This window comes from Ursus arctos, unplaced genomic scaffold, assembly GCF_023065955.2.
Source record: "Ursus arctos isolate Adak ecotype North America unplaced genomic scaffold, UrsArc2.0 scaffold_22, whole genome shotgun sequence".
Classification (NCBI taxonomy): Eukaryota; Metazoa; Chordata; class Mammalia; order Carnivora; family Ursidae; genus Ursus; species Ursus arctos.
Genome location: NW_026622897.1, coordinates 43,144,948 through 43,264,624, shown reverse-complemented (window position 1 = coordinate 43,264,624; position 119,677 = coordinate 43,144,948). Strand labels below are relative to the sequence as shown.

General features: G+C 37.0%; 2 protein-coding genes across 7 annotated transcripts; both read left to right on the top strand.

The window, feature by feature from the left end:
* The first annotated feature begins 4,904 nt into the window (after positions 1 to 4,904).
* On the top strand, positions 4,905 to 34,807 carry EED (embryonic ectoderm development). 5 transcript variants are annotated; one of them, XM_026518271.4, is made up of 13 exons: positions 5,103 to 5,716; positions 10,538 to 10,690; positions 12,883 to 12,975; positions 16,025 to 16,090; positions 17,156 to 17,281; positions 18,009 to 18,090; positions 20,267 to 20,358; positions 22,345 to 22,478; positions 24,330 to 24,435; positions 25,554 to 25,628; positions 32,751 to 32,909; positions 33,635 to 33,708; positions 34,472 to 34,807. In XM_026518271.4, the coding sequence occupies exons 1-13, from the start codon at positions 5,603 to 5,605 to the stop codon at positions 34,596 to 34,598; spliced, it is 1,401 nt and encodes a 466-aa protein (XP_026374056.1). In that variant the 5' UTR covers positions 5,103 to 5,602; the 3' UTR covers positions 34,599 to 34,807. The 5 variants fall into 5 exon arrangements, with proteins under 5 accessions (XP_026374057.1, XP_026374056.1, XP_026374054.1 ...); XM_026518272.4 differs by lacking the exon at positions 25,554 to 25,628 and having other exon boundaries at positions 4,905 to 5,716; XM_026518269.4 differs by lacking the exon at positions 10,538 to 10,690 and having other exon boundaries at positions 5,123 to 5,716.
* A 14,124-nt stretch (positions 34,808 to 48,931) lies between these two features.
* HIKESHI (heat shock protein nuclear import factor hikeshi) lies at positions 48,932 to 95,518 on the top strand. Of its 2 annotated transcripts, none has more exons than XR_007189613.2 (5): positions 48,932 to 49,168; positions 52,653 to 52,890; positions 84,326 to 84,477; positions 86,203 to 86,356; positions 86,479 to 86,926. XR_007189613.2 is itself a non-coding variant. In XM_026518273.4 (5 exons), exons 1-5 carry the CDS (start codon positions 49,139 to 49,141, stop codon positions 92,608 to 92,610), a joined length of 594 nt encoding a protein of 197 aa, XP_026374058.1. In that variant the 5' UTR covers positions 48,932 to 49,138; the 3' UTR covers positions 92,611 to 95,518. The 2 variants fall into 2 exon arrangements, 1 of the variants encoding a protein (XP_026374058.1); XM_026518273.4 differs by lacking the exons at positions 86,203 to 86,356; positions 86,479 to 86,926 and adding exons at positions 91,503 to 91,621; positions 92,556 to 95,518.
* The last annotated feature ends 24,159 nt before the right edge of the window (positions 95,519 to 119,677 follow it).

The following is a 119,677-nucleotide window of genomic DNA, read 5'->3' as shown; positions in this document are numbered from 1 at the left end:
CTAAGGCAGTTCATTCATTTCACAGGCCTCTGGAGATGTCACAGAGATTGAAAGATGGCCACCTCTCCACTTGGGTTGTTATTCAGAAGTGGAAAACTCTGACCTCTGTCTACGTCAGAGGTCAGCAGACTTTTTCAGTGAAAGGCCAGGTATCAAATATTTCAGGCTTTGAGGACCATATAGCTTCTGTCAGTTCTGCTGTTGTGGCACAAAAGAAGCCATAAATAATATGTAACAGGCATGGCTGTGTTCCATTAAAATTTTATTTACAAAAACAGGTGGCCATCAAACATTTGACCCATAAGCAGGGTTAGACTGCTGAAGGCCAAGGCCAGCAAAGAGAAAGGAGAGGGAGGGAAGGATCCCCCCAAAGGGCCAGAGGGGAAATCCCTCACCCTTTCAGGCAAGGGCAGTCCAGCTGGTTCCCCCTGGGGCTTCAGATCCTCTCTGAGGTGTAACCTCAGCCAGAGGTTGTCAATTCCCCAAGGAGTACTAGAATTGGTTCACAAAGGGAAAGTCCTGAGAAATTTCTGGAGAATCCAGGGAGCGCAGTGGCCAGCAAAGGCTCCCCACGAAATGCAGGGTCCACCAAATGGGTAGTGACCCCGCCAGGTGGAGGCCAGCGGCTCAGGTGGTGAAAGAATTCACCTGAACAAAGGTGATAGAAGTTTACTGAATACACTGCAAGGGGACAGTGGGCAGGACAGGAAAGGGGAGACTGTCTGCCAGGTGGTGGGGGGCTGTAGTGAAGGGGGAAAGGTGAAGAGGTATGGGAACCTATGGAATTTTCCTTTTTGGTATCTGTGCCCAGGTGTAAGTAACCCATTGGTCAGCTAGGGCTTATGGTTATTTTGAGGTGGGTTGCCCAGTGGGCCTATTTGTATTCAGCCTGGTGGTCACTGTGGGCCCTTTTACCTTACTCAGGTTTCCATTGCTCAAGTTGGTTGCCTAAAAGCAGCCTCTACAAGCTGTAAATTGTCAACCTCTGCTTTTATGGTTTAAGTCTTCCCTAAAAACACCAAGATTTGGATATTGGGTAGATTACAACTTACACGCAAATCACATAAATTTTAGAGTGTAAGTTTATTTCTGAGGGGTTGACCTGTTTTTCTTTAGTCGTGTAGGAACACAATCTTTCAACTATTAATCTAAAATCTTGGAGAAGTGCAGGGAAATCAGAGAATGTTTTGCCTTATATTGTTGTTGGTCAGTATTACTAACAGATGAAAGGGGAAATATTTTACAGATCCATAGCAACCAGAAAAGAGGATGAATCAGGCTGAGGGAAAGAAAACATTAGGAAAATCAAAAAAAGAGTGTGAGGAAGAAAAAATGATATTAATATAACTAGGCAGCTCCATTTGGCCTCACTTAACCAACTGAGGCAATGGGCAGCTTATCCAAACCAGAAAACGAGGGGACTCAACAGCTCTTATTCATAATAATAGGGCATCTCCTTTCAGAGGCTTTAATTGAGGCAAAGATATTAAGCTCACATACATTTGGGACATTTGGAGGGAAGAATGCCAGGTAAGCTATTGATGAGAAGCTTAATTGCAGTCTAGGAATATCTCACACCTGGGGACATGCTCCACACTCCTCACTCCATCTTCCTGACTTCCTTCATTCACCTGCAAAGCTGGGATGAGGTAGCAAAACCCCATCTACCTCCTGGATCTAGAAAGAGAGCCCTGCCGTGTGCTATTGGGCATGGGTATGCTGAGGCTGCTAACACACCCAAAAGAGAAGAGGGGTCCCCTCCTTCCGCTGGAGAGCTTTAGAAGAGGCGTGCTGGGTACAAGATTACAGAGTCACCCAAGGTCCCGAGGATTAGAATGGCAGGGCTAAGTGTTACCAAAAAAAAAAAAAAAAAATGGCAGGGCTGACAATAATCCATGACTCTGATGGCTATACTCCAGCACCAGCACCCTCTTGGGAAGAGCTAGTCTGAAAATGCAGGCAGAAAGTCTGTATGAGACATTTTTTAATGCTGGAAGAATATCAGGCTTTTTGAAGGCAGGGACTGTGTCTTATTTTTCCCTTTTTAATCCCCACCCCCCCACACAATTACCATAATGCTTTGCACATAAATGACATTCAGTAAATTCCTCCTGATTGATTTTAAAGTGTTCAAAGAAGCCATATGATGTTCTGTTCATAGAAAACTGGATCTGCAAGCATGATTACACAGTGCCTGAGTGATGATGAACAGCTGCTATTTATGAAGCAGAAGAGACAAAAAAATGTTGAATGAATGAGAAATAGACTTCAACTGAAAATGGGAAGGATTTAATTTAGCTTTTGAAACTCATTTCCTGATTTGAAGCTTACATGATACTAGAAGACGATACGAAGGAAGGCTGTAAAGTTTCTTTTCTTTATAAATAAATGATCTTTGAAAATAAATCAACCCTTTATTTGAAGGCTAAGGGGTATTTCTGACTAGTGTTTTCCATAGTCTAATGAGACAGATTTTTTTTAATAGGATTTTTGAAAAAAGAGAGAGGGAAGCAAACCATAAGAGATTCTTAATGATAGAGAACAAACTGAGGGGTTGATGGTGGGAGTTGGGTGGGTGATGAGGTAATCAGGTGATGGGCGTTAAGGAGGGCACTTGTGATGAGCACTGGGTGTTATTTGTTAAGTAATGAATCACTAAATTCTGCTCCTGAAACCAGTATTACACTATATGTTAACTAATTAGAATTTAAATAAAAATTTGGAAGAAAAAAAGGATTTTTGGCATGTGGGGCATAACTTTACAGAAAAGTTGCACAGATAGCTTGTTGGCGCGCTGTTTTAATCTGATTAACCCTCCGTGCGCTTGTTATCCAATCAGGTTTTTCTCATCTATCTATCCAATGGGAAAGGGTGGAAGGCTCCTTCCACACAGGGGAGAGTAAACGATTGTTTTGAAAGATGAATGGGCCCTACAATAGATGGGAGATACGTGACAGTTTGTGACAAAGTCTGTCTGGGTGTGGTGTGACTTCCAATCCTCTTCTAAGAGTCAATCTTCTCTGGTTGATGAAACTCCTGGGGAGGGGATTTATGACAGTTGAGCTCCTTTTGGAGGATCCATCTTTAGGCAGATAAGAGGAGTTCACGGAAAGCCTTTTGTTCAAGTGACTGTAGCTCAAAATAACCAATATACCAAAGAAGCATATTGTGGGTGTTATGTCCTAAACTCCTTCACCCCCAACTCTGCTCCTTGATTATAAATCCCCACTTGTCCTTGCTGCATTTCACAGTTGAGCCCTATCTCTTTCCTTTTGGCAACAGTCTTATTTTGTTTGTTTTGGGGGATTTTTTTTGGCACTAGTCTTGATACCTATTACAATAGTCCTAAATAAAGTTTCTTACTATTTTAACAAGAATAATTTTTTAACATTGGTAATAATGAACATTAACTAATTTCCATTTATTATCCCTGTCGCATCAGAAAAAAAATTTAACTATTCCTCCAAGTTTTAATAAATTCTTTAAAAACATTCTTGCTTTGTTACAGATAACGTGCATGCTTAGAGGCATTTTCCTTCCACGTGTGTCCTTTATTCAAATGTTCGACAACTTCCCTAATTTTATGACCAGAATTTGACTCCCACTTTCTAGCTCCCACTGATCCCAGATACAGAGTAATTTCGGTTGGAAATGCTTTAGTTGACTATCCTTTAATTGTAGAGCAAAATTTCACAACCTTCTCAACAAACAGGGGAAGTTTGTCTCTGCACATGAATGTATCATACTAAGCACATCTTACTCTCTCAGTGGCTGACTCCATACCAATCTCATCGCTTTCTTACCAACTAAGAAATGTGTGGCACATTAGAAGAGTTCAATAAATAACTGCAATGATTATTATTAAGATCTGAACTTTTTTTCAGCTTCCTTATTTTTCCTGAGTCCGCATCGCAAAGACCTCTAATTCTGCCCTGCCTTTGACTTACCTTCCTTTTTTCATTCTCCACTGAGTTCTCTCCTGGTTTCCAAAGGAAAAGTGACTTGCAATCTGCAGATAATGAAACTGATATTCTCCCTCTTAAGGCATCATGCAGAATTCAAGTACACAAGAATTTTATGGATGGGGCACTCTATACAGGTTATCCATTGGGTGAAGAGGCCTAACAGAGAAAAAATTTGTATTACCAAGTGGGTGCTCAAGAAATGTCAGGTCCCTTCCAATTTCCTCATTTTCACAGATGAGGACAATGAAGTCCAGGAAGATAAGTAATCACAACCAAGATCTACCAAAAAGGGGGTGAGTGTCTGGCTTTATTTGTCATGGTTCTCCTTTTCCTGCTGATTTATGTGACTTAATGAACCGTCTAACAAATCCATAAAGTTCTCCAATATTACTTGACACCTGTCAAGCACACAGATATAGTAACATTTAACAGAGACAAACATTTTGGTGAAGTGTAACAGTTTTGTTGCCTTCCCTAAAATTTTATTGTATCTGGTATGTCCCCAAATTCTGTCCGTTGTTTAAGTTTCACAGTCTTAGACATAGCTGGAGATAACCACTGACTTTTAGGCCTTGGCTTTGTTCAGGGCCTTGACAATTTTTTAACAGTTAAAAAGAGCACTTAAGGCCGTAACTCGGAGTCTAGAATCCTAACTGCAGGATATTCCTAACTTAAACGATACTCAATATTGGCGCAATTGGGTGAGAATAACCATTGACTGAAATAAATATTCAGCAGATTAAATATTCATCACGAATTCAGAACGTCCAGACACTAGGACTTGGTCGTGCTTTGAAATCCATCCCGGGCTACGGAAACCCGGTGGAAGACTACCTGGTTCAGCAAACAGGCTTTCGAAGAGGAGGGGCCCGAGGAGGCGGGTCTGGACAACCCAGCGCGAGAATACGCCCCAGCGCATGCGCACGTCTTAGCTGGTAACTTCCATTTCCTAGATAGGGGAGGCAAGTGAGAGGCACTCTACAGTGTTCGAATTCCTATTCACAACGAAACACTAGATCTTCAACAGTTCCATTATTAATGTGAGAGTGTTGTCCTCCGAGTTCAAGATTAAGGACACTTGGCATACGCCACTAAAGCAAGAGGTGACTTCTCGTATCTTCCCCCATTCCCTGGAACATCGGTGGTCTAGTCCATTCCACAGACTTTCGAGTCCTTGCAGCGGGTCGGGGATCGAAGGATTGGGCCGATTGCGGCTGAAACGTCTTTGGAAGGAGGAAGGGGGTGAGGGAGCATCAATTTGAGTTCCGCCTCTTCTTTATCGAGACAGCAGTGGGGAAAGGGACGTACGAAATACTGCTCTTGATAGCTAACGTATCTCACCTCTCCGTGCAAACTGCCGGGAGGGCGGCGGGAAAAGGGCAAGACGGGAGCAGGGAAAGGGAAAGAGCCAGGAAGCTGCGCGGGAGGGCGCGCACGCGCGCCCCTTTTTCAGCAGTGTGGCGGGGTCGCACGCACGCCCGCCTCGGCGGCTGGGCGCGGTTTGCGACAGTGGGGGGAGCGGTGGAGGTGGCGGCGGCAGCGGCAACTTTGCGGCAGGCTCCGGCCGGGCTTGCTTGACGGCGGTGTGGCGGAGGCCCCGCCCTAGGCGGCAGGAACCTGGAGGGAGGCGGAGGAATATGTCCGAGAGGGAAGTGTCGACAGCGCCGGCGGGAACAGACATGCCTGCGGCCAAGAAGCAAAAGCTGAGCAGCGACGAGAACAGCAACCCGGACCTCTCTGGAGACGAGAATGTGAGTGCAGCCCAGAGCAGTGCGGACGGGACTCTGGAATGAAAGTTTTAAATTCTTTTTAAACTCAGCGTGGGGGCGGGCGGGCTGCTGTGGGGGGAGGGAGAGGTGTCACCCTCAGGAAAACGCGGGCGTGAAGGAGAAAATCGAACTTGTCTCTATGGGGATTTTGAGCAGGGGCCGAGAGCAAGCAGAAACTTGGAGAAGGAGAGTGGTTTAAGAGAGAGCGTGGTGGGCGGAGGGTCGGAAGGGGTCTGCTCTGAGATCCTTTTGCGTGGTTGGGGAGTGTTTGGGCCTTTGGGAGATTTTGGGAGAGTGCGGATCTGAGATTCCAGTAGTTTAAAAGGCAAGTTAGAGGTTTCTCTGAGAAAGTTGGAAGGAGGAGCCAGCGTGAGTTAGCGACTCTCAAGAAGGAATTTAGGGATCGTGTCACTCTTCGACACTTACAGATTGTCCAAGATGGGAAGAGTAGTTAGATCTTCGACTTAAGGGGTTCGGGTGACTCTTCTAAGGTGGTATTTTTATGTCTGCTCCTGTCCTGTGGGTGGAGATGGGATGTGCCTGACAGTGGCTTTTCTTCCGGAGGAGCAGAATTGAAGAGGGTCTTATGAGTCGGAGGGGGAAACCACCTTTGATGTAATAAGAAGAGTCGGTTACTATTTTTAAAGTTTTTACTGAAGTAAAGGGGATGACCTGGAAGATTTTAGGCAACAATGGTAAAGACAGATGTCGTTAGGTGTGGGCGGTGCCTTCACAAATGTAAGGTATTTTGGAATCAGATTTTTTTTATTTTTAAAACTCTGAAATGGATCTCGGTAATCATCTAATGTCTAGGTAAGTCGCCAGTAATAACTGAAGTGACATTAATTTTCAGTTTTAAGCTTATATCCAATAAGAGCAGCAAAGTGTCTTGACAGTTCATTCGAATTTATCCAGATGTGAACCTCCTTTTCATAATCTATGGCAACGATATCTGAATGTATTTTTAAAATCTTTATAGTGTTGTAGGAGGGTGATGTAAGTTCTTCATTTTCTCAATTTGGCTAGTTGTAGAAATAAACACTATGTTACACACCCAGTTCCTAAATTCTACATCATTACTTCACTAACAGGCATATATATGGCATGGTGTCATGACCAAAATTTTCACTGAAGAGATGGGAAGGAATTTTAGCTAGAAGGAGGATATTTGGGGTATTGTCAGTTTGTGGGATTTGGACTTGAAATTTCTGGAAAGTTTAGGTGTTGAATGTTACTTTAAATCTTTTTCCTGTTTGTGCTTCTCAATCTTATGTATTGCTTTCTAACATTTTTGACCCTCTTCAGTCCTTGGAGCCTGTTTTATTTCTGCTTTTTAAAAAATTTTTTTCTGGTTAGATTAAGTTAGCGATTAGGAGTACAGATTGGATCCACATGTTAAGTTAAAATTCCCAATCTACTCCTTACTGGTTGCTTGACCTTGAGCAGGGTACTTGATCTAGTTTCCTTAATTTCTTGGAAATGGGGATAATGTATTTACCTCAAAGAGTATTTGTGAGGACTAAATAAGATAATACAGGTAAAGTGCTTAAAAGAGTCTCTGCCCTGGAAGTACTATACAAATTTTATTTAATTACTGTGAAGACTTTTGCTTCTGGCCCTAGCACATACTAAATAAGCAGAAATGTAATGAATATGTCAGTAATCTATTTAGACTGAGGAAAATTTCACGGGACCAAATAAATTGAAAGTCTTTTTGGTAGACCCTTAAGGAGGATATATTCTTCGCATTCTAAAGCTATTCAGAACCAAACAGTGAATGAAGCCTTTATTTGGGTTCCCTCATTTGTATAGGGACTTTAAACCTTTTTAGTGCCTCGTACACCTCAATGAATCTCGGGTAGCCTTCTCAGAGCAACATTTTTAAATGTATAAAATACAGTATATAAGGCTATAAACAAAATAATAGAATTATGAAATATGTTATAAAAATGTTTTTCAGAACAGATTTAAGATTTGTTTTAATAAAGTGCTTTAATATAAAGCATTGTTTAAGTGCAAGTTTGTGCACCCAGCATGGGGCTCAAACTCACAACCTGGAGATCAAGAGTTCCATGCTCCTCGGACTGAGTCAGCCAGGTGCCCTAAGTGCTTCTGTATTAGCACTTTAAGTAACTCTATAGATCTAGCAGGGGGTCTGGTAGTAATGATGGGCATAAGACAGTTTTTTTGGAGATCTGCAACTACTAGAATATGATATGAAAATACTTGATTTCCATGATGAGAAAGTCACAGCTACAGTAGTATTCTCATATATGTTACCTTCATTTAATAGGAGGAAGTGCTAAATTTCAGTTAAAGATGGTGAAAATTAAGTGGGTTTTTTTGTCTGGCCACTTAAGTTCTCGGGCCCTCTGAATTCCACCCACGGACCCCAGATCTAGGACATAGGTTAGAGGGAAACAGTAAGGAAAGACAGTAAAGGACTTCAGAAAAATGAGTTCAGACAAAGCTAATGGGCAGTGGGGGAACTGAATGGTGATGAGAAAGCCAAAAGCAAGTGAGGAAAGAATGTGGTGGTTGAGTTGGGAGTTAAGGTAATCCGAGCAATTACTACTGTGAATGTGAATCAAAGAATTGAAAGGACATGTAAGTTTTTTGCATATGGATATGCCATTTTATTGAATTTTTAAAGGTCTTATGACTTGCGGGGTATTTATCTTCTTGAAGAGTATTAATGGTTTCCTAGTAGAGGGCTGAATCTGGAGACTTATACTTTGCTTAAGTAAATTACCTATGGCGAGATAAAGGGACAAATTACTTACTCTCCGTTTCCTCGTTGGGCAAATGAAGATGGTAGTGCCATATCATCATTCTATACCTTGAGAAGGGGCCAAGGTGGAAGTCAGCCTATACACAGATACTCAGCAAAGGTTTGATTTTAATTTAAAGGTAAAATTAAAGCATTGTGACTATATTGCATTTCCATTCGATTCCTTCATAATTTTCCTTTGGAGGAGATGGGTAAGTTAAGTGGTCAGAGTTAAAAAAAAAAAAACCAAAACAGTGTTTTGTGTGTTTTCTTGATTAACAGTTTGAATTTTGGGACAGTGTAAAGCAGCTGGTGAATAAATGTCAGTTTTATTATTTTACTTCTCTAATGTTAAAGGACAGTTTTCAGAAAAAGGTAAGTGAAACGTTAAATTTTTATTTCACACTCATATGAGGAAACGGAGCAAGTGTGAGTCCAACAATATACATTTATACATTAAAGGAATGTGGAGGTGAAATTGCAGATGGAGACAAAAGTTTTTTCCAGAGGAGGACATTTTGAGCCTCTACCTTTAGAGACAGAATTTACACAACTATCAGTTACTCACGTATAAAATGAGTTGTAAGGTTGTTCAAAGGCATTGAAGAGGACTGGAATCTGATAAGGTGGAAAGGTGTGCTATAGTTAATGCATAGTTTTTCACTGAAATATGGTTATTTTCTACACTAGATGTTAACTGTGTGAAACTGTGAAGAGGGAGAGAAATAGATATAAACCATGATTTAAGCCTAGGAACTGAACTTTTAGAATTTTACATTTTCTGTCTAATTATATTTACATTAAATTACAATTCAGATATTAAGCACCTATCTATCCAGTTTTTTCATCCTAATCGATATATTCCAGAATGATTAGTGTATTGTATTAAAAGGCAGGAAACATTTGAAATTTTGCAAATCACCCCCCAAGAACAGCTGTATAATACCATACTGTTTTTAGGTGAATTTGTGTGAATTTTTTTATATGCTTTCTGACACTCCAGTTAATTTTTAACTTTCTATAAATAAAAAACTAGGAAGCAGTGATTTAGAAATAGCCCCTAAGGCAGTGTTTCCTATATGTGTTCTAATAGATAATAACAGGCATTTCATGAAAAAAGCCTCCTCTGGAATGAATTTAGAAACTATTGCCCTAAGGCAATAGGTTTAAATAAATCTCTTTATTCCAAAGAATACACTGGAATATGTAATCAAAGGAGGTAGTTAAATCTTAGATTAGAGGGCCATGATTGGAAATAGGGTATAAATTAAGTGAATTTTCATGGTTTCCTGCAGTCATTTCTACATTTGGAAGGATTTTACTTTAATTATAGAGAGTTTCTGGAATTTTATATAAGTATCATTATTACAAGAGCTGTGAGGCCAATGTCACTTGGAAATAGCACAGAATATTTAGGATTTTTTAAAAATTCTAAATGGTTTGTGTGCTAATTAAGCAGAATTTGAATGATAACAGGATTTTCAGAAACTACATCTAAAATAAGAGGCACCAGCACTCCATCATCTTCAGAGGCCCATTGATGGCTCTACTCCAAACTGAGCCGCAGTCAAGAATTAATTATGAAGACATGTAGTTCAGTCAGATTTAGGAGTCACAGCTTTGGTTTGAATCCCAGCAACCCTAAGTTGCAGGAGACCACTTAAGCTCTCTAAACAACACTTCCTTATCTAACAGTACCTTCTGTGAAGAGCTATAAAGATGAAATGAGCCAGTGTATTATGGTGGTTGGCATAGACCAGTGCTTTGTTATTAAAGACAATATTATTCTTAACCATTATTCTCATTAGCTTTTTTGATTATATTATTGCTGAAATATCAAAAATCCATAAATCCTAACATGTAGCTGGTTTGCTTTTTATCTTTATTTGGAGACAGGAATTTATTTTTCCATTTCTTGCAGTATTTATTAATTATTACTTTAAGGTCAATCAGCAGCTACCCAGTACAAAGTCATTTGCTGCTACATACAGTATTGCTGTTTTATGTAATTTTTCCTAATTTACTGCTTACAGGATGATGCTGTCAGTATAGAAAGTGGTACAAACACTGAACGCCCTGATACACCTACAAATACACCAAATGCTCCTGGAAGGAAAAGTTGGGGGAAGGGAAAGTGGAAGTCAAAGAAATGCAAATATTCTTTCAAGTGTGTAAATAGTCTCAAGGTATGTGCGGAAAGACAGATCCTGTGGGCTGAATGCCAGTCTTCAGAAGTATTTCTCAGTGGTAAACATTTTATGCTCAGATACTTTGTCAAGTTTAAAATACTTTAAAATTAGAGTACTTTGAAGGTTGTTTGTAGCATAGACTGCATAGTTATTACAGTCCATTTCTGTTTAGCTTTTATTATTTTGTTTTAATTTAAATGGGTAATACCTGGTACTACATACTGGGTTTTATTATTTGTATTCAGAAAAAAGATGTGAGATATGTTATTCTTCATATTTTGATAAAACTTTAAAGACAAAGCCACTTCCTGATACCTCTTTATATAAAGAACTGAATGTGATCCATTAACTTTCAGTCAGCATAGATTGAAACAGATACCTTTGTGCAGTTTTTAAATATTTATTCTTATCATTTGTGTTACTTGAAATTGTTTTCAAAGGAAAAGGTGTACGTTAACATTTTCTTAATACTCGGTATTTGGGGAAAACAAGGTTTTGGAATTAATTAAATTATTGCTTCTTCAGTAGCATTTTTATTTGTGAAGAGGATTAGTGATATTTATTTAAAATATTTTCCTTTATATATTATTCATTTTCTGTTTTTTTTAATTTGGGAGTATTTTTCTTATACTGAGCAAAAATACACATTACATTATCTTATACATATGTAAGTTAGAATCTTTTCTAAGTATCTGAATATACTTTTAGGTAAAGTGAATACTTTAGAAATACTTCAGAAAGCGTTTGAAGCTTTGTCTATGTGGAAATTATTTTCCTGTCTGTATAGCAAAATAAATTGCTCAGTGTGTCAAATTATATTCTTTTTAAAGGAGGGAAATTAATCTTAGTATGTTAAAAAAAAACACAAAGTGTCCATTATAGTTTTGTGTTAATATTTAGTTATTTTACCTATTTTTAGATAGTATATTTGGGAGGTGTTGGTTTTAACTGTTTAAATAACTTGATGAAATATTTCAAAAGCCTAAAGCTATGACTTTTCAAAGGATAAAAAATGAAAGTTGTTACACTTTAAAAGCGAATATGAAAGTTAATGTTCATTGCCAGGAGATTGCCAGTAAAATTCTAAGGCTGAAAAATAACTTTGTGAATAAAAGTGAATACTCTAGACCCTTGAACAACTTGAGGGTGCTGCCACCCCCACTCCTGTGCAGATGAAAATCCAAGTTTAACCCCCAGAACCTAACTACTAACCTCCTGTTGATCAGAAGTCAGTAACATACCTTACCAATAACATAAATTTGATTAACACATGTTGTGTGTTGTATGTATTATATACTGCATTCTTAGATTAAAGTAAGGTAGAGAAAAGAAAATGTTAAGAAAATATTTTTGCAGGGGTGCCTGGGTGGCTCAAACAGTTAAGCATCTGCCCCTTAGCTCAGGTTGTGATCCCAGGGCCTTCTCACAGGGAGCCTGGTTCTCCCTCTCCCTCTCCCTACCACTCTGCCTGCTTTTGCTCTGTCAAGTAAATAAAATATTTTTTAAAAAAAAAGAAAGAAAAGAAAAAATATACGTTTACACTACTGTACCCAAAAAAATCTGTTTGATTGGACCTGTTGTTCCAACCTGTTGTTCAACGGTCAACCATACTTGTTTTTTATGCACCTCCTTATAGCTTCCTGGTAACTGAAGTTACAGTCCTTTGCCTCCCCTGGTCCCCACTGCTCAGGTATTTTTGTTCATTATAAAACTTCTTGGGTTTGTTTTTTGGTTTGTTTTTTTTTTTTTAGAACCCAAATTCAAGATTATTTGAAGTTGTTTCTGGAGGAATAATAGAAAGTGGTAATTTGGAAAGAGTGTGATATGCATCACTTCACAAGGGAAAAATTAAACCTAATAAAGTTTAGGGAGTGTTAGAGGAGCTCTATTAAGTCTTGGTGTATTTGTTCATTTCTTCTTTGAGAAACATAAGTTATATCCATATGTCCCAAGAGATTAATTGTATGTATAACAATCCAGTTTAATTTTGATTCAGAAGAATATGATTGGGTTTAAGAAAATAGAAGGCAAATATCAAAGTGTTTTCATAGATGAGTGCTTGTTACCTGACCTCTGACTTGAATAGCGGCCTACATTTTGGAAAAAAAAGTTGTAAGGGGAAATGGTCAGTTCACCATTCTTTTGTTTATAAATTATAGTAATTTTTGTATTTTATGATTATTTTATAGGAAGATCATAATCAGCCGTTGTTTGGAGTACAATTTAACTGGCACAGTAAAGAAGGAGATCCATTAGTGTTTGCAACTGTAGGAAGCAACAGAGTGAGTGTTCAGGGGTCTTTTTGGCATTCGGGTTGATTATTAGACTCTGGTGTTACTATAATATTGAAATTTACTGATTTTGAAGTACATCTGGCATAGCTGGTTTAACAGTACTCCTTATGTAGTATTCTAGAAATTGTCACGAAACTAAGGTGGTTAGAACCTAGTGTTTACTACTGAAAATACATCTTTATTTCATATATTATTCTCAGTTGTTCATGAAACAGGTTTCTGTTTATATTCATCCTTACTAATATTTTGTTTTGCATTACTGAAAGAATTGATTCCTGTTTTTGGAAGCAGTTCTGATAGTTGTATATCATTCAAATTAGGATATAAAGTCTGTAGATTCTTAAAAATAGTAAACTAACATAGTGGCTGTCTGTAAATGCAAAGCATAAATCCAGGGGTTTTATATTTTAGTTATTGAAAGTATTTTAACTATTTGCAATAAACATCTGTTAGATTTGTTTTTATTTAAGGAAACCAAAAATATCTTGAACTGAGAGAAGTGGCACATTTTAACATAAACTATTATTTAACTTTTTGGTTAAACCAGGGGCTGAACTGGTGGACTGCGAAGACTTATTTATTATTCTATTCACTTTTTTTTTAAGATTTTATTTTTATTTATTCGACAGAGATAGAGACAGCCAGCGAGAGAGGGAACACAAGCAGGGGGAGTGGGAGAGGAAGAAGCAGGCTCATAGCAGAGGAGGCTGATGTGGGGCTTGATCCCATAACGCTGGGATCACGCCCTGAGCCGAAGGCAGACGCTTAACCGCTGTGCCACCCAGGCGCCCCTATTCTATTCACTTCTAAATAAATGGAGAACAGAATGAGTCCTTACTGCTTTCCAGGGAGTCTCTGGAATTAGTTATTAAATTGAAATCACCTCAGGGAAAAATTGTCCTCTTGAGTTTACATTAACTAACATTGTGGTTATCCATTAATACTGTACTAGGAGGGGCGCCTGGGTAGCGCAGTCGTTAAGCGTCTGCCTTCGGCTCAGGGCGTGATCCCGGAGTTCCGGGATCGAGTCCCACATCGGGCTCCTCGGCTGGGAGCCTGCTTCTTCCTCTCCCACTCCCCTGCTGTGTTCCCTCTCTCGCTGGTTGTCTCTCTGTCACATAAATAAATAAAATCTTAAAAAAAAAATACTGTACTACGAGTTATGAGGAATAACGTAGTAATTTATTGTTGTATTTGGAAAAAAAGACACAGAGGAGATAGACTAATTAGATACAGGTTGACAACAAATACAAGTCACTTCCTCTGCCTTTAGCACAAGAGGTGAAGAGGAGTGAATCTGAAAGATGGTACATACGTTGTTACTTTGAGTAAAATAAAATTTCATGCTTCTTTAGTAGTCGTACTAAGTTTCTTCAGCAATGTAAGAATGTGATTTTAATGCACACTGTTTCTGTTTCCTGTATTTGTTTTTCGTTTCTCAGTGTTGGTATTCTGTTCTCAAAGTTAACTTGGTAACAAGGGAGTTGTCAACTCAGTATTTTTCAAATGTCAGCATATTTCCAAGCTTTTTTCCTACAAGTTTGAGAATCATAACAAAACACATGCATCCATTCTGGGCTGGATCCTTTCTATTCCTGTTTCCTAAGAAGTAAAATTTGGCTTTAGGTAATTTCCTGTAAAACTTCCTTTAAGGAAGGTTTCATTACATTAAAGGCTCTGGTGCTTTTACTAGGTCATTGAAATTCTGAAAATTTGAAACTTGGCTACTGCAGTTGGTAACATGGAATAACAGCTTTTTTTCGGTGTTCAGCCAAATGTTGCTTGTGACATATAGCCTGCTTATAGCTGTCTGGTTCTTGAATTCTTCGGAAAAAAAAAAAATTCATGGGGAAAGTGGTACAGGTTCAAGAAAAGATTAGGTTATTTTTCTTAGTTGGGAACATAGTGCATTAATTAATTTGAATCGATTTTTAAAACATCACTATAAACCTAAGATTATACTTAACTAACTTGGCCATGATAGTATCCGAATTAGTTACAATTTGTGCTTCAGTGTGCTTATTTAATTGTTAAGGCATTCTAACAAAAAGTATCCGCCATTACATAGTTTATCGAATTACAAAAAGTTCTGGTGTTTGGACTTTTTTTCTTCTTAAGAAAAAAAAATTATCGGGGCACCTTGGTGGCACAGCGGTTAAGCGTCTGCCTTCGGCTCAGGGCGTGATCCCGGCGTTATGGGATCGAGCCCCACATCAGGCTCTTCCACTATGAGCCTGCTTCTTCCTCTCCCACTCCCCCTGCTTGTGTTCCCTCTCTCGCTGGCTGTCTCTATCTCTGTCAAATAAATAAATAAAATCTTTAAAAGAAAAAAAAATTATCTTCTAGGACATAACCTAGTTTATCAGTCATATAAGGAATATTTGTAAAACTATTAATGTAGAGATTTTATTAATTTAATAGGCAGTGATAATTTATACGATCTTTATGGAGTTTTTTATATAATTAGAATTAAGTTATTGCTAACATGACTAAGCTATAAGAAAAATGGAAAAATAAATTTATTAAAGTTTAATTGTATATAGCGTATATATTAACTTTAGAATATATGGCAAATAAAAAAGACGGCCATACATTAGAAAGTTAATATTTAATGAGCTATGTCCATGAGAAAAAAATTATTTAGGCAAATGATAGGCTTTCCTATATGTAATTAATATGTAAATATTCTTAAACTACCCAAAGACTTTAAGAACTTAATTAAAAAATGATAAACCGCAACTTTACTTTGAGGTATTCAGCTGTATTCACTTGGAAGAGTTGGTGCAATTACATGAATGAGATCTAAATTTAGAACAGTGAAAATAGAAGCCATTATTATTACTATAATATTTAATATACTCAGGAAATTATGTACTACATTAGGCTTTATAATGCTTTGTTAAATTCAAAGAAGCTATTTTTAAATAGTTTCTGTAGTATCTTTAAGACACGTTTGTGACTAAGATATGTTTCAGAGGTGAAGAGAATGTGGTTTTTGTGTTTGAGATGAAATTTACTATATTTTTGTTTTTATTAGGTTACCTTATATGAATGTCACTCACAAGGAGAAATCCGGTTGTTGCAATCTTATGTGGATGCTGATGTATCCTTTCTTGGGTTTTTAATGTCTCTGGCTAAAGAAATTTACTTTTCAATAAGTTATACCAAAGCTTTTCTAAATTAATTAGTTCCCTTAAGTCATACTGCCCTTTAACCAGTGCTGTTCCTTTACTATCACAAGAGATTCCTAGTTTATCTAATTTTCCTGATCCCTAGAAATGCATTGTAAAGTGGATATGAGAGAGTGGGGAGAGGTGGCTAGAGATGAGCATTGGAAATCCAGTAATAGAAATGATAGCAAAGAGTAGCTAAAACCTCCTGTTTCTTTGACCTTGCTTAGAATTTTATCACTTAAGGGTAGTTAATATTAATGAATTGGCGTTGATCAGCGGCTGTGACTGGCAGTCATACCAAGTATTGGGACAACAAAGCCTATAGGGAAAAAGTAAATACATGCAGTTTGTTTAGGAAATAAAATATTGCAAAACTTGCGTACATAAAGAAAAAGAAAAGTTTAAAAAGCGAAAAGGTTAGGCAAAGGTTGGTGATAACAGTGTCTTTCAGATCATTTAAAAAACCTAGCAAACAGGAAAAGGCAAAGGTATATTCAGTCTTCAGTAGTTTATATGGAAAGAAGTGACCTGTAGCCATATCCGGAAAGTCTCACAGGAAAAGGTGGAAAACTAATAGTTAACACTATTCAAACTGAATTAGAAATGCATAGTCAGACGTATTGGGATAAAACAAGAGTCAGCAATTTATAGCTAATGGGGCTAGTTACCTGTTTTGGTAAATAAAGTTTTACTGGGACACAACTATACCCATTCATTTACATATTGTCTATGGTTGCTTTCAAATGACAGTTGAGTATTTATGCAAGCATCTAAACAGTAGTCAAATTGAGTGGAAGGACTGGTTTTGTTTGACTATTTGGTGTAGATTGTAGATCTAAAATGTCCGTTGTTTAAATATGGTAGTATAAGGAGAAATGAGAACTTCTGTGTCAAGTACTTGAGTATTTCTTTAGAGGTTTCCATGTACTATACTATAATCATTGACATGTTTACTTTTCAAAAACAAATTATATTTCTTAACTGGCATTTCTTAGGCTGATGAAAACTTTTACACTTGTGCGTGGACATATGATAGCAATACAAGCCATCCTTTGCTGGCTGTGGCTGGATCTAGAGGCATAATTAGGATAATTAATCCCATAACAATGCAGTGCATAAAGGTGGGTTTTTGGTTAAATTGTAGATCTGCCCTTTTTTGAATACACACTTGTGAAAACTTGCTTGTGACATGTAGCCTGCTTATAGGCTTTTTAATTTAATTTAGATTTAGAATCAATATCTGTACAGTTTCTAATTTTAATTTAATTTAGAATCAATATCTGTACAGTTTCTAATTTGATTTGTATTTTACTGTTTGCTTGCTTTAGACAAGTCTTTTGAGACCTTTGTCTCATTTGATAATACAAATTAAGGAATAAGCGGGAAGTTCTTATTTGCGATTTTTAAAAAAAAGAATAATTTCCCTCCTGCTTTGTCTTATTCTGAGATGCTTTAAATGAACTATAGGGAAGAGTGAGTACTTTTTCCAAACATCCTAATTAGGGATATAAAGTCAAGGACTTGTAAAGAACTGAAAGATGAAGCCTGGAAATTTGAACTAAGAAGTTTTACGAATCACTTTAATCAGAAGATTTTAACCCTGGGGCACATTAGAATTACCTGGGGATCTTTTAAATCCTTGCCTGGGTCTCAGCTAATCCAGTCAAATCAAAATACCAGCAGAGAGGACTTGAGCATCTCTTTCCTTTGATTTTGTCGGATGATTTTAATATGCAGCCAGGATTGGAAACCACTACTTTAGGTGAAACTATTTTGCCATTCGTTTAAGTTTAATGAAAGAATTTATTGATTTTAATATGAAAGTTGAATGTTATAAATTTATTGTAGCATTATGTTGGCCATGGAAATGCTATCAATGAGCTGAAATTCCACCCAAGAGATCCAAATCTTCTCCTGTCAGTAAGTAAAGGTAAGAGAAGCAAATGTTTCTTTAGTCTTGTCTATTTGAAAATGATTTTTTAAGGGACAAAGAATTCTAAGATATTAAAAAAAAAAAAGGCCAAAGTTAAAAAGAATTTATAAGGTACGTTTTTAGTAGAAAAATCTCAGACTGCAGCAGCATCCCCAGACCAAGAATTAGGTAAAAGGACCATGAAATAGACTGTTAACATCAGACATAAATAAAATAATTGATACTGAAGATAAGTATGTATTACCTTTATTCACAATAGTGTATTATGATTGTTCATCCTCAGTTGAGTTATTTTATTAAGCTTTATTAATTTTAAGGTAAGTTGCCAAAGTTAATGACACTTTTAAGAATTTTAAAAATAGTTTTGCAGATCTCCTTATCACTGACCAGTCAGGTAATAAGAAGTAATGCGTCTGAAAATCTGTATTGCTTTTTCATATACATAAAGTTTTTATTTTATAAAGGATTCCCTAGTAGAATTCCTTAAAATGCTAAGTTCTCCAGCATAAGCTCTTTGAAATATTTCCCATACGTATAAAGAAAGCCTTGCCTTGCTCTTTATGCTTATATTGGCATTATAAGTTTATTCAGGGTTCAGACAAGCGTCTTAATCATTTCTGAGCTCTCTGAAATCAGCTGTGTTGTTGTTTCTACATGCTGTTCTTGATTGTTCTCTTTTTACTTCTACGTTATTATTCTAGTCAAGTTTATTCTTCGTAAAGGCTTGTCAAACCTATAACCTTCCCCCACAACTGGCTCATACTAAAAGATATCCTCAAATCAAAACTCTTCCATGAAAATGCTTCAGTGTGATTTTTCTTTACCTACCAAGGCATAAGTTTGGAAATCAACACCTTTGTAAAGATAACTTTTTCTCTTTTCTTGATAATAGTAGCTGGGCCCAGGTATTTCTTTACAGATGATACAGGTCATAATGCTACACTCTTTCTCAATAACACAACTCTCTAACCCTGTTCTTCCCTCTTTGTGTCAGTAAGCGCAAAGATAACCTACAGAATACAAGAAAATATTTTGAAAATTATGTATCTAATAAGGGATTTGTACCAAGAGCTCTTACAATTCAACAATAAAGACAGCCCTTTAAAAAATGGGCGAAGATTTTGAATAGATTTTCTAAAGAATATACACAGATGTCCAGTGAGCACATGAAAAGGTGCTTGGTATCATTTATCATTAGGGAAATCCAAATCAAAAACACAATGAGACCACTTCATACCTACTAGAATGACTGTAATAAAAAAAGTAACCTGGGTTGATTAGGATTTAGAGAAGTTTGAGCCCCCACATACATTGCTGGTGGGAAAGTAAAATGGACACATTAAAAAACAGTCCAGCAGTTCCTCAAAAAGTTAAAACATAGAAATAGCGCTCCCGTGTGTGTCTATGTAGTCAAGAGAAGTGAAAACAGATGTCCACATAAAAACTTGTACACAATTGGAATCGAGAAATTTTTATAACAATGTTGATTTCCACTAATGAACACAATTTATTACTGCCTTCTGGTGTATGAAATATGTTAATACTCATGTACAATATGGGCATTGTTATATTTCAGGCTATACATTTTTATATTAATGTTGCTGTATATTTTTGTTGCTAATGTTTAGTGGAAAATGAAATTGTTCAAATTACAGTTACATTTCTAAGAGGTCTGTAATACTATAAAAGTAAGTTGTAATGTATGTAGTTTTTAATCCTATTTTTGGGTTACTTTAGAAATTTTGTAGTCCCCTTCAATTTGTAAATGTGGATTCTGTGGAGGAAAAAATTTTAGTATCTTGTTCTTTGACATAGATAAGTTTCACGTGAAACTTATTTATGTCAAATCTCTTAAGTATTTGTTATCTCAGGAGCATAACTCCATCAAATTAAGATATTATTCAAAGGAAATTATTTGAGGCAAATAAGCTAAACATATTTTAAGACCACATAAATACTTCTTTTTGATCTGGAAAGTTTGAGCTCATAGTTAAGTCTATATATTGATGTAAATATTTTAAGTTGCTATATAATGTAGATTCCATTCTTAGTCCTCACTATGTATTACTTAAATCCAAACTTTGTAGTTTTTACTTCTTTAAAGAGGTTTTGAGAATCCAGAGTAAGTGAATGATAAAATCCATTTTAATTTTTTTTTTAATGTCTTTACTAGATCATGCATTACGATTGTGGAATATCCAAACAGACACACTGGTGGCAATATTTGGAGGCGTAGAAGGGCACAGAGATGAAGTGCTAAGTGCAGTAAGTTGAAAGCTGCAGGGCAGTGACCTTCAGGTGTAGAGAGCTCTGAATAATCCCCATGGAACTCTTATAGGAAAGCATATGGTTTGTTTCATATAGCCTGCCAGGCATTCATTTTATTTACTTGTGACATAACAAGGTCTTTACCTTACAGATGAAGGAATAAAGCAAGTAAGGCTCTTTGTGCTTTATATGTACTCTTGCACTTTATACCAGCACCTAGATCCTCCTGAAAGAATACCATGAACTTGTTCAGTGAGAAGTCACCAAGGCAACTTCTGTTTTGCTGTTTCTCAGTTATAAAAGAAAAAAGGTTAATAAGCTAGTGAGTAATTGAGATCAACTTTCATCTTTTATTTGAAGTTGAAATATAAGATCCATTTTTAGGAAGTGTTTTATTGTGCTTAAACTAAGTTTTAGATAACTCTTCAATGTCATGGTGTTACCTTTATTTTTATGTATTATAATCTATTGATCCATTTTAATGATATAATGTTAGTATTTTTAGTCAGCTAGTATTTTCACATTTTTACATTATTTTAGCTTTACATATGTTCCATTTATAGCTTATCTAGTGGTTTTACAACTCTTCGGTATTTTATTAAACTATGTAAAGGGGCACCATGTTTTGAAGCAGGTAGCATTTTATTTGGAAGTACTAAATATTTCTGTAGTTGGAGTTTGTATGCTTTTGTGAGAAACATACCTACCTTCAGCTGCCTTGTCACCTTGGATTTTCTAAAAGTTGTAGCAGCATTCTCCCATCTGGTTTTATGTGTCCATGACTACCATCCTTCAAGAATTATAAATTAGAGCTGTTGACTCTAAGGGTGTCTTATTGCTGTTGACAGTGAGGTGATTAGAAGTAGCAGCAACCAGACTTCTCAACACCAAACCTAAAGCCCTTAGGCTCTTGTAAAAACAGTGTTCATGATCAATTCAAAGGTTGGATGAACACAGAAATAGCCAGATTAATAAGGAAAATATTCTCCTCCTTAAATAGAAGTCTCCACTGTTTTCTTCCCTTTTTTTTTTTTTTTAAGATTTTATGTATTTGACAGAGCACAAGCCTGGGATCCTGACCGGAGCTGAAGGCAGATGCTTAGCTGACTGAGCCTCCCTGGCGCCACTAAGATTTTATTTTTACGTAATCTCTGCACCCAATGTGGAGATTTAAGAGTTGCATGCCCTTTTGACTGAGCCAGCCAGGCCCTCTTCTACTGTTACTTCCTAAAATGAGAGTAGGACACAGTCTTTATCTCTTTTCTGTAATATAGGAGTAGTTCACTGATAGCAGGATTGATATGAATCATGGGTTAAACCATGTGCTAAGTTAAATAGCATCTTGGTGCCTCATTGTCTTATCTATGAAATAAGGTAGAATAAGTTGTTATAGATGATCAGTTAGATGTCTTCAAAATTAGTAGATAGGAAATGAAAAAGTTAAAATATGTTATTTCCCCTTTTTTTAGACCTTTTTTCTTTTTAAAAGTGAACTTAAAACCAATATAACAAGTATTTTGACTTAGATACACAGATAAAGTAAAATTTTAAATTGTTCAGGGACCCACTGTATAGTTTATAGCTGTCGATTTCATTGTTTAATCAGGGTTGGACAAAGAAAACTAATAAACTTGGGTCTTTGTGTCATAGAATAATTGTTTTACTTCATTCAGTTTACCTTCAAAATCAAGAAAGGAAATACTTAAAGATAATTGAATAGATAAAACTAAATTCAGACAGTTTACTTTCTTTACATATTATATAAGCTCATATACTGTGACAAACTGACAAATCAGTTAAAACTAAATCTTGAAAAAAAATAAGTCTTGAAAGCAGTAACAACTGATTTATGGACTATGTAGATAAACTCAGTGTTTGTGTGTGACTTGAAATAGAATTTTCATTATGCTTTACATCAGATGGAAATTGGATAGTCTAATTTGGTCAGTTTTGTATATTTAAGCTTTTCTGTTTTACATACAGGATTATGATCTTTTGGGTGAAAAAATAATGTCCTGTGGTATGGATCACTCTCTTAAGCTTTGGAGGATTAATTCAAAGAGAATGATGAATGCAATTAAGGAATCTTATGATTATAACCCAAATAAAACTAACAGGTAACAATTGTGCTATTTAAAACAGTTTCTTTTTTCATGCTTTTGGATAAATGCATTTTACTTTTTCCAAAATTTTTACAGAATCCCCCAACATTGAGTTTAGAAGCCCTTCTTTTAATAACTTTTAGGTACCAATTTACATAACCATAAGATTTTTTAAATAGAAGCTCTTTATTTTTAGCCTAATGTTTGTGGCTCGTTTTTCAAAATCCCCTTTAAATTGTGTTTTCATCTTAATTTAGTAGCATGTTTCACTTATTTTTATTTAGGTATGCTTATGCTTGGCTATTTACAGTAAAACAATTTTAAGCTGTTTAAACTTGCTGTGGAATAGAGTAAAGGACCCTTCAGAATAATATTACTTGTATTATTTGTCAACACTTTAAATTCAAAGTCAAGGCTTTGACTTTTTTTAAATGGGTTTCTTGGCTTTATTTCATGATAATGTAATGCTTTCCTTTAAATGATGATCCCTTTTTTAGATGGAGACAGTTCAGAAGCAGGAGCCTTGCTTTATGGGACTGACTGAGTGGGAACTTTGCAGTTTTCTTAAAAAAAAAAAAAAAAATATATATATATATATATATATATAAAGAATTTTATTTTTTAAGTAATCTCTACACCCAACGTGGGGCTCAAACTTAAAACCCCAAGATTAGGAATTGCATGTTCCACCAACTAAGCCAGCCAGATACCCCTCTTAATATATTTTTGAACTGCTTCAATTCTTAATTCAATAACTGTCTTTTCAGAATCTCATCAGGCTATTAACACTTTCATTGTAACTATGGTATGTCTGTGTATATTAACTTTGTTTGTACTTCTGTTTTAACAAAAAGCATTTATTTCCTGGTCATCAAACCAGACTATTAATAGATTATCAGTTAAATTTATAACCATCAACAAATAATTCAATACACTAACATATTTGGCTAAAAAGCAATTAGTATAATTATAGCAGAATTAAGAATTTGTATCAGATAATTAATAACATTTTAATGTTTTAATAAAGAAAAGCTCCCAGAATTTGAACTGGAAGAAATGTTTGAGATGATTCTGCCAACATCTTTTTACATATGAGAGAAAAGTAAAGAGAGGACATGTGAGTTGCTCAAGACACAACTAATTCATGGCATCCTATCATTTTTCTACAGTTACTTCAGTATAAAACTGAATCACTAGATTAGAAATGTTAGGTATATTTGTAAGTAACTATAGAATTGGCAGCAGCTTCTCTGCTTGGTGGTCTTCTCACAAACATCTTTAAAGAAAAATAGCACTGTTTCACTTGCCTAAGTACAGGAAAAGTCTTAATAAATGCCAAATTCCTGTCAGATACCATTTTCAGAAATTGTTGCTCAAGGCAGAACTCTCATTTAACCTTATCTTTAGCGGCCTTTGGAATGATGTGTCATTGTTCCTAGAAAAGTGACTGTCTTTTGAAATAATCTAGATTATGTTGACTTTCACAGACTGTAAATTCTTAAATTTAAAGGATTGAGTAGATAGTTTAATGTTTTCTATGAGAATTTCTAGTGCTGTAATCAGATGACTTTGCTTATCATTGGTTAGGATAGCCAGAACTGAAGTGACTAATTTTGGTCTACATAGTAAGATAAGAAGCTATAATTTTTATAATGAAATTTCATAAGATAAAATTGAATTGAGAGCCAATAATGCAAAAAAATATAGAAACAAATATATGAAGTGAGACTTTAGGTCTCAGTAAACAGATAAGAAGGTATGCAGTTTTCTAGGAACACAGAATTAATAGTCATATAAATCTGAAAGTGAAAATTAGTGTGATTCTACTGTCCTTTTTTCTTTTAACTCTTGACATTTCCATTTCAGGCCATTTATTTCTCAGAAAATTCACTTTCCTGATTTTTCCACCAGAGACATACATAGGAATTATGTCGACTGTGTGCGATGGTTAGGTGATTTGATACTTTCCAAGGTATGCTAACTGCTGTTAAGCTGTACTTCTGTTGTGTTTGTGTGAGGGAGCACAGTTTTTTTATACAGTTTGGTAAATTGGATGGCAGATGGGAAATTCCTTTTTTTTCCCCCTTAAAGTTTCATAGATTTGGAAACTTGTTTTAGGCATATGACATTCTGATGAATTATTATAACTTGTACTGCAGTAACAGGAAAAATTGTTAACTTGTAAGATGATATTCTTCTCTGATATCTGATGTTATAAAATAACCAATATCTAAAGCCAGTAAGTGAGTTTTTTTGTTATGTTTGTGTACATTTCAGTAAATTTGTTTTTACAAAAACAGACAGCTGGAGTTGGCTATGGCTGCAGTTTGCCAACCCCTGCTTTCTAACGTGTTGATGTATATATACATATTTTCTGATAATTTAGAGTAGTTGTTGGTGATGTTATCTGAATATTTAGGATTGTCATATTTGGAAAAATTGCTCTCCAGTTTCTTTTGTTGATGTGGATTTCGGGGCATTTCATATTTTCTTGGGCAGAGCCTGACTTATTTTTTTTCTTGGCTTTACAGGTGTAGTTTTACCTTTTTTTTTTAAACTTTTGATCTTGAAATAATTAGATTCTCAGTAAATTTCAAAGTACAGAGAGGTCCCATATTGCCCTTCACCCAGTTTCTCCTACATAACATCCCACATAACTGTAATACAATATCAGATTTAGGAAATTGACATTGTACAATGTGTGCGTATAGTTCTATGTTGTCATTTTATCACATGTGAATTTTGTCATTTCAAGAATGTTACAGTATGGGACATTTTAATATTGGTTTTTTCCACTCAGTATAATGCCATCCAAGTTGTTGTGTGTATCAGTAGTTTTCCTTTTTTACTGCTGAGTAGTATTCCATGGTATGGATGTACCATAGTTTATTTAACTATTCATCTATTGTAGGACATTTTGGTCCTTTTGCAGTTTGGGGCTATTACAAATAAAGCTGCTAATGAACAGTCGTGTACAGGTTTTTGTGTGGACTTAAGTTTTCATTTCTCTGGGATAAATGCCTAGAATGGCAATTGCTGGGTCATGGTTAAGTTCGTTTAGTTTTAAGAAACTGCCAAACTATTTTCCAGAGTGGCCGTGCCATTTTACATTCCCACCAGCAATGTATGAAAGATCCAGTGTCTCCGAATCTTCGCCGGCATTTGGTATTGTCACTATTTTTTATTTTAGCTGTTCTGATAGGTGTGTAGTGATATCTCATCGTGGTCTTAATTTGCATTTCCCTGATGGCTAGTGATGAACTTCTTTTTCATATGCTTATTTACCATCCATATATCCTTTTCGATGATGTCTCTTCATATCTTTTGCTCATTTTCTAATTAGATTGGTTTTGTGTTTTTTTATTGTTGAGTTTTGAGAGTTCTTAATATATTCTAAATACGAATCCTATATCAGATGTGTAGATTGCAAATATTTTCTTCCGGTCTGTAGCTTGTCTTTTCATCCTTTCTTAACAGGGTCTTTTGCAGAGCAAATGTTTTTAATTTTGATGAATTTCAATTTATTAATTTTTGTTTGAAAAAATTTTACGGATTGTGCTTTTGATGTTACATTTAAAAACTCTTCACGCTCTGGATCCTAAAGGTTTTTCCTATGATTTCTTCTAGAAGTTTTATAGTGTTACGTTTTATTAAATGTATGATCTATTTTGAGTTAATTTTTGTATGAGGTTTAAGTAGTAGTTCATTTTTTTTGCCTACAGATATCCAATGATTCAGCGCCATTTGTTGTAAAGACTATTCTTTCTCCTTTGAATTGCTTTTGCATTTTGGTCAAAAATTGTTTGGCCTGCTTGTGTGAGGCTGTTTCTGGTTTTTCTGTTCTGTTGCCTTTACCACTACTATATCTATATATACACAGTCATGATTACTGTAGTTCTGTAATAAGTCTTGGAATTGGTTAAATGTTTTCTTCCACTTTATTATTCTTTTTTGAAATTGTTTTAGCTATTTTGATTCCTTTGCCTTTCCATTTAAATTCCAGAATAATCTTGTCTACATTTTGTAAAACATCTTGCTGGGGTTTTTTTGGGCAGGGAAGAGTTTTGTATTTTGTTAAACCTGTGTTATCAGTTTGATGGGGGACTTAATTAATGTCTTTGCTCTGCTCTCCAATTCATGAACATAATATGTGTCTCCATTTATTTAGGTCTTTGAATTTTATTATCAGCATTTTGTAGCTTTTAGCATACAAGTCCTGTACATGCTTTGTTAGATTTATACCTAAGTACTTCTCTTTGTTGAGTGATTATAAATGGTATTTCTTATTTCTATGTGTTTATTGCTAGTATACAGGAATACAGTTGATTTTTTGTATTGACCTTGAATCCTGTGGTTTTTTTGTCTAGTACTTGGGAGTGTTTACATAGACCATCATGTCATCTGCGTATAGGGACAGTTTTATATCTTCCTTTCTGACCTTGCCTTATTGCACTGGCAGACTTCCAGTTCTGCATTGAATAGCATTGTTAAGATCAGACATTCCTGACTTGTTTCTCATATTAAAAGGGAAAGAATTCTTTCACAATTATGTATATTAGCTGTATGTTTTTTGTAGATATTGTCTATCAGTTGAGAACTGTCCCCCTTACTCACTTTTTGAGAATTTTATCATGAATGGGTGTTGAATTTTGTCAGATGCCTTTTCTGTATCAGTTGATATGATCATGTGGCTTTTTCTTCCTTAGCCTATTAATGGAGTGTATTTACTTTTTTTAAATAGATTTGGTCCTGTATCCCTGGAATAAGTTTATTTGTTCATAGTGTGTAATTTTTTATATATGTTGCTAATAGCTGATGTTTCGTTAAAGGTTTGTTTATATTCATGAGGCTATGATATTAGTCTGAATTTTTTTGTAATGTGTTTGTCTCCTTTTGGTATTGATAATACTGGCTTCATAAAATGAATTGGCAAGTTTTCCCTCCTATTTTCTAGAAGAAATTATATGGAAATTCCTCGTAAATGGTTGTTAGAATTTTCTGGTTAAATCTGGCCTAGAAATTTTTGAGAGAGTTTTAGAGATACAGATTCCATTTCCTTAATAGTTAAAAGAGCTGTTCAAATTAACTGTTTTATATTGCATGAGTTATGGTAGTTTGTGTTGTATGAGGAATTGATCCATTCCATCTTAAGATAAAACGGAGTTGCTTATGATATTCTTGTTTTCCTTTGACAACTGCAAGGTCTCTACTGATATCCCTGTTTCATTCCTGAAATGGTAATTTATGTCTTCTCTTTTTTTGTAAGTCTTGGTAGGGGCTTCTCAAGTTTTTGTCTCTTCATCTTTTTGTTTGCTGTGGGTGTATTTTGCTCTTTTACTAGTTTCTTAAAGTGTGGGAGCTCAGATTATTGAGTTGAGACTTTTCTAAGCTAAGTATTAGATGCTATAAATTTTCCTTTCAGCACTTCTTTCACTGCATCTCACAAATTTTGATAAGTGTGTTTAGTTTCTCGGCGTTGGAGATTTTCTTGTTATCTTTCTTTTAATGATTTCTAGTTTGATTCCATTGTGGTCAGAGCATACTGTTTGTGATTCGGGTTCTTTTAAACTTTTTTGAGATTTATTTTATGACACTATCTTGGGTATGTTCTGTAGGAGCTTCAAAGAAATGTGTGATTCTGTTTGTGTGGAGTGTTCCATATGTGTCCGTTAGGCACTGTTGTTTGGTGTGGTTGAAGTCTTTTATAGCTTCGTTGATTTTTCTGTCTACTTATTTTACCAATTATTGAGAGATAGGGAAGTCTCCAGCTGTACCTGTGGATTTTTTTTCCCTTTTTGCTTTCAGTTTTATGGTGTTTTGCAGCTCTGTGGGTTGCTTGTTGTTGCTGTGTCTTGGTGACTGGACCCTTTTAGGTTTTTTTTCTTTCTTTTCTTTTTTTTTTTTTCCCCCATTTCTCTGGGCTTTTCCCCTAATTTCCTGTATGTTATGTGAACATTTATTTTTTAGTGGGCTTTACACCCAATCTTGGGCTTGAACTTACAAGCCCTAGATCAAGCGTCCCATGTTCTACTGACTGAGCCAGCCAGTACTGACTGTTCTGACTGGTGCCAGCCAGGCCACCCCATGTGAACATTTTTTAGAATTCCACTTTTTATTTATTTGTTTGAGAGCGAGCGTGCACACCAGAGCATAAGCAGGGGGGAGGGTCAGACGGAGAGGGAGAAGCAGACTCCTCCAAGATCATGACCTGTGCTAAAGGCAGATCCTTAACCAACTGAGCCACCCAAGTACCCCTAGAATTCCATTTTCATTTATCTGTAATATTAAGTACATTTCTTTCTGTAGCTTTTTTGGTGTTTCCTCTAGATGTTATATATGTATATTTATTAACTATTTTGTTACCTTTTGTTATATATACTATGTATTTTTGTTAATGCTGTCTATAAGAAAGTTACTGTAGGTGTAAAATATGTGTAGATTAAAAGTAAAAAATTGCTGGAGTGCCTGGGGCTCAATAGTTAAGACTCTTGATCTCAGCTCAGGTGTTGATCTCAAGGTTGTGAGTTCAAGCCCCACTTTGGGCTCCACGCGGAGCATAGAGACTACTTTAAAAAAAGAAAAAAGACCAGAAAAATAGCCTAAAGATATGCCTACCATGCAAGCATAAATATACCTGTCTACTGTGTATCCACATTTTACCACTTGATGTGAAGTATAGAAACCTTAACTTTCCTTTGTTACTTTGTCCACCATTTATAGTTTGTCTTAAATATTCCCTTTATAAAATTGAGAACAACATCAAAAAATGTTACCATTTTTGCTTCAACCATCAAACATATTTTAAAAACTCAAGAGGAAAAGGAGAGTATTTACTTGTTTTGCTTTTTCCTTTGTTTTTTCTTCCTTCCTGTTGTTCCAAGATTCCTTCTCGTATTATTTCCTTTGTATTTGTAAAACTGCCTGTAACCATTATTTTAGGGTAGGTCTGCTGGTGACAAATTCTTCGTTTTTCTTCGTCTGAGAATGTCTTCATTTCTCCTTCATTCTTAAAAGGTATATTCATTCAATATAGGATTTTATGTAGACAGTTATTTTCTTTACACATTTGAAAAATGTTGTGTTTCCTCTTTCCAGGGTTTGTGGTTTCTGATGAGACACCTGCCATCACTGGAATTATTTTTCACTAAACATAAGGTGTTCGGTCTTATTTGCTTTCAGAATTTTTTTCGTCTTTTCGGTTTTCAGAAGTTTGAATATGATGTACCTTGATTTCTTTGAGATTCTTTTGGAGTTCACTCACCTTCTTGAATTTGTAGTACTGATTTATGTCTTTTGGAGATACATTTTGTTCCAAATTTGGAAACTTTTCAGCCATTATTCAAATTCTTTTTTAGACCTGCTCTCTTCTTCCACTCCTTTTGGAACTCTAATGATATGATGTTAGATATTTTTATTTGACCCCTGGGACTATCATTTTTTACGTTTGTTTCCTTTTGTTCGGATTGGGTAGTTTCTGTTTTTCTGTTTTTTTCTTTTATTCTTTTTTTTAAGATTTTATTTATTTGACAGAGAGAGAGGCAGCGAGAGCGAGAACACAAGCAGGGGGAGTGGGAGAGGGAGAAGCAGGCTTCCTGCTGAGCAGGGAGCCTGATGCGGGGCTCGATCCCAGAACGCTGGGATCATGACCTGAGCCGGAGGCAGACGCTTAATGACTGAGCCACCCAGGCTTCCCAGTTTGTTTTTCTAACTTTAAATTTACTACCTCTCTTTAGTTGAAACTTTCAGTTGATTTTCTTATTTTGGTCATTGTATTTTTCAGTTCTAAAATTTCTGTTTGATTCTTTTTATTTCTTTGCTGAGACTTTTTGTTTTAAATTTAAATATTTAAAATTTAAATGGGAGCATTTTTTTCATTGAAGTGTTTTTATGATGAATGCTTTAAAATCCTTGTCAGATAGTTCCAACATCTTTGCATCTCATTGTTGGCATTTATTGTCTCTTAGCATTAAAGTTGAGATTTTTTGATTCTTGGTATGACAAGTGAATTTTTGATTGAGATCTAGATATTTTTTAGTGTTATACTACAAGACTCTGGGTCTTATTTTATGTAGATCTTTTGCAGCAGTCTTCCTCTGATAAATTTTCAGCTGGGGAAGGGGAGCACTGCTTCATGATTGCAGGTGGTGGGGAAGTCGAGATGATGGTGTCTCATTACCATTCCCCAGGTGGTCTCCAGTGATGCTGGGGGTCTTGCGTGGATGACTGTAAACATGCTAACTCTCTGCTAGGCCTCCTCTGATACCACCCCAGGCAGAGAGGGAGGAGGGGGAGAAAGTTACCTCATTAGAATGAGGGGCAGGGAGAGTCAGTGAGGGGTAGGGAGGGTCGGGTATGCACTGAGGTGCATGTTACCACCTGAGAAGTGCTCCCCACTGGGCCTTTGCTGGTTCATGCGAGGGTGAGCTCACAGTTTTTTTCGGTGGTGTTTGGCTGGAGTGGAGTGTTTGAAAATTTTCTCTCCTGCTAGGTTGTCACTTTTGTTCTTTGGTTAGAGAGAGCAGGCTTTTGTTGGGGGTATTTGGGACTTAACCCATGGCTATTATTGAGCTGCTCCCTTCTCTAGTATCTAGTCTGGGGTACATAAATGAAGCAAAAGAAAACCAAGGAATTCAACATCCTTCATGTCCCAAGGTTCCTAACCAGTCTGCCTCTCTGTGCCTTTCAAAGTCTTATGTTTGCTTTATTTTTGATACTCAGTCTTTTAAGCTGTAGGGAGGTTAAAAGGGGAAAAGTACATCTACTGCATCATTTTGGAAGTAGAAGTAAAAAGCCACTAGCTCTAAAAATTCTTTCCTTAATCAGATGATAGGAAAGAAATTCTGCATTTTAGGTTTCAGGAAGCTGACCTGAATGAACTATATTGGTGGTCTCAAATCTATTTCTGCATTAGAATCACTGGGAGAACATTGTAAAAATAGATTCCTAGGCCTCAGTCCCAGAGATTCTAAATCTGGCACAAGGACCTGGGAATTTGTAATTTTGAAAAGCTCTCTAGATGATTTTCAAGTGTTGTCATCCATTACAGGGAACAAATTCTTTTTACCTCCTTAAGTTTTAGTTCACAAGGGGACTCAACTAATTAAGGACCCTTTACCAATGTAATCAGTGACAAGCACTTGAAGAACTGTGTCACAGTTGTTCTGTCCAGCCTTCACTTGTAGAGATTCTGATTCAGTAGGGTTGGGATCTAGATGAGTGTTTTGAGGGAAGTCTACAGGCTATCAAGTCAGTTGTGCATTTAGTTAAGTCATCAAAGTAGGTGATCTCTAATCTAAGCTACTTTACAGTAAAGAACTTCTGTAGCAGATACATAGCCCTGGTATTTTATATAATCTAAAAAAGGCAAGGAAGAAAAAAGGGAGTGTTTTCCCCTCCCTAATCTTCTGTGGCCCTGCTGTTAAACTGTTCACGTCCGTGAACCTGACAGAGCTGCCACATGTGACTGTATAGGCTGTGTCCTGTAACACTCAGGAGGCAGTCTTTCCCTACACAGGCATTTCTCAGTCCAGGTTCTGTTGAGATACTGGGCTAAATAATTCTTTTTTTTTTTTTTTTTTATGGGAGGGGCCATCCTATACATTGTAGGATGATGCTCAGCAGCATCTCACCTCTACCTACTAAAGGCCAGGGATATTGCCAAATGTCCCTTAGCTGGCACACCAATGACATACAATATGAATAGTGCCCACTGTGTTGCAATTTTTCTTCCATTGAATTCTTTATCAGTTACTGCTTAACTAGAATGTGTGCAAAGATAATGATATTATAGAATAAGGAAGGTGTAACTTAGTCTATTTCAGTCCTATCCCCATAGCAATGTCTTGATGTTAAAACCACTAAGTTTACTGCCTTCTATATAATCTGATCTCTAAGGCCTCTAAGCAGGGGCCCTATTGAAGAACCATGTATGTGTAGAGAGTTTTCGTAATTTTATGTTTGTTATAAAACACTCAAGTCTCTGGATGCCAGAATATCTAGAGCTGAATTTGGTTTGGAAGAGAAATTGTGACTTCAAAATGAATATTCCAGATAATATAATGCTTTTGAATATTGTTAAATTCTGTTGTAATATGATTTCTTGTCCTCAAGTGTGGACATTGATTCTGTAAATAAAAATGAATGTATATCACTGTATTTAGTAGACGGTTAACCATGTTTTAAGGCTGTCAATTCTAAAAAGATAATTTAAAGGGGGCTTTGTTTTTAATATTTAAAATACAGTTCTATATGTAACATTTCTTTTTTTCTCATTTCTCTCTTTTAAAGTCTTGTGAAAATGCCATTGTGTGCTGGAAACCTGGTAAAATGGAAGATGATATAGATAAAATTAAACCCAGTGAGTCTAACGTGACTATTCTTGGGCGATTCGATTACAGCCAGTGTGACATTTGGTACATGAGGTTTTCTATGGATTTCTGGCAAAAGGTAGCAACATATTTTTACATTTTAAACTTAAGACCATTGTAATTTCACTTTTCTCTGTTGTGCATCCATGTTCAGTTTCCTCTAAGAATCTACCTTGATATTTTATATTGATTGCTTTTGGCCATTGATGTTATTTATTCTACCTTTGTGGTTCTGCACACCATCTGCAATGCTTATTAATGCAATTGACAGGTGTCAGTGGTGGCAGTGAGGTGCTTACATAACATCTGTTACTAAGATTTTATGTTTTGGTGATTAGAGTGTTAACCTTTTTAAGTAGCTTTTTTTTGTAGAAAAACTTAGAGAAAAAGCAACATGGAAGATGGGGCAATGTACTAGTTATCTAAAATTTAAAAGAGATTGGTGTTAGGAATTTGTAGTAGCAAATTACCTGGGTATTTATAAGAAAACTGTGGAGGAGCTGTCTGTAGCTTTTGCTGTAATTCTTTAAGGCAGAATAAGGAGTGCATGCTAACAATGTAAATTGTGAAGTCCTTCATAAATTTGCAGACGAATGCCTTCTAATTTACTCAGGATAGCTCTGAAGTATTAGTTGCTGGTATCCCCATTTACAAATCAGAAATAAAAGATGCAAAGAACTAATCATAAGCATAGCTGTAGGCTGGAGCTGAGGTTTTTCTGAAATATGAGTATCTCTTAGGAATGCTTGAATGCTCTGTAGCCTATTTTAATAATTTGATGTTTTTAAAAATACGTTTATGCAGATGCTTGCATTGGGCAATCAGGTTGGCAAACTTTATGTTTGGGATTTAGAAGTAGAAGATCCTCATAAAGCCAAGTAAGTATTAGAAATATTTATTGATAGGGCGCCTGGGTGGCTTAGTCTGTTAAGTCCCAGAGTCCTGGGATCAAGTCCTGCATTGGGCTCCCTGCTCTGTGGTGATTCTGCATCTCCCTCTGTGTGCCCCCCTCCCCTGCTCGTGTGCTCGCTCTCTCTTGCAAAAATAAATAAAATTTTAAAGAAATTTTTATTGATAATTTCTGCCTTTTTCTCAAATGTTATGCCAATAGATAGAAAGTAATTGATGCTTGAAGTACCATTCTTAAGTCATTTTTTTTTTTTAAGATTTTTATTTATTTGACAGAGAGAGAGTCAGCCAGCGAGAGAGGGAACACAAGCAGGGGGAGTGGGAGAGGGAGAAGCAGGCTCCCAGCGGAGGAGCCTGATGTGGGGCTCGATCCCGCGCCTCCGGGATCACGCCCTGAGCGTGAAGGCAGACGCTTAACGACTGCGCCACCCAGGCGCCCCCTCTTAAGTCATTTTTAACATTTACATGGCTCAGTTATTTTAAAATACTTTTTTATTCTCATAGTGACTGTTTATTATGAGTACTTTGGTGACAAGTTACTTCTTTTTTTTTTTTTTTTAATTTAAAATATACCCAAATTTTATGAAGTTAGAGACTGAGCTCTTAGTGATGTTTTAAATGCTTTCCATATGACTTGGAACATCTATTTGTTTTCTAATTCCCCTGATTTATTTTGATACTGACAACATTTTTTATGAACGGCATTTAACCTGTTGTCTTGTTTTTTCCTAGATGTACAACACTGACTCATCATAAATGTGGTGCTGCTATTCGACAAACCAGTTTTAGCAGGGATAGCAGTATTCTTATAGCTGTTTGTGATGATGCCAGTATTTGGCGCTGGGACCGACTTCGATAAAATGCTTTTTCTTAATCAAAATTAGAGTGTGTTTTCTGTGTATAATAGAATTACTGTATCTTGCTAGTAAGGGCACATAGAGCATTTAGAGTTGTCTTTCAGCATTCAATCAGGCTGAGCTGAATGTAGTGATGTTTACATTGTTTACATTCTTTGTACTGTCTCCTGCTCAGACTCTACTGCTTTTAATAAAAATTTATTTTTGTAAAGCTGTGTGTTAGTTTATTTTCATTGTGATAATAAGAAATGTTGAAAGTAATAAAAGTATGCCCTTTCTTTTTGTAATGATCATTTTTGTAGTTCTTTTAACTGAAGAAAGCTGTGTAATATAGTGATTAAGTGTAAGCTCTAGAACTAAGCTGAATCTAAGTCTTGGCTCTGCAACCATGAGCTGAGCTTAAGTAACTTAACATCTACCTCAGTTTACTCATGTGTGAAACAGGGATAAGAATACCTACCTCATAGCGTTATTAAGGATCAAATGATTAAATAAGTGAAAGCAGCTGGAACAGTATTTGGCATATACTAAACCCTAAATACATTGTTACTTATTTTTATTGGAAATTGTATTAACTATGTCTTTGTATTTCTTCTATAATAACTTCATAGTAATTATATTTAAAATTCTATAGAGTTGGAAAATATAACAGTGATTTAATTAAGCTGTGTACACAGTTAAAAAAAAATAACTGCTATTTGGTTTGTAGCTAGACCATTAGAAATCTTAAGGAAATATTACCATTAGAGCAAGTGAGAAGAGGACATAGAAGCTTGAATGCAGGTGGTTGGGAAATGAAAGAAATGGGAAGTCTGTACAGTGTTACGTCTGCTTTTCTAGAGACATTGTTTAAGAGAAATAAGTAGATGGAGGGAATCAGACTTAAGAGTAGTGGATCTTTTTGTTCCAAGCATAAGGCACTTTGTATATATTTATGAACAAGAGGAAACAGCAAAAAATGAGACTGATTTAAAGACCAGAAAATCCCCAAAGAGTTAGAACCAACATGACATGTGGAGGAGTTAACCTGAAGCAGAGGGAATAAGGAAAACCTGAGTAATCAGAAAGTAGTAAGTAAAATGAGAGGTGCCGGGTAAAATACAAGCCTGAATTTTATCAAATTTTGAGATTCATGAGCCTCGTGTTTATAAATCTCATGCATTTCCATGAATATACCAGTATTTAATACCTTTCTGGATGTATTCATTGCTTCTGATTTTTTGCTGTTATAAACAATATTTGGACTTCTGGCTCAGGAGACAAGTATTTGTGTACCTCTTGGATTATTTCCACACTCATCTGTCAGAATTAGTCAATGAAAGGGTATTCTAGGGACGCCTGAGTGGCCCAGTTGGTTAAGCGTCTGCCTTAGACTCGAGTCTTGACCCCGGGTCCTGGGATCGAGCCCTGCATTGGGCTCCCTGCTTGTGCTCTCATTATCTCTGTCTCTCTCAAATAAAATCTTAAAAAAAAAAAAAAAAAAGGTATTTCTATTAATGTTGTACCAGATTCACTTGCTCCATCAGTGTATGTTGGTACCCATTTTACTTTTGTTATTAATTCCTGTGTACATCTGTAGATAAGCAGTTGGCAAACTTTTTTTTTTGTAAACAGGTAGTAAATATTTTGGGCTTTGAAGGCCATACGTTCTGTGTCACATTCACTCAATTTTGCTACTATAGTGTGAAAGCAACTATAGACAATAGTAGATGAATAGGCCTGGCTGTGTTTAATAAAATGAACAAAAACAGGCAGTAGGCCATATTTGGTTCATAAACTGTAGTTTTCCCACTTTTGCTGTAGATACTAGGTATTGAAACTACACACTTAAGGAGACCCCTAAGATTGCTGAAAATTTAGGTCAGCCAAATAGCTCACAAAGATCACCAGATAGGTGATGAAATGTGCTGTGACTGATAGGTGAAACAGTACGTAATACACTTAGACCACCAAGGACTTCAGATCTTGCAGTTACCAGAAAATGTAAAAGAGCCACATTTAAAATTGCTTCTTTTCTCCTGTATTCCATCCTTTCTTGGCTTTCTTACTGAACATTTCAATCATTATCTAATATACTACATAATTTACTTTGGTTGGTTGTATTTCTCCTCCCACTGGGATGTAGTCTTTATGAGGGTGGATTGTGGTTTGGCTTGATTTTTGCTTTATTTTACTGGTATAACTCCAGCACCTAGAACAGTGTCTTGCACATAGGTCCTCAATAAATACTTGAATGAATGAAATGAATAAAAGTTGCAATCACAAAAATAAGCAAGCAGTTAGTGAATACTAAGACTGACCAGGAGGATTTATAAAAGAAACAAGTAGAGCTTTCAGAAGTGAAAAATGATTGAAGTAAAAGTGAATGGTTTAGACTACACACAACTGAGTAGAGATTAGTGAACTGGAAGAGATCCTAAGAAATTACTTGGAATGTGTTTAAAGAGAAGGAAATGGAGAATATGAGGAGTTACAAATTACAGAGCATAAAATGAAAAGGTCCAATGGTAACTGCATATCCAAAAAAAAAAAAAAGGAAGGCAAGGCAATATTTGAAGTAATTATTTTACTTGGTACCATGATACCTGAGTGTCAAGTGGGCAGGGGGAGAGAGGGTGATTCTGGCATGTTCTTTACCATCATGTCTCCCACTTGCATTGCAGTCCTAGCCACTAATGTGCCAGTCTGTTTCAGTCACCCCCCAGGCCAGAACTTTGCCCCTATTATGTCCTGGGAAAAATCCCACCCCAGTTATTTTCAAGCTTGACAAGGGGCCTCAACTGATGCCATATTCCTCTTGCAGCCTTTTGTGGTAACGCAAGGTGCTCACCAGGATAGCAAGTTCTTCCAAGCCCTTCTACAGAACAATTTGAAGGATAATAAATTTGGAAGGCCTTGGGTAGGAACCAGAGATTGGCATCTCTATGGGTCTACCCAGAGCCTGGTGCTTGATCTAAACTCCTGTCATTCACAAGTACTCATTCCAATGCTATGATGAGCCACAAATTCTCTCTGTAACTCCACATCATGGAACCTATTTTCTTTCTGGATTAGAAGGTGCACTTTGAATAGTGAGGACACTTTTGAAAGTGCACACTTAGCTCACCTGGATCGCCAACCAAAAAGTGGGAAATAAACGTACGTGCTAACATGGAGGTATTAAGCACTAACATTGTCCATGTAGGCCAACATCATGAAAATTGCCTCCAAAAGAGCCAAAGTCATTATATGCTCCAGAGCTTGGGTGAGTGACAAAGAATTCTTGTCTATGGATTTCAGAATGAAGTCTTTCTGGAGTCCCCTGTACTTCAACGTACCCCACACCCAGCTCTTTGGGAAAGAAATGTAGGGTAATTCCAGAGGAACAGGATGCTAGTGGTCATTTGCAGGGCCCACTGAAAAATGAAATTGCAAGCCTCATGTTTAAAAAGCAGGAAAAAGGTGCCATTAAAGGTGCTGAAAAATACAAAAGCTTTTTTCTTTCTGTGATTTCTCAACTTATTTGCTTTTAATGCCATTCTAACTACAAATGCCATTCTAAGTTAAGATTATATATTAGCATGAATTTTACCATTCGTCTTCATATTGTACGATGACAGTTTCCAATGCAAACATAAAAGCATTTAACTCCTATTGAAATTACTCAACTGGTATTTTGTAGTTTTCACGTGTATTTAGTTCTTGCCAGTACAGTGAAAATGTGCGACAAAAGTAAGTTATTTCACTTCTTGATATCGCACATTCTACCAACATTCTCTGCATTAGACTTACTGATTTTAGGACAAAGGAAAAGAACCATCCCTTGCCCTATCTTTCCTTTTTCTTCTGTGTCATCTTCAGTATAGATGATTGACTAATACAAGGAAGTAACGAAGTAACATAAGCAAGAATAGCGCTACTTAATTGTTCGAGGTTTTTTTTTTAAGATTTTATTTATTTATTTGATAGAGATAGAGACAGCCAGCAAGAGAAGGAACACAAGCAGGGGGAGTGGGAGAGGAAGAAGCAGGCTCCCAGCGGAGGAACCTGATGTGGGGCTCAATTCCAGGACTCCAGGATCACGTCCTGAGCCAAAGGCAGACGCTTGACGACTGAGCCACCCAGGCACCCCTAATTGTTCGAGTTTCTTAAAATGCTTTGTCTTTTTTGTTTAAACCACGTTCTGGTTCAAACTGAAAGCACAGCCTCTTGGGGTTGTTAGGACCCCTGCTCACTCAATTGTAGATGAAACACACTTGCACTCATTTTGAATCTTACAATGGAATTCTTTGCTCATGGAGAATCGAAAATGCTTCATACGAATCGAGAGGCAAGGAACAGTAGACACGCATACTGCACAAATCCCCTCTTTACATACATGCTGCCTTGTCCCACTGGACCTTACTTACAAAATGCAAGTTCAAAGAAAATTACCAAGAATACCAAGATGGGAGCAGAGGAGGCATTAAACAAAACATGGGTTCTTTCTGAGCCCAGTGCCCGTGCTACTTACTGCATTGGTCACACGCGTGTGAAGCTGATCCCGCCTGGGGCTGACCTGAGGTCCTGGGGCTGACCTGAGGTCCTGTGCCTCCCTTTTCTCGGAAGCTCCTTCTGACACTGACAACTCTGTTGATAGGTTCTCATTTCTTTTTAAACTATTTAGTCTTGTTATCAGTCTCTTTCTGGCTCTATCTTGGTCTTCTTTGGTCCTTTTAAGTAAAATGAATAGAATGATTTTCCACCTCCTCCCCTTCTCCCCACGTTTGCTGCCAAAAGAAAAATAACAATTTCAGCAATAGGAAATAAGGCAGAGGCTGGGAACCATATTGTGCTCTGTGAGCAGGGACCTGAGTCTGAAGAAATCCGCAAAGCAAAGAGGATGGTTGTGGTTGCAGAGATGACAAGTACAATGAAGTCTTGGGGCATTTAGAAGGAAAACAAAATTGGCTAAGAAAGGACTGGGATGTGACTTTAGGTGTATCCTACAGAACACTGGAAAGGGGCTGGATAGAAATTAAATGATTTTTAAAGTTTTGGGTTTTTTTTAAGCAAATGCCCGAGAAGGGTAAAGGTCTAAAGAACGGATGGTCGGATTGTCCAGAAGTGCTTAAAGAATTAAAAGTCTCACTTGAGGCAAAGGGGATAGTCATTCTGCTTAATTGCATCATCTAGGACAGTAGTTTAAAAAAAATTTTTTTTAAATGCAACCCACATTAAGAAATAGACTATAATATCCTGATTACACAAAGATTTATATATACATAACCAAATCAAAAAGTTCCATGAAACAATACACTTACCATGTATGATGTATTCTGACATTTTGTTTCTTTTCTTTTTTCTTTTTTTTTTTTTTTTTTGGAATGTGATTGTGACTCACTGAGTTGATTGCACAACCTAATAATCATCTCAACCTATAGTCTGAAACACACTGATCTAGGGGAAATTAGTCTAGAGGGTTTTCACCAAGGAGATTGGGAGCAAGACCCACATTAGGGGTTCCTGGCTGGCTCAGTTGGTAAGGCATGAAGTCTTGATCTCAGAATCCTGAGTTTAAGTGCCTTGGTATATGTAGAGCTTACTTTAAAAAAAAAGGTGCTCGATGATCTCTTTAACCATAAAATATAGCTCTAACACTACAAAATTTGTAACTTCCCCTACTTTCATTTATTGCCTGTGGGTTTCCCCTGTTAGGTAGAAAATGACTATCATTTTGGTATTGAACTGATGGATTTCTAAAAAGACTCTTGGTATTTTGTGGTTCTTTTCTGATACAGAACAAAATTCCAGATGAATGAAAGCATACTCATTTCACTTTCTCTGCTTCAGTTACCACAGGCTGATGTGAAATTTAACAAGTTGGGTGATTTCTGTTATATTGTGTGCAATGAGTTGAGGAAGTGTGTATGTGTTTAATTCTAAAACCATTACATTGTAGGTTGTCAGAAAGTCATTGATTTTGAGTATTGGCCATTAGTTGATTTTTTAATTTAAGGCAAAAGTTAAAACTGCTCAATTTTTAAAAATTTAAACTGCTAGAAATTTGTACGCAATTTTTTTGCTAGGTTGTTTTCTTTGAAGTTTCAGGATGGTTGGTTGCTACAACTTTAGGTGTCACTTTCAGTTATGTCTATGTACAGAAGGAAAAAGTGATCATCTCTTCATGTGATTTTCTTAAGACCAAGAAACCTATCCCAGCACCCCCCAGAAGATTTACATTCGGGTTTCACTGACCTGAACTGAGTTACAGGATTGATCCTAAACCAGTCACTGCAATCGGACAGGAAAATTAGTAGTTAGATTAAGCAGGGCCTTCCTCTGGGGCTCTGAGTCTCCTGGAGGAGGGATGCATTCCTGAACAAAAATCGGGTTCTGTTAACAAAGAAGGGGGAAATGGATGTTAAATAGCTAACTACCAGTGATTGTTACAGGAAGGAAAATTAATGAATAAAAGGCAATCACAAATTGTGAAGGAACTACACAGAAGTTAGCTTTTGCTGCATAACAACACATTTCAAATTTTATTTAACTCATGATTCTATTTTGGCTGAGCTTAGCTGAGAGGTTCTTCTGGTCTTGACTGGGTTCACTCACGTCTGGTCAGCTGCAAAGCAGCTTGGTAGCTTTGTCCCTGAGGTTTGGTTGTTAGCTGAGGCAGGGGGGCCGGGTGTCTTTCATTATCCAGCAAGCTATCCTTGGCTTGTTCCTGTGGTAGATTGGCAAAGTTCCAAGAACTAGAACAGACGCTTGCAAATAATTTTGAGGCCTAGACTTGGAAGGGGCACATCACTTCTGCATTCTTGCCATCAAATCAGGTAAGAAGGCCAGGAGGGTGAAGAAATAGATTCCATCTCTTGATGGGAGAAGCTGCAAAGTCATGGATGCAGGGAAAAGAAGAATTTGTGCTATTTTTGCAATCTGCTATAGCTGGTAAGATAGGCAACAGGAAAGCCACTCAGATCTCCCTTCAAGAGAGAGCTATCACTTGGAAAGTTTCAAATCACCAATATGTCTCTTCCTGAGCTGAAGTTCTTATACCGGTGGGATTGTTATTGATGATTGCCTGATAGTGATTGCTTTAAGCACCGAAAGTTAGGAGGCTGAGATACTGGTGATTTAAAACAATAATGTTAAGGAGACATAAAATCATGGCATATTCAGTGCAAGGAATTTTAGAGATTAGTCCAATTCCTTCATTTTTTCACTTTTATAAAATTAGATTTTTTATTAAGATAATATGGGCACACAGTTTAAAAAGCAAAACAGGTAAAAAGGTTTTTAAGCAAAAAAAACCCAGTAGTTTTCTTCTCATGTTCTAGTCCATTGAAGCAAGTACTATGTTTTTAGCTGTTTCTTCTTGTGTTTACCTTATCATTCTAATACGCAATTGCTGTTCTCTTTTGATTCATTCATTCATTTTGATACATATTGACTATGAGGAGGATTTTAGCTGTCCATACCTTTTCTTCCTCTTCTCTCATCTTCTTAATATAGTTAAATAACCATTCTTATTTAATCCACATTTGGAGTTTTTATTAAGATAGGATAATAGGCTGAATAATGCCCTCCTCAAATAGGCCCTCGCCCCTGGGACCTTTGAATGCTACTTTACATGGAAAAAGAGGCTTTACAGGTATGATTGTTAAGGCTATTGAGATGGGGAGATTATTCTGGGTTATCCTGGTGGACCTTAAATGCGATCACAAATATCCCTATAAGTGGAAGGCAGAGTGATATTTGATAGAGAAGAAGGCGATGTGAGGACTGGAACAGGATGCTACAGTGTTGAGTTTGTAGGTGGAGGAAGGGGGCTATAAGCTAAGGAACATAGCTCTAATACCTAAAAAAGGCAAGAAAACGGAATTTATTCTAGAGCCTCTGGAAAAACTGTGGCCCTGTTGACATTTTGTTTGTGGCCAATTAAAACCGATGTCTGACTTCTGACCTCTAGAACAGTAAAAAAAAATGTGTGTTCTTTTAAGCCACCAAATTTGTGGCAATTTCTTACAGCAGCCATAGGAAACAATACATTCATGTATATATTGTTTTGTGCTAAGTCACTTTATTGTACGATTTTATTTCTATTGGCCTAAATAATGGACTCTTTTTCCATTATAGTTTGAATATCTGACTGAGGCTAAGTCTTCATACATCCATCGGCTCCGTAAAACACCTCTCTGTATAATTTTCATATCAAAAGTATCAAATAGTAATCTATTCCATTTTTCCCCCTGAAAAAACGAATCCGTCTAGAGGCTATCCATCGGCTCCGTAAAACACCTCTCTGTATAATTTTTCATATCAAAAGTATCAAATAGTAATCTATTCCATTTTTCCCCCTGAAAAAACGAATCCGTCTAGAGGCTCCCTGGATTGTAACTCTCTGCCTATGTCCTGGGACATCTTTTCGCCATCACCTTTGAAATTCTCTTTATCACTCCCCTTAGTTGACTATCCTGTACTCTGAATCTCATTTCATGTCTTCTTCTTTATTGTCTTTTTTTTTCTTAATTAAGTAGGCTCTATGCGCAGCGTGGAGCCCAACATGGGGCTTGAACTCATACCCCGAGATCAAGACCTGAGCTGAGATCAAGAGTTGGATGCCTAACCAACTGAGTCACCAGGTGCCCCTTTTTACTGGTTTTTATTGGGACGAGCACATCCAGTAATTTCCTGAGAATAAGGAGGTAAGTTTTTGTTTTTTTGGTTTTTTTTGAGACTTTGGGGGTCTGAAAATATCTATTCTATCCTTTACTTCAATGGAATTTTGACTGCATATTGAATTTGAGACAAGAAATAATTTATCTTATTTTATTTTTTTAACTACAAATTTCCTTTTTTCCTTTTTTTTTTTTTTAAGATTTTATTTATTTATTTATTTATTTGACAGAGAGACAGCCAGCAAGAGAGGGAACACAAGCAGGCGGAGTAGGAGAGGAAGAAGCAGGCTCCCAGCGGAGGAGCCCGATGTGGGGCTCGATCCCAGAACACTGGGATCACGCCCTGAGCCAAAGGCAGATGCTTAACGACTGCGCCACCCAGGTGCCCCTGAGACAAGAAATAATTTATGCTCAGAATTTTGAAGGCATTTTTCCATTGTCTTCTGGCTTTCACTATTGCTATACAGAGGTCAATTCACTTTGGCTCCCAATCATTGCACGCAACTTTCTCTTTTAGCTTTATGCAATCTATTTAGTTTCAGTATTCTGAAAATTCATAAGGATGAGCCTTGGTGGGTGCTGATTTGTATTGCTGGTCATACAATAAGCCTCTTCTTTCTGGAGACCCATGTCCTTCAGTTTAGGATTTTTTTTTTCAAGTTTACTTATTTATTTACATCTTTAGTAATTGTGATACCCAAGGTGGGGCTCAAACTCAGGACCCTGATATCAAGAGTCGCATGTTCTTTCAACTGAGCCAGCCAGGCGCCCCAGGAAATTTTAAAATATAGCATTTCCTTGACAATTTACTGTCCAGTGTTTTCTGTGTTCTCCCAGGAATTCCCATATTGAACCTCCTGTACTGATCTTCTAATTTTATTCTCTCCTATTTTCCATTTCCTTCTTTTTGCTTTCTTCTTGGGGATAATTCCTTGACCTTATCTTACAACAAAACTAAAAACTGTCTCTTCAGTTCTCATACTTTTAAGTTTCATGGGTTCTTTTCTTGTTCTTTGATTCTCTACTTTTATAGCATTCTGTTTTTATTTTAATGGTACAGTCTCTCTATTTCTCTCTCTCTCTCTGGATAATACCCTAGGGTTTTATTATTTTCTGCTTCTTGTATTGTTTTTGTATTTACTGAATTCCTCCACCCCCCCTTTTGTTTACTTTGGTCACTCTCTTTCTTTCTTTTTCTAAATTTAATTTCAATTAATTAACACATAATGTATTATTTGTTTCAGGGGTACAGGTCTGTGATTCATCAGTCTTATATAATACCCAGTGCTCATTACAACACATACCCTCCCCAATGTCCATTATCCAGTAACCTCATCCCTCCACACCCCTCCCCAGTCACTCTTTCTTGATAGTGGTTTTCCTCAAATGTCTGGTGATCCTTAGTGGCATGTTCTATTTATAAGCAAAAAATGCGGGGAGAGCGAGAGCGAGCGCGGTTAAGTGGAATGTTTCACTATAGTAGGATTAGGCAGCCTATCAGTTTTGTCAACAAAGATTTCAAGATAACGGTACCTCTGGTGTGTTCACTTTTTCCTGAGAAGCCTCTCCCAGTCTTCTACCTGGGGGATAGGAGCCTTGAAAGCAGTACTGTGGAGTTAGGATCAGGAAGGCTTTCATGTAATTCCTCTATCCCAGTCCAGGATGGCCTACTTGCTCATAGGCACTTTCACATGAAAATTTTTTTTTAAAGATTTTATTTATTTATTCGACGGAGATAGAGACAGCCAGCGAGAGAGGGAACACAAGCAGGGGGAGTGGGAGAGGAAGAAGCAGGCTCATTGTGGAAGAGCCTGACGTGGGGCTCGATCCCGTAATGCCGGTATCACGCCCTGAGCCGAAGGCAGACGCTTAACCGCTGCGCCACCCAGGGGCCCCTCACATGAAATTTTTTGATGCTATTATAAATGGCACTGATTTTAAAAACAGTTTTATTGAAATATAATTCACATATCATACAATCTACCTATTTAAGATGCATAATTCAATGGTTTTTAGTATGTTCAATATATGAGCAACTATCACTACAGTCAATTTTAGATCATCTCTATCACCTCAAGGAGTCTGGGGGAGGGGAATACAGAAATTGTTTAGCAGGCATAGAGTTTCAGTTCTGCAAGATAAAAAAATTCTAGAGATCTGTTGCAACAAGGTGCATATAGATAACAATACTGTCATGTATACTTAAAAAATGGTTAAGTTGGTAAAAAAAAAAAAAAGAGAGAGAGAGAGAGAGAGAGAGAGAAAGAGAGAGAAACCATATCCTTTAGTTATCTATCATCCTTATCTCCACATACCCACCCACCCTGGTCCTAAGCAAACACTAATCTACTTTGAGTCTCTATAGATTCCTCTATCCGAATATTTCATACAGATGGATCATATAATATATGATCTTTGTGGCTTTTTTCACCTAATATAATGTTTTCAAGGTACATCCATGTTGTAGCATATATCAGAACTTCACTTTTTCGTGGATGAATAATATTCTATTGTAAGCATATACTGCATTTGTTTATTTCTTCATCCATTATTGGACATTTCACGGTTTCCACCTTTTGGATATAATGAATAATTCTGCTATAAACATTTATGTACAAGCTTTTATATGAACATTTCTGTGGCTTTAAGCCACTCAGTTGTTGGTAATTTGTTTTGGCAGCCCTAGGAAAATAATATAAGATACTTTGTTCATTTTAAAATTGCTTTTTTTAAGGTTTTTGAGCTGTAAGAATTCCTTATGTATTTTGGATACGACTCCTTCATCAGATATATAATTTGCAAATATTTTCTCCCATTCTGTGAGTTGTCCTTTTTCTTCAGGATTTTATTTATTTATTTGAGAGACAGAGTGCATAATCAGGGGATGGGCCCCAGGAGAGGGACAAAGACAGATGCTTAACTGACTGAGCCACCCAGGCGCCCCTAGTTCTGCTCTCTTTAGTTATAAAAAACTGTTGCATGTAGAAATAATAGAGTTTGGTGAATGGAAGGCTGGCTTTTATAGTCTAGAGAAAAGATATTAAACCCAGTGCTTCTAATTCTTTGTCCAATGTTACAACTAGACTATTCACCAGCAAAATGGAGAAAAGGCTGAAATCCTACATAACAAAGGCTAGGACGATTAATTGTTGTGTAAGATAATGTGTGACTAATTAACAGGTAGATCAGGGAAAGATTCCTGAAGAAAATATTTTGGGGTGACTGGGTGGCTCAGTTGGTTAAGTGTCTGCCTTCGGCTCAGGTCATGATCCTAGAACCAAGCCCTGCATCAGGCTCCCTGCTCAGCGTGGAGTCTGCATCTCCCTCTCCCTCTGCTCGTGCTCTCTCTCTCACTTGCTCACTTTCCCTCCTTCAAATAAATAAATGAAATCTTAAAAAAGTATTTTGAGTCAACTGAAAGGTTGTATAAGAAGTTGCCAAGTGAATATTATAGGCAGGTAAAATAAGTTGTGTAAGCACAAAAAGATTGAAAAACATGAATTGTTCAGACAATCAAATGCATAATAAGGGTATGTAAAGAAAAAAACCTGGTCTTTCTTCTGTGTTTCTCCTCCACTCTCACACTACTACCATGCTCACAACACTTCTGACACCAAATATGTGGGTTTTTTTCCCCCGACACCAAACAATTCTGTGACATGAGCTCGGTGTCCTACAATTTAACTCAATCCCAATACTACTTGGAGATAGCATCAGATTCCACAGGTTAAGGCCTCAGTCCCATGAGACTGCCCCCTCCACTTCAGATGCCAATTACAAGTAATAGGTACGGTTACCCACAACTTCTGTCTGAAAAGGCTACAAACTGGAGGTTCCCATGACCTCCTCCCCCTTGGGTTCAATTATTTGCTAGAACAGCTCACAGAAGTCAGGGAAACACTTACTTATGTTTACCAGTTTTTTAAAGGATATGATAAAGGGTGCAGATTAACAGCCAGATGGAGAGATACAAAGGACAAGGTCTGGGAGGGTCCCAAGTGCAGGAGCTTCTGTCCTTATGGAGTTGTTGGGGTGCATCACCTTACTATTGAGGTTTTATGGAGGTTTCCTCACATAGGCATAATCAAGTATTAATGCCATTTCCAGTCCTTTTTCCTTCTCTGGAGAATGGGGGGGGGTGTCTGAACATCCCAAGCCTCTAATCGTGGCTGGGTCTTTCTGGTGACCAGCCTCCAACCAGGAGTCTACCCAGAGTCACCTCATTAGAACAAAAGATGCTCCTAGTACCCTTATCACTTGGGGATTTACAACGGTTTCAGTGCCCTGTTTCAGGAACTAGGGGCAGAGACCAATATATTTATTTTTTATTTTATAGGTTACACGGTGGTTATGAAGACATAGAAAATCTGTCAGGAGAGGTAATAATGCTAAATGCTAACATTTTATTAAGCTATATTCTGGCTACTATTTAGTACTTCTCATTCAAGAACCTTCATAACAACCGTATGATGCAGATACTATTATTATCCCGTTTTCAGATGGGGAAAAGGAGAAATGGGAGTGTTAGGTTAACTAACCTAAGATTATATAGTTACTAAATGACAGAGATGGGTTTTGAACCCAAGCAATGTTTCTGCCCCTCATGAAGTGATCTTATAATAAATGGTCTTTGTATTTTGAAGGTCCTAGGACTTTTTAGGTAGAAAGTTGAAGACATCGATAGAAACATCTTCTATCTCTTCACCTTAGGCTTGGCTTTCTAAAAGGAATATCTGAAATAATATAAATGGTTGCAGTTTATGGAAACAGCGTGTCAGCCAGAGGATTGTTGCAAACTTTTTGATCCTCCATATATAACCTGGGTTTGGAAGGACAGACCTGCTGATGACTGGTGCCCTAAACTCATATATTTCAAGTAGGGCAGAGACTCTTGGGGAGGGGATATCCTACCTTTCTATCTAAGAAGATAATTAAAGCTGTGAAAGGAGAATGAGTATTGGTGTCTGTCAGTAGTTGATGCTAGTTCTTTTGGCTATTGTTTATTTCCTATGAAACTTTTCTGCAGATGCATATAGAAAAAAAATAAGACATTTAAAAACCCCATAAATTAACTGCTGCCACTCTGTTCTGTTTTATATATACTAATTCATTTTATCATCTCAGCAACTGTATAAGATAGGTACAATTATTTTTCTTGTTTTACAAATGGGGACATTAAAGCACGAAGTTTTAAAGTTACGTATCTTGCTTACAGTTTTACAGAAAATAAATGGGGAAGTTAAGTGAAGCTGAAAAGAACCACAATAACGTTGTCAGTAAGTACTAAATGGCTGATTAAAAATTAGTACTTTTAAGATACTGTGTAGCAGAAAGAGCCCTGGATTTGGATCAGGACTTGGATTCTGGCTCCAACATTTAGTGCCGTGTAAATATTGGAAACTGGTCGCTCTGGGCAATTTCCTCGCATACCTTGTAAGGTTTCTGCCAGGACCTAGTGAAGTGATTATTGTAAAGCGCACTGTAATCTCTAAAATGTTACACAAATGTGAGAAAGATCGACTAGCACTGAATTTGAAAAATCTGGACTCTGGACAGTCAATCCCGAAAGGCAAGTCATTTTGACTCTCCTCCCGGAAGCCGGTGCAGGGTAGTCTGGGACTTGTAGTCTCGTGCTGGCTCTGGCCTGACTTTCTCCCTTAGTTGGGGAGGCTCGTGTAAGCCCCGGAAGTACTCGCTTCCTGAGGGGCGTGCTGGTTAGGAAGTGGGGTCAGAGGTCGCCGAGGCAGAAGGCGTTCCTGCCGCTGGCCTAGTCGCTATGTAGTGGAAGGACTGGCGTCCTCCTGCATGTTCTGGAAGGTTCTTGGACTCAACTAGGGCAGTAGCCCCAGGACTTGTAGTCGCCGGCTTCGGGTGCCTGCCGGCTGAGTGGAGTCGCCGCCATGTTTGGCTGCTTGGTGGCAGGGAGGCTGGTGAGGATGGGGCCGGGTGGTATCAGGAAGGGGGCAGGACACCCGAGGGCGAGGTCCCGGGAAGGGGAGGGTGCTCCGGTGCAGGAGATGTGGGGAAATCCCCCCAGCCCCAAGTGTACTTTCCACCTCAGTGTGAGGGTGGAGAGTGGGTGCTGTGGTGTTCGTTCTCCTCTGCCCTCAGCTCTTTTCAGTCATTTGAATAGTAGCCACATTAGCTACTATTTATCGAGTGTGCATTATTTATACGCCTGGCAGTGCACGCCTTTTGTCCATTTCTGATAATTTCAGCCTTCTAGGTGCCGCTTATTTGGCACTTCCGATTTAACCCTCCGAACTTGTGAGATGGTTATTATAATTCTTATTTTGTAGTCGAGGAACTTAAGCTCAATCGTCAGTTTAAATACTTGCCTGAGCTCACACAGTAATTTAGAGGTAAACCTGGCATTTGAATCTAGTCTGTAACATACTGTTTCTAAAAGGTAAAGGTGCTGGGGCAGTGTAAAAATATGCTTAAATTAATTGGAAGTTGCCTGATAGTAACGCCTAAACTTTAGTGTGAGTCATGGCCGAGATACCCCAGAAGGGTATGAGCTGCGAAAATCTTTATTGGTCAGAAGAGATAACCTGCCTTGCTAGATTATTAGAGTTAAATTAGCTCAGCACCTGGAATTGTTGAGGCATAGTTTGGAGGACGAATCTTGCTTGCCTCTTTAGAAACCACCCAGAAATCCTTTTCAGACTTAACACTTTTCACCCAGAGTTCCGTTCTTTCTTTTTTCTCCCTGCTTTGTTAAATTTTGCAGCCCAATTGTTGAATTAAATTTTTCATCAACTTTTGGTAATGTATTCACTGCACAGTTAAGAAACCACAAAGATAAATTGGAGACGACTAACCTCAGAAAGTTTGTCTCTTCAGTCACTGGGAGGCCACTTTGGTGGGTGGTAATTGGTAATATTGGTGAGATAGCTTTGGGTTGTTCCTGCTGTTGGCAGGGAAAATGAAAAGACCAGTCTGGGATAATGAAAAGACCAGTCCCCCCAGTGTGGGACTCGGATGAGTGAGTGTCATTAATGAATGACATTTAAAATGTGTGCGTCTGTTTTATTTTATTTTTATTTATTTTTAAGTAATCTCTACGCCCAACGTGGGGATCGAGCTCACGACCCCGAGATCAAGAGTCTCATACTTAACGACTGAGCCAGCCAGATGCCCCTATGTCTGTTTTTTAAAGAAAAGGCCACATGGATTCCGTGTATCTCATGTTGTCAACTAACTTGGAAGGATATTTAATTATAGCAATATCTGTGTCTACTTACCTAACACCTAACCTCTGTAATAGATATCAGTAGAGGTTCTTTAAAGATAAGATTTTTAGGAGGTGTTTTCACTCTGTTAACCAGAGAACGTGTTCATCAAAAGGGGAACTAGACCTGGAGATATCCAAAACTTAACTTTATTATTCTCTAACTAGAAAAGTCCACTTATCTAAAGTTGTGAACTTAGTTTCATTCCTTGAAAATTTTTTCTTAAATAAAAGAATTATCTTTTTCCCTAAGGTTAAGGATTACTGTATCATAATACAGATTTATAGAATGTTTGGTGCTTGCTAGAGTTGACATTTAACAGATATTTATTTTGTCTGATGGTTATTTCATGGCTTGTAAATACCATCATTTTATATGTTTTTTAAGATTATGTGCATGCCCAAAACTGGTGAAATTGAATTTAACACTGATACAGGCAGTTTGGTTTTATGTTTATGTTTTTCTGTTGTTTTATTCTATTTTTAAACTGGACAGTTTTTAATGAGGTTGGAAAACTTCAGAAGAGAGAATCAGAACTTGATTTTAAGAACATTCATTCTTGGTCTCTTGGGAATAAATTTAGGACAACTCATATTTATTGATAATTCACAGCTATAAATTTTTTAAGTTTCCTTGTAATAGTAGCTAGGATATTTTAAAAGAAAAAAGTGAGCATTTTAATAACAACAGCAACTATTAGCAAAGGAAAAGAAGTTACATTCTAGGTAATAAGATTTGACCATTTAGAGTCTTAAAATACTGGTAGTAATTTAGATTTGGCGTTTTGGTGAATAGAGTGGCAATAGCAATTAAAAAGAAAACCAAAAAACTTTGTTAAAACGTAAACTGTTCATAGCCTTTGATCTGAGTGCCCTCAGAATTAATACTTCTTTTTGTTAATGGATGTGATAATAGCAGTTATCAGTAATTTTCTGAAAGCGGATAAAAGGAATTTTCTCTTTGGAAGTAGATTTCTCAAACTTCAAAATAAGATAAGATCTCATTCTAGAAACTGACATTCAATTCTAGAACAGAAAATTAGATTATGAAATGAGTCAAGAGGAAACTTTTACAGGTTCCCACTTAGCACATTCAAGGTAGGATTTTTGCTTTTTATATACAGTTGATTCTGTTATTCACAGTATTTCGGTTCTGTGAAGTTAGTGTGAACGCTCATTTCCTCAACTGGTAAATACTGAGTCGTTGACCTTAGGGGAAATAGTTAGGTTTTTTCAAGCCTCTGATGACAGTTTTTATCAGCCTATCATTACATAACCTTGTTTTCTGTATGTGTCTGTTTAAAGACATCTTATTTAATATGTGTTGTTGATTCATTAACATTGAAGTTAACAGTCAATAACACCGTAACTCATTTCTGAATGAAACTTATATAACATTTTCTTGGTAAGGCACATAACAACTGTTTCAGACTTAGGTATACTAGCCTGCATTTCAGCTTGGCCATTTTAAACATCAGAATCACCGACAAAAGCACAAAATACAGACAAATGTGGCAGTAAATTGACTGGGAGAAACATTTGTTTACAGTATGAGAGCTGAAAGGAAGAAGGCGCAGCTAACTTTTCTCGACCTCAGCTGGGAACATGTGCATTAGGCAACTCAAAATTTTTGCTGCTCTGCACATGAACATGTCCATGAATGACCACCAAATTGCAATGACTATTGATTTTGTGCTTACAAATAAATTTTAGTGAGTAGGCAAGTTAATAAATACGGAATCTGCAAACAATGAGGATTAACTAATTCTTTTGGATTGCTTACCCATTTTAATTTCCCGTACTTTGCATACTAGAGGATAAGGCTTTGGTGGTGTGGTATTTTGAACAACCTTTCATTTCTTTAACATTCTGAAGCTGTAGTGATTTACTTATGTAAGTAAATTCCTTTCTGAAATTAATGGGCCCATTAATGGGCACTTCTGAAATGATTTAATTCTATTTTTTAAAGGTTACATTAACTAAGTCACCATTTTAAGTCTGAATATGTGCATTTGGATTTTCTTTTTAAATTTAACACTGGTATATTTGGAGATTAACCCAGGGTTATACTGGGTATAATGACTATAATTGACAATACTTGATAACAGCTTACAGGAATACTGTAAGGGTTATAGAAACTCATCAAACTATTGAACTAAGACAAGTTTCTTATTTTCTAGGTGCAAACAGCTGCACAGCAAGTGGCAGAGGATAAATTTGTTTTTGACTTGCCTGATTATGAAAGTATCAACCATGTTGTGGTTTTTATGCTGGGAACAATCCCATTTCCTGAGGGAATGGGAGGATCTGTCTACTTTTCCTATCCTGATTCAAATGGAATGCCTGTATGGCAACTCCTAGGATTTGTCACAAATGGGAAACCAAGTGCCATCTTCAAAATTTCAGGTCTTAAATCTGGTAAGAAATAATATTAAAATGATTACATAATTGAGCTGTTTTCTTAATAACATAACATAGGATATGGCTTTTTTTTTTTTTTTTAACTTTCCATTATGTGTTACTGGTTTCTAAAGTGATATATGATTTTTTAAAAATTCAGATGATAAACTGATATATTTGAAAATTAATAAGCAAAAGACCTCCTTGGCTCCTCACATTTCCACCCTCTGTTCCTGGAGAGAGCCATTTACTTTTCTGTAGGGATTTTATTGGGTGTTTTAACAGATAATGACAAGGAATCTTCTCAGAATTTGTAACATGCACATCTGTGTATTAAATAAACAGATAAAGCAAGTAGACTTGTGTAGGAATTAAAATGAGAGTCCTTTTTTTTTAAAATGAAGGTTTTTGAGCTCTCACGTTAGATCACCCCTCCAGTGCTTTTGAACTCTTAGATTTGATTATCCCTCTGATGTTTTTCTCTTGGTTTTATTGCCAGTGCAAGCATTAGACCTTATAGGGGCATAATCATTGCATTGATGCTTTGAAGTGTTTTGTGTAGAAATGTGAGAACAAAACTAGATTAGGTGCCATTTACTCCCATTGAATCTTTGGTTCCCTTGAAAATCTACATTAAAACAGACATAATGTATCTACTATGAGAATTTAAAGATAATGATTAAATTCTTGCTGGAGAAAACTCATATTCTTATAAAGGAAGATAGTTTTGTAGACCACTAATTTGAAGGGTGAAATGTAATAGTGGATGTTTGTACAAGATGCTGAGAGAGATTGGAAAGGGGAGCAACTCTCAAGTGGGTTGAGAAGGTTTCCTGGAGAAGGTGATATTGGATCTCTTGGGAAGAGAAGTTTAGTTAGGCCCGTGAGAGGCCTATTGGGCATTCTTTTCTAGGTGGAGGTAGTACGTGTACAATGAAGAAATTTTGAAAGCCTGGTGTGCAGAGGATGGTACAAGAGTAGGTTAGGCAGTCATGGGTCAGGAAAAGCTTTATGTGCTATACCAACTCATTTGAATTTAAGTCAGCAATTTTTAATGTACTTATCTAAGTGATCTCACAGACCTGTTTGGTGGTATTCTAAAAAAATAAGTATAACATAATGTAAATACTCAAAAGTTCGCATGTACTCTGAAGCCCATCCATGTACCCTCCCCATAAAGAACTGCTCCTATAGGTGTAGAGGAGCCAGTAAACACTTTTTGGTAGGGGAGGTGATATGAACAAGTTTGTTTTTAGCCTGAGGACTGTGTGAGGAATGAACTGGAGCAGTTCTGGCTGGATGATGGACTGTTAGGTGCTGTTATGTTATGTAGTTGGAATTCTAGAAGAAGAAACAGGAAAGAGCAATATTTAAAGCTAAGTTTTGTTTAGAATTAATGAGAAATACTAATCTCTAGAATGAAGAAACAGGACAAATCCCTGTGGTCCTTATCAACTGGGGTTCCATGAGATAATTATCCCTAATCCCTAAGACAGTGATTCTTTTTTTTTTTTTTTTTTTAAGATTTAATTTATTTGAGAGAGAGGAAGTGAGCAAGAGAGAGCGTGTGCAAGCCAGGGGGAGAGGTAGAAGCAGACTCCCTACTGAGCAGGGAGCCTGACATGGGGCTTGATCCTAGGACCATGGGATCATGACTTGAGCCGGCTCATGACCTGAGCTGAGGGCAGACACTCAACCAACTGAGCCACCCAGGTGCCCCAAGACAGTGATTCTTAAAGCATGATTACCTGACCACCAGAATCAGCATTAGCATTAGCATCCCTTGGGAACTTGTTAGAAATGCAGATTCATGGCAGGACCCTAAACCTACTGGATCAGAAACCATGGGTGGAGTCCAGTTCCCCAGGTGTTTTGCATGCTTAAGTTAGAGAACCACTCCTAGGTCATCCACTCCATGTAATGAATTAATGTCTTATACCTTTAGCATGGAGTTAGTTTTGAATAATCTTTGGGAGAATTAAGAAGATAGTCATTCTCATCACTTTTTCTCTTTTATGTGACTGTGCCTAAAAATAAATAAACAATCTATAATTAGAAAGAATATAAATGGACAATTCAATACATTCTAATGAAATTTCTGGGCATTTAATGTAAAGAGAAAGTAATAAAGGAACTGGAAAGACAAGTCAGTTACAACTGGATGGCAGTTAGTTTAGCATACTTACCATGAGTATGAATAGAAACCAAAACCAATAGATTAATATCTTCAAAGTGCCAAGGAAAAATAAAATAACTCTCAAAACTGTTATTCTAAAGTGATGGAGAAATAAATATATTTCGCAGATGGGGATGGAAAGTTTACTACTCATAGACCATTACTGAAAGAACTACTGAAGGTAGTTGTACTTTGTAAGAGGAAATTGAACCCAGGATGTAGAAGAGCATGCAGGATGCAAAGTTAAAGAATTGGTAAACATGGGGCGCCTGGGTGGCTCAGTTGGTTAAGCATTTGCCTTTGGCTCAGGTCATGATCCCAGGGTTCTGGGATCGAGGGCCGCATCAGGCTCCCTGCTCTACGGGGAGCCTGCTTCTCCCTCTCCCCATTCTTGTGCTCTGTCAAAAAAATGAATCTTAAAAAAAAAAAAAAAAAAGAATTGGTAAGCATGTAGCCTAATCCGGCAACCTGATTGTATAAAACAACACAATAAATAACTTAAATGCACAAGAATTAAATATTGTACTAGAAAATAATGCATAAGACAGGAGTGGTACTGATCAGAGTTAAAGCTTTCTGAGGTCTTATTGTTTAGAAAGAGAATAACAATACTGATTCTACTTTCAGGTAATCTTGTTAAAAGTTTAAGGAAAAGTTAAAAAAAGAAAGGAAAAGTAAAGTCATAGTATATAGGCATAGTATATTAAAAACAAAATAAGATGGTGAAAATAATTTCAACTATATCAGTTATCAGGAGAAATGTAAACAGGGTACACTTGCCAGAGAAAACATGGAGACTCCAGGATAGGATTTCTTTTAAAGAGAGCAAACAAATAATTACTTTGCTGCTTAGAGTAATGGGTCTAAAACATTTTAACACAAGCAACCAATAAATAGCTGTCATAGGTATATTAATTCTAAGAAAAATTAGACTAAGACAAAAACATCAGGGATTAAGAAATTTATTGAGTAGAAATGAAATAATTCATCAGGAAAATAAAATATTTCTAGGAAAAGATAAGTCATGAATTTGGGTGTATATATAACTTCAATATATTTAAAAAATTGACATTTAGAATGATAAATGCTATTAATATTTTATTTACCTCTTGATAAGACAATAAAATATTAGTAAAATGGAAGATTTGAATAAAAGAGTTAGCAAGTTTGAGCCAATGGACATTTATAGAACCCTGCACCTAATTATTAGATCATATACATTTTTTTTTAAAGATTTATTTATTTATTTGACAGAGATAGCCAGCGAGAGAGGGAACACAAGCAGGGGGAGTGGGAGAGGAAGAAGCAGGCTCATAGCGGAGGAGCCTGATGTGGTGCTCGATCCCAGAACGCCGGGATCACGCCCTGAGCCGAAGGCAGACGCCTAACGACTGCACTACCCAGGCGCCCCAGATCATATACATTTTTAAGTACAGAGAACATTTATGAAATTTGACCACATATTAAGTCATGAAGCAAGTTGCAGTAAATGGCAGTTAATCAGTATGCAGCCTATAGTGCTATGTAATTACAGGTAAAAGATAAAACATTGTTATGTGTAGGAATCCTCCCTTCAACACGTAGTCAGTCCCAGATGGTTTTACAAAGTTCAACTAAACCTTTATGAAACAAACTGTTCATATCTTATATAAACTTTTAGAGAGTAGAAAAAGATAGTTACGCAGTTTATATTTCTAAGCTAATATAATCTTCATACCCAAAAGGACAAGGACAATAGAAGAAATTTGACCTATGCCAATTTTATTTATTTAGGATTTTTATATCGATGTACATAAAATAGTTACAAAGTAAATTCAACAAGGTATCTTATTTTTTTTTTTTTTTTTTACTTTTCGTTATACAAAATTCAAGTGTATACAAAAGCAGACCAAATGGAATATTGAACCACTCTCTCATCACTCAAAATGACAACTCATGGATAATGTTTTTGGGTTATTTTTTAGATTTTATTTATTTATTTATTTTATTTTATTTATTATTTTTTAAAGAATTTATTTATTTGAGAGAGAGAAAGAGCAGAGAGTAGGGGCAGAGGGAGAGGGAGAAGCAGGGAGCCTGATGGGCTCATCCCAGGACCCTGAGATTATGACCTGAGCCAAAGGTAGAGAGGCTTAACTGACTAAGCCACTCAGGTGCCCCTATTTATTTATTTTAAAGAGAGCGATCGTGTTCACAAGCAGGGGGAGGGGCAGAGGGAGAGAGAATCCCTAGCCGACTTTGAGCTAGTGTGGAGCCCAAGGCAGGACTCATTACCCTGAGATCATCACCTGAGCCAAAATGAAGAGTTGGACGCATAACGGACTGAGCCACCCAGGTGCCTCAATGTTACTTCTTTTATATTCCCACTCACTTCTCTCTTGTATTATTTAGAAACAGATTCCAGAATCATAACATGTAATCCATAAATACATTAGTATGTGTCTTTAGAAGACAAGGTCTTTTTTTCCTCTCTGCTTTTTTAAATGTATCTATAATGTTATCACGTCTAAAAACAAATAATAATTCCTTAATAGAGAATTGAATGTCTGATTAGTGTTCAGATTTCCAGTGATCTGAGTTTTTTGTTTATATATTTTAAAGTTGTAAGTACTTTTAGTCAACATTGTACATTGCAACTGGTTGATGTCTCAAGTATCTTTCATAAAAATTAAAGGTACAATGTATTCTTTGTCCTCTATTTCCAGTAAATTAGTTGGTCTTAGAGATTTGATCAGACTTCATTTGAGTTTATTTTGAAAAAAAATTTGGAGGGATTATTATAGATAATGGTATGTTCTTTGATCAGGAAGTATATATATAGTTCTCTCTTTTTGTGAAATTAGTAGACATATATATGCCATGCCTATATTTGTTAATTCAGTAGGGGTTCAAATGATCACATTCAAATTGTTATTTCATTTATTAGCTATAAAGAGACTCTTGAATATACTATTTGGTTACCCAGAGGTAGGATCATAGGAAAGGCATGATAATACTTTGTTGTTCCTCTTCATATACCGATGTTCAAAAAATGAGTTGATTCCCTAACATTTTCCTAAAGTAATAAGTTTTTTTTTAAAGGTTTATAAAATCATGGAGATATGTGTGTATGTATTTGTTTATATTTGATGTATTTGAACCGTTGGTATACCCTCAGAATCCATTGGACCTAATTAAAAAAAATTTTTTTTAGATTGTAATATTTATTTGAGAGAGAGAGAGAGAGAGGGAGAAGCAGACTCCTGCTAAGCAGAGACCCACACAGGACTCCATCCCAGGACCCTGAGATCATGACCTGAGCCGAAGGCAGATGCTTAACTAACTGAGCCACCCAGGCGCCCCTAAAATTTTTAAAGTAATCTCTACATCCAACGTGGGGCTTGAATTTACAACCCCAAGAGTTGCATGCTCCACCTACTGGGCCAGCCAGGTGCCCCCTAATTTTAATTTTTCATTTTCTAGGTAAAAGCTGATATTTTGTAATTTTTATCCTTTCTTAAGAAATCTTCTAAAGAACAGAGAAAATTTACTTTTTGCTAACAATTTTAGTAATTTATTGAGATATAATTGACATACAGTAAATTGCACATATTTAAAGGGTGCAGTTTGATGAATTTTGATGTATGTATACACACCTGTGAAACACCACACTGAAGATAATGAACATATCAGCCCCGAAGTTTCCTAGTGTTCTTTGTAATCCTTCCTTGTCTCCTCTCCTACCCTAGGCAACTACTGATCTAGTTTGTTTCCCTAAAAAATAGTTTGCATTTCTAGAGTTTTATATAGATGAAAGCATACCGTATGCTTTTTTGCCTAGCTTCTTTCATTCAGCTGAGTTACTATGTTTGGAGTCGTTCATGTTACAGTATATATCAGTAGTTCATTCCTTTTTATTTCTGGGTAGTATTCCATTGTATGAATGTACCACTGTTTGTTCATCCATTCACCTGTTGATGGATATTTGGATTGTTTAGGGGTTTTGATTCATAAAAATAAAACTGATATAAATATTTGTATATAAGTCTTTGTATGGACATATGCACTCCTTTCTCTTCGGTAAATGTCTAGAAGTGGAATGGCTAGATCATATGGTACTTGTATGTTTAACTTTTTAAAAAATTGCCAAACTATTTTCCAACGTGGTGGTTCCATTTTACATTCAACCAGCCGTGTATGAAAGTTCTTGTTTCTCCACATCCTTGCCAGTGCTTGGTCTGGTCAGTTTTAGGCATTCTAGTAGGTGTGTAGAGTTATACACTGTGTTTTAAGTTTGCATTTCCCTAATGGCTAAGGATATTGAGCATATTTTCATGTGCTTATTTACGTATCTGTATACGTTCCTGTTGAAATGTCTGTCTTTCTGTTTTTTTTACTGGGTTGTTTTATTATTGAGTTTTGGGAGTTCTGTATATATTCTCGATACAAGTTCTTTATTAGATATGCGATTTGAAAATGTTTTTTCCCAGTCTTTGACTTGTTTTTTCTCTTAGCAGTGTCTTTGATAGAGCAGAAGTTTTTCGTTTTGATAAAGTCCAATTTTTCAATTTGTTCTTTTTGGTACTTTCAAATTGTGCTTTTGGTACTGAGCCTAAGAAATCTTTACCTAATCCAAGGTCACCAAGTTTTTCTCTTTGTTTTTTAGTTTTAGATTTTATATTTCTATCTGGGATCCAGTTTGAATTAATTTTGTATCTACTGCAAGGTATAGATTGAAGTTCAATTTTTTTTTCAAATGGATAGCCAACTGTTCTAGTACCATTTGTAGAAAAGACAAAGTAATGTCACATTTTTCTGAATCCATTATCAAGCATGTTCACTTTGATATTCATTTGGGGGCTCCCAAAGTGCTCCATTTTAAAATGTAACATACATAAATGAATATTTATATATTGATTTAAAAAGACAAAGAAATGGAAATAGATACTATTACTTTTTTTTTAGACAATAAATTACTAGTTTGAAGACATGCTAGAAGATTAGATGGATACTGGTAAATATTTAGCAATATAGAAAGAGGGGAAGAGAGGTGATGTTTTTGGTTTGGGTTTGAGGAGCCTCTGGGACATGATAGCAGTGCCTCAAATATAAAGTGGTAGGTTTTGTTTGGGTAGCAATAGGCTAGTAGCCAGCTGTTAACCGTTTGCATAGTTGGAAAGTGCGGGTTTATTTTGTACGCAGACTCATATGCATTGATTAAGGTAAATATTAGCCATGAGCCAGTAGACCAGGACCCATTGTTTGTTTTTGGAGACATACCAATTATATTGTCAGTTTAATCCCCACCTTTTTCTCTCTTCTCTTTGCCCCAACTTTGCCAACATTTTGTGTCTCTTTTTCATTTGTGATCATCACTGTATTCCTTGCAGGACATGGTTTTGGAAATAGTGAAAAGTGTTTTCTTCTATCCTTTTTGCATTGCCTTTGGCTGATTTTTCCCTTTTCTCTTATGCTACCCAATAGGTTGGAGCTTTGGGTGAGGGTGGCGTTTGGGGTCATACCTGGACATTTCCTTACTCTCTTATTTCATCAAATTTGGAGAATATTCAACAATCAAAAATGGGTTAATCCAGTTGCTATAACTGGAACAGTAATAACTCAGTGCGATATGTTTTCTGTTGTGGAGTTAGGTAAAATAGTCTAAAACTCAATCCCAGAATAATACCTGATTCAGTATAAGAAAATGGATTTATTTCCATTATGATAATAAGATTAGTTCTTTATTCTCCTGCCTTTTTAAAAATAAATGATCTGTCATCATTTCCATTATAACATGACTATTGATAATTTTATCCATTAAAACATTTTCAAGGCAGTATTTATGACAGGTAAAGCAAAATGTTTATTAAAGAAAAATAAAGCAGCTTAAAATGTTTAGAGACTTAGTGTATATCAACATTAAGCAAATGGAAAAATGCTGTTAAATGTTTAGTTTGGTTTTTTACTAGTAAGTTTGGAAAAGCACCTTTTGGATGTCTAAAGTATCAGAATTCTTTTTTTTTTAATTATTATTTTTTAAAATTAACATATAATGTATTATTTGTTTCATGGGTACAGGTCTGTGTTTCATCAGTCTTGCTCAACACAACATATACCCTCCCCAGTGTCCATCACCCAGCCACCCCATCCTTCCCACTCCCCTCCCCTCCAGCAACCCTCAGGTTGTTTCCTAAGATTAAGAGTCTCTTATAGTTTGTCTCCTTCTCTGGTTGTGTCTTGTTTCATTTTTTCCTCTCTTCCTCTATAATCCTCTGCCCTGTTTCTTAAATTCTGCATATCAGTGAGATCATGTGATAATTGTCTTTCTCTGATGGACTTATTTCAGTTAGCATAATACCCTCTAGTTCCATTCATGTCATTGCAAATGGCAGGCTTTCTTTTTTGATGGCTGTGTAATACTCCATTGATACATACCACCTCTTCTTTATCCATTCATCTGTCAATGGACATCTGTGTTCTTTCCGTAGTTTGGCTATTGTGGACATTGCTGCTATAAACATGGGGGTGCAGGTGCCCCTTTGGATCACTACATTTGTATCTTTGGAGTAAGTACCCAGTAGTGCAGTTGCTGGGTCATAGGGTAGCTCTATTTTCAACTTTTTGAGGAACCTCCATACTGTTTTCCAGAGTGGCTGCACCAGCTTGCATTCCCATCAATGGTGTAAGAGGATTCCCCTTTCTCCGCATCCTCGCCAACATCTGCCATTTCCTGACTTGTTAATTTTAGCCATTCTGACTGGTGTGAGGTGGTATCTCGTTGTGGTTTTGATTTGTATTTCCCTGATGCCGAGTGATGTTGACCATTTTTTCATGTGCCTGTTGGCCATTTGGATGTCTTCTTTGGGGAAATGTCTGTTCATGTTTTTTGCCCATTTCTTGACTGGATTATTTGTTCTTTGGGTGTTGAGTTTGATAAGTTCTTTATAGATCTTGGATACTAGCCCTTAATCTGATAGGTAGTTTGCAACTATCTTTTCCCATTCTGTCACTTGTGTTTTGGTTTTGTTGACTGTTCCCCTTGCTGTGTAAAAGCTTTTTATCTTGATGAAGTTCCAATTGTTCATTTTTGCCTTTGTTTCCCTTGTCTTTGGGGTCGTGTCTAGCAAGAATTTGCTGTGGCCGAGGTCAAAGAGGTTGCTGCCTGTGTTCTCCTTAAGGATTTTGATGGATTCCTGTCTCACATTTGGGTCTTTCATCCATTTTGAGTCTATTTTTGTGTATAGTGTAAGGAAATGGTCCAGTTTCATTCTTCTGCATGTGTCTGTCCAATTTTCCCAGCACCATTTGTTGAAGAGACTGTCTTTTTTCCATTGGATACTCTTTCCTGCTTTGTCGAAGATTAGTTGACCATAGAGTTGAGAATCCATTTCTGGGTTCTGCAGTCTGTTCCATTGATCTATGTGTCTGTTTTTGTGCCAATACCATACCGTCTTGATGATTACAGCTTTGTAATAGAGCTTGAAGTCTGGAATTACGATGCCACCATTTTCAGTTTTCTTTTTCAACATTCCTTTGGGTATTTGGGGTCTTTTCTGGTTCCATACAAATTTTAGATTATTTGTTCCAATTCTGTGAAAAAAGTTGATGGTATTTTGATAGGGATTGCATTTTTTAAAAAGATTTATTTAGCGAGAGAGAGTGTGCACACGAGTGGGACAAGGGACAGAGGGACAGAGGGAAAGAGAGAATTCCAAGGAGACTCTGTGCGGAGCCCGATGTAGGGCTCGATCTCATGACACTGAGACCATGACTTGTGCCGGAACCAAGAGGCTGACACTCAACCGACTGAGACACTTAGGCGCCCCTAGGGATTGCATTGATTGTGTTGGTTGCACTAGGTAGCATAGACATTTTAACAATATTTGTTCTTCCAGTCCATGAGCATGGACTGTTTTTCCATTTCTTTGTGTCTTCCTCAATTTCTTTCATGTGTAATCTATAGTTTTCTGTGTACAGATCCTTTGTCTCTTTGGTTAGATTTATTCCTAGGTATCTTATGGTTTAGGTGCAATTGTAAGTGGGATTGACTCCTTAATTTCTCTTTCTTCTGTCTTGTTGGTGTATAGAAATGCAACTAATTTCTGTACATTGATTTTATATCCTGCCACTTTACTGAATTCCTGTATGAGTTCTAGCAATTTTGGGGTGGAGTCTTTTGGATTTTCCCCATAAAGTATCATGTCATCTGCAAAGAGTGATTCGGATGCCTTTTATTTTTTATTTTTATTTTTTTTGTTATCTGATTGCTGAGGCGAGGACTTCTAGTTCTATGTTGAGCAGCAGTGGTGATAGTGGACATCCTGATCTTAGGGGAAAAGCTCTCAGTTTTCCCCATTGAGAATGATATTCCGTGTGGGTTTTTCACAGATGACTTTTATGATATTGAGGTATGTTCCCTCTATCCCTACACTGTGGAGAGTTTAATCAAGAAAGAATGCTGTACTTTGTCAAATGCCTTTTCTGCATCTATTGAGAGGATCATATGGTTCTTGTCCTCTCTTTTATTTATGTAGTGTGTCACATTGATTGATTTGTGGATGTCGATCCTACCTTGCAGCCCAGGAATAAATCCCACTTGGTCGTGGTGAATAATCCTTTCAATGTACTGTTGTATCCTATTGGCTAGTATCTTGGTGAAAATTTTGGCATCCATGTTCATCAGGGATATTGGTCTGTCATTCTCCTTTTTGGTGGGGTCTTTGTCTGGGTTTGGGGTAAAGGGAATGCTGGCCTCATAAAAAGAGTTTGGAAGTTTTCCTTCCATTTCGATTTTTTTGAAACAGCTTCAGAAAGATAGGTATTAATTCTTTAAATTGGTAGAATCCCCCTGGGAAGCCATCTGGCCCTGGGCTCTTGTTCATTGGGAGATTTTTGATTACTGCTTCAATTTCCTTGCTGGTTATGTGTCTGTTCAGGTTTTCAGTTTCTTCCTGGTTCAGTTTTGGTAGTTTATACGTCTCTAGGAATGCATCCCTTTCTTCCAGATTGTCTAATTTGTTGACATATAGTTGCTCATAATATGTTCTTCTAATTGTTTGTTTTTCTTTGGTGTAGGTGGTGATCTCTCCTCTTTCATTCATGATTTTATTTATTTGGGTCATATCTCTTTTCTTTTTGATAAGTCTGGCCAGGAGTTTATTGATCTTATTAGTTCTTTCAAAGAACCAGCTCCTAGTTTCGTTGATCTGTTCTACCGTGCTTTTGGTTTCTAGCTCATTGATTTCTGCTCTGATTTTTATTATTTCTCTTCTCCTGCTGGGTTTAGGCCTTATTTACTATTTTTTCTCCAGCTCCTTTAGGTGTAGGGTTAGGTTGTGTATTTGAGACCTTTCTTGTTTCTTGAGAAAGGCTTGTGGTGCCATATACTTCCCTCTTAAGACCACCTTTGCTGCATCCCGAAGATTTTGAACACTTATGTTTTCATTTTCATTTGTTTCCATGGATTTTTTAAATTCTTCTTTAATTTCCTGGTTGACCCTTCCATCCTTTAGTTGGATGCTCTTTAGCCTTCATGTATTTAAGTTCTTTCCAACTTTCCTCTTGTGATTGAATTCCAGTTTCAAAGCATTGTGGTCAGAAAATACGCAGGGAATGATTCCAGTCTTTTGGTAGCAGTTGAGACCTGGTTTGTGACCAAGTATGTGATCTATTCTGGAGAATGTTCCATGAGCACTAGAGAAGAATGTGTATTCTGTTGCATTGGGTTGGAATGTTCATATCTGTGAAGTCCATCTGGTCCACCGTGGCATTCAGAGCCCTTATTTCCATGTTGATCTTTTGCTTAGATGATCTGTCCATTGTAGTGAGGGGGGTGTTAAAGTCCCCTACTATTATTGTATTATTGTCAATGTGTTTCTTTGATTTTGTTGTTAATTGGCTTATATAATTGGCTGTTCCCATGTTAGGGGCATAAATATTTACAATTGTTAGATCTTCTTGTTGGATAAACCCTTTAATTGTAATATAGTGTCCTTCTTCGTCTCTTATGACAGTCTTTGGTTTAAAATCTAATTTGTCTGGTATAAGGATTGCCACCCCAGCTTTCTTTTGATGTCCCCTAGCATGATAAATGGTTTTCCACCCCCTCACTTTAAATCTGGAGGTGTTTTTGGGTCTGAAATGAGTCTCTTGCAGACAACGTATTGTTGGGGCTTGCTTTTTATCCAATGTGATACCCTGTGTCTTTTGATTGGGACATTTAGCCCATGTACATTCAGGGTAACTATTGAAAGGTATGAATTTAGTGCCATCATATTGCCTAAAGGTGACTGTTACTGCATATTGCCCCTGTTCCTTTCTGGCCTATGTTGCTTTTGGGCTCTCTCTTTGCTTAGAGGACTCCTTTCAATATTTCTTGTAGGGCTGGTGTGGTGATCACAAATTCTTTCAGTTTCTGTTTGTCCTGGAAGCTTTTTATCACTCCTTCTATTTTGAATGATATCCTAGCTGGATAAAGTATTCTTTTTTTTTTTTCCTTTAATTTATTTATTTGACAGAGACAGCCAGCGAGAGAGGGAACACAAGCAGGGGGAGTGGGAGAGGAAGAAGCAGGCTTCCAGCAGAGGAGCCTGATGGGGGCTCGATCCTAGAACGCCGGGATCACGCCCTGAGCCGAAGGCAGACGGCCAATGACTGAGCCACCCAGGCGTCCTGGATAAAGTATTCTTGGCTGCATATTTTTCTCATTTAGTACCCTGAATATATCATGCCAGTCCTTTCTGGCCTGCCAGGTCTCCATTAGACTGCTGCCAGTCTAATGTTTCTACCTTTGTAGGTTACAGACTTCTTGTCCCAAGTTGTTTTCAGGATTTTCTCTTTGTCTCTGAGGTTTATAAGTTTTACTATTAGATGTCAGGGTGTTGACCTATTTTTATTGATTTTGAGGGGTATTCTCTGCATCTTCTGGATTTTGATGCCTGTTTCTTTGCCCAGATTAGGGAAGTTCTCCACTATAATTTGCTCCAGGATACCTTCTGCCTGCCCCCCCCTTTTTCTTCTTCTGGGATCCCAATTATTCTAATACTGTTTCGCTTTATGGTATCCCTTATCTCTTGAATTCTCCCCTTGTGATCCAGTAGTGGTTTATCTCTTTTTTTCTCAGCTTCTTTATTCTCCATCATTTGGTCTTTTATGTCATTAATTCTCCCTTCTGCCTCATTTATCCTAGTAGTTAGACTCTCCATCTTGCAAATGGCAAGATTTCATTTTTTGATGGCTGCATAATATTCCATTGTGTGTGTATACACACACACTACATATACACACACACACATATATATGCACACACACATTCATACACACACACACACACACACACTGTATATATATCTTCTCTATCCATTTGTCAGTGGACATCTGGGGTCTTTCCATATTTTGAGAAGCCATGAATTCTATGTGCCGTATTCCCGTAGCGCTGGAGTTTTGCAGTTCGCATTGGTTGGTAAACTTGGTCTTAGCTGGATGTTCTTGTTGATCTTCTGGGGGAGGGGCCTGTTGGGTTGATTCAAATGTCTTTGCCTCGGGTGGAATTGCATCGACCTTGCCAGAGGCCAGGCTAAGTAATTTGGTCTGGTTTGCTCTTTGTGACTTTTGTTCCGTGAAGGCTTTCTGAGCAGCTTTAAGAGGATGAGAATGAAATTGGCGGCCTCCCAATCTTTGGCCCTGGAGCTGAAAGCTTGGGGCCCCACTTCTCAGTGAGGCCTCAGAGAAAAGCAGTCAATCACTCCTGTCTCCCTGGTCTCCAGCCGTACTCCACTCTCACCTGGCCTGTGATCGAGCATTTCTGTCTCAGGCACGTGATCCCATTTGGAGTCTCCAAACCCAGCAGGTTCCTGCAGCGTGTTCCCACACCATTCCTCTGGGGGAGGAAGGGGAGTCTCCCCGGATCTGCCGCATGTTGGGCCCCTGCTCGAAGACCAGCGCCTGACTGTGCCGCAGTTTGAGGTTTATAGCAACCCCGAGCTGAGAGCCCACTCCTCGGGCTCACTCTTTGCAGCCGGCTTCCCTGCTCTGATACCTGGGAGCTCTGCCGCACTCAGGCACCCTCAGTCTTTCTCTGACCCTGAGGGTCCTGAGACCACAGTGTCCCAGCAAGGGTCCCTCACCATAGCAGACTTCTAAAAGTTCCGATTTTGTGCTCCTCTGCTCTATCACTTGCCAGTAGCTGGCTGACGAGGCTCCCTCCCCCTGCGGTCTATCTTCCCATACATTGCCTCGGATTCACTTCTCTGCACCTCCTACCTTGTGGAAAATGGTCGCTTTTCTGTTCATAGAGTTGCAGCTATTCTTTTCTTCAATCTCTGGTTGAGTTCGCAGGTGTTTAGAATGGTTTGATAGCTATCTAGCTGAATTCCTGTTACCAGACAAAATTAAGCTCTCCTACTCCTCTGCCATGTTGGACTCTTGTCAGTCCTAGGGTATCAGAATTCTTAATTTATATATAAAAATGTTATTCATATTAGGGAATAGTGTAATATTAAAGTATAAGAATAAGTTGACTTTTAATGGGTGTATATTTTTGAACCTTTGAGATGCCCTTTCAAGCCTAAGGACGTAAGTTTTATTATATTGGACAAATCTAGCTAAGGAGCACTTCAGGGTGGGAGAGAGACTTGCTGAAGCAACTCTAGGCTGTTGTGATTGAACTGAGAAGTTAAGAAGTAGAATTGTATGGAAGCAAGGAGGGTAGAAAGTTAGTTCAAGTGAAATAAATTTCATTTTAAGAACTTTTGGCAGTGTTCTAGCAGTTTTCTGGTAGATGATAAAAGATTTATTTGCAAAGAACAGTTTTGGTTGGGGAAGGTTAAGAGAGCTCAATTGGGGAATTGTGGTTGATAGGGAGTCTTGAAGTTAATTACTGTGAGTTTTATTTTGATTGAGAGAAGATTCTTTGTGGCTCTTGGAATCTGAAAGGAGTTAGTTATATGGCGAATACGTTTTTAAGCTGATGCTGGAACAGTCTGGGGGTGATGGTTAACAACTAGGATAGGACTAAACTCGAAAATATGAAATGAAGGGTTTGGTATTAAGAAACAAAAAGAATTTTCTTTTTCTTTTCTTCCTCCTTTCATTCCTACCTACATGGGATCTAGAAATCCTGAAAAAAAAAAAAAAAGACACAAGCTTAGGAGATATGATTTGGTAGTTGGAGAATTGGAGAATTTAGGAAGTTTATTTAAATGAGTCTCTTGCAATTTTGTCTTTAGATGCTGTCCTTGGTCTTCATAATGTGAAAGAGCTATTTAACCAAACAATTAGTAAAAATTATGAAATATTGGGAGTTCTATGTAAAGAGATTCTTCTCTTTCGTAGGAAGTATATGCCAACTCAAATTAACACAAACAAGGACATTAATAAAATTAAAACTTGTTTTATGGAACTTAAATTAAAAGTGGGTATAGGTCTTTTGCTATACCATGATTTTTTTCCCTGTCTCCATATGTTGATTTGAGGGTTCAGTGAACTATTGGTTATATATGTGCAATATAAACTTAAAAGCATTTCCTAGTGTCATTTTTCTATTGCTCCTCTTTGGCACCTCTTTTTATCTCTTTAATCATGCCCCCCATCCCCACCAGCAACTCTGACTGAATAAAATATTTCAGATTGTGATCAGAAGCTCCCTGATAAACAGAAACCAAACACTGTAAATCAAACCAAAGCAGAACACCAAATGAAGTAGTGTTCTCACTAATCTAGGCTGTTCACTCATGTTAGGGGTTCATTCAATGTTTGCCCCTTTCTCCTTCATACTCTGTAGATGTCTAGGCTTAAGGTAGCTGCTGCTCCTTTTGTTTCCCATTTCACACTGTGGCTTGCAATTCTTTTCTCAGGGACTATCTTGTATTTTTCTCCTTTTTTTTTTAATTGAATACTGTACTAGTTGTAGGTGTGCAACATACTGATTTGACAATTCTACACACTACTTAGTACTCACCATGATAAGTGCAGTCATCATCTGTCACCATTACTGACTATATTCCCTATGCTGTTCTTTTCATCTAGAAGCTTCTTATGGAAGCAACCCAGCTGTTCATCAGTAGATAAAGGTGTGTGTGTGTGACACACAATGGAATAATGCTCAGCTGTAAAAAAAATGAAATCTTGCCATTTGTGACAACATGGATGAACCTAGAGGGTATTCTGCTAAGTGAAATAAGACTGAGAAAGACAAATACCGTATGATTTCACTAATATGTGGAATCTTAAAAAAAGCACACACTGGACAAACAAAATGGATTCTTAAATATAGAGAACAAACTGGTGGTTACCGGAGAGGAAGTGTGTGGAGGGATGGGCAAAATGGATAAAGGGGATTAAGAGGTGCGTACTTCCAGTTATAAAATAGGTAGGTCACAGAGATGAAAAGTACAGGGTAGGGAACATATAGTCAATAATTCTGTACCATGATTTTCAAGTTGTCTATTTACATTGTGAAAGCTTGGGAAATATACCAGGAATTACTTTAGGCATTTCTATTAAATAAATTACAGAAGAGGAAAGTACCTGCGTATGTAGTTTAAACTTTGTTGTATATCCCATCCCTCAACTGATTATTGAAATCTACTTCACTCTTAGCAGAGTGTCAAGTTGATGACTGTTCTGTTAGGTTCTGTGTGTGTGTGTGAATGTGTGAATATCAGAATCACTCTAAGACAGTGTTCAAAGGAAACAGATTAGTAAACGGAGGTAATTTAAAATGGCTTTGTGGAAAATTAGTCTGCAGTATTTATTTGAAGTATGAATAGATTTGGATGGCAGTGGGAGGATGAGAATTGTATTTGGAAATGATCAAAGTCATAAAGGTAATATGCACTGCATCTCCAAATGGCAGTGAGGAGGCAGACATTTAAGGGTGGCATGATAAGCTCCTATTTGGAAGGTATGGAGGGAGTAAGGTTTTAAAAGTAAAGTGGAGCTGTTGTGTGATGGTTAAGCTATATGGGGTTTACATTTTTTCTGGTAGGCAAGTGTTTGAGCAAGAGAGTGATACTTTTTAAAATGGTGTTTTAGAAAAATTATTGTCCAGAATGGCTTGGAGAATCTGTTGAGATTAGAGCCAGAAAAAACAGTTAGGAAGATTTTATAATGATTGAAGGATAAAGGAAAGGGTATCATATACTGAATTATCTGCTTTTGTGGTGCATTTTACTAGGCTTTGATTGTTTAAATAGTTAATACACCTGAAAGCCTAGAAGGGGGTATTATTAGTATCTGGTTTTTAAGAGGCTGGGTTTAAGAGAAGTTACAATATTTTGCTCAGAGAAGAGAGTGTGTTAACTTTTAGGTATGATGTGTAGATCAGCCTCTTTGAAACAGTTGAATGTTGTATGGCAATACCATCATTTGTTTAACTAATTCTCAGTGGATGGAAATATGGGTTGTTTCCATTGTTTTAAATTGTTTTACTACCAATGCTACAATAAATATTCTTACACATATCTTTGTACATATTTTCTAGCACTGTATTTCTATAGAAGAAACTCCTAGAAGTGGAACTGAATTCCTGGATTAAAATGGCCTTTAAAACAAATGGTATAGGAGGCCTGGAGAAAGGGTACTCAATGTGGATAATGGATCATGATTTTCATGGCAGTTTTTAGAGAGTCGTAATAAAGGTACAGTGTACTTGGTACTACATAAAAAAACTAATAGAACATAACCTTGCCAAGTATAATAACAGAGTAAGCCATGGGGTATTAGAATGGAAGGCCCTAAAAATAATTTAATTTGGGGTGTCTAGGTGGCTCAGTCAGTTAAGCATCTGACTCTTGATCTCAGCTCAGGTCTTAATCTCAAGCCCCTCATTGGGCTCTACGCTGGGCATGGAGCCTACTTAAAAAATAATCTACTCCTTAATTTTACTGCTGAGAATCTTGAGATTTAGATTTTATAGTGTTTCTAAAATAGAGGCAGAATTAGGATCTAGATACTCAGATTTTTAGTTCACTGTTCTAAACAAACTCTTTTCTCCTCCCAAAGTAAATTTAAAGAGAAAAATACACTCAAATTTCCATTGTCTTACATGTATATATAGTTCATATGCTTGTAACAACTGTTTTCTGCCATTTTTCTTTAGTATTATTTCATAATGGGTTATGAAATTTTGATGTGTTCCAAATGTATTAAGTGTTTAGTTTCTCCTTCTTTTCCATCCCTTTTTCCCTAGTAACCAAGTAAAGTGAGAAACAGACACCTTCTGATCTTCAGATGGGCTGAACTGGTAATAGAAGATGAGATTTTTATGTTTCTTTAAAGGGATAAGGTGACATGAGTTAAAAGGCTCTCAGAAACACTGGTGTAGAAGATATGGTTCTTTTTTTTTTTTTTTAACTTGTTTTAAATGATAATATAGTATTACATTTTGTTGATAAGTTATGGTTTGATTACTTAGTCCTTGTTGGACGTTTCAGCTTTTTTTTTCCATAAGTCTCTGGACATCCTGTAAATTTCCAGTTGTTTTATTGTTAGTATGTGGAAGTACAACTGGTTTTTTTAAAAAGACTTTATTTTTTTTTTTTTAGAGCAGTTTTAGTTTTACAACAAAATTGAGAGGCAGGTACACTGATTTCCCATATATCTCTGTCCCCACACAGACGTAGTCTCCCCCATTTCAGAATCATTCACCAGAATGTTTTTTTTGTGTGTGTTTTGTTTTGTTTTATTTTGTTTTGTTTTACCAAGGATGAACTTACACAGACACATCATAATCACTCAAGGTCCAATTTACTTTAGGGTTCACTCTTGGTGTTGTACGTTCTGTGGGTTTGGATAAATGTTTAATGACCTATATCTCTGACACAGAGTATTTCACTGCCTTAAAAATCTGCTTATTCATCTCCCCCATCTCACACTCCCCCTAACCCTGGGCAGCCACTGAAGTTTTACTCGCTCTCTGTTTTTGCCTTTTCCTCAGTGTCATGTAGTGGGCATCATACAGTATGTAGCCTTTTCAGTTTGGCTTCTTTCACTTGATAGCTCATTTCTTTGTAGTGCTGAATGATATTCCATTGTCTGGATATACCACAGTTTATCCATTTACCTACTGAGGGACATCTTGGTTGCTTTCAATTTATGAATAAAGCTTATGAATAAAGCTGCTTTAAACATCCATCATTGTGTGCACTGAAGTTTCCATCTCTTTTGCGTAAGTACCAAGGAGCGTGATTGCTAGATCTTAGGTAAGAGTATGTTTAGTTTTGTAAGAAACTGCTAAACTCTCTTCCAAAGTGACTCTATATGTTTACATTCCCACCGACAAGGAATGAGTTTCTGTTGCTCCTCATACTCAACAGTGTTTCACATTGTCACACAACTGATTTTTGTATATTGACTTTGTATCCTGAAGGATGAAGGAAAGGGTAACGTATATTGACTATCTTACTAAACTCCCTTATTCTGGTGCTGCTCAGGATTTTCTGTATAGATGATGCTTTTGAAAAAGACCTTTAACTTTTTTTCTTCCAATTTTGATGCCTTTTATTTCATTTTATTGCCTTACTGCATTGCCCAGGCCTTCAAACACCATGTTGAATACAGGTAGTAAAGAGTGCAGTGAGACAAGAAAAAGAAATAAAAGACATAACAATTGTTCTCTCTTCCTCTGTTTTATGAGTGCATAAGATTGGTGAATTGGCCCTTTCATCTATACAAAAATGCCCTTTATCAAATGGTAATGCTACTCTGTTGAAGTCTATTTTGTCTAAAATTTGTATAATTCTTCTGGCTTTCTCATGGTTAGTGTTCACATGCTGTATTTTTTTCTCCATTTTTACTTTTTGACATAAATCTGTGTGCCCTTTGTAAAGAGTATATAGTTAGGTGCTGCTTTTTAAAAAGTTGTTCTTACATTCTCTGCCTTTAAAATGAGATGCTTAGTCCATTAATATTTAACATTATAGATATGCTAGGTTTAAATTTTTACCTTGCTCTTTGGGGGTTTTTTGGCCGCCTTTTGGTTTTTTTTAAAAAATCCATATTCTGTTGGTTTTTTGCAAAGGTGTAGTAGTTTCTTTTCTTCCTCTTTTTTTTTTTTTTTTTAAAGATTTTATTTATTTAATGGTGGTGGGAGAGAGCATGAGCGAGGGAGAAGCAGACTTCCCACTGAGCAAGGAGCCTGATGTGGGGCTTCATCCCAGGACTCCGAGATCATGACCTGAGCCAAAGGCAGACACTTAACTGACTGAGCCACCCAGGAGCCCCTAGGTGTATTAGTTTCTTAGTGTTTCCTCTAGAGATTATGATACGGATTGTTAACTTTTCACAGTGTACCATAAACTAATATTAACAAAATAAACATCTATAATTTGACAGCTATGAAACTGGATCTTGCCATTTTGTAGGGTTTCATCTCCAGTTTTCTTTGCTATATTGGTCTAATTAATGAAAGTCTGAATGTAATGATAAAAACCATATGGCAAAAATCACATTTTGGTAATTTTTTAAAAAAAGGTTTTATTTACCTGTTGCGGGTGGGGAGGAAGGGGCAAAGGGAGAGAATATCCAAGAAGACACCCTCTGAGCAGGGCCCCATCCCTCCACCCATGAGATCTGAGCCCAAGTCAGATGCTTAAACTGACTGAGCCACTCAGGTGCCCCTTGGTGATTTATTTTGAATTAAAGATATTTATCTCCCATTTTTATCATCTTCATACCACAGTTCAACATTGCAACTTTTTTTTTTTTTAAGATTTATTTATTTGTCAGAGAGAGCATGAACAGGGGGAGCAGCAGGCAGAGGGACAGTGCTCCCCACTGAGCAAGGAGCCTGATGCAGGACTCAATCCCAGGACCGTGGGATCATGACCTGAGCTGAAGGCAGCCACGCAGGCATGCCCAACATTGCAGCTCTTAATAGAATGTGACTCAGAGCTGGATAATTAGAAGCCAAAAGGTCTATTGTAAATACTCTGTATATTTTCCCCAGAGTTCAGAATTTTCACATTTTTCAGAGTTGAATAGCAGAGGCAAACAGGATTATTTACTCACCTTTTCACAACCAGATTAAGTCAAAGCAAAGTATTTCATGATCAAGTCCAGGTTGCACTGGGAATTTTTTCTTTTTTTGTTTTCCTTCCAAATTAAAAAAAAAAATTAGTTAACATATAGTGTAATATTGGAAATTTTTTCAGTAGACTGCATCTTTAATTTTCTCAATGAAGTCTTATGGGGAGATAGGCTGTTTTTATTTTTATGTTTTTGATGTGTGTCCATTTCATTGGAAATCCCATTTTCCACATATACTAAAGTATTTCTTTCTAGTTCTGTATTAATACCATCAGATCTCACAGTGCTTTTTGAATTTTTTTCTTAAATTGTCTTATTTGAATTCTGAAAGGGTTATCTAGCCTTAGTAGGATCATTAAACTGTAAGATGACTAAGAAAACTCAGCATTCATATAGTATGTGCTTGTGTCCATTTATAATAACTTAAACATCTGTTAAAATCTGTAACAAGTGTGAATAATGAGATTCACATTATTGTTAACTTTATGTAATGTAATGTTAACTTTAAGAAGTTTTGGTTCACAATATATAAGGAACAGGAGTACGTATCTTTTAAATAAAGGCTTAAAGTTTTGATTCTGAATTTGGAAGGTGGAAGCAGTTTTTCTTACCAAAAATATGGAGCCGAAAGAATTTATATTATGCACATTTATGTATACTTATATACATATGTCTGTCAAAGGTAAATATTTGTGGAATTCGTGTACTATTTGAAGAGTTTAAGCCACATCCACATACTCTCATACACACAGAGTTCAACTTAAAACCTTCCTTTTCTCTGTAGGTTAACTATTTGTAAAGTGTTTCACGAGACAATGAGGAAATGGTTCAATGCCTCAGTCAGGGAGAATTCCAGTGACATCTGCAGTGGAGAATTATTTGGAGAATGGGAAACAGAAGAGGCCAAGATTGGAAGAGCAGGTGGGGGAGTAGGACATTAGGTCAGATGTAATAAAAATTTATGTGGAACTTGACAAGTATTTTTTATTGTGTCTGTAGCACTTTAACATGTGATTGTACTTAGTAGAAGAATAAGAAATAGTTCTTCAAATCACCTGTGGTATAAAGAAGAGGGATCATATCTTTATATAACTAAAATAGAGTATTAAATGTAGTAGAGCTTTGTAGAATACTCTTGTTATGAGAAAAGGTAATATTTTAATGTTTCAGGCCTTCAGAGTAATTTGGGCACCTTATGGTAGGGTTTTACCTCTCTCTCCCTTCCCTTCCCTTCCCTTCCCCTTCCCCTTCCCTTTCTCTTCCCTTCCTTTCCTTCTTCTTTTCCCTTCCCTCTTCCCTTCCCACTTCCCTTCTCTCTTCTCTCTTCTCCTCTCTTCTCCTCCCGTCTCCTCTCTTCTCCTCTCTTCTCCTCTTCTCCCTGGCCCTAGTGTGAGGTAGTGCTAGTTCTAAAAGTATCCCCATTCGGATATTTAAAAATTCTCTTTGCATTAGGGATTTAAAGCAACTTTATTTTGAAATAATTTTATTTACTTATTTGTTTATTTAGAAATAATTTTAAAATTAGAGAAAAATGACAAGAATAATACAAAGAATTCTTACATTCTCCCACATTCATCAATTTTGCTATCTTTTATTTATCATTCTCTAAGATCTATATATGTGCGTGTGTGTATATATATTTTTTTCCTGAAACTTTGAGAATAACTTGTAGACATTATGCTTCTTGACTCCTAAATACATCAGAATATGTTTCCTAGAACAAAGATAGTATCTTATATGATCATCGTATAATTATCAAATTCAGCAAACTTAGTATTGATACAATACTCTTGTCTAATATACAGTATACATTAAAGTTTTGCCAATTTTCTTAATAATGCCATTAGTAACAGGCATTATTCCCTCCATCTAGGATTGTTAGGATCGTGCATTACATTTAATCGTCTTTAGTCTTTAATCTGGCACAGTTGCTCAGCCTTTCTTTGTATATTATGACAGTGATGTTAAAAATAACCATGTAAAAAGACTTAGCACCCAAGAGGAATTTTTAAGAAATGTTAAAATTAGAATTTATTATAAATAATCTTTTGAATTTCTTCTTTATAATTCTGCTCTTTTCTTTTTGGGCTTGCTGCCATATTTTAATGTCATCACTTTGGCTTTCTCTGCACATGACATATACAGTCTCCTCTAATTTCATTTAACTCAGTTGCTAGGAAGAAACTTTTAAATTCTAGTTTTTGTTTTAAAATTGGGTTGAGCTTGTCAAGGGGATTAGGAAGGACAACAAGAGTTCAAGATGCTGCTCAGTCTATTCACATGAAACAGCTAGTGAGCCAGAATGGGAGGGAACCTTTTACTTCCTGACATTTCTTGGCTTGCTTTCTTGAGTGGCTTATTGTGAAGCAAGTAATGCATAAGATCAGTGAGGAGTTCATATGATGGAATTTGAGGATAATGAACTAGAATGAGCATCAGCTTTAGAGCTTGATAGACCTATTTTGAATCCCAGTTACTAGCTGTGTAGTCTTGACCAAGTTATTTCACCTTCGAGGGGATTTCAGGTAAAATGGATTTAATAATACCTATAGTGCAAGTGTTTTTGCAAGCGTTAGAGATAACAAATGCAAAATGTATAGTAGTGCCTGGTATATAGTTGGTACTCAAGGAATAGTTAGTATGTTTTTATAAAATCATAGACAGATCTAGGAAAGATCTTAGGAAGAAAATGAAGCCTGTTCAGAAAGGTTAAGTAACTGTTACTGTTCCCATTAGAATGTAAGCTCCTTGAGAGTGGGGGCTGTTTGTATCTTTTACTGTATGGTTTGTGTAGAATGTATAGAGCACAGTACTGGATCTTAGATACTTGGTAAATATTGCTTGTTTAAATACATTTTAGACATTCAAATTCAAGACATATTGTAATGTCAGATACATTATCATCTTTATCTGGTTTAAAATATTTATTTTTGATAAACCTTTGGTAGTTACATTGCTCTTGAACTATGCATGAGTGAAAAATGTAATTTCAGCCTTGTCAGGTTATCAATAGAAATGAAGTAAAGCAGTTTTAGAAATATATATTTGATTTCTAATTCAATACCAAGAAGGCTTTTGTGCAGGCATAATTAAGCTGTTTTATGTAGCTTTTTAGCATATGTCGTGTTCAAATGCCACTTTATAGTGAATTACTTATTTTTGTCATAAGTGTTTTCTTTAGTTATCTCTGTTGCCATGCACACATCTTCGCCAGTGGACTCACTTTTAGTTTTTTAGTTTCTTTTTAGGGTGTTTATAACTCTTAGAAGATTGATATTTCATGAGTTTCATTCTTTTGTGGAAGTCTTCTAAAGAATAGAGAAAACATTTGCTTGTATATTTTTAAAAGTCATTCTATCTTGCAATTACCATATGGGTCTACTGGACCATCTTACAAATCTAAGATGCATTTGATGATACTAGTAATCTTATTTTTCCTATATTGTGAAACATTTTGCTATTTCATCCAAGGAATTATTTCATCATTACTCATCATTTGCTCTCAATCATGCAAAAAAAAAAGTTTGAAATAATAAGAAAATGAAAGAATGGTGGAATTACTTAGAGTAGAGGTTGGCAAACTTCTTTTAAAAAAATATTTGAGAGAAGGGGCACCTGGGTGGCACAGTCGTTAAGCGTCTGCCTTCGGCTCAGGGCGTGATCCCAGCATTCTGGGATCGAGCCCCACATCAGGCGCCTCCGCTGGGAGCCTGCTTCTTCCTCTCCCACTCCCCCTGCTTGTGTTCCCTCTCTCGCTGGCTGTCTCTCTCTGTCAAATAAATAAATAAAATCTTAAAAAAAAAAATATTTGAGAGAGAGCGAGCACGAGAGAACGAGCATGAGCGAGGGCAGGGAGGAGAGGGTCAAAGAGAGAGGGAGAAGCAGACTCCCCACTAAGCAGGGAGCCTGATATGGGGCTCGATCCTAGGACTCTGGGGTCATGACCTGAGCTGAGAGCAGACACTTAACCAACTAAGCCACCTAGGTCCCCCGGCACACGTTTTTGTAAAGGGTAAGATAGTATATGTTAAGCTTTGTGGGCCACATTTGGTCTCTGTAGCATATTCTTCTTTAAACAACCCTTTAAAAATGTAAAAAACTATTCTTAGCTCACAGGTCATATGAAAATAGGTTGTGGGCCAAATTTGGCCTGTGCACCTTAGTTACCATTGCATTATCCTAGAGTCTTCATATTGCATTGCTTAAAAGATTATGTCATCTTTCAGGAAGGGTAAAAGGAGACTGGAGACACCATCTTTATGCTGTATTTTTTCATGTTTTTGCTTTAAAATTGGATACAGCTTGTAAGTGGACACTGCTGAAAATGGGTATGTGTAAACAGGCAATTAGAAGGCGATAGGTGTAGAAATAAAACAGATTCATTGGATTGGTTATTCTGCATAATTTTATAAATCTAAAAATGACAGTGCTTTGCAAATTATGGATCAAAGAAGATGCCTGTCCAAATTATGAGACATTAAAAGTTTTTAAAATTTTAAAGCTTGAAATATTGAATTTTGATAATGCAGTTGCTAGAAAAAGAACCAGAAGTAGTGTAAGTTAGAAGCTATTAGAAGATGTGTTAAAAATCAAGAGTCAGATTTATAAGATGGATATATTCCATATTTATTCATGACAGTGAACAGTGGTATTCAGAGAATGTGGCTTATTTTGGCTATTTATAACTTAAAAACCTGGGAAATGTGCAATGAATATTTGCATTTGTTGAACTTCAGTACTTACTAAAAATTCTAATAAAGTTGTTTTTCACTCTTTCTTCTTGTGAAATTTTTTTGTAAAATGACTTAAAATGTATATATTTTTAAAGAGTCCATTAGACCCAGACAGTAAATGATGATGGCTGCTTTTCCTTGTGTACCAGCAGTAAAAGACTAGTTTGTAGGATTTCTTCCTTTGAGGTTTGCCTTGTGTTAGGTTCTTGGCTTGCATTAAGGAGGGACACTTTGAGGAACACCTTTGAAAGATTTTCTGCTGCTGTTACTATTAGAATGTTATCGAGGAATTTATCTAATTTTTTTCTTCAAGACCAGGTCAGATGTTTTACTTTCTCTGTTTTTGTTTAATTTTTTGACACTAAGACTCAGTGTAATTGATCATGTTTCTCTTTTTACTTTTGCTGTCAGGAATTCAGATCCAAAATTAAACACTAAGTTTCTATATTATGTTCCAGTGTTTCTTTCCTGTATTTTATGGTTTACAAATAAGAAACTTTGTACTTGAAGGTTATCAACTACTGTGTCGAGCCCATTTTGAGAATAAGAGTAACCGAAAGAATGATGTAATTGCACAGTGGATCCCTTTGAAATATAAAGATTGTCGAAGACTTTTGAGTCTTTTTTTTTTCTCTTAAGTTGTCTTAGTCCCAGAGAACTTTAAAATGAAGTCAGAATTTCCGTAGTCCCATCTTTTACAATGGGCCTTAGCCACTTTTACTTAGTAATTCGCTAGGAGCTTCCATTTGATAAAGAGGAGGTTAGAGATGACAAGGCTTTCTGCTTGGGCAGATCCCTCCCTGAGTAGTTAAAACTAAGGCAATAAAAGATTGTATTAAACCTTTTTCCTTGATTGAGGTCATTGGAGCCTCTTATACAGACAAATTAGGTTTAAAACAAAGTTTTGGTGAAGTAAGGAACTTCACAAGTCCATCTCTCCATAAAAGCAACAACAGCAACAAAAACTGACAACAACATCAGAATCTTTTTCAGGACTCTGGAAACTAACCAAAACTTTGTAGTAACCAGGGGAACATTTAATTAAAACCACTGAATCTTGGTGAGAACCGTGAGCTTTGTGACATTTTAACTTACCCTGGATCCATCTCCTGTTCCTCAGTTCAGTGGTAGCCTTGGAAATAATAGCTCATGTTGTTGGTACTGGTACCAGAGGGAGCAGAATGGACCTCATTCACAACAAATTATAATTACAATTGACCCTTGAACAATATGGGGTTGGGGCACCAATCTCCTGTGCAGTTGAAAGTCTGCATATAACTTTTGATGCCCCCAAAACATAACTGCTAATAGTCTGCTGTTGACTAGAAGCCTTACTGATAACATAAAAGTTATGTATGTAACATACATGCATTTTATATGTTAAATGTGTTACATATACTTTATGTAAAAGTTAGAGACAAAATAAGCTTGAGAAAAAAATGTTATTAAGAAAACCATAAGGAGATACATTTACAATATTGTACTATAAAAAGAATCTGTGTGTAAGTGGACTCAGTTCAAGCCTGTGTTGCTCAAGGGTCGACTGTAATTTGTTTTGGTTTCTCTGGTGGTTCCCTTGAAGATTAATTGAAAAGACTTTCCTTTATCTCAGTAAAGTAACAACCTGGGAGTGTTTGTCAGAAATACTTCCCTGCTAATGTACTTGTCACTGCTGTCTGATGCACTGACAGCGATTGGGGCAAAAACAGACTGACTGCAAAGCTTGGGAGGGAAGGCTGGGAATAAGATACTTTGTATTTTTTTTTTAAAGAGTATTTATGTATTTGAGAGGGAGAGAAAGAGAGTACACGAGCAGGGGGGAGGGGCAGAGGGAGAAGCTGACTCCCCTCTGAGCAGGGAGCCCAATGTGGGACTAGATCCCAGGACCCTGAGATCATGACCTGAGCCAAAGGCAGATGCTTAACTGACTGAGCCTCCCAGGCACCCTGGAATAAGATACTTTGGGGAATAAGGCTTTGAGTTCTTGGACCTGCAAATTTTTGGAAGCCTTAAAGACAATATACAGTCAGGGCTGTGCACATGCTCAGGAAAGAACTAAGAAGGTTCTAAGTTCTCACTCTGGCTGATGTTGGGGCTCTGCATAAGCAGGAAGTAAAGGCTAAGGCAGAGTTGTAAACTACCTGGCTAGTGTTAAAGGAATGTCCCAAGCACAGAACCCATCTGCAAAGACTGGGAGAATTTTTGGGTTCCAGGCTTCTAAGGGACTATCTTTTCAATCACTAGCTGACCACTAAGCTAATAGAAACATCACTGGTTACACATGACAAAAATACAGACTTCAAAGTATTGGTTCAGAAAAGTTATTAAGGAAACAACAAATATTAACAATAAACCTGAGGAGGGAGAAACATCTGATTTCTAGATTTGCTGCATTATAATATTCAGCATCCAGTTTTCAACAAAAAGGAAGCATGCAAAGGAATAAGAATGTAAGGCCCAGAACAGAAACTGTCTCTTGGAAACATATAAGATTGGATTTACTGAGAGTTAAAGGAAGCCAGGAGAATTATATGCCATCAAATAGAAAATATTAATAGAGAAATTATAAAAAGGAACTAAACATAAATGATAGAGCTGAAAAGTACAGCAGCAAATGGAGTTCACTAGAGGGTATCAGTAGATTTGAGAAGGCTTAGGAAAGTATCCGTGAACTTGAAGGGAGGTCAATTGAAATACCTAGTTTGAAAGGCTGAAAAAAGAAGAAAAATGAACAGTCTCTGAGATACCATCATGTATACCAACATATGCACAATAGGAGTCCCAGAAGGAGGAGAGAGATGGGGTGGAAAGAATATCTGAAGAAATAATGCCCTAAAACTTTGAATTTGATGAAAACGTTACACACTTAAGTTCAGTAAATTCCACGTAGAATAAGCTCCATACCAAGACATACCATAATCAAACTGCCAAAGAGAAAATGCAAGAGAAGCAACTCATCAAATAACTATTCTTAGTAAGATTAACAGCTGGTTTCCATTAACAGTGGAGTCCAAAGGCACTGAAAGAAAACTGCCAAGAATTCTCTATTGAAAGTATCCAACAGAAATGAAGGAGAGGGGTGCCTGGGTGGCTCAGTCGTTTAAATGTCCAGTTCTTGATTTCGGCTCAGGTCATGATCTCAGGGTGGTGAAATCCAGCCCTGCATTGAGCTCCATGCTTGGAGTCTGCTTGAGATTATGTCTCTCCCTCTGCCCCTCCCCCCACATGCACATGCTCTCTCTGTCACTCTCAAATAAAATCTTTAAAGAAAAGAAATGAAGGAGATAATGAAGACATTCTCATATGAATTGTGAGAGTTATTACTCAAAGACTTAGCCTACAAGAGATACTAAAGAGAGCCCTTCAGGCTGAAAAGAGAGGGCATGAGACAGTAATTTGAATTGCCATGAAGGAAAAAGGAACACAGGTAAAGGTAACTAGGTAATCATAAAAATCAGTATTGTACATTTTGTTTGTAACTCTTCTCCCCGTCCCCCCATTTGATATAAAAGACACCTTCATAAAATGGAAACTGTAAGATGCCTGGGTGGCTCAGTCAGGTAAACATCTGCCTTCTGCTCAAATCATGATCCGACGGTCCTGGGATCAAGCCCCACATTGGCATCCCTGCTTGCTCAGTGGGGAATCTGTTTCTCCTTCTGCTTCTCTCCCCACTCCTGCTCTCTCTCTCGCTCACTCTGCTCTTTCTCTCTCTCAAAACCTTAAAAAAATGGAAAGTGTAAAGCTATGTTCATGAGCATGCTATGTATAAAGAAATAATTTATGACAATGCATAGGGAGAGAAATTACATAGCAAAGTTTTTGTGTACTACTGGTATTAAGTTGGTGTAAATCCAAACTAGGTTGTTATAATTAAGATGTTTATGCTAATCCCTACTGCAACCATTAAGGAGATAATAAAAAATACATAGTAAAAGAAACGTAAGAGAATTAAAATGGTATACTAGCAAGTATCTGTTTAACACAAAATTAAATTTTCCAATTAAAAGGCAGAGATTTGCAGAATGGATTAAAAAAACGTGATTCAACTATTGAGACACAGAGTGGTTGAAAAAAGATACATGAAAACAGTAACTAAAAGAGAGCTTGAGTGGATGGACTAAAATCAGACTAAATAGATGTATGACAAATTATTATGAGAGATAAGACATTATATAATGATGATAGATAAAGATCTATCAGAAAGGTAATAACAGTTATAAACTTGTTTGCACCTACCAACAGAACCTCAGAATACATGAAGCAAAACTTGGCAGAATTGAAGGGAGAAAATAGTTCAACAATAATAGTTGGAAACTTCAATACCCTACTTTCAGTAATGGATAGAATGACTGGACGGAAGGTTATCAAGGAAGTAGAAGACCAAACACTGTAAGCCGTCTAGACCTACCAGACTTACACAGAACACTGTACCCAACAACAGCAGAACACGTTCTTCTCAACTGCACATGGGGCATTTTCTTGGATAGAGCATATATTAGGCTACTGTAAAACAAGTCTCAATAAATTTAAAGACAAATTATACGAAGTATGTTCTCTGACCACAATGATAGAAATAACAAATCTGGAAAATTCACAGATATATGGAAGTTTAATAAAACAATGTAAAAATATTAAAACTATTTTAAACTAGCCCTATTTAGTGAGAGGTGTGTGTGTATATTTTTAAATCACTGAAGAATACATTGTAAGTTTTTTATTCATATTCTTGAAAATTTAAGGAGAGTTTGGGTATTTGTAAGGAGTGTTCTAGTTATTAGGAATATGTGTTGCTCCAGATTTTTGTTCTTCAGTATTTGATTAAATATATTATAGTCTATGAAAATAGCAGATAACCAAAAATCTGTTGTATGATTTTTTTCCTTCAGACTAACTTTTCTGATTGTCTTATGTGGATTAAAGAAATTGGCCCCTATTTTCCACATAGAAGTTAAATGGCATTTACAGGCTCAGGTATATACTTAATGACACCTTGATTTTTAAAGGGGAGAAGTTACTAAGTATTTTCTATGATAAGGTTCTGTATTGCCTGTTTGATAACATAACATCAAGTGTTACATGGGGTGATCCATGACATTTAGTAGAATATGCCATGTCATTTATCAGTAATAATGGTAATTTAAGATCTTTCTTTAGTGGAATAATGAGAAAATGCTAAAACTAATTTAAAAAAATCTTTAAAAAATACCCTTCCTTTGGAGTTAGCATCGAGAATTTTTAAATGTAATTAATGCTTATTCATTTATTTTTCTCATTCTATTACTTTCCGTTTCTACCCACAGTAATTTTAATAAGTTTTTGAGAAGTAACAGCTGTTTTTCTGGTGGGGAAAATTTTAGTTTTCTTATTCTTTGTTAATGTGATAAAAACTAGCCTTCCACATTTCTTCGAAAAGAGACAGATGTTCATATAACAACTTTTTAGTGCATGTGGATCAGAGGTTTTTCAGTATTTACAAAGGAATTTGTATGGCTACAAGTTAAATTTGAAATTTGTGGTACGTGTTAATTTTTTTCAGGAGAAGGAAGCCAACACCCTTTTGGAGCCATGAATATTGTCCGAACTCCATCTGTTGCTCAGATTGGAATTTCAGTGGAATTATTGGACAGTTTGGCTCAGCAGACTCCAGTAGGCAACGCTGCTGTATCCTCAGTTGACTCATTCACTCAGGTATGCAGTACACACATTATTTTCTAAAAAAAATCTTAAAACCAAATTCTATATATTTTTTAAAGGTTTTATTTACTTGAGAGAGAGAGAGTGCGTGCGCACGTCCACATGCTCGCACGAGTGGGGGAGGGGCAGAGGCAGAGGGAGAAGCAGGCTCCCTGCTAAGCAGGGAGCCTGATGTGGGACTCTATCCCAGGACCCTGGGATCATGACCTGAGCTGAAGATAAACGCCTTACTGACTGAGCCACCCAGGTGCCCTCCAAATCTATACTTTAAAAATTAGCCTGGTGGTAAAAAACATGTAAAAATGAAGGTAAACATGTATGGTGTAAGTTATTGGCTTCCATGGATAATTTAAGCTTGCCTGTTTTCTTCTATAGGTATTTTAAAATTTGTAAATGTTTTGATGAGACTTGTTTTTATAGTGATGAAATAGCTCAACGTAATTTAAAAATGGGATTAAATATTAGCTTTTTCTTTTTCCCCTCCCACAGTTAGTATGCTAGGCTGTGGGTATGTAGTTGTGAACCTGATAAGCAAGATCCTTGTCTTCATGGAGCTTAAAGTGACATAATTCCATGATGGTTGACTTTTAACCTCTGTATGACAAAGGCCTGAACAGGAGAGTGATGTAGGCAGAGGTGTAGCTAACGCAAAGGCCCTGAGGTAGAAATCTGTTGTTTGAAGAATAATATGAAGGTCTTTGTGACTGGAGTGAGTAAGCAAGGGTGAGAGATGGGAGATGAGATGGGAGATAACTGGGGAGGGGGCTGCGGGATAAAATCATATGGTACCTCATTGGCTTTTATAAGGACTTCGATTACTTTTTTTAAAAGATTTTATTTATTTATTAGAGAGAGCACGTGCACACGAGAGCACAAGCAGGAGGAGGGGCAAAGGGAGAGAGACAAGCAGACTCCCCACTGAGCAGGGAGCCCAAAGTGGAGCTCGATCCCAGGACCCTGGGATCATGACCTGATCTGAAGGCAGACACCTGACTGACTGAGCCACCCAGGTCCCCCTGTAAGGACTTTTACTCAAATTCTGTTTGGAAGAGAAGAAATCAGAGAGTTTTGAGCAGAAGAGTAGTAGGACCTAACATATTTTAAAAGGATCACTTTTGCATGTTTGGACAGACACTGTAGTGGGAAGGAAGAAGATCAATTAGGAGGCTCTTGTGAACATCTACATGACAATGATAGTGACTTGAACCAGGGAAGTTTGGGGAGGTGGAAGTGAAGGTGATTGAAAATACTGGCATACCTCGTTTTATTGCACATTGCTGGTATTGTGTTTTTTACATACCGAATTCGTGGCAACCCTGCATGGAGCAGATCTGTTGGCGCCATTTTTCCAGCAGCATCTGCCCACTTGGTGTCTCTGTGTCACATTTTGGTAATTCGTGGAACATTTCAGACTTTTTCATTATTGTATTTGTTACGGTGATCTGTGATCAGTGATCTTTAATGTTACTATTGTAATTGTTTTGGGGCACCACAAACTGCGCCCATAATAAGATGAAGAACTTAATTGATGTGTGTTTTCTGACTCCTCCACCTACCAACTATTCCCGTGTCTTTCTCCCTCTCCTTGGGCCTCCCTATTTCCTGAGACACAATAATATTGAAATTAGGCCAATTAATAATCCTACAATGGCCTCTAAGGGTTCAAGTGAAAGGAGGAGTCAATCCATGAGGCAAACTTCATTGTTGTCTTATTTTAAGAAATTGCCACAGCCACCCCAACCTTCAGAAACTACCACCCTGATCAGTCAGCAGCCATCAACATCAAGACCCTCCACCAGCAAAAAGATTACGACTCGCTGAAAGCTCAGATGATGTTTAGCATTTTTTAGCAATAAAGTATTTTTTAATGAAGGTATGTACATTTTTTTAAAGACATAATGCTATTTACACACCTAATAGGCTACGGTATAGTGTAAACAAAATTTTTATGTGTGTTAGGAAACCAAAAAATTCATTTGACTCACTTTATTGTAGTGGTCTGGAACTGAGCTGCAATATGTCTGAGGTATGCCTGTAGTTGATTTCTGGAGATAATGTGAAGATGGAGCCAATAGTGTTTCGTGATGTGGATCGCATGAAAGGTCTGAGATTAAAGAGAGACATCAATTATAGCCCAAGGATGTTGGCTTGAGGAACTTGAACACAGAGATGCTATGAAAAGAGCAAGTATGGGCTGGGAGTGGAATCAGGAGTTGGATTTCAAGTTGTACTATGTTTGGGATACCTGCTAGACATCCAGCTGGAGATGACAAGTGTAGAGTTCGAGAGGTCTGGTTTATGGATAAAAATGTGGGAGTCATCAGTGTAAAGATAGTATCTAAGTTTTGAAGGGTGTATGATTACTACAGAAGTAACTAAATGAAAAAGTTGGCCAGTGACTGAGCTCGGGGCCATTTCAAATTTGAGAACCTTAAGAGATAAAGATAAAGAAAAAGAGCAGCCTGAAGTAGGAGACCCAAAAAGTGGTGTTTTGGAAACCAAGCAAAGACTGGTTTTTAAGAAGGAAGAAGCCTCAGTAGTATCACACTGCTGCTGAGTCAAGATGAAGGCTAAGAAGTATCCACTGGATTCAGCAAGATGGAAGTCATTATAAAGTTAGATAAGAGTTCAGAGAGTAGAAGTGGCGTTTGGAGTGAGTTGGAGAGGAGGAAATGGAAACAGGGAATATAGATGACTCTTGAATATAGTTACAGAGGATAGCAGATAAATGGTTTGGTTGCTTAAGGGGGGGGCAGTGGGGACAAGGAATTTTTTTTGTTTTTACTATTTTTAATGGGAGATATTACATCATGTTTGATGAAAATGAAGCATTAAAGAAAAACCGATGATGCAGGAGAGTGGGGAGAGTTGCTGAGCTCCTTGAATAGGAAATGGGAGCATGTTAGATTGGATAACAGACAGTATTCACAGTAATGGCTATATGGATACAGATGCAGGGGGTTGATAAATGTGATGAGAAGTTGTGCATGTTCTCTCTTGATACCTTCTCTTTGCTCAAACAGGAATCAAGGTCATCGGCTAAGATTGAGGGGAAAGGAGAATTGGAAATTTAAAGAAAGTGGATTATTAAATAAGTCCTCTAGGAGGGGAGGAGGGTGAATGGACTAGGGAACCCCTTATGAGTTTGCTGGGCAGCGTACTCTTGAGGGTTGTGGCCATGAATTTAAAGTCAGACTTGTCACATGATCTCTTGAGAACAGGCTGAATTAAGAATGACAGAGTCTGGGTCTTACTGTTTTTTGTTTTTGTTTTCCAGTAATTAAAAAAATAAACTGCTGTGCTGAAAATAGCAAGTTGTAAAGCAGCATTTAATAGTATCCCATATAGACTGTATTAGAAAAATGTCTGAAACATACATACCAAAGTGATATTATCCCTGGAAAGGGGCAAGGGGACTTTTTACTCTATATATTTATAAATTGTTTGAGCTTTTAAAATAAAGCATATGTATTTTTTATTAAACATCTTATTATGAAATATTTACATATATAGGAAATACATTCCACCGATATTTACTGCATGCCTGCTGTGTGCCAGTTTTCTAAGCACAAATAAAAATAGGTAGACAAAATAATAGCTATCCTTATAGAGCTCTCTTTCTAGTGCAATATATATGAAGACTTCTGAGTGTCTTCTACCTACATTTAACTGATATTTGCCATATTTGCTACTAATTAAAAAAAAATGTATTTCTGGTACAGCTTGCTGGCCTCACTGTATCTCTCCTTCCAGTTCTTCCCCAGATAGCTACTCTTCTAACTTCATATATCTTTGCCATCCTATGTTAGTACTCTAAAAGAAACATTTATATATATCCACAAAACATGTATAGCATTATTTGTTTAAACATGTTTCTAATATATACTCTTAGTATATCCTTATTTCATTTAGTTTTTATTAATAGTACATGTACATAGCTTAAAGCATCAGATGGTTTTACATGCAGAACAGTTGTCCTGCTATACTTCTTATATTCTGCTCTTATTCTGCTCCTCAAAAGCAGTCACTTTCAACCTCTCCCTCATTTTTTTTCTTTACCTGTTTCTTCCTGTGTTTACTTCCATGTGTCAGAAAAAAACTTGCTTCATCTGTTCTTAACCAATTTATTTGTTATAGGTGTTTTCCATTGACTTACCAATACCTAATGTGAATTAGCTCTCTCACTCCTCTGTTCCCCGGCATACAGAGTTGTCTTTTCTCCCCACCTTTTTTTTTTTTAAGATTTTATTTTTATTTCTTTAAAAGATTTATTTATTTATTTTAGAGAGAGGAAGAGAGAGAGAGAGAGCACGCATGTGCTATGGGGAGGGTCAGAGGGAGAGCTAAGAGAGTCTCAAGCAGGCCGAGTGCAGAGCCTGATATGGAGCTCAATGCCATGACCCCAAGATCACGACCTGAGCTGAAACCAAGCGTCAGACACCTAACAGCGCCACCCAGGTGCCCTAAAAATATTTTAAGTAATCTCTACATCTGTCGTGAGGCTTAAACTCACAACCTGGAGTTGCATGTTCTACTGACTGAGCCAGCCAGGCGCCCCCACACCTTTTTATTATAGATTTTCACGAAATTAATGTTCAGAATTTTCAGTATTATGATCAGGTAAATATTTTTCAGAACTGAGCCAGGTGTAGTACTATGATTACATTTCCTTTCTTGTATGACTTTGTTTTTCTTGGTTAATAAGTGCTTCATTTTTTCCTTTGCATGGATTTCTATTTCCAGGTCTAATTTATGCCCAAACTCTGCCAAGTATAAATTCCTATTCAGTATGTTTTTAAAAAGCAATTTTAAATTTGTTTTGGAAACATCCCTCTTGAAACTCTTTTTTGTTCTTCTGTGGACTGATTATTCTCTGCGTCTGTTGCATAACTGTAGTCAAGGTATTCTTTTCTTTAACTATTGTTGTAGAAATTCCTTTTATTTCTCTTCTCTGTTGCAGTCCTTTTTTTGGTTTCCTCTATTTTCCATTCTTGTTGACTTACTCCTTTGTATGTTTTTAAAATGATTATAAATGGTATACTATACAAAATTTCTACAATTTGGTGTTCACTCAGCATTATTTTTAAGACTTATCTGTGTTGATACATGGAATAAATCTAGTCTATTTTAATTGTTGTATAGTACATCATTGTATGAATGAGACAGTTTTTTCATTTCCATATTGATAGATATTCTCACTAATATTTGTTTTAAGACCTTAAATTTTTGCCAAACTGATAGGTAAAATTTGAATATCACTGTTGTTTTGGTCTGTATTCCTAGGTGACTGGTGATGTTGAGCATTTTTTCTCATTTTAACCTCATTTGTATTTTTAATTGGAATTGACCATTTATGTATTTTGCCCAATTTTCTATTGTATTGTTTGGCATTTTTTAATTTTAGCTTTCTGGGAAGAGGCCTTTATGTGTTCTGGGTAATAATCCTTTGTTCTAGATATTGTAATTCTCCTAGCATGTTGCTTGTCTTTTAATATTGTTTTTGGTATCTTTTGCATGCAGACATTATATTTTTGTGTTGACAGTCTTATCAGTTGTTTCTTTAATTTTTATTTTTGTTGCATTGGAGAAGTCCTTCCTATCTTATCCTAATGTGTGAAGGTGTTATGTTTCATAGTTATTAAAGCTTTAATTGAAAGCTAGTCTTTTTTTTTTTTACTCAGAGTTAATAGCATATTTGTTATATGTCATGTTTATCATATATATCATATAACATGTCACATATGTTTAGACTTGTTTCTGGTCTCTCTCTTCTATTCCAGTTAGTTTATTTGCCAGTAAAAGTCTTAATATCTGCTAGGCCAGGTCCCTCTTCTTACTCATCAAAATAAGCTTACATATTCTCCATAATAATTTTAGTATCAGCTTATTGAGTTTCATGAAAAACCTTATTGGATTTTGTTGGAAATAACATTAGATTTATAGGTTTAATTTGGGGAGAATTGCTTCCATTACATTATGTCTTCCTATCTATGAACATGTTGTATCTTTTCACTGAATGTGGTATATAGGTCCTTTAGATTGTTTTCTTTCCTGTCTCAAGACAGTCTTGAAATATTTTCCTACGTATTTACAGACTTTGTTTCTATTCTGAATTGGATCTTTTAAAAGATTTTTATTTATTTGTCAAGGAGAGTGAGCGAGCATGCGCAAGCAGGGGGAGCGGCAGGCAGAGGGAGAAGCAGGCTCCCAGGGAGGGGTCATGACCTGAGCCGAAGGCAGACACATAACCGACTGAGCCACCTAGGCGCCCCTCTGAATTGAATCTTTTAAATACAAGTTACATTTTATTTATTTTTTATTTTTTTATTTTTTTAATGATTTTTTATTATGTTAGTCACCATACAGTACATCCCCAGTTTCCGATAAATACAAGTTACATTTTAAAATTGTGTTGTTAGTGTTAAGCATTGCTGTTGATTTTTGTTCCTCCTAATACTGATTTTTTTTAGTTAGTGATTTTACTGAACTCTGGATATTAGTCCAGGTAACTTAATGGTTGCCTCCTGGATTAAACTACCTTGATATTATTAAGCAAAAAGATAAAAGCTAATAAGGCATTTCCTCGCTTTATATTTAGGCTTTTATCTTTCTGGCAAGAAAAAGACTTCCTACTATTTTATATGAGAAAGCAGCTTGATTTGAGAAGGGTGGGATTTGAGGAGGGGGACATAGTAAATGTAGAGGTAGAGATAAAAGAAGATCTTTTGAAGGAAAAACATTTTTTCCCTTTTTTCCCCAAAATGAATATGTTAGGAAATTAAAATAGTTAAAAACCAAAGAAATTCTTTGAGCTATGAAGAAAGTGCTAAAGGCAGGTTGTTAAGATTTTGTGCCACGGTGTCATTTTATGACTTTCTTTAACTTACAGCATTAGACTGTTTTAGAACTCACAGTCCTTAAAACCAAGTATACTGCAGGAACATTTTTAATTAAAAATGTTAAGGTCTAAATGGAATATTCAGTATAATTCATTAATCTATTCATTATTAACTTTCCAGTTCACACAAAAGATGTTGGACAACTTCTACAATTTTGCTTCATCATTTGCTGTCTCTCAGGCCCAGATGACACCAAGTCCATCTGAAATGTTCATTCCAGCAAATGTGGTTCTGAAATGGTATGGGACATTTTGTATCTCTAATATTAAGGCCTTTAGTAACCATATATATTTTTTGCTGGTGAATGTCTTTCTTCTTTGACATTTAAACATATTCTTTCGTTGTGGACATCAGCATACATTAACAGTGGCATGCCATTAAAAAGTATACTGTGGAGTTCACATCAAGGAGTGTTCTTACTCTAAATATTCTGTTATATAAGTAGCCATTTTGAATTTATAAAGACAAGAAAATACAATTGCTTGTATTTAGGGACCACAATTAAGGCTGTAAATGTTTAATATTTTTATTTATAAGTAACCATATATGAGTCTTGAAATACAAAGCGATATTTTTTTGTAATTTTAGAAAGTCTTGGTCTAAAGTAGATATGCATAAAGCACCAGGATTATTTATACTGCACCCTGTACTTAAATAATTAATAAAATTTATTTCCCTAGCTTTCCCATGATTCTGTTTGTAGGTATTCTTTTCACTTTGAATATCCCAGTGGTGGGGGATACATGAGAATTCGTTGAGCAGTGGTAGCATGGCGTAGCATGGATAGCTCTGGGAGGTATTAGGTTTAAGCTTTGTTAAAATGTAGGTGCGTGACCTTGAGCAAATTCCTCTCGTCTATTCCTCTATGAAATGAGGGAGGAGGAGTGAGATTTGATTTTTTTTCTTAGGTCTAGCTGTCAGATTTGCAGAAGTTAAAAAATTAATAAAATTTATTACGATTTGTGCTTTCTGATACAAGCCAGTCATACCTAAATTACTATGCTTGCTGTCCTTTTATAAGAATAATTAAACTTCCAGAGTAACTTTTTAGCTTTTTTGGTTTTTTATCTTAGCTTTTTAGAAGTGACATCTAAAGTTGTTTGCTTTTTGATAAGTCATTTGGTAGATTATGAAAGATTTAATTTTCTTGTAAATATGTTTTTTCTTTTGTAGGTATGAAAACTTTCAAAGACGACTAGCACAGAACCCTCTCTTTTGGAAAACATAATTTGAATAAAATAATTTTTAATGGATTCTGAAATTTGTCATGTTTTGAAGAGAAATGCCTCCATTTAAAAGTACGAAGTCAAAAGGATCATGAAGCCTAAGTTTAAAAACTGCTTATTGACTGAAGCTTAATGAAAATCTTTATAAAAAATTAAAAACATGAAAAATGAAAATATGTTCCTTATTAAAGAGTTTTTCTCCCTTAAGCTTAAAATATTCAGAGGCAAAACACTTTGTTTTGGCTAGGATTCATTTTTTACTTAAAAATAAAGCATATTCACAACAATAGTGTGCCAAATGCCATTGCATTTATAATCTTTCATTTGTTTTTATAGTGGTTTGCTAGAGTAGTTAACTTAAAATCAACTATATCAAAATTTGGGGGACTTTTTGAAAAACATATCAAATATACATTTTTACATACGGAGCAATTATTTTCAGTTAGTATTTCTTAAGATTACAAGTTTTTCCATTAACACAGGTTGGCTGTCAGTTTTATATCTCCAAATTCATACATCATTATTTGTTTAACAAAATTGCCATGGTTAAAACTGGTGAGGTTTTATTTAATACTGGTAATGTTGTGAGGCATTTGTGTGTATAATATAGGGTGTAATACCTTTGCCTATGAAGTTGAAGCCATTGTATCTCATTCATAAGGGAGTCCTTGACTCATTTATACTAGTGACATCCATTGACCAAAAATCACCAAGTAATCAAAGCTAGGCTTATTAGCTTGCTGTACCAAGCGAGTACAAACACCAGAGGAACTGTGGGGTGTCTCCAAAGGAAGGGTACATATAGGAGTTTGGGGCCTCTGGTTAGTTTTGAAACATTTTGTCAAGGATTGGTGAAAATTTGAAAACTAGAGAGTTGCTGGTACACTTAGTGTCGTTAAAACACATGAGCCTATGCAGAATTATCATTCCATCAGTTTGTGGTTTTATCTTGAAGCATGTATCTGATTGAGCTAGCAATAAGAGTTTGAGCTTAGGCAATTTCTTGTGTTGTCAAAGTTTGGTAGACTTAGGTGTTTTGCAAGCTGTACATTTTTGCAAATTGTAGTTTCTCTTTCAATTCTCAGTTTTCTTCTGGTCTTTCTTCAGTCTGTGTTGAAGGACAGACCATTATCTTCTGGTGTTGTGATCAAGCCAGATTAGTATTACTCTTTACTGGGTTATAATTGTGTATCAGGTATCCAATGGTAGTTCTTGCTTTAGTCCCAGGACTTCATGTTAATAATGGTTGATCGTTGTTGAATTATGTGACTTGGCAGTGGCTACACAACAGCATTTAAGGCTCAGGACAGAAAGCATCTGCCAACTGTAATAAAATTGTCGGAAGCAAAATGAGTATTCTACCAGAATGCAAAGCCAGGAGCCTAGGTTACAAAACCCAAGCTACGAAAACATGTCCCATAGTCCAGGTGGGTCTATACTATAGAATTAGGTAGCTTCTTTCTTTAGCTTAGTCAAAGACTATGGTACCTGTCTAGTAGTTTTTATAGACTTTTATATATAATATAATAAATGCAAACTGCCCTTTGGCTTGCCAAGAGGAAATAGAAGACTATGTCATTCCCCATGACAGTTCTGGGTAGTGAACTTAAACTGGTTTGTTGGGCTTCCACAGCGTGAGTCAAAATTTGAACCACCTTTTCTAGTTGTATTCAAGAGAGTTAACACTTCTGAGAACTCTCTTGTGCAGCAATTCCTGGTTCATTTTGGAAGTCTCTGGTTATCCTTTCCAAGGACACATGCTACGCCAAATAGAAAAGGGCTTTAAATATCTGAAAGCTTCTTAACAATTACTCTGTACTCAAGATAGGTTTGGGTTTAGGAGGTAGGCAAAAGCCTGGTGTAGACCTAAGTAATCTCTGGTGAGTTACAGATAATGTTAGGAATATAAATGGTGTTTATCACAGCAGAAATGAGCCAATAATTGTTTCCTTGAGCTGAGCACATTGTCAGTGGAGTTTAGTTCCCGCATAGAAGTTTGGAAGATGTTTGGAGAAAATGACTAGTGCAGTGAGAATAGCTCTGGCATTTGTTCCCTTCCCTGTTGAATTTGGTTCTGCTGACAGTGCTGTTATGATTATAGCAGAAGCATTTTGTTGACTTGGAGTAAACTTTTCAGTTTTTACAAGAATGAAGGCTGGGGCTACCGATTTTTTTAAATTTTTATTTTTTTTAGATTTTATTTATTTATTTGATAGACAGCCAGCGAGAGAGGGAACACAAGCAGGGGGAATGGGAGAGGAAGAGGCAGGCTCCCAGCAGAGGAGCCTAATGCAGGGCTGGATCCCAGAACCAGAATCACGCCCTGAGCCAAAGGCATACGCTTAACGACTGAGCCAACCAGGCGCCCCTGGGGCTACTGATTAAGAGGAAAATTCAAGTATCAAAGAGACTTTTGGGAGGAAACTGGTCTCAAGAGTTTGAAGGAATAGGTATTACATCTGTTAAAATGGAATTTGACAGTTTCAAAGAGAAGCTGTGGTCTGAGAAAACGGAAAAGTTTTGCATTTCTTAATGTGGCCAAAACCCACAGAGGATTAGAATAAAATCCTTTAATGATATAGGTATGTAAGAACATTGAGAAAGCTTTAGGGTTATCTCTAGGAGGTGCCAAACTGTAATAAGAAAAAGAGGGGAAAAGAGCAAAGGTACCAGAAAATTAATCATGTTTTTTGCCTTGGGCTGAAACAGTTCATTTTCTGTTGTCATCTGCTTGACCTGAGGGTTTGATTAGCAGTCTTCCTTTAAAGATAATGGCTTCTGTAAGGAGGGCACTTGTTGTGAGCACTGGGTGTTATATGTAAGTGATGAATCACTAAATTCTGCTCCTGAAACCAATGTTACACTATATGTTAACTAACTAGAATTTAAATAAAAATTTGGAAGAAGAAACGTAATGGCTTCTGGAGAATCCCTGAGAATCACTGAAAAGTCTCCTGATGGAGTCGTTGTCCAGCTGTTTGGAGAAGATATTTGTCATTTAGTTGGGAAACATGAATCCAGGAGTCATTGTCTTGGACTTTCATTGCCATGCTAGTTACAGTATCTGATAAGCTTATTTTTCATTGAAGGCAATTTTCATTTCTCTGATGTCTTTTCCAGAAGACTATATTTGCTGAAGATTGAGGATGTTACGAACATTGATGTTTTTGTAGAATGGAGGAGAGTTGAATTCACTGTTGAGGTATAGCACAATTATAAGATCATTATAAATTATTATTACTATTATGAGACGACAAAGGTATTATGGACCATGTCAGTTTTCTAGGCCTGTCATTTATCCCATAAAGTTTATATTTTCTGGAGGCAGTTATTGTATCAGTCTTTATGTAAGCATGAGTATATTTCTTTTTACCTGAAATGTACATAGTCATTTGCTATGGTCTGAATGTGTGTGTTCCTACAAAATTTGTATGTTGAAATCCTAATGCCCAGTGTGATGGTATTAGGGCCTTTGGCAAGTGATTAGGTCATGCGATTAATGCCCTTATAAAAGAGACCCTGAAGAGCTCCTTTGCCCCATCCACTGTGTTAGGATACATGGAAAAGTTTGCAAGAGGGCCTTCATCTGACCACACTGGGCACCTTGATACTGGGCTTCCAGCCTCCAGAACTGTGAGAAACAAATTTTTGTTGATAATCTACCTAGTCTCTGGTATTTTGTTACAGCAGCTTGAATGGACTAAGACACACTGAAACATTTTTATTAACACATTTTACTTATGCATAATTTAATCTAGGAAGGCTGAACTCTTGGTTTTGTAAGCTTTTTTCTTTTGATTTTTAAAAACTCTCAAATAAACTTAATTTTTCCTACTATCATTTCTTCTATAAACTGAAAGAAACCCAAAGTGTTCAGGCAAAAAAGACAACAGTTTTACTATGCCTGAATTTGGGAAGGGCAAAATCATAAAGAGATGTCAGAGGAAACAAGATATGAACACGAGTCAAAAATATCCAAAGGCAAGAAATAATCTCAGCCAATATCTATATTCACTATACTAGGAAAAAATAATGACACCATTTACCATCTGTGCCCCATGGATCTTTTTAAAAAATGCTTCTAAGTTACTTGAACAAAAAGTAAAAGGATGGTAAACAACTTTATTAGAATTTTAAATAATGAGAAAGCAAACTATGTTTCATATTTTCATAGATTTGACAATATATGTACCTGATAAGGGCATTGCCTTCTGTAACTGTCAATTTCATGTATGAACCTGGAACATGTCCATCTTATAAATGTTGATTTTAGATTTCAAATACATCTCTGATAGGGTCTACCTTATCATTACTTTCTGGTTCTTATACTTGTATCAGCAAAATGCAAATACTTGAAGAATTAATTGAAAACTGACAGCAAATGATTTTGTTGAAAATAGAATGACTGTATTCTTAGCTCCATAGTTATAAGACATTTTCATTTTTAGATTTATAACTACGTGTTAGAATGATCAAATAATTTTTCATTCTGTGTCTTCTATTTCTTTCTGTAACTTCTGTGTACACATCTGCTTTCAGCATTTGCCTATTTTAAAAAAGAGCTTTACTGATATATAATTCACATACCATCAGATTCACTCTAAGTGTACAATTGAGTGTTTTATAGTATATTCACGTTTGTGCAAACACCATCAATCTAATTTTAGAACATTTTCATCTTCCCTAGAAGAAGTTCCATACCTATCAGTAGATTCATCCATGTTATAGTGTATCAGTACTTCTTTTCTTTTTATTGCTGATATTATTCTGTTGTATGAATATACACATTTAATCCATATGTCAGTTGATGGACATCCTCCCCCTATCCCCCCACCCCTGTTTTTTGGCTACTATGAACAGTGCTGCTATGAACATTCATCTACAAGGTTTTTTTCTTTTCTAAGATTTTATTTATTTGAGAGTGAGAGCACACAGAGGGCAGAGACAGAGGGAAAAGCAGGCTCCCCACTGAGCAGAGAGCACAACGTGCAGGACTCGATCCCAGGACCCTGAGATCAGGACCTGAGCTGAAGGCGGACGCTTAACTGACTGAGCCACCCAGGCGCTCTCATCTACAAGTTCTTATGTGGATTTATCCTTTCATTTCTCTTAGGTATAGAAGAGTGGGGTGAAAAAAAAAGAAGAGTGGAGTTATTGGATTATATGGTAACTCTGTTTAACTTTTTAAAGAGCTGCTGGACTGTTTTCCAGAGCAGTTGCACCATTTTACATTCCCATGAGCAATGTATGAGGGTTTTGATATCTCTACATCCTGTCAACACTAGTTATTGTCTCTTTTGATTGTGGCCATTCTAGTGGGTATGAAGTGGTATCTCATCTGGTTTTGATTTGCAATTTTCTAATGACTAATGGTGTTGAGTATTTTCCTGTGTTTATTGGCCATTTGTTTATGTTCTTTGAAAAAATATTCAAATTCTTTGCCCATTTTTTAATTGGGTTATTTGTTTTCTTATTGTTGAATTATATATTCTGGACACAAGTCCCTTATCAGATATATGATTTGCAAATATCACCCCCATTCTATGGATTGACTTCATTTTCTTGATGAGAATATAGTTGCAGCACAGAAGTTTTTAGTTTTAATATAGACAAATTTATCTTTTTTCTTTTGTCACTTATGCTTTTGGTGTCATATTGTAGAAACCATTGGCTTACCCACAGTTGTAAAGGTTTATTCCTATGTTTTCTTTTAAGAGTTGTATAGTTTTAGCTCTTCATTTAGATCGTTGATCCATTTTGAGTTAATATTTGTGAATGGTGTTGGATAGGGCCTCCAAGTTCACTCTTTTGCAGTTAGATATCCAGTAGTCCTAACACCACTTGTTGAAACATTGTCTACTTCGGCTCATTTTGGTGCACAAGCGTAAAGGATGAAAGAATAGGTGACTAGAATTATCAGGAACTTTAATCTTTTAAAAAGTGGGTAGCTTTTTTCAAAAATGATTTAATAGTATATATATCAAATGCTCATAGAATATTTAGTGATAAAAAAAACCTCACTGATCTCAGCACAGTGATAGATTTCTTGTTTTACCAGAAAGAAAATCCAAATTATAGTTTTACGCATTTTATTTTTTTTGTATCAACACCTAGTAATGGCTTCATGAACCTGTCATCCTTGTGAATACACCCATTGCATTTAACCAACTTTGTCAAAAGTTTTAACACATTCATTGATCCTTTCCAAACGATTACTTGTACCTCATTATAAACCCGTATGAATAAAGTTTACCCCTCAAACCTTCTACACTTTCTGTACACTCAAATTTGTCTTTCAAAAAAGTACTTTTTTTAAAAAAAGATTTTATTTATTTATTTGACAGAAAGCACAAGCACAAGCAGGGGGAGCAGCAGAGGGAGAGGGAGAAGCAGACTCCCCACTCAGTACGGAGCCTGACGCTGGGTTCAACCCCAGGACCCTGAGATCATGACTTGAGCCGAAGGCAGATGCTCAACTGACTGAGCCACCCAGGTGCCCTAAAAAAGTACTCTTTTATAACCTTGCACAACAAGACACTTTAAGACAAAACAATTTTTTTATCTAGGTAGAAAAAGTATTCATTACTACTCTACATGTACATCCTACACAAGTTCTTTTATTTTTTTTAAAGATTTTATTTATTTATTTATTTGTCAGAGAGGGTTAGAGAGAGAGAGAGCACACAAGCACAAGCAGGGGGAGTGGCAGGCATAGGGAGAAGCAGGCTGCCAGCTAAGCAGGGAGCCTGATGCAGGACTTGATCCCAGGACCCTGGGGTTATGACCTGAGCCAAAGGCAGATGCTTAACTGACTGAGCCACCCAGGCACCCCCCCACACACAAATTCTTTTATATTCCTTCAAAATGAATATGCATACCAACATAATCTAAAGGCATCTACTCCATTTATTAAATAAAAGCACATGTGGGGTACCTGGGTGGCTCAGTGGTTTGGATGTCTGACTCTTGGTTTTGGCTCAGGTCATGATCTCAGGGTTGTGGGATGGAGCCCTGCTTTGGACTCCATGCTTGGTGCAGAGTCTGCTTGAGGTTCTTTCCCCCCCTTCTTCCTCCCCCTCTGTTTCTCCCCCCTCCTTGCTCATGTGCTCTCTCTCTCAAATAAAAAATAAAATTTTAAAATAAGAGCATATGTATAGCAAAATTATATTGTCTAGTTGCTCAAGATTACTTATTAATTAAATATTTATATTCTTAACTAACACCCTGGAAATCACAAATTAAGCTGCTAGAAGTCCTTTTGGTTGTAGCATAAGAATTCCATAAGTTTAAAATCTCTAAAAAGACTTTTATTATTATAATTACATTTTGTTAGACACAATTTTAGATTTTTGTAATTTAGATGACTTGTGGAAACAATGTTAACCCATATAACCTGTATAATAAATTTATAATAATACAAATAATATAAATGTATAAATAATAAACCTGTATAATAAATATAATAGACAATTTAAACCATGGGGGGAAAAAACCTAAACTTGTACCAACTAGGGTATATTTTTTAAAGATTTTATTTATTTATTTGAGAGAGAGAGAGAGAGCATGAGGTGTGGAGGGGCAGAGGGAGAAGCAGACTTCCTGCTGAGCAGGGAGCTCAACTCGGGGCTCCATCCCAGGACCTTAGAATCATGACCTCAGCTGCTTAACCGACTGAGCCATCCACGCACCCCCCCCCCCCCACCACCACTAGAATATTTTTACATTGTGGTAAAGGAGAAAAGAGATATTATTAACTCAGATTTGTACAAAATCATCTATATTTAAGGAATAAATGAATTTTTTCTAATACAATTTGTAAACCTGTGTTCATAAATCAAATTTAAAAGACTTTATAGCTAAAAGCTCTGCTTTGCTTTGCTTTTTGTCTCATAACTCTTGGCTTAGCAAATGACAGCTAAAAAGTTTTTTTCAGAGCTACAGATGTAACATGTTTTTCCATAGAAGAACCAAAAATATAAAGAATTAGGTGATTTTCCCCCCTTTTTGGAGTTTCTTGAATTATTTCTTTAAATTTATGTGGGTGTATAATATAAACCAATTAACACAGGAGCTTCTGTAGGTTTAAAAAAAAATTCCCCTTATTATCTGATTCATTCCTCTTCTGATTTAGGGTGCTTCTCAAATAAATAATTTTGTTCATGTCAAAAATTTCCCTAATGGCCACTTGTAATTCCAGATTGCCTTTGGTGAATTTGTCATTGAGAAACGTATGTGCAAAAATGAGAAAATAGAGGTCAGAATTCTGCCAAGAGGTAGCCCAAGTGTTTTGCAGATGAGTCATAAGACAACCAGGCTGACTTAGGTTGAAAGGGAAAGTATTGCTTGTGGACTCTCTAGGGTCATTGCTCAACAGCCTCCTGGCAGGTGGAATATTAAGAGAATATCTTTCCTGAAGCCAATTCTTCACATGCAGACAAGACTAAAGAGCATTTTTAAATGGTCTTAAAATGGTTAAATTGTAAAAAGTTTGCCTGAATGATGCCAGGTCATTAAGACCTTGTGAATTCATGAGTCTTTGGGAAGGAAGTTTGGAAGACAGATTTAATGGGTCTTTGACTGTCTTCTGTGAACTTCTTTTTTGACATGCAGCAGTACTATAGACAGGCAAAATGGCTAATGGTAAATCAAAGATTTGTCAGAGATTCACCAAGGAAAATGATTGAATGTCTAATTAGCTAGCCAAAGAGCCCCAGGGGAGTTTCTTCCCAGGACAAAAACCAAAAACCCAACACTGAAGAACTCATTGAAATAACTGGAATGCAATTTCAGCACAAGATTGACTCTGAGCAAGTGGAAGCTAAAGGGGGTTCAGACGTGCATGTTACTACCCAGTTGATGGTCCACACCATCTCAGGGGATCTCAGGGGAACCTAAATCTGTTAAGGTCTATAATACAAAGACCACTAGGCATAAACTCTTATTCAAACAAAGTTAGGTTTATTAGGGTGCTGTAGCAAGGGAGAGTGTGCACTAAGGGGACAGTAGGGCATCTCAAATGGGAAGAATTGGGAAGGGGTTTTAGGAGCTGGAATTAGTCTTGGATTATCTTGGCAGGGACACATTGTTGAAACAGTCACAGGTTTTTAGAGTGTTGTATGTAAGTGATGAATCACAAAATTCTACACCTGAAACTAAGATACTGTATGTCATCTAAATTTAAATAAAAATTTGGAGGAAAAAAGCCAGTTGTTTTTAGTATACATGAACCCAGGTACGGTTAATGTTACACCAGTTTGAGGTCTTATCTTAGAATATATAGGTCAGCATGAGCTTAGATAATTTGTTTTGCATGTTGAGGTTTGATACAGTTTATCTCTTGAGAATCATGTATATATGTTTTGCTAGTTGGAGTTTCTGTTTAAATTCTCAGTACCCCAAGAAAATATCCATAGTTCAAAAGACAAAATTTATAGACTAATACATTTATTGCATAAGTTACGGTGATGGTCTTTAGCATATTTTGTTGGGTATTATTTTAGTCTTAGTTTAGATTTTCAGTTGTATCTTAATAATGCATCAGGTCATGGAATTATGAACATTTGTTGGTGACATTTGAGGATATCTCCTTTGGTTTCATTATGTGCACTTTTCCCTTTATAGATTACATTTTTCTTAACTGAGATTGATGTTGTTATTGAAGCTAGTTCATATTGATTTCAGGGTTTTTCCTATGATCATTACAATAGTTGTCAGATATTAAATCCAGACTAAAAGCATGTGAAATTTGTTGGGCTTATGTACTTTATCTTCTTTACTTGATCTCTGGCCTACATTAATGAAAATGGAGAGAAGGACTGTTATTCAATGGTGGCTATGTTTAAAGAGGCGAAATTCTGGCACAATTGTGCCTGCCGCTTACCAATTTTTGTGTGATTTAAAAGATCCTTTCATCACTTAAATATTGAAATCAGTCTAATCTCTTTAATTAGTCTTTGGGAAAACTATAGAATGTTATCCTCCTTCACAATTTACCATGTGTTGCATCCTTTCTTGCTCAACATTTAAAGGAAATAAAAAAATTAATCTCCCTAAAAATAGTTTCCTCAAAATATAGTGGGATAATATTTTGCATTACTTGTAAACTGTAGGGTTAAATGTTTTCACACATTTTTTATTTCAACTGATTATTTGGCGTATTCAATATCTGAGTACCCTTGTTCCGTTCCTTTTCTATCATCTATCAACCTGAATTCTGAATAAGTCCAATATATGTACCTTTTTTCTTTCTTTGTTTCTTCCTTTCTTTCCTTTTTTTTTTTTTTGGTAAAAGACCAGTGAGTGTTGCATAAGAAAACCTGTAACCACAATTTCTAACTTATATTTTTTTGATTAAACTCTTTTATCTCATTCACCACAACCATTATTTTATCCTCTGGCTGGTTTTACAATTTTCCCTTGGTCTTTTGTTTTCAACTGTTTGCAAATGATTTGCCTAAGTCGTTTTTTATTTTGTTTTTTAATCCTGCTTAATGTTTTCTGAGCTTCTTGGATCTGTGATTTGACGTCTGAAATTAATTTTGAAAAATTCTTGGTCATTATTGTCCTCCAATTTTTTCTGTCTCGTTCTTTTTATGATTCTAGTTATGTGTGTGTTAGACCACTGGTATTCCCTCACAGCTCTTTTCTATTTGTTTTCATATTTTTCTCTCTTTGTGTTTCAGTTTGGTTATTTTCAACAGACCTATATTCAAGTTCACTAAATTTTTCCTTGGCTTGTCAAGTCTACTGATAAGCTGGTGAAGGCATTCTTCATCTCTATTACTGAGTTTTAAATTTCTAGTATTTTCTTTTTTAAAGACTTATTTATTTATTTTAGAGAGAGAAAGCGTTGCATGAGCAGACGGTGGGGGCAGAGGGAGAGGGAGAGAGAATCTCAAGTAGACTCCCCACTGAGCATGGAGCCCAACATGCAGCTCAGTCTCACAACCCTGAGATCACAACCTGAGCCAAAACTAAGAGTTGGACACTTAACCAACTGTGCCACCCAGGCACCCCTTTTCTGTATTTTCATTCGGTTTTTTCTATAGTTTCCATCCCTCTGTTGACATTATCTATCTGATCTTACATGTTGTCCATCTCTTCCATTGGAGACTTAACACATTAATCATACTTATTTTTAATTCCCTATCAATTCCAACATATATGTCCTATCTGACTCTAGTTCTTTTTTTTTTAATTAATATATAATGTATTATTTGTTTCAGGGGTACAGGTCTGTAATTCCAGTGCTCATTTACATAATACCCAGTGCTCATTACAACACATACCCTCCCCAGTGTCCATCACCCAGTTACCCCCTCTCCCCTTCAGCAACCCTCAGTTTGTTTCCTAAGATTAAGAGTCTCTTATGGTTTATCTCCCTTTCTGGTTTCATCTTGTTTCATTTTTTCCTCTCTTCCCCTATGATCTTCTGCCTTGTTTCTTAAATTCCACATATCAATGAGATCATATGATAATTGTCTTTCTCTGATTGACTTAGTTCACTTAGCATAATACCCTCTAGTTTCATCCACGTCATTGCAAGTGGCAAGATTTCTTTTTTTTTTTTGATGGCTGCATAAGATTCCAGTGTGTGTGTGTGTGTGTGTGTGTGTGTGTGTGTGTGTGTGTGAGTGTGTGTGTGTTTCACATCTTTACCTGTTCATCTGACTCTAGTTCTGATGATTACTTTGTCTCTTAGGAAGCTATTGTTTTAGGAAGTTATTGGGTTTTTTTTTCTGAGGCTTTTGTGTTCTTTGTCATTTTTTTATTGAAAGCCAGACATCTTCTGTAGGACTAGAGACTGAGATAGTTTGTGTGCCTGAAAATAGGCACACCTGTCCTTCTACTAAGCCTTTAGTGTAGAGTTAGTAGTTGGGCTGGGTTTGAGATTACTGTTAGTGTACCACAGGCTGAAAATTCCCCTGGCTGTACTTTGTGTTTTGGGTAGGGGTAGTTTACCAGAGGTTTACTTTTCTCCATTCTCACATTTAGATTTTCAGTTTCTGTTGCACCTCAGAGAAAGTCTTACAAGTTACTTATTGCTTGATGCTAGTTAACTGGCAGTGGGGATTGGGAGTTGGGTGGAGATGTACTCTATTCTATTAAGACTCACTCTTAGGCAGTCACCATCCCTGGGTCTTGGGGATGTGGTTTTCTCAGTGCCTCTCAGGTGGCAGAACCTCCACTAGCATAGTTCTGAGCCCAACACATTTTTCTCTGTACTTGGGATAGATTTTTTCCCCCTCCTGTTCTCTTCTCTTGGCTGCAGTGGGTTTTTACAAGTGCCCTAAGAGTGACAGTTTTTGTCTGCCAGAAATTAAGGCTTTTGTTCCTCAGATATAGAAGTGGAGAGTCCTAGCAAGCTATTGCAGCAAGTCCTCCGGCAAGGGCTGCTGTTCCCTCTCCCAAGTTTTGCACAATAAGGAGACTTTCCCAGTATTCTCCAAATCTTTTGTGTGAGCGCCCAGTGTGGTTCATGGAGGAAAAGCTCATAACCGTGTTGAGACTCCCTGTGTTTGCAGCTCCAGAGGCTTCACCCTTTCTAACCAATCATCTTAGCTGAATTTCTCTTCTTGTTCAGCTTTGTGTAGATAAGCCAGTATCATATCTTGTCTCTCTTTTGGTTACCCTAACAACCTCAACTCTTGGATAGATTAAAGAAAGTTCTGAATTTGCTGTTTGTTTGCTCATGGTAAGTTTGGCAGCATCTCTTTGTCCAGGTTTCTGCATCCCAAAAAGGACACCAGAAGTCCCATGACAATTTTTAAAATTCTCCTGCTCTCTTTATATGTTTCCTACTCATTAATCCCTCTCATCAGCTGACAACTAGTCACTTTCTGAGAAAGTAGATGTTATCAGATGGGAATGCTTGCCACTTCCTGCAGCCCAACATCTGTACCTATCCTTTTCTCCATTCTTCCTATCACTATGGATGGATGTACTCTCTCTACCTGTCCAAGGCTCATCTTCATTCCAAAGCCCATCCTGGTTTAACTTCTCAGGGATTCTCCCTGCGTCAATGTTCCCTTTAAATAGCATATCTTATCCCTCTTTTGGCCTCTTCCCAACAATAATTAAATAGATTCACCTCTTTCTTCTCTTAAACAAAAAGCCCTTCTATGACATTCCCCTGCCCTCTCTTGGTCCACTCTTCTTTCTAGACAGATTTCTCAATAGAATTGCTGTCTCTACTTCCTTACAATTTATTGATTCCTCAACCTTTTGCAATCTGACTTTAATCTACAAAGTCATCTTTGGCTTCTTTGGACACTTTAATCTTTCTTTTACTTGGCATTGCATGCTTAATCATAACCATCTTGAAATGATTGAGCTTTGTCTTGATTGCCATAACATGTGCCACACGACCTTCTCTGTCTCTCTTTTCAAGGGCGTGTCTATCTATGGCATCCCATGGAATGTTATCCTAGCCTCTCTATGTTTCTCACTGCATACTTCTAAAGCAGTGGTTTCCCATATAAATATAATGTGAGTCATATATATAATTAAATTTTTTCTAGTAGCCACATTAAAAAAATTAAAAAGCAGGTGAAGCTAATTTTAATATGTTTTAACCCAATATATGCAAAATATTATCATTTCAACATGTAATTTATAAAAAAAATGAAATATTCCACTTTTAGGGGCACCTGGGTGACTCAGTCGGTTAAGCATCTGCCTTAGGCTCAGGTCATGATCTCAGGATCCTGGGATCGAGCCCCACATCGGGCTCCTTACTCAGAGGGGAGACTGCTTCTCCCTCTCCTCTGCTGCTCCCCCTGCTTGTACTCTCTTTCTCTCTCTCTCTCTGTCAAATAAATAAAGTCTTAAAAAAAAAGAAATATTCTACTTTTTTTGAACTAAGTCTTCAAAATCTGGTTTTTATAATTATAGCTCATCTCAATTTGGATGCTAAATTTTTCTTATTTTTATTTTTTAAAGATTTTATTTATTTATTTGACAGAGAGAGAGAGGGAGGCAGGCAGAGGGAGAAGCAGGCTCCCCATTGAGCAAGGAGCCTGATGTGAGACCCAATCTCATGACCCTGAGGTCATGACCTAAGCCAAAAACCAAGAGTTGGATGCTTAACCCACTGTGCCACCCAGGTGCCCCAAATTTTATTATTTATTTATTTATTTATTTATTTATTTATTTATTTATTTATTTAAAGATTTTATTTATTTATTTGACGGAGAGAGAGACAGCCAGCGAGAGAGGGAACACAGGCAGGGGGAGCGGGAGAGGAAGAAGCAGGCTCCCAGTGGAAGAGCCTGATGTGGGGCTCAATCCCAGGACCCCAGGATCACGCCCTGAGCCGAAGGCAGACGCTTAACGACTGAGCCACCCAGATGTCCCCAGGTGCCCCAACTTTTAAATTTAAATTAATTAAAAGTAAATAAAATTTTAAAATTCAGTTTCCCAGTCACAGTAATCGCATTTCATGTCCTCACATGACGCTAGAGGCTACCATGTTAGAGAGTGCAGCTAATCTAATTAGAGTGATCTAATCTATTTCAACACATTTTGATGACTCCAGATCTCTTTTCTCAACTCCAGAGTTTTATTTCCAGCTGTTTCCTGAAAAGCTTCATTAAGTTCCTATTGGAACTTAAAAATCAGTAGTTAGTTGACCCTTGAATAATACAGGGGTTAGGGGCACCAGCCCCTCCACCCTCTGGTCAAATATAAGTCAAAAACTTACAAATTTTGACTCCCCAAACACTTAACCACTAATAGCCGACTATTGACTGGAAGACTTACTGTCAACAGTTGACTAACACATATTTTGTATGTTATATGTATTATATACTATATTCTTAGAATAAATAAGCTAGAGAAGAGAAAATGTTATTAAGAAAATCATAAGAAGAGGGGTGCCTGGGTAGCGCAGTGCTTAAGCCTCTGCCTTTGGCTCAGGGCGTGATCCCAGCGTTCTGGGTTCGAGCCCCACATCAGGCTCCTCCACTGGGAGCCTGCTTCTTCCTTTCCACTCCCCCTGCTTGTGTTCCCTCTCTCCTTGGCTGTCTCTCTCTGTCAAATAAGTAAATAAAATCTTAAAAAAAAGAAAGAAAATCATAAGAAGAGTAATCATAAGGAAATTAGATTTACAGCACTGTACTGTATTTATTTTTAAAACTCCATGTATAAATGGATCTGCACAGTTAAAACCCATGTTGTTCAAGGATCAACTGTGTACAAAACAGAACTCATCTCTTTCCTCTCCCTCTCTGTTCCCAGTGTCCCTTACCTTAGGAAATTGCATTAATTTCTATCAGGCTTCTTTACCTTTATTGATTTCTCTTTCCTTCCTGCCCTATCCAATCAACGGTTATGCTAAGTACTAGCATGTCTTCCTCAAAATAGTTCTTAAATGTGTTTACTTCTTTATTTTTGCATCTACTGTGCTATTTAGGCTAGTGCCTCTCAAACTCTACTGTACCAAGAAATCTTCTGGGGACCTTATAAATGTAGATTCTGATTCAGTAGGTTTGGGATGGGTCTGCACTTCAAGCTTCCAGGTGATGCTGCCATTTGCTGCTGCTGCTGCTGCTGTTCCATTGACAACATCTTGAATAGGAAGGGTTTAGTCCTTCCTTGAAAGAGTCTTTTAAAAAGTCCCTTTGCTGCTTTTAATCCTTCCTTCCTCTAATCTATTTGCCACACTGCAGTTGGAGTGATCTTTATACTATACAGATACGATCATCTCAATCCCTAGCTTAATATACTTCAATTTCTCGATTTCAGAATGAAGTAAGGAATCATTACAGATCCTCCTTACCTCTTCAGCTTTATTTCCTAATACTCATCTCCCCCACCCCAACTTGCTCATATTCCATGTGTGTATGGTTTGAAGGGGTCTTTGCTCATGTTTTTCAGTTTTGCATGATATACTCTTCTTCCATTCCCTTTGTTCCTATAATCCCTCCTTAGGTCTCAGCTTTGATCTCACTTCTTTTCTTTTTTTCTTTTCTTTTCTTTTCTTTTCTTTTCTTTTCTTTTCTTTTCTTTTCTTTCACGGAATCCTATAGCATTCTGTGGTAGCTAATCATGCTAAATAGTTATTGCCTATTTACTTGTCTTTTTAACCTGTTAGACAGTCAACTTCTTGAGGTTGACTATCTTTTTAACTGTTAGCAAACAGTAGATGCTCAGTAGATTTTTTTTTTGAAAGGCTGAACAAGATATGAGGGCAGTATGCTTTGTAGAGATGTAAGTGCTTCCCTGATTAAGCATCCCTAAGTAGCTTCCAACTTTAGAGTTTCAGAAGGATCCATAAAGAAAGAAATTGAGGTTTGAGAAGTGTTTTGGGCTTTGTTTTCACTAGGGAATGATACTTTCCAAAACCTCAGTTTATTCCCAGTTTCTTGAATGTGATATATGAGTATCATATGAAATATGAATATGAATTTATTGAATATGGCATAATATGTTTTTCAATATGCATACCATAAAACACTAAGTCTGCTAGATACTGTGAAGAAAACCTTCTATGATCAAATAGTTTAAGAAACAGCATAATCTTCCCATCTCTTAATTTTTAAAATAATAATAATTATTATGTTATATTAGGCACCATACAGTATATCCTTAGTTTTTGATGTAATGTTCCATGATTCATTATTTCCGTATAACACCCAGTGCTCCATGCAATATGTGCCCTCCTTAATACCCATCACCAGCCTATCCCATTCCCCCAACCCCCTCCCCTCTGAAGCTCTCAGTTTGTTTCCCAGAGTCCACAGTCTCTCATGGTTCATTCCCCCTTCTGTTTACCCCCCCTTCATTCTTCCCTTCTTCTCCTACCGATCTTCCTATTTCTTATGTTCCATAAATGAGTGAAACCATATGATAAATGTCTTTCTCTGCTTGACTTATTTCACTTAGAATAATCTCCTCCAGTCCCGTCCACATTGCTGCAAATGTTGTGTCATCATTCTTTCTGATGGCTGAGTAATATTCCATTATATATGGACCATATCTTCTTAATCCAGTCATCTGTTGAGGGGCATCTTGGCTCCTTCCATGATGTAGCTATTGTGGACACTGGGATGCATATGGCCCTTCTCTTCACTACGTCTGTATCTTTGGGGTAAATACCCAGTAGTACAATTGCTGGGTCATAGGGTAGCTCAATTTTTAACTTTTTAAGGGACCTCCACACTGTTTTCCAGAGTGGCTGTACCAACTTGCATTCCCACCAACAGTGTAAGAGGGATCCCCTTTCTCCACATCCTCTCCAACATTTGTTGTTTCCTGCCTTGTCAATTTTTGCTATTCTAACTGGTGTAAGGTGGTATCTCAATGTGGTTTTGATTTGAATTTCCCTGATGGCTAATGATTTTGAACATTTTTTCATGTGTCTGTTAGCCATTTGTATATCTTCATTGGAAAAGTGTCTGTTCATATCTTCTGCCCACTTTTTGATTTGATTATTTGTTTCTCGTGCATTGAGTTTGAGAAGTTCTTTGTAGATCTTGGATACTAGTCTTTTATCTGTAGTGTCATTTGCAAATATCTTCTCCCCTTCCGTGGGCTGCTTCTTAGTTTTTTGACTGTTTCCTTGGCTGTGCAGAAGCTTTTTGTCTTGATGAAGTCCTACAAGTTCATTTTTTCTTTTGTTTCTCTTGCCTTTGGAGATGTGTCATGAAAAAAGTTGCTGTGGCCGATGTCATAGAGGTTGCTGCCTATGTTCTCCTCTAGGATTTTGATGGATTCCTGTCTCACATGGAGGTCTTTCAGCCATTTGGAGTTTATCTTTGTGTATGGTGTGAGAGAGTGGTCAAGTTTCATTCTTTTGCATATAGCTGTCCAATGTTCCCAGCACCATTTATTGAAGAGACTGTCTTTTTTCCACTGAATGGTTTTTCCTGCTTTGTCAAAGATCAGTTGCCCAAAGAGCCGAGGGTCCATTTCTGGGTTCTCTGTTCTGTTCCATTGGTCTATGTGTCTGTTTTTGTGCCAGTACCATGCTGTCTTTGTGCTCACAGCTTTGTAGTATAGCTTGAAATCCGACATTGTAATGCCCCCAGCTTTGTTTTTGCTTTTCAACAATTCCTTGGCCATTCGGGGCCTTTTCTGGTTCCACACAAATTTAAGGGCTGTTTGTTCCAGTTCCTTGAAAAATGTCATTGGTATTTTGATCGGGATGGCATTGAAACTGTAGATTGCTCTTGGTAGCATAGACATTTTAACTATGTTTATTTTTCCGATCCATGAGCATGGAATATTTTTCCATCTTTTTATGTCTTCCTCAATGTCTTTCTTTCTTTTTTTTTTTTTTAAGATTTTATTTATTTATTTGACAGAGATAGAGACAGCCAGCGAGAGAGGGAACACAAGCAGGGGGAGTGGGAGAGGAAGAGCAGGCTCCCAGCAGAGGAGCCTGATGTGGGGCTCGATCCCATAACGCCGGGATCATGCCCTGAGCCGAAGGCAGGCGCCCAACCGCTGTGCCACCCAGGCGCCCCCTTCAATGTCTTTCACGAGTGATTTATAGTTTCTAGAATATAGGTCCTTTGCGTCTCTGGTTAAGTTAATTCCAAGGTAACGTATGGTTTTTGGTGCTATTGTAAATGGGATGGATTCCCTAATTTCTCTTTCTTCAGTCTCATTATTCGTGTATAGAAATGCAACTGATTTCTGAGCATTGATTTTTGTATCCCACCACATTACTGAATTGCTCTATAACTTCTAATAGTTTGGGAGTGGATTCCTTTGGGTTTTCCATATAGAGTGTAATGTCATCTGCGAAGAGAGACATTTTGACTTCTTCCTTGCCGATTTGGATACATTTTATCCCTTTTTGTTGTCTGATTGCTGTTGCAAGGACTTCTAGTACTATGTTGAATAAGAATGGCGAGAATGGGCATCCTTGTCTTGTCGTGTTCTTGATCTTAAGGGAAAGGCTTCTAGCTTTTCCTCATTGAGAATAATATTTGCTGTAGGCTTTTCATAGATGGCTTTTATGAGATTGAGAAATGTACCCTCTATCCCTACACTCTGAAGGGTTTTAATCAGGAAAGGATGCTGTATTTTGTCAAATGCTTTTTCTGCATCAATTGAGAGGATCATATGGTTCCTGAGATTTTTCTTGTTGATATGATGTATCACGCTGATTGATTTGCAAATGTTGAACCACGCTTGCATCCCAGGTATGAATCCCACTTGGTCATGATGGATAATCCTTTTAATGTACTGTTGGATTCTATTAGCCAGGATCTTGTTGAGGATTTTGGTGTCCATATTCATTAAGGAAATCGGTCTGTAATTCTCCTTTTTGAGGGGGTCTTTGCCTGGTTTGGGGATCAAGGTAATATTGGCCTCATAGAATGAGTTTGGTAGCTTTCCTTCTGTTTCTATTTTTTGAAATAGCTTTAGGAGAATAGGTATTATTTCTTCTTTGAATGTTTGGTAGAATTCCCCAGGAAAACCGTCCAGGCCTGGAGTTTTGTTATTTGGAAGGTTGTTTATCACTGACTCAATCTCTTCCTAATTAATTGGCCTGTTTAAGAAATCAATTTCTTCCTGTTTCAGTCTTGGTAGTTTATAGTTTCCAGGAAGGCCTCCATCTCTTCCAGATTGCTTACTTTATTGGCATATAGCTGTTGATAAAAGTTTCTAATAATCCTTCTAATTTCATTGGTGTTGGTCGTGACCTCTCCTTTTTCATTCATAATTTTATTGATTTGGGTCCTTTCTCTTTTCTTTTGGATAAGTCTTGCCAGTGGTCTGTCAATTTTATTAATTCTCTCAAAGAACCAGCTTCTAGTCCTGTTGATCTGCTCTACTGTACTTCTGGTTTCTAATTCATTGATTTCTGCTCTAATCTTGGTCAACCGCTTCCTCATGAGTGGATTAGGCCTGTCCCTCTGTTGCTGTTCCAGCTTCTTGTGGTAGAATATAAAAACTGCATTTTAGATTTTTCTATTCTTTTGAGTGAGACTTGGATGGCTATGTATTTCCCCCTTAGGACTGCCTTTGCAGTATCCCATAGGTTATGGACCGTTGTGTTTTCATTCTCGTTGGTCTCCATAGTTTAAATTGATTTTTGATTTCCTGGTTTATCGAGTCATTCCTGAGCAGGATGGTTCTTAGTCTCCAAGTGTTTGAGTTTCTTCCAAATTTTTCCTTGTGGTTGAGTTCCAATTTCAGAGCGTTGTGGTCTGAGAATATGCAGGGGATAATTTCAATCTTTTGGTATCAGTTGAGACCTGTTTTGTGTCCCAGAACATGGTCTATTCTTGAGAATGTTCCATGGGCATTAGAATAGAATGAGTATTCTTTGGTTCTGGGTTGTAGTGTTCTATATATATCTAAGAGGTCCAACTCGTCGAGTATGGCATTCAAAGCCTTTGATTCTTTGCTTAGTTTTTGCCAGGGTGTTCTGTCTATTTCTGATAGTGGGGTGTGGAGGTCCCTTACTATTAATGTATTTTTATCTATATGTGTCTTTATTCTGGTTAAGAGTTGGCTTGTGTATCTTGCTGCTCCCCTGTTGGGGGCATATATATTTATAATTGTCATATCCACTTGTTGGATACATCCTTTAAGAATAATATAGTGCCCTTCTGTGTCTCTAACTATAGTCTTTAGTTTAAAATCCAATCTATCTGATGTGAGAATTGCTACCCCAGCTTTCTTTTGAGGTCCATTTGCATGAAAGATGGTACTCCATCCCTTTACTTTCAGTCTGAATGTATCTTTGGGTTCAAAATGAATCTCTTGTAGACAGCAAATGGATGGGTCATTTCTTTTTATCCAGTCTGCAACCCTGTGGCATTTATGGGAGCATTTAAGCCATTCACATTGAGAACGAATACTGAGACATATGATTTTAATGATGCCATGTTGCCAGTAAAGTCTTTGTTTCTATAGATTGTGACTTTCTGTTCTGTATCACTCTTGGAGCCTTTTTACTTTTATAGACCCCCCCCTTAATATCTCCTGTAGGGCTGGTTTCGTGGTTACGAAATTGGTTAATGACTGGCGATTCTGGAAGGTCTTTATTTCTCCATCCATTCTGAATGACAGCCTTGCTGGATAAAGGATCCTTGGCTGCATGTTTTTCTCTGAAAGAGTTTTAAAAATGCCCCCCCAACCCTTTCTCTCATTCCAGGTCTGTGTAGACAGGTCTGACGTAATTCTGATACCTTTGCCTTGGTACGTGAGAAATTTCTTTGCCCTGGCCGCTTTCAATACTGTATCCTTGGATCTAATATTTGCGAAATGCACTATGACGTGACGTGGCATAGGTTTGTTGTGGTTGAGCTTGGGAGGGGTCCTCTCTGCCTCTTGGACATGAATGCTTGTTTCCTTTGCTAGATTAGGGAAGTTTTCAGCTACAATTTGTTCAAATATCTCTTCTAGACCTCTGTTTTTCTCCACCCCCTCGGGGATGCTGATTATTCTGACATTGGATCGTTTCATTGAGTCAGTAATCTCCTGTAACCTACATTCTTAAGATTGGATTTTTTTGAGCCACGTTTCTATTTTAGTGTTCTCTTCTACTAATCCATCCTCCAAGTCGCCAATACGTTCTTCTGCCTCATTCACCCTGGCCGTCAGAGCCTCTAGTTTTGACTGCATTTGATTCATAGAATTTTTAATTTCTTCCAGATTCGCTCTCATTTCCGCCCTTAGAGATTATATATTCTCATTAACATTTTCTTTAATACTTTTTTCAAGTCTACACATCATCTTGACCATTGTTACTCTGAATTCCATTTCTGATAATTTGGTTATATCCATATCCATTTGTTCTGTGGCAGAGGCCACAGACTCATTGTCTTTTCTTTGCTGGGGGGGATTTCTCCTTCTCGTCATTCTGATGAGGAGAGGTTGCAGGGTTGTCCAGAGCCCAAATTATTGATTGGGACCCAGGCCGTGCTCCCTTGTTTTATAGGGATCTTAGGGATGTGGGCTTCTTGATTTTTCATCCTGCCTTCTGGGGGAGGGGCCTGTCGCACCGATACTCAGGCAACCCTGTTTGAGTAGAGTTTCTGTGTCCCCTGCGAAGGGGAATGGGGATGGGCACACTGTGAGCAGGTCTTTCCAGGCTTTTGTTCTCTGGCGGCTTTCCCTGGCTGTTTGCTGTGCCTCTTCTGAGAGTCAGAGCAGCAGTGGCCGAATCTCAGCCTCTGTCTCAGAACAGAGGGATTGCGGACCCTTCTCCACTGATGTTCTGGCCACTTTAATTCTGTTTCTGTTGGTGCTGCTCAACCCTGCAGCGTCCTGGGATGTGCACCCCACAGCAGTCGTCCTAGCCCTCACTTCCAGGGCCGGAGTGTCTCTGTCCTTTGTGTTTCTAACACTGCCAGCCACCCCCCATGTGCTCTGGAGGTCCGTTTCAGTGTGGTTCACGCGCACTCCGGAGCTCCGGTTTTCAGACTGGTCGCCTGCGTTCCCCAGCTTACGGTCTCAGTCTGCTCTCTCACGGGTGTCAGTCCGTGAGTCTGCTCGCTCCCCCATGCAGGTGGCTACCGCCTCCCAGCGCCTGAACGTGGTGGCTCCCTCCCCCTTCTGTTTACCTTCCGACATCTGTGCACGGTTTCACGGCTCCCCGCTTCGTACCTCAATACTCAGCACTGGAGATGTTCATTTGTAGAGATCCAGATGTATCTTTCTGTGTCTCAGGCTTATTCTGTGGATTTCAGGATGGTCTGGTACCTATCCAACTCGACTCAGGGGACCAGCTGAAAAAGGGGACCCCTACTCCTCCGCCATCTTAACTCCTCTCCCATGTCTGATAAAGAATTTAAAGCGATGATCATAAAGACACTCACCAGGCTGGAGAGAGTAGTAGAAGAACTCGGTGTGACCAAATGTGCCCCTTGCTTCACCAGGACTGGATCCTACATTGAAACATCCACTTGGGAGTACATGTTTGAGGTGCTATGTGGGAGTAAATCAGACTCAGAACCAGTTCAGCATCATGAAGCTGCCTTTCTGTCCTGGAGGATGCCTTCCAGAGCGAGAGGCAAACAGTAGTGCTATGGCCATGAACTCCCTCGTCCAAGGCAATCCATTTTAAATTAATCTTTGTGTGAGTCGAGTTGGCTAACCAACTTATCACACATTGCTTAAAATCCTCTAATTTCAATTCTTTTCAGAGTTTGCTTATTGATCAGTAGTCTTCATTTAAAAAAAATCAAGTAGTATTGTTTTGTCTGTAGAATACACATTTTATTTTGCCTTTGAAAAATAGTGAAATTGGATAAGTAACTGAAAGTTTAGAATTTTTGGAAACCAAAAAATCTTTCTTATTTTAGTTTTTCCATTGTTTCTTTTAAAATATGGGAATTTCCTCTATTAGTATTTATCATCATTATTCCTACTTTTATCAATGAAAAACCGAAGTTCAGAAATATAATTTCTTTCAGCTGTACAAATTATTTATGCTAATATTAGATGTTAGCTCAGGTTTTCAATGCCAGATTTTTCATTTTTAATACATGTGAGAAAGAAGAAGTTACAAAATGTTTATAAGAGGAGCAGGTCAAATGATTATAACATAAATATCAACTTTCTATTCATAAATATATAATGTTATATACATGGGTATTATTATCATATTTATTATTCATTGAGGTCACATCTATTAAACATGGGAAGTCCTATTGTATGACTTTAATCCTGTAGACCGTCCAGGCAGATTGGTGACAGTGTGCTGTCTATTATTTGAAATGCTCTGTTTTCAAGTAGTCTGATTTGATGAGTTTTGCTATATTTCCTTTTTGGGTGATCTGTCTATAGCTTAGTCTCAAAATATTCTCATTTGTCATATTAGCAAATTTACCTTTTTATCAGTTGTGTTGTATCTTTGCCATTTCATCTCTCAAAAGTTTATAAACAGCTGTCATTGTCAGTAACATTAATCATCCTGTGGCTAGCCTTCCAATGGCTAGCACTTACCCTTTTAATCTGGTAGATTTCCTTCATCTCCCTCAGAAATTTCTCTGATTTTAGTTGCCATCTGAAATATGGATTCTTTTTATCATGTAGTGAAATATGAACCTCATCTGAATACAGTACTGGAGAATATAATACTCTGTGAGTGATCAGGTCATCATCTTATTCCAAGGCCTTCAGGAACCATCTACAACTTCCAAATAAAGCCCAAACCTTTTTACTTAGCATTCAGACAAATCATCTCATTACAAATAATGTTCCTCTCCTTGTACTCCTATTACATTGTCTTCATACCTCTAACGTGAGTGTTAATGTGTCTTTATAATATAGTTGCAGCACACAAGTCCTTAATTTATATGACTTCAAATCTAACTAAACCTGAAAGAGAATAATTTAAATTTAAATACCTTATGTTTAACCACTAGTCCTATATCAGTTACAGTTTAGTTAGAGAAGCAGAAGCCTTATGAATGATGAAGGCTATGGGATTGTTATGGGCATTAGCCCTTACATAACTGTAGGGGCTTCTTAAGCATTCTATGTCTGGTGTTGGGCCTGAAGTCAACAGGAACAACAGTCAGGAAGGAAAATGGTCACGAAATGGGGGAGATTAAAAAAAGATTGGAATTGCTGAGGATAAGCTGGAACCCATGAGGACAAACTAGAACCTGTGAGAACAAATTGGGACTTGCATTTGTCTCTCATTGTATCTAACTTTGGTGATACATGTGACCTGTAGGATAAGGTAGTACCTTTGGCCACACTGTTGAACATGCACCTAGTTGAGAATTCAGAGGAGCTGAAGGAGGAGATCTGGTGGGAGCTGGAGAGCTGCAGGCCAGGCTGCTGGCCATGCCTACGTGGTGAGCCAGCAGATCAGTGTCTGGCCCTACAATAATCTTCAGAGCATAAAAATGTCTTCCGCTTTACTTCTGTCTTTCAAATCTCACACAAATTTCTCTTTTTACGAACCCTAATCTAGAACCATACTGGGAAGGGAATTCTGGGAAATGCAGTTCCATCTTAGCTAAGTTAATGTAGTAGGAAGCCACCACAAGTCCACTTCTGCCCAAGCCCTTGAGTAAGCAAGGGATTGGAGATATACATCCGGCATATTTTCAGTCTGCCTCAGTTCCCGAGTACCTATCATAATGTAAGCATTCACAATACTGAGTGCAATTCTACTATTTGCTTGAATTTTTCAGACAAGACTGCTTTCCTAATCATAAACCAGTTGCTTCATTACATGCTCATAAGAAAGTGATCTGATCCAAAGTTGGAGAAAAAAACTGACTGTATTGGGTCTATGAACCAAGAGATGCTATGAGGGTCTCTAACATGGTGAGTGAAATACCTAAGAAGGTATTTCTAGAGTAATTTTGCTCATTTATTGAATTTTCAATTTACATGTTGACATCAGAACCCAATCCTGGTTTTAGAACTTTCTTCAATAAATATTTGTTAAATGGTAAATGAATGGTGTAGGGACTTTTTTCTGCTGTATTCCTCTTACCAACTAGCAAAGTGCTTGACACATATTAGATACTTACTAGATGTGGGTTAAATTATTTATTGAAGATTTTTATTCTGTATTGTATAATATTAAAACAAGAATATTACAAATGTTTTCTTTTTTAATAGGTTTCCAAGTTGCCCTTAATACAAGCCACTGAATATTCTCTATACTTTGGGGTCTGGGTAAAAGTGACTGCCCATTCATTGAGTGTGAGTTTTGCAAGGTGAGTTGAAGCTTGCAGAAAAGTATATGTATATTAAAGTACTTTGGAACACTTTGACCCAGTTTGTCTCCTTCAGTGCTTTCCTAAGTCCCTGTACTCTTCTTGTACCTTTCCCTGTCCTCTGTTTCTCTTTCTTTGGCAAATTATCTTTAAAATATTACTACTAAAATAATCCATGCTCTTGGTAAACAGTAAATAAAGGAGAAAAGTTAATCTAAAAGTTCTCTGAACTCCTTCCTCTCCACACACAATTCCACACTATTCAAAAATAACCACTGTTAATATTTTTATATATCTTTCTCAAATATTCTATGAATTTATAAACATATATTTGAATATACATATGTATTTATATGTATATGTATACTTGAAACAAATAGTATCATATTAATACTATTCTGCAAAAAATTTTCACTTATATCTTGAAATTTTAAAAATATCAGCACATTAATTTACAGCTTTATTATTATTTTTAAAATTTAATAATATTTTTTTATTATGTTAGTCACCATACAGTACATCCTTAGTTTTTGATGTAAATTTCCATGATTCATTAGTTGCGTATAACACCCAGTGCACCATGCAATACATGCCCTCCTTACTACCCATCACCAGCCTATCCCAATCCCCCACCCCCCTCCCCTCTGAAGCCCTCAGTTTGTTTCCCAGAGTCCAGAGTCTCTCATGATTCATTCCCCCTTCTGTTTACCCCCCTTTTCTTCTTCCCTTTCTTCTCCTACAGATCTTCCTACTTCTTACGTTCCATAAATGAGTGAAACCATATAATTGTCTTTCTCTGCTTGCCTTATTTCGCTTAGCATTATCTCCTCCAGTCCCGTCCATGTTGCAGCAAATGTTGAGAAATCGTTCTTTTTGATGGCTAATATTCCATTGTATATATGGACTACATCTTCTTAATCCAGCCATCTGTTGAAGGGCATCTTGGCTCCTTCCACGATTTAGCTATTGTGGACAATGCTGCTATGAACATTGGGGGGTGCATATGGCCCTTCTCTTCACTATGTCTGTATCTTTGGGGTAAATACCCAGTAGTGCAATTGCTGGGTCATAGGGTAGCTCAATTTTTAACTTTTTAAGGGACCTCCATACTGTTTTCCAGAGTGGCTGTACCAACTTGCATTCCCACCAACAATGTAGGAGGGATCCCCTTTCTCCACATCCTCTCCAACAATTGTTGTTTCCTGCCTTGTCAATTTTTGCCATTCTAACTGGTGTAAGGTGGTATCTCAATGTGGTTTTGATATGAATTTCCCTGATGGCTAATGATTTTGAACATTTTTTTCATGTGTCTGTTAGCCATTTGTATGTCTTCATTGGAAAAGTGTCTGTTCATATCTTCTGCCCATTTTTTGATTTGATTATTTGTTTCTCATGCATTGAGTTTGAGAAGTTCTTTGTAGAT

Coding starts and splice junctions, on each gene's coding strand:
- EED (XM_026518271.4), top strand. CDS start 5,603: ATGTCCGAGAGGGAAGTGTCGACAGCGCCGGCGGGAACAGACATGCCT. Junction 10,691..12,882: donor AGTGTGTAAATAGTCTCAAG/GTATGTGCGGAA, acceptor ATTATTTTATAG/GAAGATCATAATCAGCCGTT. Junction 18,091..20,266: donor TCTCCTGTCAGTAAGTAAAG/GTAAGAGAAGCA, acceptor TGTCTTTACTAG/ATCATGCATTACGATTGTGG.
- HIKESHI (XM_026518273.4), top strand. CDS start 49,139: ATGTTTGGCTGCTTGGTGGCAGGGAGGCTG. Junction 52,891..84,325: donor AATTTCAGGTCTTAAATCTG/GTAAGAAATAAT, acceptor AATTTTTTTCAG/GAGAAGGAAGCCAACACCCT. Junction 84,478..91,502: donor CAGTTGACTCATTCACTCAG/GTATGCAGTACA, acceptor TTAACTTTCCAG/TTCACACAAAAGATGTTGGA.